The 130,868-nt window shown below is 39.0% G+C and overlaps 7 protein-coding genes across 17 annotated transcripts; 5 read left to right on the top strand and 2 right to left on the bottom strand.

Annotated features, from left to right (window-relative positions):
- Positions 1-56,122: 56,122 nt before the first annotated feature.
- On the top strand, positions 56,123-62,925 carry SPATA5L1 (spermatogenesis associated 5 like 1). Its single transcript, XM_009090138.4, has 8 exons — positions 56,123-57,258; positions 58,245-58,430; positions 59,068-59,232; positions 59,694-59,903; positions 60,296-60,523; positions 61,450-61,584; positions 62,237-62,362; positions 62,576-62,925. The coding sequence occupies exons 1-8, from the start codon at positions 56,182-56,184 to the stop codon at positions 62,726-62,728; spliced, it is 2,280 nt and encodes a 759-aa protein (XP_009088386.2). The 5' UTR covers positions 56,123-56,181; the 3' UTR covers positions 62,729-62,925.
- Positions 62,926-64,657: 1,732 nt separating this feature from the next.
- C10H15orf48 (chromosome 10 C15orf48 homolog) lies at positions 64,658-88,144 on the top strand. 4 transcript variants are annotated; one of them, XR_007778462.1, is made up of 7 exons: positions 64,658-64,817; positions 65,149-65,237; positions 65,956-66,016; positions 66,659-66,750; positions 75,129-75,242; positions 75,428-75,553; positions 88,000-88,144. XR_007778462.1 is itself a non-coding variant. In XM_009089947.4 (4 exons), exons 1-4 carry the CDS (start codon positions 64,776-64,778, stop codon positions 66,725-66,727), a joined length of 261 nt encoding a protein of 86 aa, XP_009088195.1. In that variant the 5' UTR covers positions 64,658-64,775; the 3' UTR covers positions 66,728-68,620. The 4 variants fall into 4 exon arrangements, 1 of the variants encoding a protein (XP_009088195.1); XR_003944886.2 differs by having other exon boundaries at positions 75,398-75,553; XR_001990421.3 differs by lacking the exon at positions 88,000-88,144 and having other exon boundaries at positions 75,428-75,884.
- SLC30A4 (solute carrier family 30 member 4) lies at positions 78,504-95,347 on the bottom strand. Of its 3 annotated transcripts, XM_050978645.1 has the most exons (8): positions 94,822-95,347; positions 89,888-90,034; positions 87,981-88,265; positions 84,764-84,917; positions 84,285-84,513; positions 83,885-83,990; positions 81,471-81,605; positions 78,504-80,835 (listed from the first exon to the last, which is right to left on the bottom strand). In XM_050978645.1, exons 1-8 carry the CDS (start codon positions 95,210-95,212, stop codon positions 80,681-80,683), a joined length of 1,602 nt encoding a protein of 533 aa, XP_050834602.1. In that variant the 5' UTR covers positions 95,213-95,347; the 3' UTR covers positions 78,504-80,680. The 3 variants fall into 3 exon arrangements, with proteins under 3 accessions (XP_050834602.1, XP_009088387.4, XP_050834603.1); XM_009090139.4 differs by lacking the exon at positions 87,981-88,265; XM_050978646.1 differs by lacking the exons at positions 78,504-80,835; positions 81,471-81,605 and adding an exon at positions 81,625-81,957.
- Positions 95,348-99,411: 4,064 nt separating this feature from the next.
- BLOC1S6 (biogenesis of lysosomal organelles complex 1 subunit 6) lies at positions 99,412-105,072 on the top strand. Its single transcript, XM_050978655.1, has 5 exons — positions 99,412-99,667; positions 100,397-100,541; positions 101,603-101,690; positions 102,293-102,379; positions 103,137-105,072. Exons 1-5 carry the CDS (start codon positions 99,601-99,603, stop codon positions 103,254-103,256), a joined length of 507 nt encoding a protein of 168 aa, XP_050834612.1. The 5' UTR covers positions 99,412-99,600; the 3' UTR covers positions 103,257-105,072.
- Positions 105,073-106,906: 1,834 nt separating this feature from the next.
- Positions 106,907-115,439, top strand: SQOR (sulfide quinone oxidoreductase). Of its 3 annotated transcripts, none has more exons than XM_009089948.4 (10): positions 106,907-107,054; positions 108,280-108,531; positions 108,832-109,002; positions 109,494-109,547; positions 111,104-111,298; positions 112,171-112,380; positions 112,841-113,024; positions 113,820-113,887; positions 114,725-114,903; positions 115,095-115,439. In XM_009089948.4, exons 2-10 carry the CDS (start codon positions 108,298-108,300, stop codon positions 115,150-115,152), a joined length of 1,353 nt encoding a protein of 450 aa, XP_009088196.1. In that variant the 5' UTR covers positions 106,907-107,054; positions 108,280-108,297; the 3' UTR covers positions 115,153-115,439. The 3 variants fall into 3 exon arrangements, with proteins under 3 accessions (XP_009088196.1, XP_050834606.1, XP_050834607.1); XM_050978649.1 differs by lacking the exon at positions 106,907-107,054 and adding an exon at positions 107,295-107,445; XM_050978650.1 differs by lacking the exon at positions 106,907-107,054 and adding an exon at positions 107,494-107,651.
- A 361-nt stretch (positions 115,440-115,800) lies between these two features.
- Positions 115,801-118,724, bottom strand: LOC103816030 (nicotinamide riboside kinase 2-like). The gene is made up of 8 exons (XM_050978654.1): positions 118,450-118,724; positions 118,211-118,301; positions 117,774-117,819; positions 117,449-117,635; positions 117,139-117,210; positions 116,362-116,468; positions 116,093-116,184; positions 115,801-115,986 (listed from the first exon to the last, which is right to left on the bottom strand). Exons 1-8 carry the CDS (start codon positions 118,473-118,475, stop codon positions 115,981-115,983), a joined length of 627 nt encoding a protein of 208 aa, XP_050834611.1. The 5' UTR covers positions 118,476-118,724; the 3' UTR covers positions 115,801-115,980.
- Positions 118,725-120,657: 1,933 nt separating this feature from the next.
- Positions 120,658-127,712, top strand: LOC103816031 (CDC42 small effector protein 2-B-like). Of its 4 annotated transcripts, XR_001990424.3 has the most exons (5): positions 120,658-121,420; positions 122,847-123,054; positions 123,474-123,575; positions 124,112-124,302; positions 126,907-127,712. XR_001990424.3 is itself a non-coding variant. In XM_050978657.1 (4 exons), the coding sequence occupies exons 2-4, from the start codon at positions 123,001-123,003 to the stop codon at positions 124,184-124,186; spliced, it is 231 nt and encodes a 76-aa protein (XP_050834614.1). In that variant the 5' UTR covers positions 120,658-121,364; positions 122,847-123,000; the 3' UTR covers positions 124,187-126,651. The 4 variants fall into 4 exon arrangements, 3 of the variants coding, with proteins under 3 accessions (XP_050834614.1, XP_050834615.1, XP_009088198.1); XM_050978657.1 differs by lacking the exon at positions 126,907-127,712 and having other exon boundaries at positions 120,658-121,364; positions 124,112-126,651; XM_050978658.1 differs by lacking the exon at positions 126,907-127,712 and having other exon boundaries at positions 120,658-121,404; positions 124,112-126,651.
- The last annotated feature ends 3,156 nt before the right edge of the window (positions 127,713-130,868 follow it).

Raw genomic sequence — 130,868 nt, 5'->3', positions numbered from 1 at the left:
CAAAATGCCAAGTGATAACAAGAAGTATAGATAAGTTATTTTGTACCTCTTACATAAATTCCAATTGTGTTCATCATTTTCGTAGATTATAAGGATATGACTCTTCCTGATCTTGTGCTAATCTTTTTTTTTTAATAGAAAAGAGTGCTGCCCCTGTCAAAGGTAATTGAAATAATGCTTTACACCTTCCTGTTGCAGAGAAATCATCATTATGATGGATTCCTATTGTATCTTCCTTTCTTTATATGATGAGCTGGCTGTTTCAGCAAAGTTCTGTCATGATGACTTATTTGTGCTTCTGAAAACAGCAGTATGAGTAAATAGAATGGGATTTGGCCTTTACCTTTTATTAATTACTGTAACCCTTAATCTGCAAAATACTACCAACCACTAAATGCAGACAGTTGTAGAAACAATTTGGTGTTTCTACTGATCCAGTTTTGGCCTGATAAATATTTCAGATGTAATACGCTTACCACTGAAGGGGGAAGAACAAAAATCAAACCAAAAAATTCAAGAAAAACTCAAAGCAAACACAAAAGAAAGCACAGAAAAACATTAAGAAAGACAACATACCTAAATCCTAGACTGTGTTCCTTAAAAACTTAATGCGAATATGCTTCTCTTTGCAAACACTTCCTTAGCTGAAAAGTACTTCCAGTCTGCCAATACCTAGATGTTTTGCATATCTGTACTTTGGTTTAATGCTACCTGCAGGCAAATATGGATTCCTGTCAATCTTCAATTCACCGCGACTACAGAAATTAATTTTTCTTCTTAACTACATCCAAAATAAACTTGACTGAAAAAGAATCAGTTTATCTCAAGAAACATCTTGCGTACAAAAAAAGTGCAGTCAGCCCACAAGTAATATCAGTTTTTACAGCCCTTAAGGCTATCTCCTAATTTAACTGTATATGTAGTTCCTTTTCTCCTCCAAAAGAAGGGACTGAAGGCCATAAGAAGGCATGAGAGCTGCTGTTACTACAATGGAGACTGCACAGGGTATAGCTTAATGATGTCATATCAGGGTCGAAACAGGCTGGACACTCTCAGGCTAAACCCCTGGTTGTTTCAGCAGAAAACCACTGTATCTTTAGCAATGCTCCACCTCTCCTGACATTGGGGAAATGATGTAGTAAGTGTCACCAGACCATTTGGCCTTTGAAGTACTTGCACTACTTGAAGTCCTTTGTGCATCACACACAGCTCACCTATTGCTATTTATCAGCTCCTGTGTTCAATATGTGCTCATTTGTGTCCATAAACTCTAGCAAGCACTTGAAGTTCAATTGCTAAGGCAGAGCTCAGTAGCCCAGGAGATGGGCTGATTCTCAAAACACATCCTTTTAAAACACAAGTTCAAAGGACAGAAGTAATTTTAGAGTATCGACATTTTTATAAGTATTTTTGCCCCATATTTTATTGTCTGAAACCAGCAAGAGATTCCCTTCCCAACATTAGCATGTAGACATTGAATGATAATATTTCCTCAGAATGACTAACTCCCTAACAAAATCACTGCTTTCAGACAACACATTTTATGTGCTTTTTATCAAAAATGTTTTAGTGTTGAAACTTACCTTTATTACTCAAATTCCTCTAATGACATGATCAATAGCTTTATAATCTAAATCATCCTTTTGTTCAAAGTGAAAATATTCTTTCTCAGGAGAAACAGCTTTAATAATTTCAAGATGTTGTTGGAAAAAAGGCTACTGGCTTGAGTAGCCATTCTCCTTGGCAAGTCCTTGTAACCAGTGTTCACCACACCCTGATGAGAAAGCAAAATAAATAGTTGTCAAAGCTTTCATGTGTTGGAAACTTTTCACATGTTCTCCACAGATCTGATGCCTGCTTTATACATGCTAGTAAATCAAATTTGCATATTACTACAGAGATGAGTTACTAAAGCTTTCTTTTACAAGTTAAGTTTTCTGTATAAAACTAATAGCTTACTCTGATGCATGACCAAAGAAATTCAGCAATTTTGTCAGGAAGCCAGAGATTAAATGAGCTGAGAGGCCAGTCAGGGAACTGGTTACAAAACCATATGGTGCTTATTTTTGAGAATAAGAAATCAAGTACTTCTTCAAATGAAAAAAACACCTCATGATTGTCTGATAAGAATCACATTGCACAATGTGTTTCACAGATTAACTGCACTCTAGACAATCCCAAGGAGGAAGATAGTGATACCTTCAAAACTTAAATACCTTCCAAGTACATCTGGATTAATACCACATCTCTAATATCCCTTAGTATTATTATGAAAGCAGAACATTAAAAAAACCCCAAACAAATCCTAATGCCATGCCCTGAAAACAATTTACATTGAATTCTGACCTTGGACACTATACCCTAAGTTTTTGTTTCTTTCTTTCATTACACCATTCCAGGATAGCCATCTGGACACTAAACTCGCCGGTTTATCTCATATGAGGTCACACATGTTGGCTTCCATACACATCCTGGAGTAAATCAACATCATCATGAAGTATGGCAGCCCCAGAAGTCATCAATACAAGATAGAACTGAAATACTGTAGCTGGTTCTCCAGAACAGGCCATTGCAGGGATCTCCTACCTGGGGGACAGTGGAAGCAAGAATTCTGCTTCACAGCTCACAGCCCAGGTTGGTTCCTGGTGAGACTTATCCTTCTTGGGTGAACTCACAAATACTGAAATAACAGCATTTTAAACTGCTTCAGCTAATGGGTCTTCCCAAATACATCGTTGCACCTTTATATCATCATACCATGATACACTGCCCGACTTTGCTTTTCTATATCACACTGGAATTTAGTCCTCATCTGAAAATTATATTAATTTTAATGGCAATCCCATTTAATCTACCATTAATATTAAAAAACTGTTCTATACCACTACTTTAAATTTGTGAAAATAGGCAAATCTCTGAATTGGTTTTTCTTTTCTTATATCTCAAATTGGACACTGAAAATTCTTGTTAATGAAGGAATTAGTTTAAAAGTATTTATGGATGCCATTGTTTAAAAGGATGTTCCCATGCTTATAAAAGTCACAGTGCATAAAACAGACAGAATTATCTCTGACTAATATTCCAATTTGTGGTTTTATTACTTATAAAAGACTTTGCTTTATTACCCGTAACACTTTTGTAAGGACTCCCTGACAGACTTGCAGTGACTTCAGGGAAAGAATCTTTATTACTGCAATGTTGACTACTTTTTAATTTGTTAGAGCAAAACTGATGTTATTTGTATTTTCCCTGCACATAAGTTATTTCTAAATACTAGTGTATAATCTACACCTGAAAAATGTCAAATTCTGCAGGATCAGTAATGTCTACCTTACTCCTAAGCCTCAGCTCCCTTTAATTACTGATCATTATTTCACTGACTCCATCATACTCCTACTGCTTAGAATTGAAGATTTCTTCTTTAATTTCACATTTAAGAAAGCAAACCAAACAGGTTTAATAGCTCTCATTAGAAATGGTAACTCTTACTACTATAGAGGGTAAATAGGGAGGTATGTCATACACAAGGGTGCTTTCAGAAGTAAATATAAGAAATTAATTACGTTGAGTCTGAATTGAAAATTACTAGGAAATCATTAGCAAAGCAAATACTCTAAATCTAATTAAAAACAGGTAAAACAATCATGAAGCCATTACTTACTAATAGTTTTTAGTAAATACCTAGAAACATGCATATTTCACTAAGCATTTTATGCTAACGGGGACATATGTTTGAGCTCTCCAATGCCATAAGCAGAATCTTACCCTGGAATAAGACCTGAACTAATACAAGTACCACTTTTAAACACTGTACCAGGCAAATCATCCCTGGTACATGAGGCCCTAATCTGCTCATGTGTGAGCAGTGCCTGTGCCATCCAGTATTACTGCGGGTTTTCTGAGGTCTTAGGATGAGGGAAGAGACGACAATGTTGACTCCATGTATCAGAAGGCTTTGATTTATTATGATATGATATATAAGATATAGAAACTATACTAAAAGAGTAAAGAGAAAGGTTTCACTACAAAGGCTAAGCTAAGAATAGAATAGGAATGTGTAAACTGAAGTCTTCTCAGCCCGAGACGGGCCGAACAGGTGAATTGTGATAGGCTCTTAATTGGAAACAGTCTGACGGGGCCAATCACAGATTTTCCCGTGGCATTCCACAGCAGCAGATAAGAATTGTTTAGTTTGTTCTGAGGCTTCTCAGCTCTCAAGAAAGGAAAAATCCTAAGTAAAGGATTTTTCATAAAATATGTTGGCAATAATCCAGCCTGCAGCTGGCTCCAAAACCCACAGAAACAGCCTCTCACCCTCCAAAAGCTGCCAGCCCAGCACAGGGCACCCCTGCTCACACGTCAGCTTCTAAGGCAGGAGATGGGAAGAGATACAGAGAGACACATGTGGAGTGCTGAGGAGACAGGCAGCTGGTGAGGTGCTCCTGGAATCCTGCACTGCCTACCCAAGGGAGTTCTCCAGGTGAGGAACAGGAGCCCAGGGGTGACCCATGCTGGGGTAGGGACAGCCATGAGGGGTGGGGGGCAAACAGCAGCACACTACCCCACATTCAAAGGGACTGGGATGGACTGGGTATAATATGCAGGGAAAACAGAGAAAGTTAAGTCTAGGAAGGAAAGGGCAAGATGATGCTTTTCTTAAATTGGACCTGCAAGGCAGCATATTTAAATTATGTTCTCCTTTTTCTGGATATTTAAATTGATAATTTGAATTTTGTGTTAATTAGCAATGAATTAACTACAATTTCTGGTAACCTGATGACAGAAAGAAATCTTCCAGATTGTTTTGAATGACGATGTTTTGCTTCAGTGCACAGCAAAGCAGAACTTTAACCAGAATGTTTTATAAAGTGTTAACAGTGTTCTAGATTCTAAGCCATATTTTCTTACTCCACCTGGTATCAAATCCCCTGACAGCAATTTCCATTGCTTTGGCAGCTACTGCTGCAGTCAGCCCCACAACGCCACCACCAATTATCAGCATCTAGAGAGATCAAACAGAGACTAAAGTGCATTCTATGTTCACTTATTCCATCACATGCTGTGTCTGCAATATGCCTTATCTTCAAAAGCACTTGAACCTTAAAGAGCAGCAGAGGCTAAAAATTGTTAAGTACTTCAGAGAAATAAAAAAGAAAAAAAATCTTATCTCAACAATACAACATTGTTAAACAGCTGGTTTGGTCTATAAGAGCAGGTGGTCATCTGTACAAAAGGTACCAGACGTAGAAAATAAGAGAAAAAAGTTAGAAAAAATAAGTTAAACAAGACATGAGTAAAAGCACTTTTTCTGTTCCACAGGACCTTAACTCAAACTTTGATAGCAAAGGATGCTGACAATTATTTGTCCAGTTATGCAAGGGCTTTCCTTTACTCAGCTCTTCTCAGCTATGAATTCTGACAGGTATGCTGCAACAGAAATCACAGGGCAGGGCTCAGTCTCAGAATGAAGAAATAGAATGGTATAAGGTCCTTTAAAAACCAGAACATCCTTCTGATGCAGGATGTGACAGTGCATTTTTTACACTGAAAATAATTGATCAAGCTTTTGCCAAAAATAAATAATGCAAGGCTGAACTTAAATTTACACAATACATTCACTACAAATTTCAATTGTCCTTGGCTGCACTGTATTAAGGCAGGTGAGAGCAAACAGAAGTCCTTGATGTTGGTGTCCTGCCTAAGCAGAAGCAGGTCTTGAGACTGGAGTATTTGAATTATTTTTTACCTCTGTGGATCAGCTGACAAGCCTGTACTTCACTGCCAGCCCACTTACATATAACATGGACAGTGCAGAGGGCTGCTCATAGCTATTTCAGGAATTTACAGCACAGAACCCCTTGGTAAAGTACTGATGAGCATATACTTTACATGAACTGGAAAATAGGTCCAACATTTCAGCTCCCTTCAAAAGAAAACATGTTTGAAACAGAGACTCCCTGCATTGTTAAATTGTACAAGAATGCTTAAGTAGCATGTATCTCTCCCACTAAGTTACTGCTCAAAAATATTTTCAATTTATTGCTCCTCATTCAAAGAAGTAGAGGTGGCCCCAAAAATATTCACTAAAAGGATGTTTTGTGTGAGTTTTGTGTTCACCTGGACCCCACTAGAATATACCTTTGTTACAGGCTTTTTTGTTTCCAACATCTAATACTTGTACGATATTTCTTTGCAGCTTTTGTTGGGTTTTTTTACTCACTGGAGAATTAAGAAAATAATTACTGATTCCTTCAAAAGAGTTATGTAGGTATGTAGTAATTTGAACAAGAGCTGCAGCTGTTTTGTACTTGTTCTGTCAACAAAAGATTTTCAAACCAGATAACTATGGGTTTCTCAGTCCTTTATGGTATTTGGCCTAAAGACCAAGCAACTTCAAGACTTCACTTAAGAAAATGGAATCATTTGGAAATCCAGTTTATATTTTGGAAATCCATCTTTATACTATTCTTTCTTTAAACCCTTTTCTCCTTTCAAAGCTTAAAAATCAAACTAAAGTGGGCAAGGGAATAAAATCTCTTTATCCCAAAGGAGTAACAGATACAAAACCAATTTAATATCAATGATCTAAATGCTGAAGCAAGGTACACCCAAGGCAACTCTCCTGATTCCTTGGTTACAGACAGCCGAGAATTCAGTCCACTGTTAGTAGTGCAGGAGAAGATAGGCAGTCATTCTGGGAATTCCTATACAACTCTAGAAAATTAATATTTTGTAGCTAAAGGTATGTTATAATTTTTTCCTTACTGAACTTAATAACAAAATTTTTACTAGCTTTCCTGAAGTGAAATTTCATGCGGTAGAAGTAAATGAAAGACTGGCAAAAACAAGAGTTGCTAATATCTAAGCTGAGCCAGAGCAAGACAGCCATTGTATACACATGCTTTCTGTACTAGAGAAAAAACTGTTTTTCTTCTGTGGGTACCATCTGATTCAGCGTCATAGCCATATAACTGAGATAATAGTTTATTTTGGTCGCAGGCAAATAAAAGGATAAATGTTAAAACCAAATATTTTAAGAGAAGTCGGTATTAAAAAAAAAATCAACATTGTTTAAGGCCCTGTGTTAGAACATTGGAGGGAAATCAGAGAGTTTGACACTAGGTTAATTAGATTTAAATAGTTTCAGGGAGAGAGAGAGAATGTGCAACAGGAAAATACTATTCATCTTTGTAGCCAGATTGCTTAAATTTACCAGAGCTGTCATCAAGACCTTTTAGAGACTAGTTGCATGATTTTGTTTATGATTCTGGAAAGAGAAACAATATTGACTGCTGACATTTATCATGGCTTGTAATTTTTCCTCCCCTTAACTTCACTGTGGTTTGCTACATAGAAAGTGATTTGTTTTGCTTTATCTTCAGCAAGAAAAAAGAAGAATCCCCGTTTTAATAAGATAAGGTGCAACTGAAGCCCCCCATCATGAGGCTCTTTCAATTGCAAACACTCCACAATCTCCCTTCAAGATGGAAAAAATAATGGTAGATTGTTTCCTATGATTTACTGAAAGTGAGGAGGGCCAAACCAGGGAGGATACATAATAGACACCTCATTCCATCCACCTGCAAGCAGACAGGTCACAGAAAACAGCTTTGCACCATTGTGCTCATCTGGCCAGGGTCAGAGTTAGTGCTTAGACAAAGGGGTCACTGCCACCATTTGTACAGAGCTGGCTCCATCTGAACCCAAGTGAAGTTTCTCTTTGGAATGATGTGAGGAAAACCAGAAAACCGAAAACATCAGACCAGATGTAACTTATTCTTTAAGCTCATCAAAATCTAAGGAAAGTTTTTCATAGAAGTATAGATGTTTAAGAATTTAACACTAAAAGTTAAGCTCATTGTTTATGGATTCTCAAGCCACTCAAAGTATCCAAGTCCTCGACAGTTTTTGTGTAAATAAAAATACTGGGAAACAGTTGTTGCTATCTCACATAGACACACACACTTAGAGTGGCCCAGGGAAGAGCTCCAACATCCTCCTTGCTATGAAAGGGCACTTAAAAATTTTTCCTTTATACAGAGAGCAGAAGAGAAATGCATAAAATTACTTTGCTACAGCCTGTTATGCATGATGTGGAACACAGAGGACTACATTCACTCTTACCTCCACAGTGGAATGCTGTATCATACACAGTGATATGAAAAAGTCTTTTCAGATGATTTATGGCTACTACAGTGGTAAGGCAGCAAGTGGCAGGGAAAATGCCTTGTTTAATGAAGCAGTTATGTGCTGGATACCTTTACCAAATTGATTCTGCTTCAGACGAAGTGGTTCAAATTTAAAACCATTTCAATATGCAGCCTATGTACATAAATAATTGGTTCAGCATTCAAACTGGTTGTTTGTGTTTGGCAGTTTTTTAAATGAATTCCTTATAGAAATCTAACTGCCTTTGAAATCAGTTCCAAATCTGAATTATTTCAAAATGTGTCTTATATTGAATGACAACTGCTCTTGACTATTGTTTGGCCACTAATGCAATGTGATACTACATGGGGAGCCAGAACTCAGAACCGGCAGGGAGAATTTTGCACCTTTAGTTGTCAGAGGCAGCCTTTTTGGGAAGGTAACAAATTCTTTTACCAAATTCATACTGTCCCTGGGGCAAGGCCTCAAAATAAACACAGTAGCTTCAAAGACAGTATTACTGTCAGCTCCAGGCTGCAGACAGTCCTGTTTGCATGTTGTGATCAATTCACACTTCCCATTGCAAACAATCTTAGATTACAGCCCTACTTATGTGAGAGATTATTTTGGAAAAATAATAAAAAGTGGTATGTTAAAGCTATGCCAAATATAAGACACATTCATCATGCTGTCAATTGAATTTTTTACCATATGTCTCAATGGATTTACTAAAATTAGTTTTGTTTTATACCTATAATAGCTGTAGGTCTTAGGCCATATATAACGCATTTCACAAAAAGAAAGACTGTTGTTCAAGCAGCAGGAAAAAACCCAAAACACATGACATATGTGCCCTAAAAAAAAAAGCTCAACTTTTTAGGAAAGGAGTCAAAACCACTTCTCTAAATCTACTTGTGTAAAGGTGAAGCTAGAAAATGAGGGAGTATCCCTAAAGTTCAAATTGCTATAGTTTCTAAACTGATGATCATATTTAGTTGACATAAATTAGTCTTCAGAATAAATATGTTTACATTATTCACAAATTACAAACTTATCTTGAATTACATATAATTTTCAAACATTAATTGTTACCTTGGCTTGTCTGCATTGTTCAGCAAAGAATTTTGCTTTTTGTCAACTTATGTTCCACTTTCCATTTTAGCTGACGTTTTACCAAGGACTAGACACCAGGAGGACAGTGTAACCCACTTCCTACAATGACATTTCTTTGGTAAATCCCCCACTATGGGTGTCTAATATTAAGTTCTTCTAGTGAACACCTCTAAAACAGAATATATAACTAAATACAAAGGCTTTTTTCCAGTCCAGATCATATAAATTTAGTTTTATTTACTTTCAAAGGCACAAATTTCAACATCCAAAGGATGTCTGCAGACTCTATTTCTCTGAAGTTTGAAAATTCCATCCATACATCCAATCCAGTAAAGTTTTATGCACTTATATTATTCTTAAAGAGGTGTAATCACTGGTTGACCTCAGTGGGACGGTTAGCGTGAGAGAAGGTGGCAGGATTGGGCCCCAAGTTTTCATAAATAACACAGAACATCTCCAGATGAACATTCCACTGTTAGTTTTTATAGTGCCTTCCACAGCCAGCCCACATGGTCTCTCACACACATTCCTACATGCCAGAACAATAACAAATTAAAGTTTGGTTTATAAAAGAGCCTTGGCTCAGATGCTGCTTATACAAGTTTGCATGTTGTTTACTCTGAAAAAGGTGTGGAACTGACCACAATGAGGTGACAACCTCAATTCCACTCACACATGAGGTGAGAAAACCAATAACAAAACTGCAGGATTAGGAAAGGACACTTTGTTTCTCCTGGCTTGCATGTGAATAAAGTGCATTTTACTAAGAAAGAAATGAAGCCTTTCTCTGATGCAGACGAAGGAACATCTCTCTTCCTCCTTAGTACACAGATGCATACAAACTTTTATATTTATATATACATAAATATACGTGTCTGATTGTACACACATATCCCTACTACACATGATGATCCATGGAAGGAGAAGTCCTAGATTACCATTGCCCTACACCTTGAAGTCAGTATGAATCTGGTAAATGAATTTGTTACCTTCAGGGAAACTGGATTTTAAAGCATTACAGTCCCCCTCTGCTGAGCATTGGTTCAAGGACATTGTTACACCCAAAACCTGCCTGTGCTTTCAAAACTGTTAGAGTGATTGAAGGGTTAAATTCTGCTTCCCTGAACTATTTCAATTTACCTGCATGCCTTGATACTCAAGAACACCCTTGAAATCCAATGTTGTCTGTTAAAATAGTAGGCACAGAGAGTAAGGGAAACACCTTGGAAGCTGACTCTGTTTCATCTAAGTACTATTTCTGTCCAATTCAACATGAATGTTCTCATAAATATCAAGGGACCTGACATTTAGCCCCAATTAGAACAATTTTAAAAAGGGAAACAAATATTTCACCACACCCACATAACTTCAAAGGATTTTCTTTTCAAAGGGTAATGCTTTTTTAAATATTATATACAACCAAATGCATGATTGCAGACATCATAAAACTTGGTTGTCCCCATAATTAACTGGGGATACCCCAAGCTACATTAATTACTAGCAGAGATGCAAAAACTGAAGTATGTTTGCTTAAACATACAGTCAGTTCAATGCCAGAAAACATTCTACAAGAGATTACACAGACCAAGCAGATACATGTGGCAGGGACATTTCCATTAGAAACACTCTAAACAAAGCCATTTAGTACAGAGTACATTTTGCTTAAAAGATATACACATGGCATTAGAGCAAAGCTGGGAACAACTATATGAACTTTATTTGACTGAAAAAATAACTTCCACGATTTATAATTCTACAAAGAAAAGTGTCATAATGAGTTCACTGGAAAAAAAAAATCTCAGTTCTATCCTGCACGTGTGCACATGGTATTTTCAGGCCATTAAGGCAGCAAAAACTAGAAGAAAATATTTTTTTACAGTACTTTTTTTGTGAAGTATTACAGAAAACTGGAAGGGTTTTTTTTTTACAATTCTGAGAAGACACATATCAACATAATAATTAAAGAAAGAAAAGTGCTTCAGATACACAATTAATAGCTCTCTCCTGTCTTTTGGGAGGAAGGCAATAATTCCTCACTATCAGCAATTACAATGCACTTGCAGTATCTCAGCTGCTTGGTGAATAACTAGCAGGTAAAGTAAAGCAAAATCTCCCTCTAATCCCTACCCATTTGCTGTAGGAAGGAAAGAAATAAACACAGAATACCTCTGATGTGAGTTCTAAGTAACCCAAAGGAGAAGCAAAAAGATTCTGGAAGTGCTTAACCTATATCCTGTTCTACCCCATAGGGTTAATAGAATTATACAAGTCTAACAAACAAAAGATTTAACTCACAGTAATTTTTGTATTCTAGATTCTTCTAAGGTCAGACAGAAAGGCACTGTTCTCATTTTATTTATTAATCCCAAGGAACATGCTAATATTTTGCACACTGGTTGCACAATATAGGAAGAATTGGTTTTCAGCACTAGCCTTCAATCTGCAGTAACTTCTATACGTCATCTCTATCAGCTTCCATTCTTTGATGTTATGAGAGCATTACAGACCAGCATCTGGTCTTTGAATTTAGATCCCAGTTTTATATTGGAAATGGTATTTTCATTTATATACCAAATTTTAAAAGGCTTAATCCTCAGGTCTCTTGCACAACCTATCACTGCTTCAATACCATGCAAGTCTCAAACACTATAGCCCAAAAGTGAAATGCTATTCTAGAAATTTGTGCCACATTGAATAGACCACATTGAACCTACTATTTCTGTTAATACAATCCTTTCCATAGCCATTTTTGAGGGAAAGAAAAGGTCATTTTTTTATTATCTCTATATATGCAAAAGCAGTAAAAGTTCTGGCAGACCTAGAATCAGCAGGATCCAAATCTCCATAAGAATTTTTTGAAAATTGGCAGACTGTAGCTTGAGACCAAGCCTGTGAAACATATTTTCAGACTCATACTTCTCCCCTTAAGTAAACTTGTCATTGTAACACCTTTATTCAGAGCCTAAACCTGTGTACATTTCTAAGCTCACTAATGTAGCTACTCTCAAAAAAAAAAAAAAAAAAAGATTCTTAGTTTCTTCAGAACCATGAATCAACAACCTAAAACCTAAACAACTTTTTCTAAGCCCAAAGACAGGCTGTAATCAAGCCAGAATGGGATCTGAAGCTAAATGTTACTGCTTTCTCTTATATTCTCTTTGTTTCAATTACAAAGCTAGAGATCATTTCAAGTTCTTGCTAATGAAACACAGCATTGTCTAAATTGGAGCTTCATGAGCTCCCATGAGAACCTTTCACTTGCAAACTTACCTATTTTAGGCCTGACCCTCCTTTGAGCACGTTTACCAGATGGTCCAAGTTACATTGGGTATTGTTAGGTACAATACGATAGACTACAGTCACTACATCAAGTTAATGAGCTGATAAAAAATAACACTTAAATTTTGAATGCTTGCCCAAGATAATTAACATTAGCATAGGGTAAATTCAAGTCCTCCATTTATAGAGCAGAAAGAATAATTACAGGAAACTTTGCTACAGCATTTGAAGAATTCAGATACATTTCTTCATTCTATGGTTTCAACTAGGATGTGAAATAGGTTAATTAGTTACATTCTTTTGGGTGCCATAAGCAAAACCATTGGAATACTTCTGAATTTTATGGTCTTGGAAAGTTCTAGTTATGTAAATAATTTTGAATAATCATGCTTTAGGTCTTAAAACAAATTTAAAAGTCCTTAAGAAGGTGAGTCAGTAAACACTTTAGTGTACATGGCTAAGGTTTGTTACAATCATGCTCCTTCCTGCAGGTCAGTAAACTCATTAGTTACATGTATATTCTGAATACAAGTGCTATGTCCATTAAGAAAGGACAGATAACTGTAAATTACTGAAAATCATTTGTACAATTCTTTTGGTTTAAAAGCTTCTTTAGCTGCCTCCCATGCAGTATGCACCCCATATAATTCACCATATTGCTGAACTTGAACATTTGGTTTTAGGAGATTTTGCTTTCTGCATCTACATTCATTCTCCTAGTAATAACAGCACTAGTTTTATTGTTTCATTCCACACAGATCATGGACTGTGCATTCAACCTAACAATTTATAGTACTTCCTTTCTGACACAGCATCTGTTGGACACTTAAACATTTAAAATCCCCTTGCAACTAGTATCTGGTGCATCCAAGTCTAACCATCTCCAGAAAATGAAGATTTTTCCACAGCTCTTCTTAGACTCAGTATAGTTGGCAGCAATTTAAACTACATCCTTATGTCTTCTTATATTCTCAAGGAACTCCAATAGCTTTGTTTGGGACAAAAAATATTTATAAAATACATACATAGACCACTCCAGGTCAAAGTTTCCTGGATAAAGCAATATATTTTGCAATAAGACATTAGACCTTTTTAAAAATGGCAGCTATTCAGTGTTAGCAGCAATTCAGTTAACACAACACTTGTGTTACTTGTCCATAAGCTGTTAACAGAATATACTAACAGTTTTCCAGGAATGCAGGAAAAGATAGCCCTTCATTGAGAGTTAATAGCAAAAAACAGCAAAGCACAAAAAGACTTGTGAGAGAAGATGGGGCAAGGCATTTTTAAAGCATATTTCCTTTCTAGCTGAACAGTGGCATTCAACAATTTACCAAGATAACCTTCAGGGGCTTGCCATTGCTCTCAGGGGAAAGGCAAATATATTTGAGGAGTATGATGAGGCACAGAACATTTTTAACTCGTTTCCATACAGGTGGAGTATACAGCAAGAAAAGCCACCATCTTTTCAATCACAACAATTGATGAAGTCTATTCTAAACATGGAAGCATTACTAGAATGAAATGCTTTTGCAGTCTGCTTTAGAGAAGGGTGAGCCTCTCTTGCTGTTTGTTGGGGTTTGGGGGTTTTTTAATTTGTTTGCAGGGGTGTCACTATCTGCAAAGCAAGGTATTTAAAGGCCTCATTTAAAAGCAGAAATTAATGTGATAGACTTATTAAAAGTGTTTAGACTTACAGGTACTCACACAATTGGCTTTCTAGTGACTTCCTCAGAACCAGCCAGTAGTGGATATCTGTCTGTGGCAGCAAGCCTGGCTGCAGGCTCTTGTTTGTGTATTTACTCTGCCTTTCACAAGTCTGCTATGGATAACAGTGCAGAATGCTGCTAATCTAGTTTAACTATGCCCATAATAGCCTGAATAAAAAAAAGTGTCATACACACATGTATACAAAAGCACAAACACTTAACACCACAGTGTTGTAGAGGTCTAACTCATTCAGTTCTAAGAACAGGAATTGCCCTTGAATTATATTCCTCATGTGATTCATTACACTTTTGTCTCAAAGGCTTTGCCACCACCAGAAATCTTTTAGCTTTTTCATTTTGTTTAATTCTTTAATATTCCCTAAGCACTTCAAATGAAAAGAAGTGATCAAATATGCCTTTATGGCAACACAATTTCCATATTCTATTGATTTTTCTTTGTTTTCTCTAATTTTTCATTGAAATCTTCAAAGAAACTCCCTAAGGAAGCAATGGCTTATTAATTATTGTTTGGCTTATTCTTACAAGAACAGTAATTTAGATTATTTTATTATGTTCCAGACAATGATTGCCTAACCAGATAATGTAAGCAAAGTAAAGTAAACTGGAAACTGAGTTTAATTACAAAAACAATTGCTTGGATTGCATTTGTGGTTGAGAAATACCAATTAATTCAGTTCACAGTGCAGGGATGATTATTGCAATATCACAGTGATAAACAAGTAATGCAGAAAAAAGCTTTCACCAAGGAGTAAATTGTGCAACTGAAAAGAGTTTGTAAATAGGTGCTGCAGTATCTCTTCAGAGACTCCTAATCTTGGGTTTATTTGCCACAAGATTGTGGCAGATAAAAATATTACAGTGGCCAAATAAGTGTTTTAAGTTATAGCAGATACATTATTCACCAGGAAATAGTACAGCATTTGGAAAAGGCAGACATACATACTCTTATCCTGTTCTTATTGGCATCACAGTGATAAAACTGTGTCAGAGCCATTATTTCAGCCCAACATACCTGAAAGATGATCTTCTGGAACCACATACACAAGTCCTAAAGGCAGCATGAATCACACTTGGTATAGAAAGCAGGCACTTTAGAACTCATAGCCTGTGTTCATAGAAGTAGATGGAGATAAATCAGTTTCATACCATTTGGGAAAATGCATTCCAGGAGCTATAAACTGTTGAGCATCATGAAATACATTTGGTACATTGTAGGTAGATTTTAAGAGATTGTGTGGGGTTGTTTACTTTACAAATTTCCAGTACAGTACATTTATTGATGATCCTGAAAGACTAATCAATAACTCAATCATTCAACCTGAAACCAAGATGAAGGCAAGACTGAGACAGACAGACAGTCTGAGAAGGAACATTCTCCAAAATGTTTGTTCTGTTTTCACTCCATTAATGACCACACATTTCAATTCATTCTACTGACAGCTTAATTACATAAACAAGTCTACTGGACCTGATGAGATACATCCCAAGGTACTGAAATAATTGGCTGGTGTAGTTGAGAAGAATTTCTCCATCATATTTGAAGTCAAGGCCATCAGGCAAAGTGCCAGTAAAAGTGGGACTATCTCACCCATTTTAAAAGAGGGTAATAAGGATCACCATGGGAACTACCAGCCAGCCAGCCTCATCTCAGTGCCCAGACACAATTGTTGGTACTATTGGCTTTTAACATCAATGCTGCTCCTTCCCTTTTACACATAACCCCAGGTATTCTACTGCTGGATTGGAGTGTCCTATCAAATTGTGTTACTGCCATGTTAGTACTGCTGCTGAAGTTCTTGGACATATTTGTAAATCTGCATCATAAGTAAGGAGGCAAATTATCTCCAAATTTTGTTAATATGAAATAATTTACTTATATTAAGAGGGGAAAATAATTACTTGCCCACAATATTTATTTTCTCATGTTCTAGGTGCCTGGCCTGAGCCATGGATGAGTAGCATTCATTTTAACTAATTCTCATAATCTTTTAGATGCAGATTCTGAAAAATGGTCAAGTACTTTCATCAGAAGAAAAAACATTTTCACAATGTGTTTCAGCTCTCACATGTCAGGCTTTCTTCAGGAGAAGAATTTTCTTCTAGGGAGATAGTCATTTTTCTGCAAAACAAAAAAAACAACTGCACACTGAGAAATTATACAAGAAAAAACAGTATTCAATGAGCATTGTTCATTGGAAAGAACAGCAGTACGCAAATATAAGACTGTTACAACACAAATGTCCTGATAGTAACTATGTCATACCAAACTTTTGGAAATTTTAACATTGAATGCATCCCTTGTGTCTCCCCTCCAAAAAGGATGTCTAATATCACACCAACAGTATTGTGAAAGCAACTTCTTTTGGGAATAATCCTTCAGAAGGACTATCCCAAACACATGGATAGACTGATTCTGAGAGGAAATCCTTAAGCATTCACTTTTATAGAAGACTACTCAACCACTTTAAAATGAAATCTACTGAAATCATTCTGCTTCACAAGTAAAAAAATGGAACACATGAACTATGAAGGAAAGACACAGATGTTATGGGCTTGGGGGTTTTCAGTTGTTCAGGGTTTTTAAAAAATTATTCTTATATTGGGCAAGATTTGTTCTCAATTTCTCCCAAGACAAATGAATAAGACCTTCTTACAACATCACCACATCCTGTATATCATTGCAAAACCTAACTTCTGAGTTGCCATTGATGTATGTAATAAAATAGGTAGAGAAAGTAAAATTTTGTTTATTCCAAAAATAATTTAGCCTTTTTAAATGGTCTAATGCTACAGATTCCATGTGCAATGACTAGATTTCATAGGTAGTGAAAGTTACTGTCATTTTTCTGTTAGTATTGGAATGAAATTATGCTAAAACAAAAAAAATAACTTGCTATCTTTTTCATTACAAATTCAATGGAAGGTAACAGAAAGCAAAATAGGGAGTGGGATTAATTTTCTTCCAATGCATTATTTTATTCAAGGTGCAAAGGACACAGATTACATAGTTTTTAAAGTTACATACCTTGCTGAAAACACCTTTTGGCTAAAGGAGCTGACACCCAGAAGTAGTTTGAGATATAGCAAGATTACAGGATTATGAACAATAAAACACCAAGAAGCTCTACTTCTTCTCCATGTTCCTACAAGTAACAATGTTTTTTCTCCATTCTTAATTTGCACTACTTGCATCTTTTAATGTAAATATTTTACTTTCTGGAAGTAGTGATCAACATGAGAGTTCATCTTTATTTCATGTTAGCAGGGACTCCAGATCTTATCCAGGGTTACATCAATACATGTGTGTACACCCCTCCAATTTAAATGTACTTTCACTGACCTGGTGAGCTAATTTGCCTATAAATCATCATTAGTAGAGGTGTTCCTTTCCCCAAGAATCAAGCACCTCATATGAAACAGCTTTTCCAACAAAAATCATACAAGATTAAGACCAATAACATCAGTACATAAATAAAAATATTTTCATGAAGTCTTAGGACTTGAAAGCACTCAAGACAATCTAGACCATTTTCTGCCCCAAGATAGTATCAAGTCTATATATAAAATTGCTGGAAATGTCAAGAACTATGGACTCTAGGAAATATCTTAGGAAATGTATTCCACTTCCCTCTATCTTAATTTGCCAAGAATCTAGTTGAATTTATCAGCATTTATACATCTTCACAAGAGACATCCATCTATTTTTGGTTTGCAACAGCCTTTGACATGTCAAAGAACTAATATCAAAGTTTCAGTGAAGAAAGCCCAGTTCCACTTGTCTTTCCTTGTAAGTCATATTTCCTAAGCACTTACTCTTCTCCTTCACCTTGGTGAATAATTCTCTTCATCTGGTCCACACCTTCCCTTAAATGTGACAACCAAGCCTGGTCATACTAATGGTAGGACACCATAAGGTGGCTCCCTTCCCTATAACTTCACAGCACTGTCAAGTGACATTGAGTCTCAGTGTAACATCAAGATCTTTTTCTACAGAACTGTTACTTACCCAGTTGCTGCTATCACAGTGTTAAGGCAGCAGCTATCTCCTAAATTCTATGTGTGGGAGTTTGCCGTCGTGCCAGTTACTTGTATTCTTTTTCCCTTCTCAGAGCATCTCAAAACTTGCATAAGTAACTTTCAATTTAAATCTTATCCTAGAATAAAACCTCTGTACTCTTCAACTTCATCTCAAATGCAAATTCAGTGATTGAGTCTTTATTTCATCATCCAGATCGTTAATGAAAACATTAAGGAGCACCTAACCCAGGACTGACTCCTGCCAATCCTCTCTCAGTACTTAACTTTCCAGTTAAAGACACCTACCTCCAAATACTCCTACAAAACACACTAGTACCCACCTGACAGAAGATGCATCAAGACTAAGTTTTACCAGCCTGATTATATGAACCTCAGAGTTGAGATGTATGTCCCACTGTTTCTCCTCTAGTCACAGAGGAGAAGGGCTAATACCATAGCAGACAGAAATTAAACCAAATTAAACCAGATTGGTAGAATTTCCCCAAGAAAAATTTGTTCTGATTGTTAATCACCTTGGTTTGGATTTTCTTTTTGTGGTTTTTTGGGGTTTTTTACAAGTATTTCTTTTTATGGGAACTAAATAAGTGAGCTAAAGTTCACTTATAGATAACACTGTATCTGCTTTCTCTCCCCTCCCAAAGACAGAAGCTGACTTTTTTTTCCCCTTCCATTCTTTCACATCATGAATAGTCTTCAAAAGAAATTCCAATGGATAGTCCTGAATGTTTCATTAACTGGCAGTAATAAACCCCCACCACAGCTCCATTAGGCATATTACTTTGCTATCAAATGGATTGCTTGAATGTCTCTTGTATATGGCAGCACAGAGTAAGAAAACAGTGTCAATGAGCCAGATTAGATGTCAGAAAGTGCTCAGCATGTGAAGTAGATGACAATCAATCCTCGCTATTGCAATCACTTCCTAGTCAGTTAATGTTAATGTGCCATTGAGAAAATATATTTTTCTATGCATATAAAAAACTTTTCTAAAAAAGAGAAGCCACTGGTAAAGCAAAAGTGTTAAAGTCATTGGTTTTCTTCTTCACCTAACCTGACAGCTGTTTTGATCACTGGCAAAAGTCTTCTGTTGTAAAAATAAAGAGCTTACTGACATTTGAGGTTTTAGCTTTACTCATCCATCCTCTTCCTGCAGCCTGAGACGTTGACGTGACATTAATCCTGAGCAGCTGCTTAATACCACAAAAGGAATTTGTTATGGAATTATTTTAAAAGTGCAAGTAGCCAATTAATAACCAAATGTATAATTTCAGAAAAACTTTACCAAACACTTGAATTTTTTCCTTATATAGTCACATTAATTTTGATGAAAATTTTAATCTGCAGAAAGGGCCAAGTGATTTATCTGATTTTATTTCTTACATGTGAAGATACTTTACAAAATAAACAGCTGAAAAAAGTGGGTTTTTTCCTGTCAATGTTTCAGATTTCTGTCACTACAAGAACAACTCAGTATCTCTATTGTTCCCTTAAGTAAATTATCAATACACTAGTGGTGTTCTGCATAGTCCTCAATAATCCTGAGGATAAATGTGACTTACTGACATACATATTCCTTACAGATGTTATGTTTCCCATAATATTCTTAATAAGAAAAAGCATAAGAGATCTTACTCAGCTGGGTTTTACTAATTTCTTTAAATATGAACAAAGAGGGGAAAAAAATAAATAACTATGTCTTCTTTAGAGTAAATAGTGTTTAACACTAGCAGATCAGATGCTTTTCACCCCTACATCTCACACAGGCCAAAAATGTCTCCAGTAATGTCTGTACTGTAACCATTTATCACAGAACAGGAGAAAACAGGGCAATAAAGTTATACTGTCATCAAAAAACTTTAAGAAAAATTGTCCATAACTGAATTAAGTGTTGAAGCAAGAAAATCCGAACACGATCAGCAGTTTCTTCTCTTGCACAGACCTTCAGAACAATGTGCAGCTACAATCATCAGCTAGCAGCAGAGCTTACAGAATGGCCAGTGACCCCATTTAAGCAGTTATGGGGCTCTCTCTCACTCCAGTTGATATTGCAGAGTCTTGTCCACAGCAATTATCTCTAAGTCTCTGCAAAGAGCCCTAGCCCAAGCTAGCTGCGTGATGTGAAACAGTCTGAATCAAAGATGTAAAACTAATCCCCCAGGTTCCCAAAGCTGATGTAACATATCTGCTGGCCTCAAATATTCACTCAATCAAAAGTTGCAGGTTTTCATGGATTCAAAGTCCTTAATGTTTCCTGAATAAAAATGCTAATAGAGCAAGCATTAAAAAAAAGTAACAAACCTAGGTAGTCTCTAAAAAAGCACAAGATATCAAGACAGCTCTTTAGTAGAATTACAGAATTACTTACTGGATATCTTCTGTGGTAGATGCAGTTTAGATAGGGGCAGTAATTTTGTCATGGCTTATCTGCACACCCCTAGCAACCACACAGACAATCCCTGGGATTTACCATTAAAGCACAACATATGGTTCTCTTTTCTTTCTAAGCATGAGGCAGAAGTGTATAACACATGAAAACAGTATGTCTCAACAAACTGGGAAAATGAAGGAGATCATTAAGTGTAGTAACTGCAGTCAGATACATTTATGTTTTCAAAACAGAAAAAGAAAAAATAACTATTTTATTTAACTTCCAAAACACTTGTTCTCAAATATTTAGATTGCCTAACTCATTCTTCAGACTTCACTAACATGTAGGTATCTAAAGAGTACAAGTCACTGTTTTGCTCACTTATAGATTAAAAACCAGAAACAAACCTGAGAAGTCGCAGATAACAGAGCAGGAACATAGCAGTGTAAAAGCAAAATTTTTGTGGAAGAAAACATAAGAAGAACTTGCATATTTTCAAACAGGAATGCCTGCCAGGAATCTCCAAGAGCCTCTGGAGGTATTTGAACTGGGCTGTCAGTCACTGGCCAAGGCTGCTTCCATTCCTTCCTAGCCACTGATGCCAACTCCTATGTGTACACCTGCAAGCCAAGAGAGGAAACTTACTTCTACTGAACAGCTGAAAACCAGATGTCAGGGTATTAAGCTACTGCATAGACAGTTTCAGACAGTAGATATAATTACTGTCAATGGAAAGCATTATCTTAGATTTCAGGAAATTTGAAATAAGCGCTAGAAATGTTCATCAAAGTTCACATCAACACTTGACTTTGTGACTCAGTTTGTACAGTCCCTCTCATCCCACAAGGGATGGTTAAGAAGCAACCTATGCAAAATAATTTACTGCTGTGATTACTTTTTATCTAAGCCAGTGTCTCTTCCTTTCCTTACACATCCAGTTTAAATCCCCTTTGCATCGTTTCTTCCCACCAAAACAGATAAGACAATGCAACCTAACTTGATACTAATTATAACCCTTTCCAGACCTAGGTGGCCATAGCAAAACATAAAATACAACTGGTACAGAACAATCCATTCCTTGAATATTTTGTGGAGGCCTATTGTGCTATTTCTCTTGCTTTAACAATATGCTGCTGGAATTTAAGGTTCTGACAAGTTTATAGGGCAAAGCTAGTAGGAGCAAGATGAAATAATGTAAGCAAATAACTCAGGTCATCTTATATCATTTTAAGAATGCCCATCAATTAATTAGAAAGTTACACTTTACTGTATAGTCTTATGTAGCTATTGTTCTATAAAAAGGATCTGACAGTAAAATAACCAGCAGCTACAAATATTAACTGAGTGTAAATCATTTCTATGCTTAATAGTGTCTGATATTCTAATCCCACCACACTGTGCTCTTAGTATGAACATCAGTCAGCTGGGAAATTTTACAGGCTATCAAAACATAATGACTAATACAAGAGTCCCCTGCTTTCTTGAAGCATTAATTCTGAGCTGCTTGCATGCAATTAAGTGAGCCCTAATACAGGTATCTTGTGCTACATTCTGAGGGTCATGTTGCCCTGAACAGTAGAAGTTCCATCAGGTCCAGCATTGAGGTTCAACTCACAGTGGGTAAAATCCAAGCAACAAGCTTGGATTATTTTTTTATTCCTAAAACACAGGCATGAGTAAAATAAAGCCATGAAAAAAACTCCAGCTATTAGCAAAAGATGCACCATTTTTGACCCCCCAAAAAAATCTCCTAAAAGAACAAGAAAAGCTAATCTTTTAGGATGGCAGTTGGAAGGACTCAACACAGTATTCAATCAATGCATTAAAAGGATATCCAGGATAGCAGGCAAGAACTCTGCTCATATTCTCTGTTGCTACACAGGCTGTATCCTACACTAAAACAATGGGTGGTAAATAAAATGGGCAACAGCCACAGTTGTCAGCCTCTCCATTTGAGAAACACAGCAACATGTTCAAGTCATTCAGTCATAGTCCATTATTTATGTTTAATGCAAACATTTGTAACAGTAACCATACATTTTAGGAAAATAATAACCATTTTGTAGATTTTGTGGGAGCCATAATTTACCTTGTTTTTAAAATGTGACCAAAATTAAAAGAAAAACAAAACAGCATCAAGAAAAAAAACCACCCCATCAAGAGCTAGTAAACAAATAAACACATCTGAGACACAGAGACTGGAGGAAGTTGCACAAGGAATTTGGAATGATTGTCCTCTTCCTTTGCTCTTTCCTAAGCACCTGCTCTTGGTCACTGCCAAAGACAGGACCTTGGGTTAGACATTGGTTTGACTCAGTTTAAGTTCACTCCACACAAACTAATTAATTTCTTTGTCAAAGCTCCTTTCAAGTACCAAATATAAAGTTCAATCTGAGTAGTAGTACTCTTCCATAAAAGGAAGAGTAATTTTTTTAATTAAGATGCAATAGGTCTGTTATAAATACAAATTCATTAATAAATCACAATTTGTATTGACAGTTTAAATTCTAAATTTGCCCTTACTTTTGATCATGCTGATGTCATTAGCTCTATCTCCTGTTGCCAAAGTAACTTCTTTCCTGTTTCCTAATCAGCTGTTTTTAAAGGATTGACTCAACAGCCAGGATCAGTTTTAGACAGACAGTCAAGTTCAAAGAATCAGCCTCAATAGCAAGAGCCTGAAAACTTTTGGTAAGTCAGTTGGTTTTGTAACTATTACAAAACAATACGATGTTGATCACTCCTGGAATTTAACATGTAGGGTGTCTTCTTTTTTTGTAAAAAAATCAAATTTTAAGCGACAGAATCCTATTTAACATTATAAATTGTCCTCTTGTGTGTACATCAACATATATAGCATATATTATCTCAACACAAGCAAGTTTATAAAACACATTTTCTTCAGTGGTAACTGATTTCACTTTTACCTACTAAATGCCAAAAAGAAAACAACTCCCTTAACTTGGCTACTAAAGAAAAACATTCTGTTTTCCAGCTGACACTGAGAATTAAAGAGTAAACAGAGACTTACTAAATTGAACTATCAACTCAATAGGCATTTAGTACAAGAATGTGTTTCTCTGACTCAGTATTTGGAAGAATGTCCTGTTGTAACTTCTGAAGTTATCATTACATAACCTCCAGCAATCCTCTGCAGGATTTGTTTCTAATGCTACAGCTAAACACAGAGAACGTGGCCAGGAACACAAGTTCTGTAGCCCTGCATATATATCACATGACTTAATTTACCCTAAAAAGGATTACATCAAAATATCAAGAGCAAGTTTTCTGAAAGGAAAAAATAAGAAGATCAGAAGTCCTGAAACGCTGTAAATCACAGGATATGGCAGTGAAACATGAAGAAAAACACTCAGAAATGAGGAAAGCATGCATTGCAGAGTCAAGAGTCAGAACAGGCTGAGAGTAAAACTGCTATCTGTATCTTCTAATGCAGCTACATCCTCATGAATCAAGCCTAGAGCCCTGTCAAATTAAAAAAAAAATTAAAATTAAGATTTTTTGTTAGAGTTCAAACATAAAAGGAACAGAGACTTGTTCTTACAAGAGGAACCAAATTTTCCAATCAAATCAAATTGCTTTGGCACTCTCATAAAATGCTAGTGTTTAGAAAGTCCACTAAGGAGGTACCAGTGACATTAATCTGACATAGTAATGATTTTAAGCACAAGATCTGTTCTTAAGAAAAATGAGGGGAAAAGTTGTACTACATGTGCTTACTTCAACTCCAGTTAACTGGCCTTGGTCTTGTGTGGCTACTCCCACACAAGCACTGAATAGCAAATGGTACATTTTAATAGGAATGGAAAGAATAGTGTGAAACATTTATGACTACAAGACCCTCTTCAGTAAAATTCATTCTAAAAATCTGTACAGAATACTATTTTGTTTCTTTTCATTAAAAATTTAGGATTAAAGCAGTTCTGAGGAAAAAGAAAAAAAACAAAACCAAAAAAGCCACTGTCTTTCCTGAAACAGAACACACACAATGGCAGGGGGCATGGAAGTACAAGGCAGGACAAACCTACTTACCAGACCACAATCATTAACTGCTAAGGGATTTATTAAATACCAATGACAGACTTGTAACAAAATGAGTCCTGGTTTCACTTTTGCATTTTTAATTCTCAGTCACTTTGTGGAAAAGTTCTTAATTTTGTCAAAATGGGTATTTTTTTTCCTTGAAAGGAAGCCAAAGAAGAAGGCAAGGATGGAACATGGCCACTTGACAACTATTAGGTGTCATCAGAAAGTCTGTCAGCAGATTCTTCCTGCTTTTAACTTTTTTCCTTTTTTTAATTTTAGTATTAGAATTTTTTTTTGGCCTGGAATGTCTTTGGTTTTGCTTTCTAAATGTTTTGTGCAAGTTTAAAACTATGTCTGAGATAATGCTGTTCAGAAGAAATTTATTAAAACTAAAAGCTAATCTCATTGTTAGGGTGTTTGTTGTATGAATATCCTGTAATGCTCTCTAAGTAGGAAAGGAAAAAATTAGAAGTAGAAATAAGGACTGTAAAACAAGCACTGTGTAACATGAGCTTACTTGACCATCTTTTCAGCCTATTGCACTCATTTTTGCCCTGGAAGTTCTCTCTCAACACCAAGGAAACACTGCTAAGTTATTAAACCACCAACCAAAACCATACTGGCACTACTCCAAATTAAAGTGTTACTTAGAAGCCCTTCTTGGATGGAACACTATTACAGATGGGACATGCATACAGAGGAATTTTAAATAAGTGCTTTCTAAATGTCATAATTCCCATGGCATGACAGTAGCTTACAAGTGTTTTGGCATGGCACCTTTGCCAAACTACTCTGTAGGCAATAAAGTAGATTACAGCTATAGAGCACATCTGAGTGTGCTCATGCCTCCCGAGGGAGATCATCAAATTAAATCGGTATCTTTTTACCCCCCTTTGCACCTTTAATAACTATAATACTGAAATAATTAATAGGTGTTACCAGTACTCATTATTTGATTCTAGCTGGTTTTATTGTAGAAGTTATTTCTGCTTACTCTCTTAAATCTTGGTACAGATTAAAAAGAAACTACTGTCAGACTATCCAATTTATAAAAGGGCCACAACACATGGCAGATGCTATCTTCACTGATGATTTCTTGATGCTTTGTTCCAAAAATTTATACATTTTTTCAGAAGGCTGTTCAGGCAACAGTGAAAAGAATAAGCTTGCCCAAAAGCAGGCAGCAGCACCAAGGCTGAACGGGGGCAGCAGCAGTAGCCAGGATCCCCAGAGGCGCAGGCTGCGCGTTCCCGCCCCGCGGGGCCGCGGCTCCGGGAGCCCCCAGAGGCGCAGGCTGCGCGTTCCCGCCCCGCGGGGCCGCGGCTCCGGGAGCCCCCAGAGGAGCAGGCTGCGCGCTCCCGCCCCGCGGGGCCGCGGCTCCGGGAGCCCCCAGAGGCGCAGGCTGCGCGTTCCCGCCCCGTGGGGCCGGGGCTCCGGGAGCCCCCAGGTGCGGCTGCGCGCTCCGCCCCGGCCGCTCCGGGAGCCCCAGCCAGGCGGTCCGCCTCCGGCTGAGCCCCCAGGGCAGGCTGCGCTCCCGCCCCGTGGGGCCGCGGCTCCGGGAGCCCCCAGGCAGGTGCGCGTTCCCGCCCCGTGGGCCGCTGCTCCGAGCCCCAGAGCAGCTGCGCGTTCCCGCCCCGCGGGGCCGCGGCTCCGGGAGCCCCCAGAGGAGCAGGCTGCGCGTTCCCGCCCCGCGGGGCCGCGGCTCCGGGAGCCCCCAGAGGAGCAGGCTGCGCGCTCCCGCCCCGCGGGGCCGGGCCCTGCAGAGCTCGGGAGCTCCGCTGCGCGGGCGCGCCCCAGGCCCGGCGCTGCCGCTCCCGCTCGCCCCCTGCGGGCCGAGCCGGGCACTGCAGAGCGCGGGGACAGGGCCACCCGTGCGTGCGAAGGACAAGTCGGAAGAGCCTCGAGACACAACGGGCACCAAAGGAGGAAAACACATTAAAGAATGTTCACGTATTTCCAGTCCTGAATACGAGAGCTGATAAGATTGCAGTAATGGTTGCTTCAGTAATCTCAACCTAGGAAGATGCAATTTCACCAAGATGTAACATTCACTAATAACAAGTTTGAGATGGATATTTCTGCATGTAGAATCAATCTTTGTGCTAACTCTCACAGTGGAATATACTTTCAAGAGAAAAAGAATAATTTTATATTGTTCTTACCTAATTCTGAACATCTTTTTCAAAGGTGTTAAAATAGTTCAAAAGCTCCTCACAGCCAACAGCGAGTGCTTGACACTCGGAATCTACAGTAGATGCTGCAGCACCAGTCTGTACAAATCAGCCAAGACTGCCCTCCTACACCCACAGTCAGACCGGCTAGCACCAGGGCAGCAGGCAGGGCATGATGAGACAGCCGCCACAGCAACCACACAGTGAGTGCTCCTACCGCTGATAAAGACAGCACCTCAGCACCACTGCTGCTAGGGAAGCTGCATTCACACTAGCCCCAAAATAAGGCTTCATCACCCCTCACATTTTGATTTTCTTTTGCAATAAGTGAGGTGGACTCCTAGAGATACAAGCTTATAAAAAAAGGCCACAATTCACTTGTGGAAAAAGCCACAGCCTTGTGGAATTGTCCTATCCTTCAGAATTCATACTTCAAGCATATTGCAAACAAAACTTGTATACAAGTAATTACATACCTTATTCAGAAAGAGGTAGAACACAAACTTCATTTAAGCAATGACAAAGGCTTGCAGAATAATCTGCAATTACAACACTTCACATTGCTGTTTCGTGGCCAAGTTAATTATGTTTTCCTTGCCATAAGCCCCAAGATAATTTTGAGCTTTAGTTAACACCTAGAAAAATAAGGATATAATTAGATAAAATTGGCCAGTACACATATACATATAATTTACTGTCAAATTACAGGACTTCCAAATATATTAATAAACAGATGTGACTGTGATTTTCATTTTTTGTGATATCCTAAAAATTTATGCCCATTTAGCTGCACTGGGTAAAGTCCTAAGAAAGACTACTGGACTCAAAAACTTCAGGTAACTTATTTCTTGAGTATCAATCTTAGTATCTGTGGTGGCATTCAAATTTTGTGCTTTTACTGTACTCCAGTACGAGGCATTTTTATTAAGTAAAACATACTAAGGTACTTATAACTTGAAATTTAAGTGAGTAAATGTCTCTGAAGTGCAAAGATCATGAGGAGTTTCATTGCTAAAAGGGAAAGAATGTTTTTCCAGAAATGTTTTTCATCTTAAAGACACATCAATAGAACAGGCTCTTGTATGCTTTACCACTAACAAAGTATCTTGATTTTTCCATAAATTCTGGTATATGATATTACAATGAAAAGAACATTAAAAATTAATGAATTACAGAAAGTTTTGTAACTGTATGAATAAAGCATTAAGTAAAAATTCTACTTGTTTGGGGAAAAGATGTGCAGAAATGTGAGGGGGACAAGCAGAATAAAGGGAGAGGAGAAGAGAGAAAAAGAAGAGACACTGACTCTGAAGTCACAGGTGCAACCTGACAGAAAGAGGTTGAAGGAACACAACTTGCCAGCATCATCATCTAATTCAGTGTGTGAGTGCTGTACTGCACACTGGAGTTTCAGCCACAGCAATAGCTTGTTCCCTTACCCAGACAGCAGCTCTACCCTGGCCACACACAAAAACTTAACCTCACAGAGGAAGAATGAAAACTCAAGGTTTTATCATCTAAGGCAATGTTAAAAAAAAAAAAAATCAGATGCTTATGATTCCAACTTTGTTTTCATATAAAACATGTTGGCCTTCTGGAAAAGATTAGAAGAAAGCCAAGAAAGCTCTATTACAGAGAGAAAAACAAGAGTTGTGTTTGTAACCCATATTGAATATATGTTATGATGGTTTTGTTATGTCAGACATATTTTAAAAATCATGGAATGGTTTGTATTAGGCATGGACACTTACAGAGAACATGAATTCTTAAAGCAAGAAAGGAAAACTAGGTAAAATTCTTATTTAAGTTCACATTAGGGTAGACCCCTGAAAACAAGCAGAGAGCCTACTTATTTTAAAATAACATTAAACTGTATTTGTAGTCACATTCATAGACTTTCACAGATTTTAAGCTAGGAATTCTGAGCTATGGATTACTTGCACAATGTAGATATTAAGTGTTTTAAATATTAGCATAAAACCTCAGAACCCATACTATTTCAGTAGATTTAGCTCTAATCAGAATTTGGATTTCCTACCTTCACAGCAAAACATTCTAGTTCTGATTCAACAAGTCCTCCTGCATTTATGCATATCTTTACATTAAGAAGAACATTCAAACCACATGATATTTTAAAGCTCTGTTTCAAGCTGAATATGCTGACTGCTTAATGAGTTGTTGAATCAGTATCCCCAGGAGCACTTACACCAAAGCAGTTGGATGTACCCCATTGCTGAATGAAGCTGTTCAAACACTGTGCTATCTGTCCCTTTACAACAAAACTTTATCTGATCATTGGGATTTCTAAACAAAAAAGACAAGAATTTAAAACAAAACCCCCTGTTTGTTAGCCATTGTTATTGGGTTTTTTAAAGGTTGCTTCATCTCCCAGGTCTAATTGCATTTTTATTTGACATACCAATTTTAAAAACAGCTATTACACAGAAATAGCCCAAGTGTATTTTTTAACTCCACTGACTTTGGGGCTTCCTAGCTCAGTTTTAAATTATTACATCAGGTGCCAAATTTGACTCCTGGGAGTACCTCCTAGGCTCCTTGCATTGGTTGGCTCAGAGAAGATAGCCCTAGACACCACAAAAACAACTCTAATTAAATGCACAGAAAATTTTAATAAAGATTACACATAGCAAAGAACAAATCTCATTCTTCAGAGCTCAGTTTCCAGATTCACCTGATGATGGTTTAATCCCTAGAGAAACATCACTGTTCATCTCTCACAAAAACTAAACCTGCTGCTCTCACAATAACTAAAAACCTGCTGCTTAAGCTCCTCTTAGGATTAAATGGACAGCATTAAGACTGAAATTATACTACCAGTCCTTTGAGATATCTACTTATCAAGCATTTCTCTAAAACCTTTTCAGAGTGAAAGAAATATTCTTATTTTCAAGAAAATAGAAGGAAATGAATTCTTTAAAACTTCCCATTTCTAGTGTTCTCCCTCTGATCAAGCTCTAAATTCTGTTGTGTTACAAAGTCAGGCTGCATTTTCAGAGCCTAAATAGTAGAACAGTTCTTATTTCTCTAAGTGTTTTGGCAAAAATAGATATCATCCCCTAGATAAATGCTGTATACTGCAGACAGAAAACTAAGGCTCAAAACAAGTACAGTACATGAAACAGCTTGTGTTTATTTAAAGAATATTGGAATGCCAGTGATTCTTTTCAGCTGTCCCATTACATTTTCCCTCCTCAACTTTTGTTTAATTTTTTCCATGGTCCTAATTAGTTAACACTCAGATCTGGAAAAACCAGCAAACCTATAGTCCTCTGCAGCAGATGGCAAGATATTCTAAAGACACACCACAAACAGTAACTTGGACATCCTTTGATGCAAGACAAAAGCAAACACTTATAGAAGCCAACTGGAATCAATTCTTTACAGTGACAGAGATGGTTTCCTACAGCTCGTAGGAGGAACAGAGAAAGGAGTGTGAAATCACTGGCCACCCACATATATAGAGGTGACATAAATTAAGTACCTCAAGCTTGGTCGCTGGTTCCAAATTAACAAATCATTTCTCCTTAATTCACATAACCTAAATTTTGAGAGTATAAGGCAATATAAAGTGTCAAAATTCAACTGTACTGGTTAACACCAAGTTAACCAATTGCTAAAGTTCATAGCTCAATTCAATTTGCAATAATTGCCTGTTACACAATACCAAGCACATTTGGTTTCACACATCCCTCAAAGTATGTGTTTAATTTTGATAGATAGAAATTCTTTTATATTAAAAATAACTGGCAGATTTTGTTTTCACTTTTCACCTTTTCCACAGTCAAAACTCTTCTATCATGAACTACAAATTTTGTGTTATAGGTACATCACTGCTTACTTATATTCCTTATTACTACTGTCCATGTTTTAAAGCTGATACTTCGATGAATAAATAGAAAATTCACATAACTGTTTATTAAATATGAGTGAAACTTAAAAAAAATCAGATCATCCTGTTAAAAGTTTTAATTCTATGTATACCACACTTATCACTCAAATCTGAATATAAAACATAAGCTTTAGAATTTTAGTTTCAGGCTCTATCCAACATCATTCAATTTTAGACATCTGCATTGTCTGGCTAAATCAGATTTTAAAGATAGAGGAGTTACAGGCTCTTTCTTCACAACCACTGTAATTCCTCTGGAGAACTACATTCAGAGATGGTGTTTAAGCTGTGTGCACTGAACAGCTTTTTGGAAGAGTCTTAATTTTTTTAACCAGAAGAACAATCTATGGAGACAAAGAGAAATCTGAAAAACACGAACATGCTACTTTGACTATCATTTCCCTATTTGCCTGCACTAAGTAAACCTGTTCATATATGACTATTTCTCTCATCTATTTAAATTTACACTGGCTAATTAGTGTAAAGATAAAGCCCAATGGTTATAAAAGTTTCACTGAGCTACTGCTGGACAAGACTGAGCAGCTGACTCCTCAGCAAAGCTAATTTCAGTAGTCACACTAAAATTTCAGTTTTGTCTCACTAAAAAAAGAACCTTAAGTAAATGCTATTTAGTATACAAAAGTCTCAGCTATTCAGTGGTTCTTTTTACACCAGCATTATGTCAAAACAAGTAATTTGAGGTCTCAACTCTAGAAGACTGTATAGTACAGCAGAATAAGTGTAATGGGGTTGTCCACAGCTACAACGGGCTGACTGCAAGCTAGAATTCCTAAATTGCATCCTTGTTCCTTTGAAGTGTTACACAAATAACTTACTATACCTTTTTTTACTCTAAATTATTCACTTATAAAAGTGGGGGCTTTTAGATATAGCCCAAAAGACATTGCTTATAAGGTAAATGCTTCCATCATGGGAAAGCAAAGAATTAACTAAGAACTCTGGCAGGTTAGGGAACATGACAGTAACAAAGAGTAACTTATCCAATCTCATCCTTGTCACTTAAAAGAGCACAAAACTCCTCAGTGACTGGTGATAATAGGCAGGGATGATGACACAATAGTGGGATTCACAAGTAATATCTTGCAGAAGTCCCACTTGAGTTTGCCTTCCCTATGGTTTCTTTAAAAAAAAGGATTTGAGTCTGAAGTTTTTTATGTCAGTTCTTCATTTTGCAAACTTCTTTAAACGAAGAAAAACATAAATACACTTCCAGCCATGTATGGTGTCAGGAGAATTAAGTAGTAAACCATGGATATTTCACTAGGCAGATCACAGAATCACAAGGTGCTCAGTTGGAAGGGACCCACAAGGATCATCAAGTCCAACTCCTGGCCCTGCACAACACCATTCCCAAGTGTCACACCATGTGCCCAAGGGTATTGTTCAAACACTTTTTGAACTCTGTCAGGCTTGGAGCTGTTTATTTTTCTCCTTTTCCATTTCATAAATTGTCAAAATGACCACATGGTATTGGATGTTTCCTTGTAAAGGACTCCTAAACCTTTTGCTAGTATAGAATTTAGTATTAACAGTCATGAAAATATGTAAACTTGCCATAAGTTACATAAAACAGATCACAACAACAGTCAAAAATCAGACTGCTAGACAAGACTGTATTAAATGCACAATGGCATATACTGTACTTTCATACAGAAATAGTACCCAAGTATGTGAAGCTTCTGATATTTTTAGATTTCCCTTACTTGGTAACTTGTAATGCCTATAAAATTCTAAAAAGAGACTAAAGAAATTAACTCCAGTTCAGTATAAATATTTGTTCCACTGTTAAAACTATCTGCACAAGCTTAACAGTTGTATGTTATTTCAGAAAAATTACACTTTCTTTTTCTAGATCAACAACTGAGATTTATTCAATATAGCAATCTCATATTTTCATTATTATTAAAAGGTTGTAAATATACCATTACAAAAAACCCTTTGTACTGGCCAGCATTGACTTAGATCAGTAAATTTTAAAAACAAACCTTACAGGTTTGGGGACTAATAATTTAATATTCTTCCTGCAAAATTTGTTTGTGAACTCATTCATGAGTTTATAAGTCAAGCACTTATTTCACTGGCATCCTTATCTACCTAGCCAAAAAATACACCTGCAACTTCCTGACCCCTTCCTTAGGAAATTCCAGGATAACTTTTCATTTGCCAGCTACTAATAAGAAGCAGTATTTCAGAGGGTGACAGACAGAAAAATTACATTTCTGAGTCAATCTTATGATAATCTGTTGTACTGGGATCCCATTCTTGGTCTCTTTAAAATGTATTTCACAAGTTAAAGAAACTTCAGTGCAGCCAAAGTGTAAAAAACCAGGAAAATTAACAGGAGTACTAGAAAGAGACTCATAGGAAATTACCAGCCAATAAAAACTATCATTAAAGTCTACCTTTTGCATTTCACAGTTACAATCAGACATGTTCTTGAGAACGATTGCAGCAGGGCCTAGCAAATAATTGCCATGGTCAGAGTAGTAGTGCAAAGGCTGTAAACAGAACTAGGAACACATTACAGTTAAAACTGAACACTTAGCTTCCTATTTCTTGTCAGAGCCAGAGAGTTAAAGCTCAAGATGGTTTTGAGTCAGGGAAAGGTTGCTTTAGATCATTAATGAAAAACAAATGGGGGGATTAAGGCAGAGGACATTAGAAAGGAATAAAATGTGTAAAACTCCTCATTTTTATTATCATCCAGTGTTAATGTTGAAAGCAATCCCTTCTTCGGGTGAACCTACTTGAGAGTATTGCCCAAAAGCAAAAAAAAAAAAAAAAACAAAAAAAAAAAAAAAAAAAAAAAAAAAAAAAAAAAAAAAACTCTTTTAATATCTCAAATCATTTATCCCTTCACTGAGACCAATAAAAAAACAACACAGAAGGAAAACCAAAAGGAAAGCAAAGAAAAATAAGGTGAAAATGCTGTCAGTAAACAAATACTTGCCTAGAGTAAAGTTGTGGCCAAAACCTCGCATCTTTGATGCCAATTTATCAAGACACCCTGATTTTGTGACAAATATGACTGCTACATTTGTGAGCAGACCTGTAGTCTCTCTCACCTGTTTGTGGTAGATCTGCACAAAATAGCAAGTTCTCTACACATTTCTACACATCCATGTAACACTTTCAAGACTTTAAATTACCTAGATCATATGGTGTTTGATTTTTTTTGGAAAAAGCACTAATTCATATATAGATGTTTAAGGATGTTACCCTTCCTTTCCTCCTTTTTCATTCTGTAATTATGTAAAAGAAAGCCCTTTCAATTACTAGTGCTTGAAGTCACTAGATAGTTATTTAAACTTACAGTAGTACAGAAATCTAGTGCTAAAGTACCAAATGGGTGCTTAAGATCCTCTACAGACATCAGCACTGTGCGCATTTATTAACAGCCTTCTTTAAAAAAAGGTATGAAATTTCATGTTCTTTTATTGGTGACATAAGTGTTTAACTTCTTCCACAAGATTATTCAGTGATTCATACAGACTAAAACAGTCTTTGACAAACCACTGCATGCATGAGCACAGAGCAAAAATAGTGGTTGACAGAGAAAGGAAATTAAAACAAGCAAAGCAATGTGAAAGATGTAGATAAATGATATGAAAGCAGAAATGAGACAACAGTCTTTTTCACTTCCTTGAAAAATATTTCCTGTTGCCAGTATTTGCAATGATCTTATTGGTATTTGTTATAATGGAGGAAAGACCTGCTCATTGCTAAATATCACTTTAAGAACTGAAAAAAAGTGGAAGCCTATTGACATTTTTACCTAAAGGCACAGTGAGTGTAACAATGCAGCTTTGAGGGGCTCTTTAATGTCAAATAGAGGAGCGTGTCACATATCTTGTTTCCTGGAATCATTCAGTTAGTAGCATGCTTCCCTCTAACAATAATATGGCAGCTACTGGAATCAATTTCAGAACAAAAATACTTAAGGCAGACAGTTTTCCTTTACTTTTAGCCTAAATTCTAATTGACTTGTTTTATAGACTGAAAAAAACCCGGTTTAGGTATTTATAGAACTGTGAAACATGCTCTGCACTATCAATGCACTAGGTCATTTGGCTTAGACATGCACAATACTTCCCTTTAATACTGATCCAAGTACATGTTGTTCTGGAAACAGTTCAATAGCAGCATTTTCATCGAGAGCCAGAATGCACTCATTTTCCATTTCTATTGTCTTCTGCACTTTATCTTAAGTGGGGAAATGTATATTAGTCACAGCATATTTAACTTAATTTTATTTAGTTTTACAGGTGTTCTAATGCATTTGGATAATCTTTAAAGAAACAGCTGTAGGAAATGTAATTATCTTCAGTATTATTTCTTCAGATAATTTGTAGAACAAAGCTCAGTCAAGAGAAGTTTCAAGATGGAAGTTTTAATCTTTACTAGTGATCTAAATGGAATCTCAGATCCAGAGCCTTCAGTTTTATATCCCAAACAAATGCTATATATCTTAGCTCACGCAGATCTAGATGACACTGCCTTGACAATCTACTATTCATCTATTATGTATGAAATCAACAATTAAAACAAGTGTTTGGCTACCAAATTGTGCTCAATACAGAAATTAAGCACAATCCTATTGCAGTCCTGTAGGGAGACACTGAATTGTGGACTGCCTTCCTTTGAAGAAACACCATGAAACCTGACAGACAACATTCAGAAAGAATCAATAAGCACAATAAAACCCCAGGTCTCCCCTAGCAACAGGTATCCATGAGATCCTGTAAAACAGAGCCAGAGAACTCAAAGTCACAGATGGTTAATTTGGTACTCAAATTATTTGGTACTCAAATTATTTTCTTATTTTCCAGATGGAAAAGGAGAGACCTCTTAAGCAGTGGAAGTGTCTGGCTTCACAAAAAATTACTTGTAAACAGAAACACATCACTGTGGTTTACAAAGCCTTGCATTTAGTTTATAAAGACTCTAGCTTGAGGAAGACAAAAAAAATTAATGTACTAGCAAGCCAGACTCTTCTTCAGATAAACACAATGCTAAAACTTTTTACTGTGACTTGCCACCTGTGAAAGAGCTTTTTCCTTCAAGGCCTTTTACACTAACAGTGGAAGAAGTCAACACAAAGCCTTTACATGCACAGGTTCAGATTAACAACTGTAAGGGGCAAATGTTCATGCTCACTCAAAAAGCAAGTCCAACTCTGAAATTTACTATGAAAAACACTTCATAGTAAATTTGCCCTTTTTAACATAAAATTCCACAGGAGGGTCAGGCTAGACAGTGCTGCATTGCTGAAACATCCACATTGACTGAGAAAAGTTAGACACAGCAGCTTAAGTAAGTAGAAAATCAGTATTCCTACAGGTGAAATACCAAATATTTTGAGTTTTTCCACACAGGAAATTATTAGGCTCCTGAATAAGACATTCATAGCTCGACACAAGCCATCCATTCCTTTTTGTGAGAGGCAGAACAAAACAGTGCTGAGTAGAGATATTCTAATGAACTGCTTCTGTACTGATCCACATTTAGAAGCAGTAAAGTTTAATTTCTGGAATGGCCTGCACAGGTTGCTTAGCCTATCCACAGTGCTGTATGCAGGTACCCCTCATCACAGCATCTGAAGATTCATTTTCCTCATCTGGTATGATTTTCAAAGCTTCAAAAGATCCTTTACACCTCCCACCCCTGGAAACACTTTCTAAGCGGTTGGTTTTCAGTAAGCATTTTTTAGACCATGTTCCTTTAAATCAATAAGAAATATTTTATATAAGCTGGACATCTACAGATAACCTTTAGAAATTTACCTAAACAGTGAGACCTCTGACTATGAAAGCCTTTTATTCATAGTAAAGCTACCAGTTTTCCCTTGGTTAGTTTTGCAAACTCATTGATAACCTTTTGCAACACAATATTTGGACTCCTTTGCACTTCTGATCCTGGGGCTCTAACCATATCCAAAAGACTTTTTTGTCACTCTGCTCCATTCCTAAATGGAATGGACTCAAAACTGGGTAAAAGCACTTCCTCATCTACAGAACTTACACTATATGCTCAAATAAGTTCTATAAATCATAATTCATTCCAATATTTTTATGGCTTTTAACTAGCTGTATACCTATTAAATATATGCAGCAGACCAGTTCTTAAATCTTTGATCTGTTTATAGCCCAAATGACACTCCTGTTTATTCCAGCCAAACTTCTACCAGAAAGTCACAATAAGCAAAATACAGTTTCATGAATGCTCATAAAATTATAATGTTCCAGCACATAAAAGAAAATTAAAAGTATACAGAAACATCTTTCATTCCTTTTCTGGTAAAAATTATAAAAAGGCCACATGCACTTTAAATCAGTCTATTTTAATTTACGTTACAAATGCAATTCCTCCTATAGCTCTGAGCAAACCTACTTTAGTGCAGCAAGAGAGGATTCAAATTTACAAGAGAAGGCATCCCTTTCATACAATAAAACAGCTTTCTCCTAAGTTTCCAAGACAGGCTATATTTTCTGTGTTTTATTATTAATTCCCCAAAGATATCTGGGGCCCATCAACCTCCTACAAACCATTGAAATAGGTCCTCCATTCCAAAAGAAACAGGAAAAGCAGTAGGAGACAGTACCAGTGATATTCTGTCCATGATAAAACTGTTATTTTCATTCCTCCTATAGCATAACCAGACAGTCTAAAGCTGTCAGGGAGTTGGAGTGAAAACATAACAGTTGATGTGAAAATGAAAAATAAGTGTTGATGTCTCATGAGCTAAGAATTTGGATCAAAGAAAATCCAAAAGTATCAGCAAAGCTGTCTGTATATCATCAAGATTCCAATGAGCAAATCCTCAGCTGGAGATCTGCCCCCTACACTTCATCCTGTGTACCAAGCACATTTGGACAAGGATTCTGTCTCTTTCCAAATCACAGTCTTCCCTACAGCCACAGAGGAGAAAAAAGGCAACCCATTGACCTATGCAAACCCAAGCAAACTTTGGTCAAGCTAAATGCCTCACTATGTAAATGCCAGACAAAACAGTACTGGTGCTATCAGGCACCCCAGCCCTACTAACTCAAGAATGAGGAATTGAATGTTTCTGCAGAATGGCAATACTTAAGGGCAGCTGAACAACTTGGAGCTCTTAGCATGAAACAGGACAAGTCAGAAAGGTGTTGGCATCTGGTATTGGTATGATAGAACCTATTCTGGGCACACTGAGTCCCAGAGTCCAGCACTCTGGAGATCTGGAACAAGTCATGTATGAGACATGAAAAAATCTACAGTGATTACAAAATAGAAGTGGAATAAAATACTTCAGTTTTAAACAGAAATAAAGTTTTACCAGTTCAGTATCCAATTACAGACTGAATCCTCTCACCTTTCCTTATTCCCTTCTGATGTCAGGTGCCCTTTAACAGGCACAAAGTTTCCAGCTTTGAGACATCAAGAGGACAGTACTTCAGCTTTCCTTTTTTGACCATACTTTAGGAGTCAGAAGAGTGAGCCATAAGTTTTGAATATTTGCGGTTTAAGTCAAGATAACTTAAAAAATTATGAACAGCCTATCAGAAGAGCAATGGGAGATGATTACAGGAATATACTCGAAACTGTTAATATTATTTACCTTTTGGAGAAAAACTTTTATCTCGTATACAAAGTAATCAAGGATGGCAATTTTCAGTTATGCTGTGTTTGTAAAAGAACCTCTCCCTTCAAGAACAAAAATTTAATGCTAGAAAAAGTATTCAAAAACTGCAACATAATCAAACCTGTTAATATTTTAGGGTTCTTAATTGAGAGAAAGCCGACAAAAAAAAAAAGTCTTCAAGGTATTTAAATTCTTTTTTGTGGTTTAATTCATTATTTAAAAAAAAAAAAAAAAGGCATTTGAGAAAACTAATATGAATAACCCTTCATTCAACATATGCCCTCAGTATGAGGATTTTTAGGCAAGTCCAAAGGAGGCTTTGCCCAGTTACTTGAGTGAATTCTTTCCCCATGTTGAGCATATTAGGGTGAAGTGAACCAGGCACCAACACAGGTCACTCTCCAAAGAAAATTTTGGAAACAAAAAGATCTGAGGAAGATTCTGAAAAACTCTCAAGTGTAGCATATGTACAAATGTACAAGATCTTGCAGTGAGACTAGTGAGTTAAAAATGAAAATCACTAGTTTTAAAGTTAATCTTTAAGTGATTGTACACCACTACAGCCAAGAAATAAATCCCATGTAGTCAAAATTATTTTAGGTGGTATCGAGTCCTCCATGTGAACAGAAACTGCTGAACCACTTTTCCAGACACAAAACTGTCTCTGTGCATCTCTTAAATTATGATGCCTTGTAAAAATGTGCATGACCTCCTGCAGGCTCTTCTCCAATTGCAAAGGATGCATAATCCCAGGTATTGCCAGTGATGCATTTTTATTTACTTAATTCCTTTCTGATTACAAAGGAGCTCAGTCTTACGACAGATATTGATGCAATCATTGAATGAGACAGTATTGTACATAAAATACTGCAGCAGAAGAACAGTTTCATGTGAAATCTAATGTCCAAGTGAAGTGAAAGGATCTTGGTTCTCCAAAAAAGAGCATTTTTTTCTGGCACTGTTTCTAGGTACTCTAAAATTAAAATTTCTAAGACACTTAGATTAAAAACTAAAGATGACCTAAAACCAATAATACTGAACATCTGAAATCATAATCTTAAATCGATTCCCACTCTATAAAGAAAAAAATTGTATTTTGAACTTTAGTGGGCATATAAATTGAAGTACTATTTCTCTAAGTCCGTGATCAGTCACCTTGTTGGCATTACACAAAACATTGTAAGACATCAGCAATTCCGCTTTGGTTCAACCTTTCTGAATCCCAGAGACTCCTCCACCAGTAAGGCACTAAAAACACATTGCCATGTATAAAGCTGTTCAAACCCCATGGAAGAACACAGACGGCCAGGACGACACAAAGAAATCTACTCATTGTAACAGCCAAGCATCAGTTCAGCTTTCACACAGATACATCTCCTCACTAGAGGAGAACCACTCACCAGAAAGGGAGCCAGTCTCAGGTAATCACACATCTGTCATAATACTGAGATGGATACCAAAATGATGAGAACAGTTAAAATTAACAAAATGAGAAACTATTATCTTAGTGCTCTGAATAAGAGGAGAGTTAGATGGAAAAAATTCCGTCTTGACTGGGCAGATGCACTTACCACAAATGCATGTGGACAGATGTTCAAATACACTCACATATAAAACTGCTTTTGAAGATTGAGAACTGCCCTCATCATTCGCTATATAAGGACAGTGGATCTAAGCTCTGTATTATTCAATTTTCAAACTATTTAATAAGAGAATCTGTTGCTAATGAAAAAGTGAGTGTGTTGCTATTTCTGTCAAATCCATTAGACAAGATGTTTGAGAAACATTAAAAAAGAAAGAAAAGTACAGGAATAGAAACTGCCCGTAATATTCATCCCAGTAAGGATCCTATTTATTCCAATTTCACTTGTATGATGCAAAGAATATAATTGCAATCATGACAGCATGCAAAATTCAAAATTGATTGGACTGCTTTTTATTACTGCTCAGTGTGTGACTTGCATGTGTCAATAATAACAGCAGCATGATTTTAATACAGTATGCTGGGCAAAATGTTTTAAGAGAAGATTTGAACAAGAAACACCAACATCTGTTTATAAGCAAAAGTTTTGCAAATAAAGCAGAGATGAAGTCAAGAATTTTGATCTCACTTATCTGGTTATGACTAACTGCATTGATGGATGCTTTGTCTGCTGCATGTGGTGCACAAGTGGTGAAAGATTAAGGGCAAGACATCAGAGAGACAAGAAAAATTGCTGCACATCAAGCAGTCCATCTGCTTTGGCCATACAACAGTTACTATCAAGTGACTAAGAGGCCAAATCTTAGTCTGCTTCTGAAACTGGGCCATCTAAAAACCAGCTTCAAATTCTACTCACTAATACACATTTAAGACTCCTGTGAATTCTCTGTGGATACATTGTTTCACATAAATCACTGCCACACAAAAGCAGTTATTTTGGTTTATGTATAAACTCGGGTTTCTTAAATATCATTTAAGATGGGGTATGTTGTTTTATTTTTATATCTGACTTAAGGAATAAAAATAAAGACTTCAATGACTACAAATTTAATACCATGGACTGCAATGCTGAGTGTTAACCTCCTCTATTTAAAAAAGTGTATATATAAAACCCACACAAATATGATTCACTATTACACATGTAAGGCACTAAAAATCAAGGACAGCCGAAAAAGGACTGGTCATACCTCTCTCAAGAAGTTTGCTGCACAGCTTTTAGAAGTTGCCCCTGTTCAAAGCACACTGAAATACCCAAGTTTCATTATATAAAAATTCCCAGGTGCACATATAAAATGTCTGGTTAGATGAGAACTGTCACAGGAGCAGCAAGATGTGAATTAGCTGCCAAACTGCAATCCCATTTCTTTTTTACCATTGCATTGCACTTGCTAAGGTGGACATTGTACCACTCTCATCCTGTTTGTGACTCATTTTTATAGGAATGCATTAACTGCCTTAAAAATTTATATAAAAGGAGAATTAAACATGGAAAGCCAAGCGCTACCAGCTACACTGCTGTATATATTGAAAAAACAATTTGGATGGTTTTATCTTTTGGAAGAGAATATGGCAGGGTTATACACAGCACAGAAAAATAAAGTAGCTCCACAGCACCACATAAATAATACACAATGATAATGAGAGGTGCCTTAGGCACTCTGCTGAAGTGTGGTAGTATCACAGAGACAACTGAAAAAAATAAAATATCTTGGATTTTAATCACCTAAAGTTAGTTCTCAGCACAATTGTTTTCTAAACTTGTTCAAAATTCAAACTGAGAAAGCATCATTTGAAATGTCAAAGGTATAACTCAACAGTATAAAATGCAAATAAATAGTTATTAGACTTGTAAAATAAACTTACAGGTAAAAATTAGTAATTAGCTGCAATATTGCCACCAATGAACACTTCAGATTTTTAGCTGTTCACCTGGTTATCAATTTATGGCAAAATTGCAACACTAATCATGAAGATAAGTGAGCACGAGCATAAGAAAAATATTTCACCAAGATGTAGCACTTCCATTAAAGACAAAAAATCCCATCCTATGAGATGAAGTTCATTCTGAATGTAAAGTTAAGGACATGAAGTATTCTATAAAATTACTTATTTTTTAGATCATCAAAAGCACCTCTCATTTAATTAACCTACAACCAAGTGTTTGGAACACAACTTAGGTTTGCTCTGAAAAACACACCACATTTTCCAAACTAATTTACTACTATTATTTTAAAAATCTTGACATTTCTCAGAAGCAGTTTTTCAATCATCATGCGGCCCAGTTACAGGTTAAAGGGCTAAATCCTGTAATTATTCAGGCTATAAGCCTGTTTTTGAATAATTATACTGCGGCTTATAAGTTTGAAGAAGCCTGTCCAGCATTCTTTGAACTTTGGCTACAGTAGGCTTTTCCCATTTTTAACATGCATGTTGTCAATACTTTAATTTAAAAATAATAATTCTCAGCCCAACATCCAATAACCATTACATTTTTATTACTTTTTTGAAGCTGGCACACACAAAATAACTTTTTTGAGAAACCATTCGCTAAAACAAGTTTTTCCTCCCCAAGTAATCTACTACTATCATGTAGAGATACATTTCCATTACACATTAACAAAATGGAAAGCAACCCACCTTTTCAAATCAGTTGTCTTCCTTTAAAAAAAATACAAAGAAAAAGGCTTTGTCTAATTTATTGAGTTATTTTCAATTAAATATCTCTATCAAAACTAATGGCTCAAATTCCCCTCAAATACTTTAAATGTGTTGTGTCAGAAAACTTGGTTTTGACATGATTCTTACCAGAATGTTACTTTACAGTTCTCAGGTGAAACACTTTACTGTGACTTTAAACAAAGCCTTGACCTGGAAGTTCACCAGCTGCAGTATTTCTTTCAGGACACAGCATTCAGAAGGATGCTCTGTGGTGGGATTAGCATTTGTGGTGCTTTGCAACACTAACACAGCATCTTCACAGATGGCAGAGATGAACCAGCATCAGTATTTCCATGTATTTATTTTTCCTCCCTCCTGCACAAGAAACAATGCTACTGTTTCCACCTATCCAGGGCATCCCAGCATACACATTAAAAGGTCCTGTGGGAAGTTTACATTACAAATTCAATTCAATATTTAAGTTTTGCACTGAAATAATCATGCTGGATTTATTCAACTCTATGATGGTGAGCTTCATAACGCAAGATAAGTACACTAATAACTAATCCCACAGCAACTGCAACTGCAACAAAGGGAGCTTGTTTGAGTTTCCTGCCAAATTAAATGTTCTAATCCAACATAATTTTATTGAGTTAGGCACTGTTAGTGTAAAGCTCTGTTAATGTAGCTATGGGAGCCGAATTCCTAAACTGAACACTAAATTTCCTAAAAGCTTGGCTGTGGAGACTAGGTGGCTTCTCATGAAATTCATGTGCACCTATACTGCCTGTGTGTAGCAGCACAGAGAATGGTTTCTGGCTTTCACAGGGCTCTATCCTGCCACAGCAAATCTGATACTTTTACATATTTTGTCAAAGATCAAAACTCATTTGTGCTGTTCACCTTGGAGACCCCAACTCCTAACTACCTGTCTTGCTGCCAAGAGCAATTACTTTGTCTCTCACCATGGGCACAATGGATTTTCCCACACTGAAGAGAAACAACAAATTCTCTATAACCTGGGAGGAATGGACAAAAGACTTTTTTCTTTCCCCTAATATATTAAATGTCTGATTTTTCTTACGTCTTACTGGGTTTTGTTATATATTTTTATTGGTTTTCAGAGGCATTCACAAGAAAACATGGGGAAAATCAATCTCAGTTGTTAAAAATCTCAAGCACTTTTAAAAATTGGAGCGAGTTAGAGCTATCTGTTTATATAAAGTCCAGAAAGCTCCATTATGATCACATAATGTAGGCATGGCCAATTTGCGGGTCTTGAGCCACATGTAACCTTCAGGCAGTTCAAGGGAAGCTCTAATGGGGCTAAATCACGCAACAAACACATGTCTGCCCTGAGCTGCTGAACAATCCAGACCTGAAGTTCTGGGCTAGCATTCATGGTCATGCTCCTCATCTCTTTCATCACACAGAAATATCTGCAAAGCTCCAACAGCAGCAGATAAAAGCAGGCATATTCAAAGTATTTTCATAGTGTTACCTCATGGCATTCATAACTATCTTCTTCTGCAGCACATCCTCCTTTAAAGTATCCATTTTCACTATTTAAAATACCACCATAATTGCATCAGGTTACTTGAAGACAGAGAGCACTCAAATTCTTGTCTCCATCTCAGCACACTGCCTGCCTACCAAACACGGCATTTTTCACTTTTTCATTTCTGAAATCCTCCTTAAAAAAAAAAAAAGAAAGAAAGAAAGAAAGAGGTCTCCTCTACATCACTCAGATTTTTCCCGACTTGTCAAATAATTTTGGTGTTAATTTGGCACAGGTACCACCACATAACAGAAAGATTCAGAGTCTATTCAGTCATCTATAAACTACCTTTGAAAACCTACTTACACCTGAACACAAAAGATTTTTGTTTAAAGCACTGTGTTAAAGCTACAGATATAAAACAGTTCAAAATTGATTAAGAAATATCAAAACATTTTAGAAAAAAAAGGGGGTTACATCAACTGCAAATTTGAGGGGGGAAGCATTTCTTTGATACATATATGAGTATGGCAATTAAAATATTTTAAGTAGTAAGAATAGTTTTATGTGTACTTTATAATTATTCCTTAATATGTCAACTAATATATATGGCTGTATATAAGAAATCAAAAAACTGCCATGAAAACTGATTTGAGTTTCATTTAAAATTTAGTATTGGAATTTTCCATATTACTTACATCTCTTTATAATACCAGATCCTTGCATAGGGAAATAGACACATGTGTGGAAAAATTATACTTACATTTAAATTCAGATTAACTCTCTTTCCAAACTGTTGTAATTACAATAATGGCTTCCTGCTTTTCCCAGCAGATGTCACTGCAAGGTAGGTGCAGAGAAGGCACACATGTAGAAAGAATTACAAAGTGCAGCATAAACTTGCCCACACAAAAACACACTTTATGAATCATTTAAAGTCATTCTAAAGTTTTTGCAAGATAAATTTAGTTTAACTGCTGCAACAGCTATAAATTCCAATTTTAAAGTTTTCTTTTCAACTGTCTCATCTTTTCTATTTCTTTTCAGGACATTTGATTTATCTTACAATTTTACTATGCATTATCTTCTAATTTCAGACTCCTGTAATTTCATTTTTTTCCAAGTGCCCCGTCAGGTGTCCAATGGGAATCTGAAGCTGAGAGGCTATTAATCCACTCACTTTATCAAACCTGGGTGCAACAAAAACATGAGCATATATCTGGGTAGGCAGTCCTGCAAAAGCTTTGTACCAACAATCTACTTACCCCCACTCCTACATTCAGTGTCATTCTAGAGAGAGATGTCAGATGACTGAGCAGGTCCTCAGATCCTCTTTAAAAACAAGTACATGAAAATACTTTAGTCACTTCAATTTCCTGGCTTGCACTTTCTTCAAGATTATTTTCTTTTGTAAAACAAAGGCAATATTTCAGAAAAAATAAACCAAAGCAAGAGAACACCTTTACAGAAATCTAAAAGGAAAACTGTGATTACTAGTGGCTTAACAAGCTGGAAGCATTGTAGCTTTCAAATCTCAGACTAGAACAGAGCCTTCAGCAAGGCAAATAATTTAAAAAGCATTCTTAAAGTGAAAAAAAATTTCAGCAGATCAGTAGATATTTGAGGAACAATTGCATACAGCCATTTTTTCAGATTCTCCCACAGAAGAACTCCACAAGCTTCACATGAATATACTTTGAACAGTTACATTCTGTTCTGTGCAAAGTACAGCTTTTCTAAACTGGCTGTCAGGGCTCCATCCAACTCCCACAGTACTTAGTGGGATTTTTCAAATTAACTCCCTAGGAGATAACTGATCCCCTATTGAGCTAATTCTAAGAAAAATGTTGTCTACGCACAATGGAGCAAACAGAGTCCTACAAATTTGGACTTTAATTCCTGACCTCCTACCTCTGTAAAGGTAAAACAGCCAAGGGTTGGTTCCAATCTACAAGCAAGCTATTATTGAGCCTCTTATTTTCATTAAATTTGTAGGAAACAGCTATGGCTTATGCAGCTTTGGGCTTCAACAAAGTGAATTTAGAGCTTTGATGAGATCCAGCCTGATCTCTAGCTTTCTTAATTGAAAGTGAAGATCTTAAAAATGACACAATCTCTAACAGGTTTGAAAAAGGGCTGACAAAATAAAAAAGCTAAGAATCAAAGCACTGTGTGTAAAACAAACTGCAGGACTTGAGGAAAGGTGTTTCTACTGAGATGTTTCATTTCGTAACAGATTGGAGAAATGAAAATAGAATCTTCAGTTTTATGAAAGCATTTGTTCAAGAAGCAGATCTGCACAAAACATTCAGAGTGAAAGAATCAATCTTTAAATGTCTTTCAGTCTGGTAGATCTATGGGAGAGAACTGTCACACATGTCTCATTCCCTAGTCACAATTCACATGACTTAACATGCTCTAAGGATACTTCCTGGACATCTGCACTAGAAATTACTAAGTGTACTCAGCTATAAATGATTACATCATCTTGCTTCATCAGATGACTCCTCTAGTCTCTAAAATGTGGTTCATGTTAAAGTTAAGTTTAATTTCTAATTTATTTCAGAAGTTCTGATTTCTTAGAATTCCCAAAATGAGAAAAATTTAAGTTTCCTTAGAGAATAATTGAGATATTGTATAGTTTCTTTCTTCAAATTGCAGACCAACAAAAATTTCCTAACTAAAGAATCCAACTTATTGAAGATAGACAGCAAAGATGGTTTAATTGATGCATTAGCAATTTCAGTAGTCCTGCTTTTCAGGCTGCACCATTATGAAAAATGAACTAAATTTTACCCAACTGCATTTTAGAAAGGAAAATATTCATATTCTGCTAATCATCAACTACAACAAGGGCATTTGAAGTCATAATTCAATTTGCTGGGACTGGATGCAGCTGCACCAACCTCAACAGGTTAATTATTTCACTGATATTGCTTCACAGACCTACATTCACCACAATAACAAACAGCTGTTTACTATTAACAAGAGTCAATTTGACAAGTCGCTTTATTATTTTTTAATTATTCACTTTGATCTTTCACAAATTTTAATCATCATTTTCAATTACAATGAAGTAATACTTGACAAGATTCTCCTTTGGGAAAACATTCTGGAAAAACAACGTTTCCTTCAGGCTACTGATGTTCATGGTGCTTTTCAAGCTATCCCATCATTTTGGGTGATGTAACAAACTATGCCTATGGTCACGTTGTTGGCTTGATAGATTGCAATACAAAAATCAGTCTCTATTTCTGTTTGCACAAGCAGTGCAAGTTTTTACTGTCAATGATCTAGGTAACATGAATTTGGAAGAGCATTCTTAAGCTCTTAATTTGATATTTCAATAGGTCTACTCATTGCACAGTTTAAAAGGTTTAAACCTTTGCAGAATAAGGTACTTCTATTGCAAATACTTCCAGCCTTCCCCTTTTTCAGTTCTGCTAACTCCATGCCTACCTGAACACACAGGTTGAAATTTTAAAACAACATAAGTAACAGAATCAAATCATCTTTTGCACAGTTTTAGGCAGCCAGCTCCCTAAAGCACAAGGCAAGGTCCCCAAACTGATGCCATCAGTAGAGCGTTGCTTAGTTACTTCAATGAAAAAAGCTTCTTGAGTTAAGATCAAAGTCTAATTACAACATCTGCATCACAGCACAAAGTTGATCTCATTATAAGCAGAACGAGCTTGTAATTCTTATACCAGGAAAAACTGAAGGAAAAGAATACTTCCTTATTAGGAAAAAGAAATCCTCATTGCAGTTTTTCAAACTAATACATTGCTACACTTCTTACAAAAGAACAGGGGTGGCCCTTGGTACCACCTGAACACTGATATAAATTCAAAGTAATTGCAAACTTCATGCCTTAAAATCATCAATGCTTTCAAGTTATTCATGTAGGCAGTAGCTCATTTGTTCTTGAGAACATCCCTCTCCAAGGTCAGCTTTGCCCTCTTGAATGCCAGAAAAAACACACACAGAATTCATGTTATTCCCAATGCCTTAAATACATTTTCTGTATCCACTGAAAATGTTGATTTACAAACCTAAACATTTGTTTCCATTTCTTTGGTAGCTAAGAAATTCAATTTCCACAACAATAGCTAAGGTAACAGGGAATTAATTTTAAGCAATATAACCAAAGTACTGAGGAATTTTGAAAGAGAAGAAATGGGAAAAAAGACCTTAAAGATGAAGCAGCATGAGCAATAATTAAACCCTTTTCCATTCAGGCCCACTCTAAGGAATTTTATATCACACCTAGGAATCTAGAATTATGACTTAGTCATTATTTCTGTGTGAATCTTCAATTTCTTCTTGTTAGAAGAAATATCTTCCAACTTCCAAAGTCCAAAGCTAAGGAAATCAGTCACTGAAAATTCTTGCTATGGTTTTCTTCCATTTTTGTTCATGACAGCATTTGGGTGACATTACTTAACCACCAGCCCCTGAAAGTCAGTATATTACAAGAGAAAATCTCATTCTCTGAAATATTTTGCATTGTAAAGTTTTCTGAGGTATGGAACTCCTCTAACGACATAGAAATCATTCCTATTCCCTTTGTCAAGTTGTAGCAGTCTCACATCAGTAAGATAAATTATAAAAGATTGGAGTGGGAAGTACAAAGAGCAACTCATTCCAGTAGCCTTAAATATCTTAAAAACTTAATAGACAAGGCATCTTAAACATAGAAATGCAAAAATCCAGACAGTGAAGTGAAAATTCATACAAGTTTAGAATAATTAATCTAATTAAGGGATGATGACAAGGGAAGACATGTCACTATTGGGACATGACTATGTTCCAAGATATTTGTTTTAGCAGAGAGGAATACTGAAGGCCTAGGATCTCTCCCAAAGACAGAGACTAAAATTATTATACTCCTCACAGACAATTCCTCCTACCAACAACTGGACTGTCTCTCTCAAGTTTCAAAAACACCTCTCCAGCTAAAGTATAAGAGATGGGCATAAAAATGTATAAGCCACCCAGCTATTCCAACATATAACATCTCAAAAAATCTGTAGAATTATTTCACATTCCCAAAAGGAAAACATGCATCCCTGTAAAGACAGAGAAATTGCAGGTTTCAGGTCTAAGAATGCCTGCTTTTCCCTTCATACTGCCTTTCCTACTTTTTACTACCCTCATGGAGCCTATTCCAAGGTTCCCAAGTCACTGAACTTCTTTTTGCTGTCTTAGTCCCTTTCTACTTTGTCATTTTCTCCTCTCAAAGAGCACAGATGACTTCTATAAATGCTGCAGCATATTTGATGCTTTAAAGACAATTTCTTTAGCAGAAAAAACAAATACATTGCACTTAGTTGAGAACACAATGGTTTAACAGAATTCAAGACTTCCCACTGCATGGGCCATGACTGTTTGAAATTACTGGTGCTAAGGTGAAGTCAGATTTTGCCAAATTCATCAGCACTTCTCAGATAATACCAAGACCTCAAATATCTCAGAAAATTGAAGGTGCTCATATACTTTTCCATAGAAAGAGAACTGGCTAATAGGTAAAGAATAGTTCTATTCAGTTTAATCAAAGTTATAATCTAGATGCAACTGCTAACTATGACCCTTGCATAACAAAATTCCTTCCCAGTAAAGAAATATCATACCAATCCTTTCTTGTACTCTCCCTCACCCTTTGTATAAAAGCATAAATAAAAGACTAAAGAATTGCTATGACAAGTATTAACATGCTTTGTAAGGACTCTACAATAGGGAAATGACACAAGTTTCAGGGTGTCTCCAAAAATAGTAATAATAACATTTAATTACAAGTACTTCTTAGAATGTATTTGTTTCCTTATTTTTAAAATGGAATAAAATATTCAACATTCCACTAGATAATTAAACTGTAAATAAAAGTAGGCAAACAGGACTCCACAACAATAAGTTACAAAAGATGACAATATGAGGTAACTACTCAAATAGTTTCAGAAACCCACACCAACTGACAGTGGTTTATGGAGAACTTGGCTAGGATGAAGTAAAACATAAAACCTTACAAGGAAACAGTTCCCAAACAAGGAAGACCATCCATGTAAAGAAAAGTTCTAATGTACGCATTGTTATATACTATCAACACATCAGCAACGCTACAAAACAGATCTGGAGAACAACAAGGAACAGTGGCTCTGGAAGAGTTCAGAAACCAACAATCCAAATTGATAAGAAGGATAGCAAGGCACACCCAAAGAAGCCTAAGCCCAAACAATAGAGGCCTAGGAACAATGCCCAAAGCCCAGCCCACCAGACAAAACTGTACCAACAAGAACAGGTCCATAAACAAACCAATCACTCCAGAGATTGCTGTAAAGACTCAAACCACCCCAGAAGAAAACCCCAGGTCTGAGCTTAAATAGAGCTTGGGGCTCATGGGCAGAGGTGTGGGTGGGGAGCCCAGGTATATGTGGTCAGGGTAGTTCAGGCCCATTGGACTCCTGAGACGGTTGGGAACAAAAAGGGTGAAACAAAAGGAAGCGAAAACAAATGCATCAAAGGCTTTCTAAAGTAATTTAATAAGCACTGAGCTCCCCTCCTAAAAGCTGATTGTTTCCCATGATAACCCAAATGGATTAATTGCTAATGCATTTACCTAATTTTACAGTCTCCGAAGGGAAGGGATTTCAAATTTCACAAAAATACTTTAAATAAGGGCATTGAACCTAACCATAAAAAACAATTATTAGGAACCAAAGCCAAGCGGAGCAAGCAAAACAAGTATCTGAGAAAAATAATAACCTGTGTGCAGGTAATGCTGGCCAGGGTAATACAGATGTTTCACATACATGTTATTCCTAATTACTCTAATTAGCAACTGATTTAGTATTTAGTCTTTGTGCTACCTCTATATTAAAATATTTGTTCAGAGATCAATGTATTTAATTGACTCCTATCAATAGAAATTGTAAATTATCTGATCTTGCAGGAGTTTTTCAGTTAAGATTCAATGACATATACATTCCTGCTCTAAAAATCAGTGTAAGCAATAGTCTAACATGAATACTCTGTGACTGTGCAAGGAAGTGATAACAGCTGTTCTGAAGAAAGTAACATGGCCTATGACAAATCTTGGAAAAGATATAAAAGAAAATCTACCCATCTGAATTGGAGGAAAGGAGAGAAAAAAAGTACAACACATAGCTGTGGTGTGGAGGAAGGGAAGTGTAAAAAAAATGGTTAAACATTTTTCAAGCTAAGTTCTCGGTAGGAAAACAGACCTACTGGATAACCAGCTTCAGGCATAAAGCCTTTAAGTTCTGCTCCTGCTCAAAAAGTTGGCACTGCAAGGATCCCTAGAGTGCCTGGGTAGAATCTTTAGACAGTTCTGGGTAGATTCTTGGAATGTAGAAATGTTCCTACAAAGTAGAGAGAATTCCTACAAAATCATCTACAAAGACTTTCTAGAAGGCACGGACAGGATTCCTGGATGCACCTGGAAAATTCCTAGAAAACATGGGGCAAACACCAGACCAACTCCTAGGAAACACTCAGAAAATACCTAGAAAGCAGAAGAGAAAATAGAACGTTTCTAGGAACCATTGGCAGAAACTTTCAGAAAGCACCATAAAATTTTCTATCAAGCCTAAGAAGAAATTGTGAAAATTCTTCAATAGCACAAGGGAAATTCCTAGACACTACAGTGGGAATTCCTTGAAAACATTTGGGAAAATTCCTAAGAAGCACTGGCAAAAGTCCTAGAAAGCTGCAAATCCCTCAGGTTTGTATGGCCCTTCTCTAATTCTCAGCCAATCCACTCTGCTTCCTATACTGAACACTACACAGGGATCTCAATATTACATATCCAAAAGAAGATTTAGTGGACCATTGGATTATTCATTTTGCTGAAACAGATAACCAAGCATCCCTAAGTAGTAATCAAAATGTGTTATAGACAAATACTGACAAATTGAAAAATGTATCCTGTTAAATTATCTGCAGCTGTCCATCCTCCCTTCTTTGAAAAGCTTTCACCCCAAAGTTTCAAGAGACGGCAATGTGCAGTTGGGAGTCCAGTCACTCCCAAAGAAATGTAGAACCTGAGCATAAAATCCTTTCCTTGGCAACATAAGACAAGTGAGTTCCCACTGGCAGGCTCCAGGTGCAAGCACACGTCTTTCCTGATGCATCTGCCATGATGACAATGACTTCTGGTAGAGATGCAGCATCAATGGTATCCACCTAAGGTGCAGTGATTTCACCAAAACAACTGTCAGCAGGCAGAGATTTTCCACACTGTAAGGCCTGGGCCTAACCCATCCCCTGGGCCTTACCCATCCAGAATTCCTTACTGCAATGGAACTTTTTCCACGTAAAGATACAAGACTGGATGCTCATTAGAAAATTAGGTAAACACATTGAGGGTGGCCCTCCCTGAAAGACATGCAGACATACAAAAGGTCTTTCCATTCCATTTTTAAGTATGTCTTTACTATTTATTTATGAACTTTTGTTAGAACAAAGCCTGGTGTTTGAAATGTGCAATATCTAGCCTAAGTGTAATAGAGCATTTATTCTTAGTCAAAAAAACTCCACAAATACTAAAATCTTGCCCTAAAGCATATACATGCCAGCTACTCACTTTGGACTATCCTTATTTGCTTAATAAACAATCAGATCCCACTTCAAAACCATCTCCCACAAAAAAAGACTATGTTAAAAACATAGTTAACTTGTCAATTTAAAATGAAAATTTCCATTCCAGTAATAGGGTAAAACCTACTAAAAAAAGAATCAGTTTAATATTTTATTTACTTTGTATGCAGGGAATTATTGTAACAAGACAATTATTTTATTTCTTGAGTTATAATAATTGGGAATTTTGAACATTAGCCCACCAAAACCCACTACATATATTAAGGGGGATAAAAAGAACAATGAAATATTGTTCTTTCTTTTTAGAACCTTTAATACTTGTACTCCTTTAAAAGAAGTTAGTCTGGTGCAATAAATATGAAAAAAAAACCAAAAAAAAAAAAGGAACATGATTCCCTAGAAATAGAAAGCAACAAGCCCAACAAGAAAAAGTAATGAAGCTGAAAATTATCTGAACATTCACTGTGCCAGTTTTTCAGTTTCATGTTAGAAATGAAGACAATGCTGGATAATACCTGATTTCTCCAAGAACTGATAACTACTCCCTCCAATTTACCAGATCTGAAAGGAGAAATACGGCCATTCTTGAACATCAGCTGCCATCTAGTGAACAGTGAGAAAACTGTTTAAAGAATTACTCCCAGGTTTTTGTCAACTTTAACTAGATTCTTGGAGGAATATTGTTTGCCACTTTGTAAATTTTGGGGTCTGTAAGTTATTCAGGAGCATAGCTACTAAAAGGCATGCATTTGACATGAGAGCAATGTCACTCAGCAAAGTTTTCTAAGAAAATACATAAATAATATACAGGTGATTCCACAATTTGTTCAAAATAAGCCAATCCTCTGCTCTTTCAATAGGACATATTCGTTTTTTGGGCACTTCACTATACTAAAAAGAACTGAACTCTCAGCGTCTTAAAGTAAAATGATCAGTATTACAGCAATAAAATACACTAAAAACTTAAAGAATTTTAAGTAAAAATTTACTGAAGTGGGCTCATCAAACAACAATAGCAGAGTTTTTACATTGGACACTAATTTTTGTTTCTCTTTTATTCAAGATTAGATTTGCAGGTGTTTTCCTTCTCATAAGAAGTCAGATTTTCCAGATGTTACAATAAATCCGTTAGAGGGAACCACTATATATGAATATAAACCACAGAGCTCATTGCAAATATTCAGTTTTCCATACTTTCTTTTCCTAAACCCTTTCTAAAACCAAGCAGAGGGTCTACCACTTACAGTTTGAAACTCTGAAACACAAATCTGCCATTTTAAACAGAGTGTGGTTTTTGTTTAATCGAGTACGTACTTGAGGGCACTCATGTTTATGAGAACCTTTGGTGAAAAGAAATAAAACAAGAGATTATGTTTATAAGACATTGGCTTGAAAATACATTTGCCTTCTTAGAATGAAAGCTCCTTATAATCTTTTGTCTGTACATTCTCTGGACAGACATTAGTATGTCCTTCACCAAATACCTGGTAAGTCTACATATTCCATATGAGCCTATTCCATATAAACATGTGCATATGTGTGCAGTACAGAACCATGCCATGAAAAGAAAGATTAGGTAGATATCCAGGAGTAGAGGAATAGAAAATAAACACGGAAATGAAAAAATTTGGTCATGAATTGAAAGGAAATCTATTAAAGGCCCTTTTGCATATAATTAGGCTTAAAGAGAAGGCTTGCTGTTTTTCACACTCTGCAGCCCTACAAAACTTTGTAGGTTCCTATTCAGCATTTAGAATTATTATGAACTTGTTCTCTTAACACTGCCTGCTTTTATTCATATGGCTTACTGAAATATTTTGTGTAGAGCCTTGGTTTAGTAAGGAATGTGATTAACCAGGACACCATCACAAAGGTTTACTTACACTGCCCCTCCTGACACCTTCAGAATACAATGCAGGACAGGTTGTAGTTGCACTGTAAACCATCTTCTCTGGGTTTTCTGTGAATTTAACTGTGTCAGACTAGCATCAAGCATTTGAGATCCCAGTTCTTGCATATCTGTGGTCTTAAAGTGTGTGTGTATTCAGCACATGTGACTTTATTTAAAACAAAGTTACTTTCAAGAATAAAGCTATGCACATACTAAATTTTATCTTGTAGCCCACAACACTGACAGACCTTCTGGAAAGTTTTTATAAAAGCACCACACAATTCATAGCACGATCTAAGAAAGTGGGGGACTAAATCTTTTCTTAAATGCTGACTAAGCATTTGTCAGATGCTTACAACAGGTTTTACAAACTGCAACAGGTTTTCCAAATGTTGAATCTGTGTCTTAACTACTTGTATCAGCAGTTTCTCAAGCCGATCATGTCGCCCCCCACATTTTTTTAACCAGCGCCCACAGCTGAGTCAATGGTGACCGCTCGTGACAAAGGAGCAGTGGGAAGCACTGGCAGGGGCACAGGAATGGGGACGTCCAACATTTGGGAATGTGTTTCAGAAGCACCGAACAAATGGGCAGTGCTGAGGAGACAAAAAGAGGGCAAAGAAACGAGGGTGGCAAACAAGCCCTGTTGTGACCAGCTCTGCGGAGAACAAGCCAGATGACAATTAGAAAGGGGGTCAGTGTATTTGTCTGTGGGATGAGGGTATAAGAAGTCTCCAGGGCACAGCACTCACCTCACAGGCATCGCTTTGACAGCCCTTCAAAAGGGAAGGCCCAGGGCAGTGGCTGAGGGAGGGCATGAGCGAGGTGTTGGACATCAAGTACTGTGGCCATTTCTGAGCCCCTCAGTTCAGGAAGGACATTGAGGGACCAGAGCAGGTCCAGAGAATGCCAAGGAAGATGGTGAAGGGCCTGGAGCACAAGTCGCATGAGGAATGGCTGAGGGAGCACAGAGGGCTGAGCCTGGAGATAAAGAGGCTCAGGCAGGACCGTATTGGTCTCCACAACGTCCTGAAAGGAGGCTGAAGCCAGATGGGGCTTGGCCTCTTCTCCCAGACAGGACAAAAGGCCACAGTCTCAAGCTGCACCAGGAGAGGCTTAGGTTGAACATTAGGGAAAAATCCTTCACAGGAAGGGCGACTAGATATGGAATGAACTGCCCAGGAATCACCGTCCCTGGCTATGTTTAAGTAGAGACTGGACATGGCACTGAGTGGCACGGTCAGCCTGACACGGTGGTGTTGGACACGGGCAGCATTCGAAGATACCCGCGCTCCACGCCTGCCGAATTCATTCCGTGATTCTGAGGGGGGTGAGGCGGGGCGCAGTGCGCTTGCTCCACTGTGGCGCATGCGCGGGCCCGCCTATCAGCGCGCGAGCGACTCGGCTGCGCTCCGGCCCGTCCGCTCCCTGCGCGGGGTCCCGTCCCGCCCGCCGCGGGTCGGCAGTGCTGGCGGCCGCGCTGCGCCGGGCGGCGGCGGAACGGGAGTCCCGCGGGAGGGCCAGACGCGGTGAGTAAGGAACCGACGGGCCCGCGCAGAGCAGGGGTGTTGCTGCCCTCCCTCTCGGAGGCAGCGATGGAGGCGGCAGTCTTAAAGCTGCTCCGTCTGGACCCGCGAGATGAGGGCACACAGCGGTGCCGCTTGGGACCTGCCGCGCTCTCCTTCCTGGGAGCCAGGATCGGCGCCCCGCTGAGGATCTCATTGCCCGGCGGCTGCTGTGTGTGCACGGCGTGGCCCCGGCACGACCTAGCGGACGGGTACCTGCAGGCCGACCTGACGTGCAGCACGGCGGGGCTGCCGGCCCGGGACCTGCGCGGGCTCTCGCTGAGCGTGGGCCGGCTGCAGCTGCTGCCCTACGGACAGCTGCGAGCGGCGGCCCTCAGAGTGGTCCTCAAGAGCGCCGCGCTGAAAAAGTCGACTCCCAGAGCGGTGTTGCAGGAGACAATCCGAGAGCTGCTAAGAAATGTGTATGTTTCGCCTCGTTATGTTGTTACTGTTGCCCCAAGTCCCGAAAATCCCGTGGTGTATGTTGAAATACTGTCTGCGTCTCCTTTGGAGGAGGGAGCTGGATTGATAACTCCCCAAACAAGTATAAAAATTAAGGAGGTGGTCACTTTAGAATGGTACAGACATCTATCAGAAGACAGTGCAAAAACTCCAATTGCAGGACTGGATGATGTGGGGAAGTCTTTGAAAGAAATGATTGATCTGCCTTTCCGCTTTCCAAAAACTTTCAAGAAGCTGGGTCTTTCTGTCCCGAATGGAGTGCTGTTAATTGGGCCCCCAGGTGTAGGGAAAACTCTGATGGTAAAGGCAGTAGCAAAAGAGCTGGGTGCGTATCTGTTTGGCATCAGTGGCCCAGCCCTCCATGGTTCAAGACCAGGAGAAGGTGAAGAGAATTTGCGAAGAGTCTTTGAAAAGGGCAGAGAGATGTCAAACGAGGGCCCAACCATTCTGTTTTTTGACGAGATTGATTCTCTATGCCCGAAGCGAGGCAGTTCAAACAATGCTCCTGAAGATCGTATTGTTGCTCAGTTGCTGACGCTGCTGGATGGTGTAGGGAGTGAGGGCAAGATGGTCATTGTGGCAGCCACAAACAGGCCTGATGCCTTAGACCCTGCACTGAGGAGACCTGGCAGATTTGACAGAGAGGTAAATACACCCTCCTGCTCATACATTCGCACTTTTCTTTACTTATTGAGGTGGAAGGGGGCTGTTAATAGTTTTCTTTAATGTCTTCTAGTCATGTTTCTTAGGGGGTTTCTGCAGGTTGGGACAGGTGTCTTGTTTCTGTGTGTAGTTTGCTGCAACTTGGGTATGGTTGTTTTGGGATTTTTTACTCAGAACACTGAGAGCTCCATATAATTGAAAATGGATAGGAGGAGTCTTTTTGTTTCTTTATCATAGAGACATTGACCTGATCTTCAGGTTTGTTTGCTTACAGATGCTTAGCTTTACAGGATTGGATTTTTTCTGTTTAAATCCTGGATTGAAGATTTGTGCATTTCTCCTTAAAAATTTATTGTGACAGAGAACTAGTAACCTATTGTTTCAAAACTTCTATTCAGGTTTCAGTAACAGAGGTTGGGTCTACTCTGGAAAATTTCCATTAGCCTAGTAGTCCAAAGAAGAAAAACACATGCAGTTATACAACACACAGTGCTTGGGCTTGTATTGTTTATTTTCCTGGCTAACTCACTCCTAGGTCACCAGTTTAATCAAGTTCTTTAATTTTCTGGGATTTATAGATTGTTGAGATGTATTTTTATGATGTTTCCCATAATGTATGAATGTATATCTATTTTATTGTTTTCCTATCATATTAGTCTAATTTAGTGCTTGTGATGTAAGGAAATTATTATTTCAGTGTTACAGGACTTGATAAATGGTATCTGACAGTCTTATCAAAAACTCTCTATGCAAACACTGTTCCCTTGGAAAGTAAATGGCATTTTAAATACTTGTCATTTGTATAGTGCTGGCAATGGGTTTCCTGTAAAGCTCTTTAGTTGGAATATAAGTATATATAAATTTTCAGTAGCCAATGTAGCGGAGATAAAATTGCTTGCTTAGGTCTGTAAAATAAAGGAGTATGGCAAATTATCTACTTAAAATTTTGTTTATTCTGCTTGGTTTAGGTTATTATTGGGACCCCAACAGTTACACAGAGAAGATCCATCCTGCAGTTGCTTACATCTGACATGCCCATTTCTGCTGAGGTTGATTTGGCTAAGCTGGCAGAAATGACGACTGGGTATGTTGGAGCAGACCTTACAGCACTCTGCAGAGAAGCTGCCATGCAGGCTGTGTCCCACAGCTCTTGGGTATGGTTGTAAATCAGTCAAGAACAATGTTAGTAATATTGGTACTACCCTTTCCTCATTAATACTTTACTTGAAAAAGCTCAAAACATTGAAGACTCACACCAAGCTAAATATAAATAATATAAATATAAATATAAATATAAATATGTTAGTTTTGCTTATCCTTTCAGTTCTCACCTTAGTTCTGTTACTGCATCTGTGGTTTAATAGTGGCATTTTATAGCCTGTGTGAGATAAAATGTGTTACATTTTGCAGTGTGTGTTGAAAATGGATTTTGCAACTTTTTTATTTCTATTCATAAGATTGTAGGATGTGATGTATGTTAACTCTGAAAGCAACTATTTGACTTAGCAGGTCACTGTCTAATGGAGCTATAATTTAGGGAATAGTAGTTTTCTCTGAAACATTAATTTCTGTTAAAATTGTTTTGTTTCTGTGTAAAAACTTGCTATTAAAAAGGGTATATTTTACTTTATATTTCATTTTTGTTTCTGCAGTGTTTAGGCTCATTAGGTCAGGAATTTACTTCCTTATTAGTTATACTTAGCCTTATGTGAAGCATTTTGCATATTAATGCAGCTTTTAAGTATTGCATTAAAATGTTGTTAATATGCTCTCTCTGGGCTTATTTTTCAGGATTCAACTGAACATGAAAACATGATTAACATGGGAGATTTCCAAGAAGCTTTTAAAACAATTCAGCCATCCTCTTTTCGAAGTGCAGTTGGACTAACAGAGTGTAAACCTGTGACTTGGGAGCAAATTGGTGGTCTTGAAGATGTGAAATTAAAGTTAAAACAGGTAATGCATTAAACTAATTTAGATAAACATCTAATTTCTAATAGGTACTCCAAGGTATTCTGTACCCTGCATTATGAACATTATTTCTTTTGCAAATTACCAGATTATAAATTGTATTTTAAACATTAATTCAGTGTTATCTTGTAATCTCAAGATACCACCACCAAGCATAATAATATGGGAAAATAGGCATGTTTTTGTAGCTGAAAAACTTGTAGCCAGATTATTTGTCCATTCCTGAATATTTATCCAGGGCTGGCTCTTGGGTGTTATCTCTTCAGGTTTGCTTTTAGTTCTGTTTCAAAGACAAAATTTAAGCGGGGGCAATATATGAAAAAAGACTAAATCAGTATTCTCTCATTTCCGATTAATATTTGTACCAAGGAAAGGAAATTATGTACTTGGCAGTTTTATAGATTGCTTGTTACTAAGAATTTAATCTCTTTTTTATGTACTGCCAGAGTATTGAGTGGCCTATGAAATTTCCTGAGGCATTTGCCAGGATGGGCCTGTCTCATCCCAAGGGGATTCTTCTCTATGGGCCATCGGGGTGTGCCAAAACCACACTGGTGAAGGCTGTGGCCACGAGTTGTCACTGTTCCTTTCTCTCTGTAAGTGGTGCTGACCTGTTCTCACCTTACGTTGGAGATTCAGAGAAAATTTTGTCTCAGGTACGGTGTTTAATTTGTGTAAGGTTCTGTAGTCTATTTTTACTTGATTTTTGTAAAGTATTAGTTAGACCTAAATTTTGTTGTTGAGAAGATGATAGAGCTCTCATCTGATTATAAAATAGAAATGGCTGAGAGATTCACATGTAGATAAAGTGAGAGTCTATCCCTAAAATTATACCAGTGTTAAACTTCAGATTTTTAGCCTTTTGTTTTCAGTTCATTTAGGAATATATAAAAAAGAAGGAGAATTTGCCAAAAGTAAATGTAAGCCAGAACAATTCTTAAGAATCATTACAAATGTACCTTCGAAGTTAAGTGGAAAACAGAGTATATGTAAGTGGGATTCTTTTTTGAGGCATTAATGTTTTATTTTATTACCATTTGTTAAAAAGGTTTTTCGCCAAGCAAGAGCAAATACTCCAGCAATAATATTCCTAGATGAGATTGATTCTATCTTGGGATCTCGGGCACTCTGCAGAACTGGCCATGGTGTCTCAGAGCGGGTTCTCTCTGTTCTTCTCAATGAATTGGATGGGGTTGGGCTGAAAGTTACAGAAAGAAGAGGAGGCAAGCTACAGCTTGAGGCTCAGTGCCAAGAACAAAGTGATGAGGAAAGAAAGGTATTCATGCTCCCTTTTTTGTATAGAAAAATGAGAAGTGCTGTCTGGTTGTTTCAAAAATTTTAGTTGCTGGCATTTGCATTTTAATCTTCAAATCCTTGGACTTAAAAACATGCAAGAAGCTGTTTTACTCTGTCATAATTACTAGTTTTTAGAAGATACTGTGTATAGGCTCTTGATTGTTTTTACGTACTCTGTTCCTCAATGAGGCTTTTTTTGAGTAATGCTCATTAGCCTGTGTGGGTATTTTTGTTTGACCAAAATACCCACACAGGCTAATGAGCATTACTTGTTGAGCGTTCATCTTCTGTCACAAAAATCCTTTTCTTGACACTAAAGTAAATTTTTAGATTGATTGTGTGATTTCTACTCTTACAGAAGTTCCCCCCTGAGCTTACTTTTTCTAAGTACTTCCCCTACTTCATTTGCAGCTCTTTCTCACACATAATGCGTACAAAAGCAGCACAGTTATGATCAGTTAGTTATTTAAACACAAACTTGTACCTTACTTGTCAGTGAATTGTTCACAACATTTAATATTTACCTTTTTTGTATATAAATTTTTCTTATTATGATACTCTCTGGGGGAATAATGAAGAAAACAGTTCCAGAATTGTAGGATACTGGATTTTTAAGCTCTTCATTCCAATGAAGAGCTTTTTATATGCAATCTGGTCAAAGGAAAGTCTTTGTTGCCAAGGCAGATAGAAACTATATTTCTTCTTTGTTGTGTAATCTGCCCTGCACCAAGGCATTTTTTTACCTCAAGAAAGATAAAATACTAGTATTGAAGGGAAAGTAACAACATGTAAAATTACAATATCTTTTTGCCATTCCCCTCTTCTCATTAGTCATTAACTATTATCTTTTGATAATATCTATCTCAACCATGTTGCACTAATTTGTTTACATGATCTCTTTCTCAGCTAGAGTTCCAGGAAACTTTGAACAAAGATTTCATGGTAGTTGCTGCAACAAATAGACCAGATATGTTGGATGATGCCTTGCTTCGTCCTGGGAGGCTGGACAAGATGATCTATATTCCACCTCCAGATCTGAAGGTATTACACATCCATACATGGCTTTAAAGGGAGAGATATTAATTTCCAGCATACTTAAAGAGCACAGGGGCCGTATTCCTGTAACATACTTAACAAGTGACGGGTGTTACACTGGAGATCAGTCAACAAATTCATAGTACAATAAAGAAATTTTAAAAGTAATAAAGATATTTATATTTTAAACACCAGTAACATTTTAACTGGTGTAGGTAGTTATCATATTGCATATGGAAAATAGAGAAAATGTGTATTTACAAAATCAAGCTACAATTCAGGAAATACCAAAATAAGTTGTCTGTCCTTACTTCTAATAATTTTTGTGTACTGTTCCCAAGGCTAGTGTAGCTATTTGTCCTGAGCTTCACAAAAAAAAGTTGTCCCAAAGCATGCCAAATCAGGCCTGTTCAGCCTAAAATACTGTGTTTTCATGAAGCAATCAGTGACTGTGAATAATAGACCTTAAATATATGAGACAACCAGAAGTGCATTTATCTCCATTAATAGCATTTTATTCTTCCACCAAAAGCAGGTAGTTTTGGTGTTTTTCTGGGTTTTCCTTTGCTCTAATTTCAAGTTTGGTACTGCTTTGGAGAAAGATTAATTTTTGGTTTGTTTGGTTTTGTTTTCTTGCATAATATGGACCGATATACAGGGAAGACTTTCCATTTTGAAAATCTGCACCGAAAAAATTCCATTAGATACTGATGTGTCATTAGAAGATATGGCAGTCCTAACAGACCTCTTTTCTGGAGCTGATATTGAAAACCTATGCAAGGAGGTAAGAGATAGTCCTGGCTCATCTGTGCAATAAACTCTAAATAACAACTTTGAATGAAAAAAGAGAGCTAACTCAAATAACTGTAAGTTATGCAATGCTGTTTTCAGATGCTTTAACTAATGCTTTTTTCCTTGTAAAATATTTTAGAATACTTACAGTATTCTTTACAATTTAAAATATGATAAAGACTAAGTTGTTTTTTTTCTTTTAAAGGCTGCTTTGTTGGCATTGCAAGAGAATGGACTTGAAGCAACTGCTGTAAAACAGGAACATTTTGTGAAATCATTGCAGACTGTAAAACCATCTTTAAACATAAAAGACTTGGAATTTTATGAAAAATTCTCTAATCAAGAATTAGCCTCTTGAATCTATAAAGGAGTGGCATAAGTATTTTTATATATATTACAAAGATTTTGAAAAGATTTGCATCTTTCCGCTTTTTAAAACTGCTCTTACTGTAGTTTTCAGGGAATGTGAAATACAGTAAAGTGTCACTTTTGAAAAGTTCTGTAATTTAAATAATGAATAATAAATTATAATCTTGTTTGCTTTGGGTAGGTTTACATTTGATGAAACTAATAATTGAAATACTTGGATAAAACACTATGGAACAGGTTAGTGTTACTGTAGATTTCCTACTTTTAAGTACAAAAATGGCATAATAAGAAAATGTAAAATGTGTTGTGAAATCTCCAAAAGACAGTAAATACGTAAGAAATAGAAAAGCTTTCAGGAAATTAAATAGGAAGAAGTCCCACTCTATATAAAATGTAAGGTGTTTTATGTGTGCCTGTCTAGGCTTACATTCTTACAAGCAGATTCCAAAATAGAGTGGCAGTGAAAGGGTTGCCAGTGCTTAACTCCTTGGTGTGGGTTTGGAAGTCAGGGGTTTTGGGAGTAATTTTGGATTAGTTACTGCTTACTGTACAAACATTTGTATTGAGTAAGCAGATACCAAGTATGTAATCAACTCAAACTATAATTTCTTCTTTAGAAAAGGGAGTTTGCATAATGACAATTTCTACAGAATTATTTTCCCCACCCAGCCAGCCCTTCCTTGTCAATACATTTTTGTGTGGTGCCTTCTAAAATACACTGATACTTCTAAAGAAATTGGTGTTACATGTATGCAAGTGTGCATTTTAACTTACTAGAGTAGGAAGATTTTTATTCTTTTTTATTACCTTTTCTTTTTCCCAGTGAAAATGTCTGGGAACAAAATACGCCACTCTCAAAGACAGTTCCTTATTTTAGCTGAAGTTCAGAAATTATAAGCCCATTAACAATTACCTCTCTCTCATAACAGGCACACTAGGGACTGCACTGAGTGTGGTTTATAGTGAGATGGATCACAAAAGGAAGTTCCAAGGCAGTTGGTGGCTGAGGAAGGCAAAAGGCAGTAGTAGAAGGTGTTGTAACCTAGGAAAGGGCTCAGATAAAGCAACTACCCTACAGATTGGTGGCTTTCATCACCAATTTATGGAAAGAACCATCCTGTAGCTTTATTGGTAGCAACAAATGGACAGTGCTCATGACCTTCCCAAATACACAAAGGTTTCTCAGCAGTAGTGCTGAGAAAAAATATGAAAACTGTCTGTTTTGCTTTCCAGTGTTTGAGAGTCTCCTTTGGAATTGCTGGATTTCAAAGTTGTTACAGTAAGATGCTGCCAGCTCCTCAAAGATGCTGCTGCTTCATTTCCACACTTGCTCCCTAGGAGGACGAGCTGAGCTGCTTGCGCCCTGTCATGTGTGTTCCTTGCTGCAGGGAGTAGCAGAACATGCAGTACAGGCAGTGTCTCCCTCTCGCTGCTTTCCAGTGGGAAGGGGAGAAACCAATGGATGGGAGTCACCTGCTCTCACCTCCAGCCTGCTCCTGGTAGTTTTTCTCAGAGAGGGATATTGGGAAGTGATAGGAGCTGTGGAACACACAAGATAGTGATGAGAACCTGGGCCTGGGCTGAGCTTTTGCTGCAGCACAAGGGGACACGGTGACACCGGCTCCTCTTTTGGTCACTAGAGGCACCTCTCTGAGCTCGGAAGAGGCAGGCCCTGTCATCAGTGGGGCGTTTGCCTAGGCACCCTGTTCTTTGGGCACTGCCTGGAGCAGGGGACAGCCAGGAGGCCAAAGGAGAAGAGGAGAGGCGAGGCTGGGGTGCTGCAGTCACGGAGAGAGAAAGGTTGGCGCGGGAAGGTCTCCGGCCGCGCCCCGCTCTGTCCGGCCGCTCCCTCTGGCACCTGCAGGGGGCGCTGCCGGCCCGCGGGCCCGCTCCGCTCCGGCCGCTGGGGGGCGCGCGGTTCCCCCCCCCTCAGGGCGCGGGGCTCAAAAAGCGCAGGGCGGGCCCCGCCGGCGCCTCCTGCCGCAGCCGGGGAGCGCTGAGAGCCGCCGCCGGTGCTCTCCGCAGCCGCTGCCAGCATGAACAAGGGCATCTTACGCACGCTTAGAACGAAGAGAGAAGTGAGTTCGCCTGAGGGGTCGGGGCTGTGGTTACCCGCCCTTGGGGAGGGATGCGGGGGGCTCGGGCGGCTGCACCAGGATTGCCACTTGATGTCCCGAGGAAATGGGATCCGCGTAAAGTTCATGTGTTAAAAGTGAGCTGGGAGAGAAGGGTAATGTAGAAGTAAAAGTGAAATTCACATATTAAAAGTGAAGAGGTGTAAAGAGTAATATAAAGGCAATATACAGGAACAGGTAATCCCTGCCTAGTTCTGTGTAACCCTTGCTCCCCCTACTCGTGGGTCTGTAGCTGGGACTTCAGATCAGCTCTTATCTCTGTTTTATCTTTCAGCTCATTCCCCTGGCCGGAATATTGTCCTTTGCAGCAGTTGGGGCGTTCTCTTTTTGTGTCTATTCCCTGTTCTGCAAATCTGATGTGATGTAAGCAAAATCTTATTTCTTGGAGCTTCCCTTAACTTGTTTTATTCAACCAAATATTTGACCATCATGTTTTACACACAGAAAAAAAAAAAAATTGTGCCAGGCACATGTTCCAGAGTACTGGTAATATCTGCAGATTATAAATAATTAGGAAATTAATTAATTTGGAGTGTAGTCCAAGTTATTTCCTAACTTTTGATTTAATAATTATGGGGTTTTGCTCTAGGTAAAAGAAGTTTTAAATGTTATCATTAAGAATTTCATATAATCACACAGGTAGATGAGATGCACATATATTGCAGGCCATCAACTTCTATATAAAGAACAGTGTTTGATAGTATTCCAATTGCTTGGCTGATAATTGGAAAGGTTTTGGGAATTTATTTGTTTATTTTAAAGTTTTTAGAATAGGCATTTTAACTGTCAGGGTAAAAGTCCCCTTACTTAGTGTCTCTATTCAGTTTTGATTTTTCAGCTTGCTTCTCTCACAAAGATATGTGAACAGTGCTGGCTTACTTGGTGCTTTGGAAGCTGCAAATAAAGCAAGCTGCCATTGATTCCTATCCAGATTTTAAAATACAGTGCCTAAACCTGTAAACTTGTGTTTTAGGGAACTCCTTACTAAAGTGAATAGCTCTACTGACAATAGGCTGCTCATATGAAAATGTGTTCATGGACACACCTTAAAACATAATACCTGTTTTATCTTCTTTTAAAGCATTCACAAGACTGGCAGTTCAGAACCATGGGAAAATATTGATCCTGCCAAGCCTCAGAAGGTAATTTGTACATATAATATATGTATAAATAGCATAAATTTCCAACACAGTGAATCACTTCTTTTAATGTGTAAGAACCAGCAAAATGTGAACAAGAGAAAAAGTGTAAAGTTGATGTGTATCTAGTTAAAAGTGGAAACAAATGCTTCTTTCATTACTTTATGTCTTCATCCTATTAGGTAATTATAGGGATTCAGCTCTTACACTGTAGGTCTGATCTTAAATTCATACTGCACTTCTGGTTGTTGTCCTCTGTCCATTCCCACCCCAAACATCCATTTACTCAATTGCATTGATAACAGTGGAAACTTGGAGTATAGAGGAAGTGCTGTTTACCCTCATCTTGTTCCTGAATTACAGAATTGAGTAAGAATGTTTGCGTACCGTAGCCTGAAGGAAAAATATCTTAATTTATTAGAGCACTTAGGATAAGGAAAAGTAAAATTATTTGGCGTGATTAATTAATATCCAGGTGATTTTGTTCAACAAATTATTGTGTCATCTGTTCATATTTCTGAAAGGAAAATGTAAAGCCACTAGAACTTCTTCAGCAATAAGCTGATGTTTGATATGGGGAGGTGTGGGAGTGCAGTAAATGCTCACTGGGATTTTACTAACTTTCATCTTTTCCATTTCTTCCAGCTGGTAACAATCAATCAGCAGTGGCAACCTATAAAAGAGCTGGAAGAGGTCAAAAAGCTGACGAAGTGAGAAGTTTCTGTTGCCTCAAAAAGGTACCCTATGAATCTAGTGGAATCACTTCTGCACAAACTTGACTACTGAAATCAGTGTGCGGAAATGCTTCTGCTACATTTTTAGGGTCTCCCTGCATTTTTTTGGCCTCTGGATAAGGAGTTTCATGTTGCTTTAGAAGCTGGCATACAGCATCCACATAGTCCAAAAATCTAAACAAAAATACTCATTTTCAATAAGCATTTGATGTAAATTTCTGAGTATTCAGATGGCAATTATGGACCAAAAAAGCCTTCATAGCATTTGTAGAATTTCAGGATTTGTTTCAAAATACATTATTTTTGCAATTTTATTCATTTTAATAAAATAAATTCTAAATTTGTACATTTCATATAAATTCAAAAGCCTTTCTACATTGGAAATCCTGGTCTCCTTTCAGAGATACAGAACTTTCAATGTTTCAGAACAATTTCAATGTTGTTTAGAGACCAAAGTAATAGCCAGAGGATGTCTCTGTATGGCAGCATATGTGGTCATACAGTACACTTGCACTCCTTGTCTGTGTTAGATGTGGGGACAGATTAAGTCAAAACTAATGTTGTGCTGCAAATACTGAAACTTCCCCACTGAAGAATCCAATAGGTTATTTAAGGGTGTATTTGAGACTCCAGATTTAGAACCTCAAATCCTAAGAGTTAAGCATGACTAGAAGGGAAATGAAAATCAGATCACTTATTTTGTATTTAAATATGGTTCATGATTAATTTTTTTAAATTTACTAGAATTAGAAAATCTGCATCATCCAAGACTACAAAATGTTAATTTCTTCTTTTTGTGCAAGGTTGTTCAAGTGCGATCTGCAATGTACTGCACAATTAACAATATTTTTAAAGATTTCTACACACTATTAGGAATATCTCTTTTATCAACTAGAAACTAGCTGATTAAAACTAGGAATGAGTCTATGAAGAGACAGTTCCTCTTTAAGCTTCTGTGTGTTTAATTATGGGTTGGCCAGGGAAAGAATGTAATGGGCAGGGTCCTGGTAAAATCACGAGACAATAAGTGCATCCAATGGCAGAACAGTCCTTTTGTAGATATTTTCTGTATGTGCCCTCTTCCAAGCAGTTTCTCAATTTATTCCACAGTTTATTTTACAATGGATGGTCAGAATTCATAATCCTTTCTGTGATGAAGAAAGCAAAAGTGAAACAGCTGCTAATTGGGAAAAGTCCCCTTAAATGAGTAATAGTCAAGTGCTTTAGGTTATTCAGCTGCAGCAAAGACAAACTTCATTAAGAAAAGCTGTCTCCTGAATTCCAAGGTGGCTTGGCTTCAGAAGCTGTTTTCTTTAGCTGAGAAAAAAAAGTAATCTAAATGTTGCATAAATATTTGTTTATCTAGTAAGGATGACTCAGCAGCATTTATGTTTTCGAGTGAGAGGAACTACTACTCTTCAGAATAAGTTCTTAGCTTGCATTTAAGGAATGACATTACAAGAAGATTGAATATCATAGAACCACAAAAATACAGAGCTTTGAGGAATATAAGTTTTAAGTATTTTAAAGCAGAAAATATTTTAAAGTCTTTCTCTGTAATTCCATATTTCTGCTGGACTGTAGCAAAAACAAAGCGCCATGCTCCAAGTTGGTGCATTAATTGTTCTTCAGTAAGTCACTTTTTTTGGCTGCAAATACTATGACCTAAGTATCTGTCAACATTGGGAAAATAAGTGTAAGTAAATTTTAGTTAATTTTTGTACTTAGCCACATTTCAGTGATGTTTCTAGTGGCACATTAAGCAGTGTGACTGCTGTCACACTGTGTGACTGCTGTCAGTCATAGGTTGTTGCTGATTTTATCATGTCCTGAAGCATAACAGCTGTGGTAATAAATCTGTTTTCCTTTGTAAGCTGTTCTGTTTTTCTTTATTAATATGGATTTTTGGGGAGGGTTTTCACACAATATAAGAAATCTTTTTTTTTTTTTTGCAGTTCAAAAAGATTATGAATATTGTTAAAGCTTTTAGGGTCTTGTTTTTTTTTCTGACTGTTCCTGAAAATCTGTCTCCTGCATAGAAAATTTTTTTCTTATAAATGGCATACACGAAGAACAATTACTGTGTCTCCCCAATCAACTACTCAACATAAATCCATAAAGCAATGTACAAGTTATTCCTTGTTCTACAAACAGTAAAGATTCCACTGGTTGAATTTTGTGAGCTGATGTTAATGAGAACAGTAAGGCTTCCCCGATCTGTGTCATGCAAACCCATGAGTTTTAATTCCATGAACAATTTGAAGGCTATTGAAATAATTTAACAACTTTGTTATTTCTCTCTATTTCCTTTGCTGTCTTTAATCTCCTGCTCCATTCTGCTCTTGGTATTGGTTTGGTTGATGTTGGCCTTTTTTAACAATCCACTATCTTTGCTCACCCTAGCTAGTACATTTACATGGAACTATAACGCTTTCAAATTTCATATTAATTATGAAGTTTAATAAAAATGGTCACTAGTTTGTTAGAGTTTCCAGTATAAGTTGGAAACCATTAGAAATGTGTTTTAGAAGTTCTAATCACTATTAGAAATCCATCATTAGAATCTATGGTCAGGCTTCTCTAAATTTTTCTATGTAGTCTATATGTAAATAGCTTTCTGGAAGAACAGAAGAATAGAAGACTGCCTTTTGCAGTGTATATAAAATGAATTGATATTTTTTGTTATTACAGTAGTACTTCAAGGCCTTAAATCTGCAGATCTTGTGGTGGTGTGGCTATCAGAGAGCTGTGTTGGGGTTTTTTGTTTCTTTGCATGTGATAGTCCTGGTGTCAGCATTTCTCCTTCCAACCCCCTGCATTTCTGTGCCACAAGGTGCTATTAGTGTAGTTCTGCACTGTCTGGTTACTTAAGTGGTGGCTTTCTGCAGAAAATAGTAACTTACAGAGGGGGCTGATGCAATTGTTGAAGGAAGTGGTTCATCCTGCAGTTGTTGTCTGCCTTAGTGGAGAGGGTGGCTGTCCCTAGGACTAGCTGTGGAAAACAAGCAAGAGTAATGGGAATGATTCACTGAATCCAGCCAATATTTAGTGTTGGACACTTCTGAAAAAGTTTTCAGGTTAAACAAACATGGCACAGTTTTCCTTTGCTGTCTGAAGCCATTGCTGTCCGGGACATCCGCGTGCCGGATGGGAGCACACAGACAATGAAAGCCATAAAAAGTGTAACTGCAATAGAAATAAAAGCACTACTGCTGGCTTGGCCTGGGGCACTGGGGTTGGTGAGTGTTGCCCCTCAGGTGCTGATGTGAACAGGGAGCAGGCAGCTTGTCTGCCCAAAGCTCTCTCCATCGGGAAGCAGCCGTCGCTGTAAGGGCCCCTGCGAAGCCGTGAGCTGACGCAACATCCAAAGCACTTCGCCTGTGCGCCTTGCCCTGGCCAAAGATCACACACCCTCACCGAGGCTGTGCCAGCCCTGTTTATGCTGGACCTTGTCCAGATGAACATTTGTTTAATTAGTGTTTACTTTTAGATAATTTTGTTGTGCGTACATTCTGGCCTGAGTCATTACTGGGGAGGTGTTGCCCTTCAGGGCTTGCCCAGGAGGTGGGAGAGCCCCTCAGAGTGTGGGGAGGCTGGGGCCTGGGACCGATTTCACCCTAACAAGTGAGAGCTGTCCTGCAGCATCACCAGGGTGCCTGTGTGGGGACTGAGGGCCATGTGAGCAAGGTGTAAGAGTGGGGATGGCAGAGCACTGGTTGGGAGCCCTAGAGGCAGTTTGTCTGGGTATCAGGATATAGACCAGTGCTGGCCTTCACTGCCAGGTTACCAAATTAGTTTAAATAAACCCTCATCTCTTAGCAACAGGGGCATGACAAAGGCTTTGGTTTGATGTTGGTTTTCACATTTAAGACTTCCAAGGTTTGGCCTGGTGTGCCACACCGGCTCTGTGGCCTCTCTTCAGGGGTTGTGACACTGCACGGCTCTGTCCGGAGTCCCTGGGGGTGTCCGTGCTGGTGGCTCTGTGTGTGGAGCCCCATGAACAGGCCTGGCAGTGCAGCAGCAGCAGTGACAGCCAGGGCTAGGGTGCTGGGCTGGCAGATGTGCTCCTGTCCTGGCTGTCAATACCATTTCTGCTGCTCCTGGCCAAGATCTGAATGTGTGTAACATTCCCTAAAAGGTCCGTGTAAATAACTGACTTCATCATGCTGCATTCTTAAGATAAAGCAAGTCATTTTTGTGAACATCTCTCTATAAGGTTTAAAAAGTACTTGGGAACATCTGTTAAAATGCAGATAGATGTACTTCCAGTTTTACTGGCTGTCAAGCAGTAGAAAAATAACTCACTTCAACTTGAAATATTCGATATAAAGTATTTCTATACTCTGGTATTACTTGCTTGCTGCCTTTCAAACCCTTCTCCCTATTGTCTGTTGAGACTTACTTCCTTACTTCTTTTTCCACTTGTTGGCACATTTTCTTCTTGCCAGATCTCTGTCTCACCCATCAAAACAAACACATCAGAAAAATTTTTCTTAGCCTAGTTTATTTCTCTGTTACTACTGTTTATTGGTAGACCTGCACTGTGTTCTAGAGTAGATCAGAATATAGTTAGGCTGGTGGTTTAAACTAAGAAATAAGCAGAAGAGGCCTTGTTTTTAAAGTTTGCCTTCTTTCTCCCTCTCTCCTCTTCTGCTTTGCTTTACTTATGCTAATGGATTGTAATAAATGCATCATGGGTGGAAAAAAGGCAAAGCCTTACTAATAACAGTAAGGACACATAGACTGTAAACATTTCATGAAGTCATTATATGCATTAATAACAAAAGTACCTTAAATTGTCTTTCCATTTTTAAAAAGAGGAAGCACAAATTTGAGCTGTAAACATAAGCATGCGTTATCTTTCAACAGACTCACATAAAAACATTTGTAGTTTTTCTTTGAATTTATTAGCAAATTAACATTATGTTGGTAGGTAGGGTTCATTCCACTGAAAGCTCTCTAAATTATGCTGCTGCATAAAAATAAGGGCCATATCTGCTAATAATATTATGGGAGGCTCTTGCTCACCCACTTCTATCAGGATATCTTTTGTTTTGAGTGAGGGCTGTTCTGTTACTGAAATTCTGTTTATCTGGCTGTTTCTATGCAAGTAAATGGTAAAACAATTTGTTCATGTTCTGTGACTCCAAACTTGAAGTGGTCTGGCAGTTTTTAATCCTAAGCACTATAAATCACAGTGATACCTGTGGCCTGGCAGACTGTGATAATGCCAGTCCAGGCAGAAGCTGTGAAACAGCTTTTTTTCATTTGTGTATTTTTTTAGTAATTAGAAGACATAATTTCTGTAAGTTCAAACTCCCTTAGCTCTCCCTCATCCAGATTTCCTGACTTCACTGATCCCAAGTGTTGCTGATGCAGGGGGAGGAGATGATACCTCTTGAACTTGGGACTTCTATTACAGACATTGATTTTATAATCAGATTTCCCTGCTGAAGCGCTTGGGAATTCTGCACAGACATTGCTGTTACCAGATGATGGTAAACTGAGAATCTAGAGACTCTAGAGGATAAATCATTAGGATACAGCACCAAAAATAGACTATGGGGACCAGAACTCTGTAGCAATCCTGTCAAAATCCTAAATCATTAAATCATGCAGTCCCAAGGCAGAGCCACCTGCATCCCACTTTGTGGTTCCAGTTCTGTAGAACTCTTTGGTTTTCTATCATTTTACTCATTTTTACAGACTTTGGCATGAGACCAGTCTGGTCTGGTACTCCAGAGGTAGACTATCATATTCTTCATCTCCTGTTGGTTGTCACTTCTTCAATTGAATTAAATGTGTTTCCAATAGGCAGGTAACTAATAAATACCATCTTTTATCTGATGCTGCTGCTGCACAAACAAAGAAGTAAATGCAGAAAGTCCTGATCCCTGGTAGTAACAGAAAAATCTTATCAGTTTGCCAAAGAAAAGCAGTCATCTACTGCTAATAAATCACCAACTCACTACATTAAAAGAAAGGGAAGCATGGGGTTTTTATTCAAGCTGTTAAAACTGTTTCATTTAATGATGCATCTCTCCCTTCTGCTGTGACTTTTATAATTCAATAAAGCCTAAATGTTTTTTGAAGACTGTTAGCACTGTGCTGCCCATGCCGTTAGCTTTATTAAATGTTAGCATTGTGCTGCCATTACTGTGTTTAGTTTTCCTCTTGGCAAATACTTGGAATGAAACATGCTATGGTCAGAACAAATTAATTCATCTTCAAGACTGCAGTATCCACCTTACTCTCCCTAAAGCAGAAATGCTCAGCACAATCCCAGTCCCAATGACTTGCAGTTCTAGTCATTGCCTCATTGCCAAAACTCTTGCCCATATTTTCCATGTTACAATAGCATGTTTTACAAAGTAGATGAAAAAACATCAGTTTGAAGTTAGGTGAATGTTTTATACTCATTTCAGGGAGGCATGGAATTAATACAGTAAAGTTTGCAGTGGTTGTGTATTTGTACTAGTATGTGTTTTTTGAAAATTCTCTCTCAAGAAAAATTAAAGCATTTAAGAATTAGGCATGTCTGTGCTCAAGTTCCTGTATTTTTATTAGTTCACAGAGGAGGCGTTTCCACTACACAAAACAGGGTGTTACAGGGAAGTTGGTGTTTGAGGATTTACTGTTGAGAGTGTCACTTCTCAGTAAGTGTAAAGGGCACAGGTTTACACCCTCTGCAGTAAACAGAATCACCACCAAAGTCATAGATGGATTCCCTCAATAAAGAACCAAAGTGTTTGACCTTCCTATCTGCTTTTAGAAATCCCCACAGGCTGGCAGTGCCACAGGTATAACCTGCATTCCTTAAGGAATAGTACAGCACAGGGTATTGCTGTAGCTACAGTACATTTGTTGAAAGGAAGAGTAATCAGTTACAAAAAGCAAAAGCTAAGTGAAGTTCTTTATCTACTGGGCTTTTTTCTTCTTCACTAAACAGATAAAAGAAAGTATGGCAACCCAACAAAGAAGGGAGATGGGGGCAACACTCCAATATTCTTTTTTTCATACAGTAATGAAAGTTTTTGGTGTGCGCTAGGTAAAATGTACCTTGTTTAGGAGAAAAGTGACTATAAAACCATCAGATGTCTTAGTTGAACTGCACAACAGATCAATTTATGCTGCAGTCTGTAAAGGAAATTGGTATTGATTTAATTTCTGACCACCACAATTTGTTCCAGGTACAGTAGTATGTTCCATACTTGGTTGCATGGTAATGTTTCCCAGTTGCTATCTGCACTATCCACATGACCCGGCTTTATATTTTCTTCCCTCCTTCCTTTTTTTTGTACACAAAAAAACCTTGTATCGTAAACAAAATATGAACTCTTAAAAAAATAAAAAGAAATTTTAAAAAGCCATGCAAACAACCCTGCAGTACTAATACCCCTACTTAGCTATAGCAGGGAGTGGGCTGATTAGTAGAGTTTAATTTTGTTATTACTCCAACTCCATGAGCAGCTTCCTTCTAGCTCTGACAGCTAAAATTATGAATTAGCTCTTCTCTTGATCCTCCTCTCAGAGCAATCTCAGATATAGTAAGTCTGGGGAAGAAAAATATTCTGCTTTCATTGCTTCTTTACAAAGACAGTTAATAGAGTTAATATAATGAGATATCCTGCATAGCTATTCACATCTAAAACATATCTTCATTTACAGGTAACTGCCCATGAACCTTTAACATTTGATAAGCAGAGAGTTACTGTCCTTTGATTTTTCTATTGTATGACTTGAACTTGGCTCTGTGGCAAGTTGAGGAAGCTAAGTTGCTTGAAAACCATCCTCATTTATTCCATCTAGGTTCTGTTTCAAGCAAATAGAAAGAAACCAGTATGTAACTGGTTGGGCAATTTCTATTTCCAGTTTAAGGTGTGGCTCTTCTGCAGTAGCTTAGAAAATACAGAATTGCTTAATAGCTTCAAGAAATGAAAGAAGACTTTACTGGAAGGATGTTGAGGTCTGAGTTCATCAGCCTCCCTTATCTGTATTTTCTCTCTCTGAAGTCTGTTCCACTAAATCCAAAACCACCTTAATACTAGCAATTACAGAATGTAAACACAACAATATTTGTCGTTTATAATTGTACCTGCCTAGTTTGAAACAAAAATTGTTTCCCTCAGTTTATGTTTTTGATTGAAAGTGTCCTCTGATTCTTCAGAAAAAAGCAGTCAGGAATGTTTCAGATAGAAGCATCTGTTGTCCTGGAAACATGAATTCAGCACCCCAAAGAAGGAATACTTATTTTCATAGAAACAAAGGGCTTGCATGATAACTTACCTTGTTAAGTATTAATATTAATTACTATAACTAATTACATTTCAGATACCTGTAGCCTCAACTAATTTCTACTCATTTGATTTTTTTTTTCTTAGATGTTTGTAACTGGAGGAAAGTACTGGAGCTTGCATTCCGTGGTATTTACCCATATATGCCTTCAAGAAGTGTCTAAACTCCTTCCCAGTAATTGATTAGGCAGTCTGTGCTAGGTTTGTGCTTTTCCTTATTGCGTCCATTAAAAAGTTTAATCTCCTGTGGGTTTTTAGGAAAAAATAAGAGAGTTTGGTGGGGTTTATTTTAGGGGGAGCGGGAGTATTTTGGAGTTGTGTTGCTATTTCTTTACTGACTAATATGACGTTTCTAGGAGGTGTAATAGAATCCATTCCCTTGGCAGCGGGAAGTGTCCGTGGCTCTCCGCAGCACTCGGCTGTTGGTGAGCGCCGGGAGCGCTGCGCCATCGTCTGGAAAAGCCGGGAACGCCCTGCAAGGCTCCCGGTGAGGAGAACCTTTGTCCATCCAGGTGTGTCAGACTTGTTCTCCCAGGGGAAACAGGAGCACGAGAAATCTCTAAAAAAATGCAGAATACTTGTATGCTACGTTGAACTATAGAGCACCATCTTAACTATCAAAGTGTTTGTTTACAGTGTTTTTCTCAAAAATTCTGTTTAACAATTAAAAGGCCAGATACTAGACTTAGGTAACTGGTTTTTTAAGTTCATGTTTCATCAGTTCATTTAGGGATTTATTAAATAATTTCTTTGTGTGTGCTTTGGGAAAAGAAATAGAAAGATTGCAGGGACTTGGGAGCTCTTAATGTACCTGGGATAAATGCAAATTTTTAGTCTGCTTGCCATCTGGGTTCTTTTGTTTATTCATCAGCTGAACTAAAAATCCCTGTGTGTATCACTACTTAGTTTACTATGTAAAACAATGCAGAACACACTCTATACAGACAACACTGATGATTTATGTGCCCTCAAGTACTGGCTGATAATGGTCCTGGAGAAACAACTTATCTTTTTACCGTGTATAATAATAAGGCAATCATGAAACAGTCATCTTAAGGATAAAATTGTACTTTTGCTTATGAAATGGCTTTTTTTCTCCCTATATAAATTGATGCCATAAAAGGTGTAAATGCTTCATTGCTGTGATAAATGCAGTTATTTTATCCTGCATATTTAGCACCAGTTGCTTTCAAACTGTGAAATACTGAGAGAAAACAGAGATAAAAGAGCAAAACTACTCAAAAGAGCAAATATAATGATGAGGATACCATCATGTTACAGCTTTACACACAGAAGGCAGCTACACGTGTGTTTTAAGAGCAGATTGCTGTGATGGCTGCAAAACAGAAAATGGAAAGGATCCATATTTATTCCAGTAGCTTCCAAAGTTGTGTCAGGTATTTCAGAGAATGAAAGAGCATATAGGGTCCTTCCTAGAGCAGTCAGCTGTGGAAAATGGAATAAGAGTAGACCAGTAGGGGATTTTCCAGCTCCAGAGCACAGACACTGTCAGTGCCCAGCACGCTTTGTTATAGAGGGGAGGAGAGAGTGAAACTGGAAAGGAAATTAAGGGGGGAATGTGGAGGACATTTTTTTTTTTTTTTTTATGGTAGAAAGGAAATCTAGAGGCTTTCAGATTAGGTCTTTCCTGTGAATTAACAACTTGGTTAGAAGGATTTTTTTTTTTTAATTGATGAAAGAAGAAATGATCTTCGGGCAAAGGCGGCCTGTGTTTGAACAGCACAGTTCCTGGGGTGTGTTCCACCCCTGGTGCAGTGAGAGAAGCTCCTGGTGACCCTGTAAGCAGCAGGTGCCCAGAGTGTGAGCTAGACATTATTAATGAAACTGTGGAGAGGACAGAATATGGGAAGAAAACAGAGAGGGGAAACTGAGAGCAGTGGCATAATGCAAAGAGCTGTTGAAACATGACATTTGAGATATGTGTGCTCACTCCTGGAAAAACTGAATGTGTTTGGAGCAGCCAGCAAGAAAAAAGACCTTGGCAGTGCCCTTTTGGATAGAGGGAAATGAGCTGGATACTTCCAGGGGATTGTCCCCCTCTCTTGAGATCCCAAGGGAACTTCTTCTCTGGCAATGGATTAGTTTATTGGACTAGGAAGCTGCTGCAGAATGTACCATGTCTTTTACCCAACTACTCATCTTTGTTTGTTACACTTACAGTTATTTGTAGGGAGAAATAATGTTTAACAACCCTGCCCTGTGCAGCTTCAGTGCAGTGTCCTCATGAGATCCCACCAAAATACCTGAACAGAATCCTTGCCAGTCATGATTTGATGGGTTTCTTCTGGGGCTTTTGCTTCTGTGTCAGAAAATTACTTTTAAATGCCAGCCTTCTGCTTTTCTGAGTCACTCTGCCACTTGGGAGTGATTCTGCAAGAAATAGCAGATATGTACAGTAGTGAGATAATTGAAGACCAGATTCAAGTATGACATTTTAAATGGTAATTCTGCTGGTGAAGAAAGAAATGCTGCTGGTATTGAAAAGACAAAATGTCAACACAATTAAAAACAAAAACCAAACCACATAATTAAGCAAGGAAAACATTCAGAAACAAAATATGTTTCTGATAATTTTCTTCTTAGGATAAGAACACTTCAGAAGGGAAGAGTAGGATGTGAGGGTTTGCAGTCTACTCATATGGAAATGTTTTATTGACTCATATGAGTAGGTTGTCATCAAAACTGTATCTGTGCAGAAGAGGATGGGTGACAATCACCAATTTAAAAAGGAAAAACCTTCTCCCAGTGTGGACTTTCAGAAATGGCAGAATTTTCTCAGGGTTTCATCTGTTCAGTCAGCAAGAGTATTCCAGCACAGCTCTGGAAACCAGGGATACTGATTGTGGAAACCTGCTTGGATCTTGGAAGTTTTTTGTTTAGAAAGAAGTTCTGTCAAGTATATGCATTTTCATTTCAGGCAGAGGATTTGCTAGAAGGAAAAGAATAGTGTAAGAGTGTGTAAACTATCTTAGCCACATTAAAGAATCTGGCTTGGAAAAACATGAGACCATATTTATAATAATGCCCCTTTTCTCTAAATTGATACTGAAAACAATCTTGAAGTATCTATAAAAACTTACTGATTCTTTTATTCTTTATTCTCATTCCATCTTCTGTTGCCTTTTCTCTGAACTTCTAGTCTACAGACCTTGGTAGCAAGGGCCCCTCAAGGGTGAATGTAGGGTTTCAGGAATATTTTGCCAGTTGCTTTATGATGATCCTTCACCATACTTTGTCAGCTTATACTTTCTGAAGTGCAATTATTGCATGTGAAATCACAAGTCTTAAATTGTTCTGAATAAGAGACTTAATTAATTCTATGTATAGCATCTGCAAACTGAGTTAAAGCTCAGAGTGTTCAGATATTTCAAAACACAGCTGCCCTAAGAATCAGATTGCTGTAAGAATGCGAAGATGATGAAAGAGAGAAATACAAATAAATATTTTATAAGACAATGTGAAGTTTAATAATCGATTTAATAAAACCCACAATAAAACAACACACCTTTTTTTTTCAATTAAACAAATGTATAGTAAATTATTAAAAACCTGCAAATACAATACATGTCTACTGTACTTCAACATCTAATTACATCAACTGTAAACCCCAATTTAATTAAAACCCATTTGAGCATTAGTATGTGCAAAATAACTGTTGTTTGTGGGTTTTTCCAGTAAATTTGAAAGGATGGGATGCACATTTTTCATGAACTGTGATATGGCTTAATTAATGATAGTGTTTGTATTGCAGCATTACCTTACCAAGCACAGTGCTGCTTTTCAGCTGCACACACTCCCATGCTGTACACCAGTGTTCCTGTTTCTTGCCCAAACAGATACAAACACAATCCGCTGTTATGTGCATTCTGTCCAGATTCCTAATGCGCTGTCAGCTTTCATCAATAAAAATTCATCATGTGATTCCTACCTCCAAAAAGGGAAGAAAAGAAGCCAAAATTGTTACCACCAAATCAGCCTTATGAAAATGTGAAACCCTAGCAAGTTTCAAAACAGAAAATAGATGAAGTATTCACAGCTGAATATCACAGTAACCATAACTGGGCAAAAGCTTTCCTTTCTGATCCACACAGAGAACTACTTTTCATGTCAGTGGAAGTTCTGCATAAAGTGAAAGTACAGAATAAACAAAAAATATTTGAAGCCAAGATCTTGGCATCTTCTGAACTTTGTAGATCATGTTCTTGCTGCCCTTAGCTTCTTGAATGCCACTGACGTCAGAAGCAGGTTAATTCTGGGCTTGTAGGTGTATGGTAGCTTAGTGTAAAGATTTCTTATCCTGGGCACATTCAGAATACAGGGGTTCCACAATGAGGCCAAACAGTTCCACTTTGTGGACTCTGAGCTGTCCAGATGAATACAGTCTTTCCACATTGCCTCCTCTCTGTAAATACAAAAGGGCCTTTCTGCCACTGTAGGTTGTTACCATATTGTTGTCCAACACCTTTAGGTTACGGAGCTTGCTTGGATTTTGCTTTATCCATAAGCTAAGTAGTGGGAACTGCAATCACACTGGCATTCCTGTCAGGATGCTGCCACACTGTGCTTAAAGCAAAGATGAAAGGTCAGAGATTGTGATGGATGGAATTGTGCATGTCTAAAACTTCTGCTCCCCACTTTCCTGTTAGATGCACATATCTGTAGATTGCATTTGAGAGTATTTCCAAGTCAAATAGCACTTCTATCATTTGACTTTTCTTATAAAACAAAACAATCATGGAAAAAATTATCGATTACAGGACACTTATTAATTACAATTAGCATGCATGCTAATCAACTGGCCTTTTAATGTGAATCAAATGATAGTTTAGACATTCAAGATCATTAATAATAAATTCCTCTTACAAGTCAAAACTTTATAAAATAAATAACCTGTTTCTAATGTATAAATCCTATTCTAAAACACATTAAAGATAACTGATCACTTAAAACACTTTGGGTCCAGTGTTGGGTCTCTAGATAAATACCAGAAGTCTGGGCAAGGATCTTCCTGTCTGGATCTCTGAATGCCCAGATTAAAGCTAACTTTCTGGTCTGGGTACAGGAAATTCTGTATTTTGCACTGTCTCCAAAGAGACAGCTTCCATGAGAATTCAATTTAATGTATGTGTTAATAGTTTGAGATACTGTCTGAAAATTACTATTGCAAAAATACTGAATAATGAATTTGGGGATCATGATACATTGTGCAACCCTGGTATGATCAGCTTTAGAGACTTTTGACTGAAATACTGAATATCTGATGCTCCTTTTGGAGCGCAGGTACTTTGTGGTACGTAATGTTTAAAGGACAATATTGGACTGTAATTCGTGAGGTATCTGCAGAGCCAAGTTCCAGTTTGTAAACAATAATCCAAAACCAGCTTTGTCTAAAAACCATAATAAATTGAATGAACCAGTACAACAGAGAGAGTGAAATACATGTTCTGTAGGGCAACCACTGCACTTTTTGCAGCACCAGTTCTCCCTGCTGCATGTCCCATGGTACAAATCCACATATTAATGGTTACTATTGGATAATTTTCATTTTGCATTTATTGCTCTCAGTCTTTGACTACACAAGGTAAAGAATAAGGCAGCAGTTCCCAAAACATATGAAATTAGGCACTGGAACTCTGACAATTCGCGCAGGTTTTGCTCATCTCCTGTTTGTAACTCTGAAGCTGGACAGAGCACTTGTACATTCCAAACGTGTTCAGCAGCAGCTGCCGGGCCTTGGACTGAACATCCTCCCATTTAGAAGAACTACCAGGAACTGCAAAATTAAGAAAATTATGAATAAATTCACTCCTTAAGAAACCTGAGCAATGCAAATGTACTCAAACTTATCACAGTGTCACCAAAGAGAATAATTTTTGCTCACACTTTATTAATTTAATATTGTTCTTGTGGTCACTGTGTACTCTCTAGTCATCATTTTATACCTCTCTTGATAGAACTCTATGTGTGTCTGATACTTTTCCCCAAAAAACTTGAGCTTTGTTACTAAGAACTGATATTCATAGTATAGTTAGATGTCTGAATCAGCACGTTTTGGCAAAACATTTATTTTTCATATGTTAGACTGTTTCCCATTAGAACTTCGCTCTTTCTTTCCCTAAACATGTAAGAAAATTTCTGAGGAGAAATTCTGTGGTGTTTTTTTTTCCCTACCCAAAGAATCTGTACTGGACAGTTTGGTATGAACATATTTTATTTGCAGTTTTCATTTACACTATGAATTTCTTGGCCAAGGTGTTCTATTCCTTGCTGTACAAAACCAGAGTTAGTAGATTTTCCTTCCCCAGAATAATATTTCGTGGTTCAATTTAAATAACAATATGAAGAGGAAGTGGTGGGGTCTTTCCTAAACTTGGATTTAATTTAGAATTATGCTATCCAGGAGCTTACCTAGTTGCAAGTGGACTATGGCAGTTGTTTTTCCTGCAGTGAGAGACCAAACATTTAAATCTTCTATAGAATAAACATCCTCAATTTTCATCAAGTCTTCCTTGATGCGATCCACATTTAAGTGTCTTGGAACTCCTGTGATACCAAACACAAGATAAAATTAATTCTGTCTTCTGTAGTCTCAGTAGCCTTTAAAATGTCACAACAGATCTCAATGTCAAAGAAATTAGAATTTGTGTTGTTGGAGGTGATTAGTAACTTCCATGTTATCAACAGAAAATAATAGGAAATGGGCCTGTTAAGTCCAGTATGGATACAGAAGTTGTACAGGAATTGCAGAGCTGTCTCAATGGAATCTGTCCTGTCCAGAATCCACACTTTGGCAACAGCCAACATTTGATCCTTTGCAATGATGTACTTTTGTTGGCAACTTCACTGCGGCTTCTAACCCTTAGTAACTGCTTAGGCTGGACTCTAGGGTCAAAATCTGTTAAAAAAAAAAAAAAAAAAAAAGCAAGGGCTTGTCTCCTGAAACTGCTTTTCAGGTACCTGGAATCATGTCCACAGGCTACAGTAATCCATGTGCAGTGGTCAACACAGAGGACTGTGTTTTACAGAGTGTCCTCTCTGCAAATCAGAGATCAAGTCCTTTTGGTATTTTCAGCAGCACAGCTCTACCTTACCACCACATCCTTTTTCTGTACAAAGGGCAAAATCAAAATTTTAGACTATCAACTTGGGTCAAAAACTAATGCAAGCACTGAATAAAGTCTTTCTGACTAGTTTTGATGCTTCAGTAGCTTTTATTGCTTATCTGCTAGTTTTTTGGAGTTTCTTTATGTATACTATGAGGAGTTCAGCCACTCACTTCTCAAATGTCTTCAAACTTTTTACATGACTTCTTTGAACCTGATGTCTTACTGTCTCTTAAATTACATTATTTCCAGTATTATTTTGAAAGCTCAGTTTCTAGGACTGTCTCATGAAACAAAATTTTCCTTCTAGTGGAAACCATCAAAAATTATTTAGCTGATAAATAACTAGCTAACTGTCTGGTATTTGTACAGCTTTCTTTTTCCCAGGAAAAATGGACTCAGATTCTCGTATCTACATCATACTTGTGATGGGCTTCCATTCTGCCCTATAAATCTATATATTAAAAGCTAGAATCTCATTGCTTGTTTTGGATAACTATTTAATTTTTTAATTTAGCATTCTTAGTATAATGAGGAAACTAAAGCTAATAGCTAAAGTTGATACAACTTCAAGGGCCTTGATAGTTTCCAGTATAAACACAAGTCCGTTCTCTGGAAATTCTGAATTTGAGTTGGAAAAGTACCCTAGTATGCATAAAGCCAACATACCATCACTTTTAATGACATCATTATTATGGAGATTTTTATGGCAATGGGGATACCTATGCAAACAGCTACAACACAAAATATCTGCAATCTGATACTTCATTAGTTTGTCTTGTCTGTTTTCTTCAGCATTAGTTTGTCTTATCTGTTTTCTTAAGCTAAATCTGTTGCCTTGGAGCTAATTGAGGATGCTGTAAATTTCATCATTTTTGCCTTTTCACTGAACTTCTACTTTGTTGGATTTTTTTTTTAATCTTATGCCACAGCAAAAGCACTTGACTGAAGATTCTGAGGTTTCTGATTTAACCTTGTAACATAATAAAAGTGAAGTTGATGGTAATTCACATGAGCTAGGAATGTGCAGCTAAAACCTAGGATTTTTCTCCCAACTCTAACATCTCCACTTTATAAAGTAATAGTACTAGATCAAGCAGTAATAGTTGCCATGTAAGCTGTGATAAAGCAAAGGATGTTGCTGGTATGCTTCTCTTTATGTCACATAAGATAAGATCCTTCAGCCCACGTTCAGATTTTTCTCCCCTTTTTTTTTCTGCATTTTACACCACTCTTAATTTGCAGCTTCCCCTATGGGAACAGTAGATACACACAAGTAATACAAAGGCACTTGTGGGAAAGGGGAAGACAGGACTGGCATGAACCACATGTCCAGCCATTTGCCTATGCTTGGTACCTCCTTTTACCTGCATTCACACTCACTTTAACTGTACAAGTAACAAAAGTGAGAGTGTAGAACTGAGTCTGGGCAAATGTTCACTTGATTCAGCTGAGAGTCACTGCAGACACAAAAGAAAGTTCTGTACATTTCACATCTACATCTCTGATGGTAAAGAGTGTACAGATATAGGACTTGTGTTGTTCTGGCCACAGTCAAAGACACTTTAAAACTGCTGCAATTTAGAGGAGCCATAAAGAACCACCAAACTAGCAAGACAGACAGGTCTCCAGGTACAATCCATATGGAGATGAGGATCATAATGTCAAGAAAACTGGTATTTTCCATGTAAAGTACTGCAGATTGGGCACAGATCTTACCTTCCAGAATAATAACTCCCGTGTCACACAGAATTCGAATTGTTGTAAAAACCACCAGTATGGAAAATACATATGTACATATAGGATCAGCAATCTTGTATTCTGGCTGCAAAGGGAAATTTCACAATGTCAAAGGATGTATGAAAACAAGATCACTTACAAAAATGTGACTCAGAAGACACACTTACTTCTAGTTCCAAGTTTCCAAGTTTGAATAGTTACAGTATATATAATATATAGCAAATAAGTTTTGCTTATTTTGCATGATGTATGAAGCTTATAATAAAATATCATTAAAAAGCTATTTTTAATAACTTATAAAAACAGGCCTCTTTTGACTTTAATCACCAGAGCTGAACTGTCAAGATTCCCCGTGCCTCCAGGAGAGGCCCTTCCTTACCTTAAAGCGGATGATGTAGGCAGCTACGAGCACCCCAATGCTCTGTACCAGGTCACCCAGGGCGTGCACAAACGCTGCTCTCACAGCCAGGCTGCTGTGCCCGTGGCTGCTGTGCCCGTGGCTGCTGCCCTGCGCTGCGCTCGGAGAGCTCGGCTGAGGTGCGTGAGAGTGAGGGTGGGAATGGGAGTGGGAGTGAAGGTGGCCAGACTGATTCAGCAAAAACCCCATTCTGAAAGTGAAAGAAGAGAAATGCTTCAAGAAATGGGCTTTAAGGTTTGTTGGGTGGGTAGGATTTGTCAGGGTTTTTTCATTTTAAACCAAATAATTGAAAAATAATACTCGGTGTAAGTTCTCGTCTTATTTGGGAAAATTAAGATGTCCAGCAAAATTACATCCCATGACAAAGTTAGAGGCCATGAATGAATTAGCAGCTTATTGAGCAATACATTGATGAGTGTTAATGGAGAGAAAGACCTTACATTAAGTTAACTGCAACACCGACGGCTGCTGTGATGAGCATGATATCACCATTTATTTCATAGTCCATATGGATGGTTCTCTGAACAGCCTCATACAACAGGAATGCCATAAGGATATAGACCAGCAGTACACTAATGATGGCTGACAGTACTTCTGCAAACAGAAAGGAAAAAACATTATAAAAACATGTCTCAGATCCATTTCTGTTTCCAAATTAGAATGTGGACAGGGCCTTGTTTTAACTACTTTTATCCATATCATAGCTAATATAAACAAACAAGTTGTGTGATAAATAAAACTTGTAAAATAGGATTAACAATGGAGTTTGTTCTAATAAACTCCTTCACATGTCCCTGTCATCAGTATATACCTCAAATTATGTTTTCTCTGAAAACTTCTGCCCAAGTGATGATCCTGACTTCTTCAGATAACCATAACATTTGCCTGAGAATTCACAGGCAAAGGCCTTGTCCAGGGATGAGGAGGACAGGTGTCTCAAACATTACCAGCCTACCCACAAATAAGGGAAACCTTGATTTTAATTGTCCAGAGTATTAAGTTGGGTTTAGAAATTATTGTTATATATCCTTTTTTATTTAGGATGGAGAAGAAATTACAAAAAGTTAAAGAAATCTTTAAGTTAAACAGTACAAACTTGTCACACATTACAGTCTAAGCTCCTTGACATATATGTTCATAAATGTTATCTGAGGCAGATTTGAGCTACAAAGCCTTGCTTAATGTGTTTCTGTATTGCTGTGATACGCTGTTCTAACATTATCTAATATTTACCAAATATTATTATTTCACAAAAAGCAAAAGCATTATGACTATTATTTTGGCATAGGAATTTTATCTGATCAGCAGGGACTTTCAAAAGGAAACATATATCTAAATAAAGATAAAAATTAGAAAACTAATAAAAACTAGTATTTCATTGTCCTATGTTTTCTGCTGCCATTTACATCTGTGGAAAGTGGTTCCAGTTCTCTACAAGCTTCCTGCTGTTCAGATGGGAGGTAAATAGGGCTAAATATTTTATAGGTCGGGACTTTTGTGTTGCCCCAGTAGTCAAGTCATGAAATTGTGCTGGTAATAGCACACAAACCTGAGAAGGATGAGTCTACACTACAGTTTTAAGGTCCTATTATAAAGAAAATATGTATTTCCAAATGGGCCACTAGATTGCTTTTATCATAAATGTACTTTTATCCTCTAACTTCGTATTCTGAAAACTATCACCTGCAGCAGCTAAAACTTAAAAAAAGAAAGGCAACACAGCTGACAGAGAAAACATTAGCCCAGTTAAAGACTGTCTCAGTTATAATCAAGTTAATACAGGGCTTTACAAAAAGCCCTGGGAAAACCTTAATGCTTGCTCCATTGTATTGCATATAAATCTGCAGCCATGCCTGAGTAATCTGTAATCATTATGCATAATGCTCATTACTGTCACTTGCCAGATGGATCACTGGGATCTCAGCCTTCCTCTGTGAACTCAAAGATCAGAGGTGGAATTAATTTACTTGGAATTGCAATGGTTGTTCTTCCCCCTAGTTCCACACATGTTGCCCTGATTTATTCCCCAGTAAGGGCAAAATTCTGCCCTTGGCTGTACCATAGCTCTAAGAATACTCATCTGAGAATTGCCTCTCTTCTTCCTCTGCTTTCCATCTGTCAGCCTGAAGTACAACTTGGGTTACTGCAGATGTCTTCTCTAACACAGAAGTGTTTTAATTTTATTTATTGAGAATTACAGAAAAAAAACCCAAGCAGCTATATCAGCATTTTAATGTCACCAAGATCAGTTGATCCATGCACTGAATTATTAACATCATTATGGGAGAAGAAACTCACACCAACACATTCAGCTGCTGGGTAGTGTGTCAATGCCTGGATGAGGAACAGCATTACCGGGCAGTAACAAGACTCTGAAAGTCAACTGTCATAATCTGAGATGATTTTAGAGCAACTTGAAAATCCTGGAAATATCCACAGAAATGGAAATTATCTTTACAAAGCTGGCAGATTATTCAGGGCAACAGTCCTAAAAATACACAATACGTTGCTTAGAAAGTTTTCCAGAATGCTTTTTTAAAAACTTGTGAAGCCATAGCACATTAGCATTTACCAGAGAAATAATACAGTGTGCTTTTACAATCTAAACCCATGTTTTCTGCAATGGAAACCAGTGTTTTCCTTGCAGTTTCTTCCAGAGTCACTGTCATGCCAGCATTGTAGATTTGTGCTGAGATCTCTCCCTTCTTGTGAAATGAACTGTGCACAGTCTCAGTGGACTGGCTGATTCTGTCATTACTAACATTGTCTCTGCAGCAATGGATGAGTGCCAGGTTCCATATCTATGCTTAAATCTGCTCAGTGTTTTTGCTGAAAAGGAGGTATCTGCACTTGGTGGGGAAACTGAACTATTCTTGGCTTCAGGAATTTAATTCTTCTTTAACATTACTGCAGTTTCCATTATTTTGTCTTCACTTTTCTAACTTATTCCTGAATCTGTCAGCTTCCTTTTCACTACTGAAAAGGGAATAAAACTGAAGATGGAACTTATATATTATGTATTCAAAGAGAATTCAAATAAATGAAAATTAGTGCTAAGTTCCTTCTGGAATTTGACTAGACAACTAACAGGTCTGTTGCTTTTACAAAGTGATATTTATGGGAATAATTGGAAATTCATCATTCTGCAAACAAAAATGATAACAAATACCAGAAACATTGTTCATTAGAACGTTTTCATGCCTACTGAATGTATGGATTATCTTAAAACTTAATGCAGAGCAGGTCAGTCATGAGACAGTTCTTGCACATATTCCCAGCTTTAAACAAATAATCCACATATTTTTCTGTGACAGATGCCCAATCTGTACCCTACTTTTAACATCCTGGCATGTTTTAACATCTCTCTTGTGAAGTTTAAACTATTGTTGAACTGATATTATTTGCTGACAAGCTTCTTACATATAGGTTACTTGAAAAAGTGTGTTACAACAAGGATATACCCTAGAAACTGCTTTGTTCTATTGCCAGCACTCACTGATGTGTGAAACTGGGCCCTCAGGCCACAGCATTCAGACTGGGTGCCTAAAATCAGGCAAATAAATTTCACAAATGTGATTTTTAAAAATACTGTCTATAGTAATTTTGAACCATCCCATCTTCTGTACTTTGGGGGTCCCTGGCAAAGCTTTGACTCACTTCCTCTTCCTTCCTGCAGCAGAGAAACTTCTGCCCAGCCCCAGGCTCTCCTGCTCATCCAGAGAGCTGCACTGCTGCTACTCATGCAGGATGGTTGAAGTGAAAAGGAACCCCTGGAAATTGTAGTCCTGCTCAAAGGAGGGTCAGCCACAGTGGGTTCATTGCTCAGGGCTGCTTCCAGGTGGGTTTCATGTATTTCCACTCCACAACCTGTTCCACTCCACAACCTGCTGGCACTGGGAGCAGAAAAGGAGGAGCAATTGTTGCAGAAGTGAGAGGCTGCTCCTAGAGAGAAGGGCAGTACAGATTAATTTTATGGGCCTCATCTGGCCCATGGACCACCACTGGATCAGTCAGGCTAGTATATGACTAGTATTTTTCCTGGCAGTAAACTGGAAAGAAAAAAATATACAGAAAATGAGGTGGCAGGAATCCTCAGGGATTTCTTCTTTCGCATTAATTGAAAAGCCAGCAAAAATTTACAGAACTGAATAATATTTTAATGATTAAGTAAGGTCCTTTTATTTTTTTTAAGATAAACCCCTGTTTTAAGCTAGGCACGTTCAAGGTATGTGCTATTTGATTTTAGAAAAGTTACAAAGACATGTAAACTACCCAAATTATTTTGAAATAGGGTTAAAGTATGTATAAATGCTAACATCCTTCTGGAGAGTATGAGCAAATGCCAGGGGCATACCTGCAAGGTCAGGTTTCAGTATGAGAGGAGCTCCTATCACAAAATTAAAACTTCATGAAAGAAAAGTTTGTAATGGGAAATGCTGGCATTGCTAATGCTTTCTTGCTAGAGCCCCAAAGAGCTTAGCTAGTGTACAGAGTTATGCATTCATGCACTAGTGACTAACTGATGACAAATGACAAGGAGTGATGGAGTTGTTGAATTCTACTGCTGTTCTAGCAGCCAAAATAAGAACTGCAAATAGTGACTACACAAGAATGAAATTCCTTGAAAAATGTATGCTGTAGAGTGTTATAGAAAACAGGTAGAAAACTGGGACACTAGAAATTATCTATTTCATGAAAAAGAAACTTTGAAGTTTTTGCTAAAATGTCTACAGACCTGCAGTTGTATATTATATCCAGTTAGCAACCACATGAAAACACTCTTTATGATCATTACATTTCCAAACATGAAGTAATAAATCCTGAAAATATTCTTCCAAGGGTTAGTCCATAATTCTGTTTATACTTCTTTTTAGAGAAACCTAAACTGGACAGAGGTTAAGTAACTTGCTGTATTTTGCAAACCATGGGGCATTTTGACCTCGGCTTTCTGTGGTTTGGGGAATGCAAGAGGAATACTGATTTATACAAGTTCTGGCAGGGCAGAGCTCTCTAATAATATGTTCTACATAACTTCTTAGTTGTGGATTAAAATGTAATTTTTCACATTGAATAGGACCTTTTTCCAGTATCACAATTCTGCTGAAGTCAACAAGATTTTTTAACTCCGGGGCACTGGCAATAATCTGTTGTGAACAACCACGGGCTGACATGCACAGCTCCTGCACCAACAATGTCATCATGAATTCAATTCCCCAGCCTTCCTCTTCAAAAAGGAAGATGAATCAAGCATTCAGAATTTAACTCCGAATCTGCTAAGTGCCAGTTCCACAGAAATGGAGGGACTTGCCTTGCTCCCAGGGAATGAATTCTGCTGTCAAACTTTTGGCCAAGTTTGGTTTTTTGGTTTTTTTAATCTATTCACTTGTGGCAATACAACTAAACAGTGTATCCCCAATAGCCAGTGAAAGGACACTGAGATTCAGTTAAAGCAACTCTTAGGTTTGTGCTACTTTCTTTCTAGCTACCTGTTCTTCCAGAATTAGGTGCTCTTTACAGTTTTTGCTTAAAATACTCTTTAATAGCATAATCTGATAGCTACATACCTAAGCGATGAAATCCAAAAGTGAACCTCTTTGTTGGAGATTTTGCAGACAGCCAGAGAGCAAGGAGGGTCAAAATAATACCACTAAGGTCAGTTAGCATGTGAAGTGCATCTGTCATAATTGCTAGACTGTTAGCAACATAGCCACCTGAAAACATAATAGGAAAAGTCAGGACACATGAAATTTTTAATTATTTTATATAATATCCTCTTTCACAGCTTACAGTTATTTCTTTTCAGAATAGTATATGAGAGCCCTTCTTATACCCACTAAACATGGATGGCTGTTTGCCTTCACAAGCAAACTGCCATGCTATAATTTAAAGCTACCATAGTTAAAAGTGCAGTCAAGTGTGCTTTCTATTAAGAGTAACATAGAAAGGATTCACTCCTGTTATTCTAACAGAGACTACTTGCATCATAATGTTTGCAAGATCAGGTCCAAAACAGTTTTGTATCTTTTCTCTACACATTACTGCACATGTGTTTAATCAACTGATTCTTTTGTTAAACTACATCTGTTAAACACTCTGACATAACAGAACAGGAACAGAACTCCATAGATTCAATGACCATGAAATTTACCCTTGTCCTCTTTTTATTTTTATTATTTTATCACTTAACGTTAATTATTCCCCATCCTGCCAGAAGTGTGTAAGTTCTTGCAATATCTATTGCAGACAATGACTTTCACTTGTACAGCATTTTTCTTTGTTATTGATTACCATAATTTTTTCTTGTAATATTGAGCAGCATTGAGACAACCTGAGATCAAAGGTTAATATCTTTGTTCCAATTCAATTGCTAGTGCTGCTGCTGGATGAGTGAGAGATTTAAACAATGCACCTCTTGCTTAAGTATCCCTTATACAGACGGGAATCAAGGACAGGCTGTGTTGTCTCCCATATGCTTGAAGGTAAGCCCATTATCTCAGAAAAGATCAAATCTTCAGTGTCAGCTCAGCTAGTATTTGGTTTCTCTTTTTACCTTGAGATTGTCATGCAGCCTGTAAATTGTACTGTGCAAAGTGGGCAGCTGGTGTGCCATTTGGCAGGCTTCAGGCTCCAACTAACATTTCAAATAAAGAAATCTTCATATACAATTAAAATTGTCTTAGTGAAGAGGCTGACCAGAGGAAATAGCAAAGGGGAATTCACAACTGGCTGATAGCTTTTAAGACTGGTCAAAAAACCTTTGTGTGTGTGTGGCTGTGAGTGCTCTTATGTACACACCTGCAGACAGAGCTACCCTCTCCTCCCCAGCCAAACACGGAGCACAGCTGTACTGCAGTTCTCTTTGTGCTGTGGCCACCTACCAAATGCACTACATTTCAAACACCTCCTTTCCTCCAGCCCCTTTTTTCAATTGTTCAGAACTTTCTATGGCAAATTCTTCTGAGGCTGAAATTCTCCAAAAGGCCATCGCAGCTCAAAAACAATGACTTTTTAAGATTTAGCAATTCAGCAGCTTTTTGATTAAAATGAGTTAGGCCTTTTCTTTCTGAATTAATTTGTGTTTTCCCATAATTTAAAAACAAAAAATTTAGACAGTGCAACTCAACCTCTTTTATCGTCAACAGAAAAGAAACAATAATTTATATGTAAGGACATTTAGTTCAGCACTTTACATATATCATTATTTACAGTATATATGTTGATTCATATGTATTATTTTGAGAATCACTTCATCCAAGAAGATTCAATTCCACTTCAGCTAGCCTCTCACTTCTAAAGATTTTCAAAATAAAAGTATAAGGAAGGAATTCAGATACTGAAGCTAAACGTAATGCAGCATGTAGATTAAGAAAACATTAATTGCCATTTACGAAATCTCAAATCAAAGTTCTCTGTTTCTAAAGGTATTGGTTCATTACGTGGTTAAAGGTACTGCCTAGGGGCTGTTTAGATACAATTGGCAACTTGGAAAAAAAGACATCTATAACCTTTACAAATAGCTTGATGGCTCACCACTGTTTTCAGTGACCCATGAAGGATAGCAGTTCTCCTCATGGATGATCAATCAGAAATCTCTAAGCATAACTGAAAACATCAAAACCCTGTGAGAAAAGCTAATTAGGACTTGCAATATGTTTTTCATTTCTTGATGCACAATGATTTCCCCAAAGTGTAAATTGTTATCTAACTGGTCATCAAATGAAGCAACAAACACTGAGATAGGCTGAAGTAATGAGTTTGGAAAAAATATGCCAATCAAGATCTTACAAAAAAAAGCTGCTGAAACAAGATTTCCTTCATCTTGACATTGTTGGTAACAGACACCAGAAAGATTTTACTGAAAAAATTAGTTGTCTGATAGAATCTTCTGCCTTTCTTTTAGAAACTCAAATCTGTCAAAGATCACAGAAGGAAGTCAGTTAAAATATCCTACACGATCAGAACTTCCCAAATACCTGAGCTTCAGAACAATTTATAAAGTTTGGAAATTTGAAACCAACCAAAGACAACAGTACAGGGCTGGAGTGAAATAAATTAAACAGGTGGGACACTGACCCAGGACTTGGGGGCTGTATCTCTAAATTACTCTTCTGCTGATTATTACTTGCCCTGTGACAAGTCATTCAGGTCAAGATCCACAGAATTACAGAGATATCCAAAGCCTCTATTTATGCTCTGTGGAAGATGGATGCCTGAATATTTCATGGGTCTGATTCTGTGTCCAAAGAACGAAATATGGCTGGAAACAGCACACCCAGAACTGAGGAGGACGAGTCCACAGTACAGCACTAACACCCTGTACGGACAAATCCAGCCTGCTCAAGCCCTGACTGAGCGGGAAGAACAAAGAGGATGTGACAGTGATCAGAGTATTTTTACTCTCAACATCTATTATTTCTAGAGCTCTCACTGCACTAGCTATGGAGAGATCTCCAACAGCATGAACTGGATCCACAGCCCCAAGCAAAAATGGTCCCAGTGACTTGAGCATCAACCTGCCAGCAGCTCAGACATTATTCAGTAAGATGCCCTTCAGATGAACTAAATTCAGTGTACATCAGAACTCTGATACAATCAACTAACATCACTCTCCTGTTAAAGGATGTCTAAGCCTAAAATACAAGACTATTGCTTATCAAATTTACCTGAGCTCATGCTGAACCAAAATCTCAGCCAGAGAAAAAACATGGAGCCAGGGGGCATATGGAGGCATTCAGCCAAATCCCCAGAGGTTTGACACATAGTGCCTTAGCCATAATCTGATGTATTGAGGTCTGTTATTAATGACCAGCCACACACTGAGACATGCTGAAAGGCAAAACCACTTTTTTCCATTAACCCACATTCCTGAAATAAGGCCCCAAATAAAACTGATGCAGACACAGTCAATATTCTGGTCTCTCTCTAAAAAAATTGAACATTTCTTTTAGGGGTTTTTCCCCCTACATCTGTGGGTCAAACTGCAATAGTTATCCTCTAGCAATTATTTTGTTCCCGATCCATCTTGCACAAGTTTGTCTTAAGAACACAGTTCACAGTAGTCCTAGCAAAAGCATCCAAGAGCATGAGCTCACTTCACACAAGTATTCAATTGATTCAATTTGCAGAAGTCAGGACAAGGATGTAGATCCCATGCTGCTGATCTTCACTTCCAGAAAGTTATTATGAGTTGATTTTTTTGTGTATGTTTGAATTATGGCAAGTAATTAATCTGATTAGCTCTGATTCAGACTTGAATGTTGAAATTTAAGAAATTTAAAAGCAATTAATTGCTATGGAGAGACCTGGCTCAACATTCATATCAAGGTACTGGCACTGTGCAGTGCTCCCCACAACTCACAATTGGGACAGTGGGTGAGAACATTAAAGCATTTTTCAGGAGGCTAAGTCACACCCAAGAGACACTTGCACTGCATGGCATGGCAGTATCCAAAATACAGATAGCAACAGGACACAGTAAGTGAACAGAGATTAACAGATAAATACTGAACTTTGTAAAAATGATAAGACAATGGCAAAGGCATAACATTTAACAGCTAATCTATGCATCTCAAGGACACTCACATTTTATTTCAAGTCTATGCTGCTATAGCCTATTTGATAAAGCACAGTTGTATAATGTCGGTGTGTCATGCACAGGTTCTCCTCATCCTGCACAGTACAGCTGTTGGGAGGGAGCAATAAAAGCTGAACTTGAGCAATAGGTTCACTCTTCTGACCAACAATCAGGTGCTTATATGGGAGCTCATTTTCAGGTAAAACCCCACTATACTTCTGCAAGTACTAACAAAAGCCACAAATAATTTAATGCAACTACCTGGTATTCTTATATGTTGTAGCAGGAAGTGTTAAAATAACTGTCACTTTAAATGACTGTGCTCATATGATTTATGTCTGGATGGAGCACATGCTAGTCCAGAGCACAGTAGGACATGAAGAATCTCAAGGGAGTGATGTCTCCACTGGATTTCCGTTGATAGCTCAGGACTTGTCTCTTTAGTTCTAAGTAGCAGTGTGTATTGCTGTATCTGGTGAATAATGACAAATACCCCGAGTGTTACTTTCATTATTATGGTAAATGTCATATTTAAAACTATATTTTCCTCTTCTTCTCTTGCTGCAAGTACAGCAAGATTTTATGGCCGTTGATTAAAAAATACTGTGATTGAAATTGTTCATGTCACTTCTCCTTTGTTAAAAACAACTTAAAAACTTGTAGGAAGAAATAAAAATCCATTAGACAACGAAAAATTTGTATATCTTATGCCATTTCGGGGAATTTATGAGAGATTCAGGTAGGGAAAGTTGCAAATTCTTTCAAGGAAAATACAGGTGGACTTTATTCCCTCTCACTCTCTGCAAGTGCAGCTCATCTCTCTGGTCTCTCTAAAGGACTGATGGTTCAATGCCAAGGCCACAGCAGCCTAACAAGCAGGGAGGCACCGTGCCGGAGGGACGGCACAGAAGGCCCCCGACTCACCTATGAGCTCCCCCGTCATGAAGAGGAGGTAGAGGAGGGCAGCGAGCGTCAGCCGCTTCTTCACCTTCCTCTGCTTGGAGCGCTCCCGCCGGCTGCTGCAGCCGCTGCAGGGGTCCGGCCGGCCGGCCCGGGCGCTGCGCAGGGCGATGTCCCGGTCCAGCAGGGACTCATCGTCGGACGGCAGCCCCGGGGACGCCCCGTTCACCGGCGTCTCCGGGGCCGCCTCCGAGCCGTCGTCCGCCACCACAACGCGCAGCTTGTTAAACCTGGGGAAGTCCTCATCCCCCACCTCGTCCGAGAAGTCAAAGGCACTGGAGTCGTTCAGGAACAGAGGGTCCTCGCTCTTCCCTAGCAGGGACTTGATGCTCGCCCAGAGCCCGGCCCCAGCCATAGCGGCGGCGCTCGGGGGCCTCGCCGGGCGCGGCCGACCCGCCGCGGGCGGCTCCGCTGGCGCAGCTGTGCCCTCGCAGGCGGCGCCCCGATCGCTCGTCGTCCCGTCAGGGCATGTCCCCTACATCGCCCCGCCGGGGCCCGCGCAGGTCGGACGGAAAGAGGCGCGGGGCTCCGCGGCGGAGCGCTCCGGTACCGCCGGCCCACAGTGCCGCCTCCGCGCCGGGCACCGCGCCGCGAGGCGCTGTCACCGCCCGCGCCCCGGTCACTCCGCGCAGCGCTCAGCCGGCGCGGCCCCGGTCACGCCGCGGCCGGGCAGGCGGCGCCCGGCGCGGGGCCGCCTCCCTGCCGGCGCAGGGGGAGCGCCGCCGCCGCCGCCGCCATGCGCGTCACATCCCTCCGCTCCGCGCACCGCCGCGGGCGGGCAGCGCGCCGCCCTCGTAATCCCTGCGCGCTCCCGGGGCCGCCCCGCGACCGTGGCGGCAGCAGTTGGTGGGAGTCGCGTCCCCTGCGCTCCCGCGGACCCCGCCGGCACCGCGCCTGCGCCGCCCGCGTGGGACGGCCGCAGGTTCGAGTCCCGCTGCCGCCGGCTCGCCGCTCCGGCGCTGCCCGCGGAGCGGGGGAACCGCGCTGCAGGCGCGGGGGGCGCAGGGGCGGCATCCGCGTGTCCCTCGGGGTGGCCTGAGGGGCTGTTCCCTTCCCTCCGTGCCTTTGTGTTCCGTGGGTAAATGCCATGCGAGGTAGAGGCTAAGAATTGCCCAAGCCATGCAGTGAAGGTATGGAGGTCTGTGATAGGCAGGAAGCTGTGTTCACTACGCTGGAAGCCTGAAGTGCATAGTTCCGTGCTCTGGCTTCAGATTTGGAACGGCAGAAGTTTGCATTGTATTGCTTTTCTCTTTCTCTTCTGTCACGGCACAGCTCTTTACATTGTTTCAGTAACTCTGTTAAGGTAGAGTTGTAGGAAGTTTCTTACGGCTTTCTGAACATTCCTTAAAGGATGTAACGAGAAACAAACCTCAAGGACCCTGCTGTTGTATAATTCCTTTCATAGCTGTGCTCTAACACAAGACTAATTAGATTTTTGCCTTTATCAGTTTTTCTGAGAGGTTATTTCTGCTCCTCATGGTCTGAGTACTTGAAATTTTCTTCTGAGTTCAGCCTGCACGTGTTCTGCATCAGTTTGTAGCTATGGCCAAATTCTGTTACTGTATTCAGTCAGTTTGCTAAGCCATAACATTTCTGGGAAATCATGCCTGTCAGAGAGAAGGTTCATATCTTGCTTTGTTACTGGGTTGAAGGAAGTTACCAAGGGAAGGCTATAGAGTTGTATAGAAATGCAGGATTTTGGAGAAGGGCACTCCTTTTCTGGTCAAAGGCTGATAGCAGATTTTGGTAGGCATCAGGGCAGTGCTGCAGGACAGGGAGTGAGCCCCCTCTTGGAACTGGCCCCGTGGGAAGGGAGTCCTCTGCGGTAAACTGGCCTTGGGTGGAGGTTGCTTATTGTTGTTCTCTTAATGATGTCCAAAAATAGACAGTGTGATGTTTTATCTGAGCTCCCTTGCCACTTTACAGTGTGGCTGTTTTCCTGAGCGTGAATCTCAGGTTATTTTTCTTCAAGTGGCTAAATTGGTGCCATCTCCTGCCCTTTTACCCACCTCATGATTCCCCCAGCATTGTTACCAGCACAATTGTTCAGGGGCCAGACATGAACTGAGTTCCTGAAATGGGTCAGAATTAAACAATGCATATTGGGGGCATTTTGGATATATTTGTATGTGTAACTGAGACTGCTTGCATGATCTCAACTAGCACAGACATCCATATGACAATGAGGGGGCAGCAAACAGTGTGGGAGTCAGACTGAGCAGCCAAGGACAGGAACCAGTTAAGCTAGCCTTGCTGTCCACAAAGTGCTCCCAGCTATGTTCCAGTTCACCCATTTTTGATGTTTTTGTTCTCTCTGCGTGATTTAACTCACACGGTGTTTCAAGAGTTTCACCACTTGTACCAGCACAAAGTGAGTGAAGGACACACAGGCATGAGCAGCCAGGGCACCAAAAGAACTGCATTTAAAACTGTCTTAAAATGTTGGGTTTTACTCTGGAGCCACTCCTACAGGAACAGAAACTCCTACAGGAACAGAAACTTCCAGCACTGAGGAAGGGTACTTAGCCGGGGGGACTAACACACTAAACCAGGGCACCAAGGTTTGCCAGCTCACCTTTTACTGAATAACTGAGACCAGACATGTCATCAAGTCAAGAACCAGCTCATGCATTGGAAAGATGAGCCTCTGTTCTCTGCACAGAACTGTTTGTACCAGCTACACTCAATTTCTTCATTGTAACAGCCAAGGCTCTGCTCTTTCTATAGTCCCGTTTCCTTAATGAGGACAGAGAGTCTCTAAGAGGTTACCTATTAATGTGAAGTATTTCCTTTTCATGTTGTCATCCCTGAAGTCACATGGCACCTCCAACGCTGATGGTTTAAAACATCCTATTTTTTATACAATTCAAGCTAACTTAACTCCATTTTCACTCACATTTCTAGGGTGGGGCATGGTTACAGTAGATGTAACTGCTTAAATCAGTAGCAAATAAAATCCAAAATGCCAGTGTGACAGTGCCCATTAAAGGTTTCTGAACACAGTTGCTACAACATAAAATGAAACACAATTATGTGGTGTTAACAGTATTACAAACATAGGCACTTGGGAAACAGTGAAACAGAGGACATTTTGCAGAAGAAAAGAAACAAGAAAATTTTCTATCATTCTCTTTTTTGGAACATTTGGGTTAACAAAGAGTTAAATTTTAATTTGTCTAGAAAACCAGATAGCAGTTTTCTATTCCAATCCTTAGTCTATTTCTGCAAGACGTGGGAAGGCCTGGAACAGGCAAAGCAGGAGCAAAAATCTGAAACTCCCACATTTCAAGTGAGACTATTTCAGAGTCATTATCTCACTTGTTCTTACTAGAAATTCCATCTGGAAACTGCAAAGTCTTTCCCAGTGAAACTTTCAACAAAAATTGTGGGTTTTCCCCCCACCAAAAGAAACTTTTAAGTAAAATTGCTAACTAGTTGGAATTAGGAATTTGAGTCTGTTTGAGATAACTAACAACTTCCTCTTGTTGCTCCTTTAAAAAAGCAGAAAAATGGGTCTTTAATCTGATGATGGAATAGTGACATAATTGTGAGCAAAAAGTTAATTAGAATATGCGTAAGAAGAAAAATGCATCAGGATTTGCAACAATGTTGCTGTTAGAAATGTTACTTTTAAGGCTGACAGATCATGTCAGAAGCCCCTTTTTTTGCCTCAATTTCTGAAAAGCATTAGGGGGACTGCCTGAATTGAATTTAATCTTTAAGGCGTGGGGATACATTAAAATACTGCATTAAAATAAACTTTCTGAGTGGTACATCATTAGTTTTTCTATAGTTGCACCTGCATTTCCTGAAAAGACCTTTATAGGTAAAAGAGGGAAAAAAAACGTAAGTCCTACCATACAAAACTGATTTTCATTAAAGAATATATGTACTTGCAAGTTGGTTAGGGCAGGGTGCTGATAACACCAGGGTGGCAGTTTGATCCCCATATGGGCCACTCACTAAAGAGCTGAACTGAATGATCCCTCTGGGCCCCTTCCAACTCAGACTATTCTAAGATTCTGGGTGAAATTATTACTGCTCTTGCACACTGTTGGGGGAGACGGAGAGACAGAAACATACACAAAAGCTACAAGTAAAGTCTGCACGGTTTCTGGAGAATCCAAATCTATAAAATACAACAGCAAGGATGTCCCTAAGAAAGGGCATCTGCGGTGACTTCAGTTGTTTTCTGCGCGGCAGCAGAGCTCCCTGGGCTGCGCTGTGCCGCTCCCACCCGGCGGCCGCTGTGCCCGGGCAGGCTGGGCCGGTGCCCTCGCACCCCGCTTGCTCAGGGCCCTGCACCGCGGCGGGGTCCCCCCGGGGCTGGAGACCGCGCACGTCGAGGCCCCGGCCCCAGCGGCTGCTACCGGGGCCCGGCAGCTCCCGCTCCGGACGAGTCAGGCACGCCCGGAGAGCGAGGGGGAGCGGCGGCAAAGAGCGCCCGGCACCGCCACTGGCATCGCCCCAGCGGCCAGGCGCGGCCCCGCTGCCAGGCGCGGCCCCGCTGCCAGGCGCGGCACTCAACGTCACCATCGTCACTCGCGCGTCACTTCCGTGCCCGGCGCGCGGCCCAGGCCCGGGGCTCGGCGGTGGCAGCGGCTCTATGGTGCGGCGGCGGCGGGGCGCGGGCCGGGGGGCGCCGGGCCGGCCCACTCGGTGAGGGCAGCCGGACCCGCCTGCCGCGGGCTCGGGCGGCCCTGCCTTGCTCTGCCCTGCCGGAGGGCGCCGGGAGCGGCAGCGATGAGCGGCGCGGAGCGGCCGGAGGGGAGGGAGGCGGCGGCCGCGGGTGACCCCGGGCGCTCGCTGGGTACGTGGGGGGAGCCCGGGCCGGGCAGGGCGCGGGTGCGGGGAGAGATGAGGAGAGGCTGGAGCCGCCGCCGGGCCCGATCAGAGCGGGGCGCCCGCCGGGAGGCTCCGCCACAGCCGGTGTTACGGGCGGGCTCCCTCGGTGGCCAGGGGCTGCCTCCCGCATCGTTCTCCCCCGTGCGTGGGCCTGTGAAGGGTTTTATCTTCCAAGAGCAGACAAAAAAATAATCCTAGCGTGCCCGTACGAAACTTACAGGCTGTGAAGTTCAGTTCTTGGAGTTCAACATGGACTCTTGGTGTTTTGAGTCACAGGCGAAGACCTTTCATAGCCTGGCTTGTTCTCAGACTTTGGCAGCAAAGGTTGGGGGCTGTTAATGTTTAGATACTCTTTGATACATAGTCAGAACACTGATATCCATTTTTTTCTTTAGTCGACTGGAATAGTCTTTTTTTTTTTTTTTTTTTTTAAATATATATGGAACAGTTATATTTCCCTCTTTCTATTCTGCTGCTGTTCACATAAAAAGGTTTACCAGGAAGCTTCTGATACCGAACTGAGAATAAGGGAGGAATAAAGAAGAGGAAGACAAAAGTCCAGTTTAGTTGAAAAAGTGCAGAGAATTTTAGTGTGTTTTAATGCATTTAATTTTTTGAAAAGGAAGATATAGGTCCTCTAGGTGAAGCTTGAAGTGTGTGCTGACCTGAACAGCCTTGCTGTTCTTTGGTGTAGGTCCCAGTGATGCATCTCCAGATGAAGGAGTTGTAGAAGATCTGCCTTTAATAGATGAGAGAGCTGTGGAGCAGCTGACTGAAGGATTGATTTCCCACTACCTGCCTGATCTTCAGCGATCCAAATCAGCGCTGCAGGAACTTACGTAAGCAGATTTTGGGAACCAACTTCATACACGTGCATACTTGGTTTGCTGCTCTTTTCAATATAATTTGCTGGTTCCCTTTAACTGGAATATAGTTTATCAGCATTTCTGTATCCTGACTCAAGCAGCCTGAATAATTTGGTGATCTGTGGGAGTACCAGGGGGTGGAGAAGCTGCAGTGCAGCCTATGAGCACTATGGCTGAAGAATGTGTAACTCTAGAAAAGTAAAATCCTCTAAGCCAGACAGAACAGAAGACCTAGATTTCTTAAATGCTCACTGACTTCTGTAGTGGAAAAGTGTGCTAAAAGCTGCATTTATTTTGCTTTGAAACATGCAGTTTGTATTCAGTGCAGCTTGTAGTGAGATACATTATTTATTGTTCAGTCTCTAACCCAAACACTTGAAAAACACAAGTAAGGAGCTAAACAGATAAGAGTTCCTTGAACACTGATACCTCACTGATAACCAAGAGTAGTTGATTTCAAATGCAGATCAGATCTGCCATGGATACAGAGATACAAGAAAGAGCTTTACACAGATCCATCTCAGGTTTTGCAGGGTACCTTAGTTTGGGTTTCACTATGCATGATGTGGTTATGCTCCTGCCAAGGACAGCCTTTGTGTGGAAAGACTTGAGCTGATTTGTGTGGGATGGAGATCCTTAATAATCACCAGGAATCCACCCGAGTTCTGTGCAGAAATAACTTAGTCCTGCATCATGATGCAGAGGCACCCAAGTGGAAAGTCAAGAGCTAATTGTTCTTCCTTTCAGCCAACTACTGCAACCTGGAGAGTGCCTCTTCAGGGGTTTTGGAATATTTATCCTGGATATCCATGTGCTTTGTGATACCAGCTGAATTTGTGCAACAAATAGCAGCTTGGATTTTTCTAAAGTCATTTACTCACGTTTTTATTGAAATCGCCTAGCAATGCATAAGAGGAATGTGGTATTGAGAAGTGTGTATTGATACTGTTTTGATTAAAAGCCTGTTTAAAGGGCTGGTTGAAAAGCATATGTGGTACTTTACTTTGCATTTATGCATCTTTTTTTTGTTTTAGACAGAACCAAGTGGTACTGCTGGAAACATTAGAACAAGAAATTTCAAAATTCAAAGAGTGTAACTCCATTGTTGATATCAATGCTTTGGTAAGTATCAGAAATGCCTTTTAAATTCTAGATTAGCATAGATTTTCTTGTTGAAGCATTACTATCAGCTTGTGACTTTTCCTTTTTCTCAATGATGTACAGAAATAAAACCAGTTCAGATATTAGGGACAAACTGCTGGAGAGGGTGGGAACCGGCATGTTTCTGTTAAATAGGAGAGGCAGTGGGAAGAGAGTGCAGGCTCAGGCAGGCAGCATTGGTGGGACTGGCTGTTCAAAGCCAGCAGCCAAAGCAAGTGTACACTTTTTTTCAGTAGTATTGTGACTCCAATGGGCTCTGTGCTCCTCCCCACACTAGCAGGAATGGTGCATTAAACATTCCTCTGTGGTGCATAAAGTTGGAATATTTTTGTTCTGTTTCATGAATCTTAATTCAGTAGATTACTTTGTGTAACTGTTGAGATGTAGTAGTTTTCTATATTAATATATGTGATATGTAAATTTTATATATAAACTTGAACATGTTTGTTCCATTATCAAACTGTTCTGGTAATCACTGTTTTTGATTGCTATTTTACTGTGTAGCTTTAGAAAACAACTGTTCTAACTTGACAGTCAATGCTTTAACAGTTATGGTTTTTAAGTTTTCAGAAGCTAAACACTATCACAACAAGTTAGTGAATATTAGAAATGAAATGATGATGCTGCATGAAAAGACATCAAAGTTAAAAGTAAGTGGGATAAATATTTTTACTTTCTAATACAGATTTTTACTTATGTATTATTGACTTCCAACTTTTATTTTGGATGCATGCTGAAAATTCTGACTAAAATAGAATTTTATCTTAAAATCATATTTTCAGTAGCTCCAAGCCATGTATGTTTTTAACCTTTCACTTGCTCCTAATGGTGCTCAAGCATCTTACACATCTAAATGACTCTTTCAGTGTAATCTTCATGTTTAGGTGGTGTAAGGATCATGCCTTATTCTGTTACTTAGTCCACTCCATTCCAAGCAGTTCTCTTTGTTGTTTCAGTTTCATTTCAATGGAAAGTAGATTGTCACAAATGTAAGAATTTCTACTTCTGTTTAATGTATCATGAACAGTGGCATGAGTTCACTGGTTTCATGCTATGTAGACATCCTGGTTACATTCTGGCAAGATTAGTCAGTGTGTTCAACAAGAGAATTTTTTCTTGGAGGCAGTAAATTGCATGGTAAGAACCTTGTCAGGTGTACCCAAAGGATGACTTTTAGTGATACTGAAGGGGGTCCAGTTTTTGTTTTCCCAGTGTAGATCACAAACTTTCCATTTCTGAACAGTAAGCTGAAAGTGGGAGGGATGAAGCAAAAAGGAACAGTTTATGCTACATTCAGTCATAAGGAGGGGGTGTTGGAGAGAGGCAGAATGGGAGGGATTTTGTTTGTTGCTTCAACTTAAATATATGTATAAAACTTACAGTTATTTTCTTGTCTTTTCTGTTTAGAAAAGAGCACTTAAGCTGCAACAAAAGAGGCAGAAGGAAGAATTGGAACGAGAGCAGCAACGTGAGAAGGAACTTGAAAGAGAGAAACAGTTAACAGCAAAACCTGCAAAGAGGACCTGAAAACAGAGCATGCAACAACTTGTCTGAATTAATGATTTCTACATTCACTGGAATTAAGACAGACTTTGCTGAAATTGGGCTATAGCTGTTGCTAACAACAGTCTACTCTATGGTATTATAAATTCCAGAATGGTAATAATAGAGTTGGTAACATTCACATTTTTTAATTTCAGCCATTCAAGTTGCCTTCCTCTGTAATGCTATGCAGTTTGATATTATAATGTGAGTTAATTTTTATATATATATATGTATATAGGAGAACTAGGCATCATAGTTTTATGTACCTATCCATTTTTGTTGTCTTCTGTTCTTTTGGTGTTTAGAATTCTGAGAGATTTGATGACTGACACATGTTTTTTAGACAAAATGCAGAGAACTTTAAGCTTAAAGTTCAGTTCTCATCACCAGACTTCAGTGGCTGCATTTTCACTGAAACTGCTTTGTTTCATGCAGTTGGGATCTGTCTCTGATCATCAGTACTGATTTCTTGTGCAGCCCTAATTTGATCCATCTCTAAAGAACTGAAGAAAATAGCAGTGTATCTTCTTAAAAGTTCATTGCAGCAATCTTTTTTTTTTTTGTCATCAAATAACTTAAGAACAGCTTTAAAGTAACTTCTGAATAAGTTTCCCAGCTGAAATGATTGTCAGGGGAGAAGCAGAACACTAAAGATTGTCAAAATTGATGTGTGCACAATGCAAAGATTAATGAATTTGTGCTTCCACAAACATTTAAGTCAAACTAGGAAACTGTTGCTTCTGTAATGGTTTATTAGGAAGACTTGTATAGTCTAAGCATATTTTTGTGGGATTAGAAGTTGTAATTTCTTTATCTTATGTGACAAAATAAAACATAACCAAAACTAAAATTTTCCACTTCATGTGAAATTCAGCCACTTGTGGGAAAACTACTGGATTTAGTGTTTTTTCCTTAACAAATGAATAATTTGCACTTCAGGGCTATCTAAGAGATTTTTTTATAATGGAGTCCTCGCCAGATTGATGATTATTAGTGTGTATTGATAAGAAATTTGGAATGGAGGTTGATATCCATTTCTCTGAATGTAATTCCTATCTTGCAGCACTTGGTGTGAGCTCCCATTCAAATTAATGTACAAATTGTCTAGACTAGTGAAAGAGCTTTAAATTATTTGTTCCTACAGTTTACAAACTTGTTATTTTATAACTGTGTTTCTTTTCAAGTATATCTGTGTTTCTTTTTAAGTAATAATGTAGATTATGTGTTTTGAAGTAAGATAAAGGGTAAGCTATATAAAGTTTTCCATAAAATATGTATAGGAATGTATCACAGGGACACAGTCAATTTTACTTTTCCTTCTGTTTTAGATGACTCACACAGCGTGCACCCGCTTGGACTTTCTGTATTGTCATTTTCTGAACTCCTAATTTCCTCTTCTTAATATTTGTTATCTTCTTCTGTGAAAGACATACTCTAACAAGTACCCAAGCATCATGCAAGGTAAACTGGGATAATGTTTTGGGACAAGGAGAGCAAACTACTTAAAGCAGTCTGAAGGGACACTGAAATGCTTTTAGTGAAGCAGTATTAGATTAAAACTTTCCCCAGGTATTTTTCCCTGAAGTTGACTCATGGCTGTTAATTGCCAGTGGATTGTTGGCCTCTGCTGTGGTTTGTATGTATTTCTAAGAGAAATGTAAAGAATTTCCACAGTCCATTTTTTGGAGCAGAATGTACATAACTAAATGTTGTCTAAGTATTTTATTCTGTAATGTGATTTCACAATCAGATTCTGGGAATTAAAATCGTTCTCATTAAACTATATCATGAAACTGGATGCCTCACTATCCAAATCAGGATTGAATTCCTTTGGTATTTCTTGATTTGTATGCCCTCATGGAATCCAGTTTACTGTATCAAGTCATATTCTCTCTCTCTGTCAAGAACTGTGTGTTTTCTTTCCAAAGAACTGTGGTTTTGTGGGATTTTGTTTTGTTTCAAAAAAATCATGGTTACTTTAATTAAAACTAGAGAATTCTAAGAAATTAATAGAAATAGGTACTTTTGAAATTTGATACATTTCAGCATTTGGGATAATTTCCAGTCAAAGGAGTAAAAGCGGACAGTGCTTACTTGAGGAATCTCATGCACGTACATAAAAATAAGACTGATTAATTTTCCCATAAAAGCATGATCTGGGTTTTCTATGAATAGGGACCTAATTTTGTTAAATGACCTTTCTGTAATAAAGGAGGAAAATAAATAAAAATATATAGGATGAAGTTTGTTCCATTTACATAGCTTCTATTAATGTGTTCTTAAATTACTTCAATGAAAACTATAATTCATTATCTCCATAGGATGTTCTACCAAATACTCTTGTAAGTCTTAATGTATAAAAGTAAATGCTGCATTGGATGAAATTAACAATACTGATATCTAAAAATATGTGCTTGCATCAAGAACAGCTTGAGTGAGCAGTTCTGTTGCTGTGTACACTTAGTTGTTCTTGATTTTATAAAAAATTTATGGAGTAGATAAATGTGGTAGTACAGGGTTAGGGTTAGGCAGTGTGTGCCCAGCCCTCACACAGCAGCTCCCACCTCTCATCCTGCCTGGACGTTGGAAAGGTTAAGGCAGTGCTCCCTATGGCTGCTGGAGGCCTCTGTGCTGCAGGTGAGGAGTTTCTTCATGTTTGGTTTGTGAGTTTCTGAATTACAGAATACATGAGTAATTTTTTTAAATTTAAACTGCAGGCTACTCTGTAACCAGTCTGTGGGGAAATATGCATGGGAGCTTAAAGAAAATACTTCAATGTTTAAAGGCAGTCCTAAAATTGCATGTTAAAAAAAACAGCCCAACACTTTCTCATGAACAGAGATGAGGATCAACCTCTTAGAACAAAAAATGTGGAAAAAAGGCTGCACTCTGATTATACAAAGGCAGCTGGAAACAGGAAGTTGATAAACTCATAAAAATTACAAAAATGGGCAGTTTGGGTGTTTTAAAGAATATAACTATAAACCCTGGGGCTTTTTTCTCTTTAGAGAAGTCTCTGTATTAACAAAAAAGTCTGATCTCCATGACACACTTTAAAAAATACAGATTTGTGTCTTCTTTCAGTACATTTTCTGTCCAGTAAAACCCAGGAACTGTGGGTGTTCAGCAGCTTTGAAAAGAGAGCCTTTGCCTATTACTGGGGGATGCACTCCATCAGAGCTCATTTATTATTATTGATCTAGTAAGTGTTACTTTATTAAGCTTAATAATTTTGCTGCTTTTCTGTCTATGGAAAACGGCTCCTAGATTATAGTTTAGGGCTGGTGCTCACAGGTAACCGGAGAAAGTTCAAATATTGAGGTATCAGTGCTCCCTCCATGGCAGGTACCGCAGTGGTTGTGATTTCTGCCGTCGGGTAAGGGCGATGTGAGTGACACGTGCTGTGTGTGTCCAGCTGGGACTGGGCTGCTGCCTGGGTTGGAGGCCAATGCCGAATGCACGGCTGGCTTTCGACCAGCGATTGGCAGGAGGCCAGGTTTAGGACTGGAGTTTCAAAACTTTGGGAAGCACGGGACTGGGGCTGTGGGTGCCATCGGTACCTGCCCGTTCGGCTCAGCCCCTCGCGGGGGCTCCGCGACCACTGCCACCTGCACCACCCGGCCCGGCCCGGCCCGGCCCTTCCCGGCCGGACCGCGGCCTTTGCCCGCAGCCGGGCAGCACCCAGAGTTCCGAGCTCCGCCCCGCCGCTCCCGGCACCGTCGCCGATCGCACACGGGCCGGCGGCGCGGTCCTTGTTCGCCCTGCTCGACGCAAGGAGTGGTGAGTGCGGAGCGGGGAGCGGGCCCGGGGGCTCCGGGCTGCCGGGAGGGAGCGCGGGTGTCGGCTCGGGCCGAGCAGGGGGGCGGCGGGAGCCGTGCCGGCGGGGAGCCTGCGGGGAGCCTGCGGGGAGCCTGCGGGCCGCAGCGGCCTCGCCGAGCGCGGACCGGGGCGTGCCCCGGCCCCGGGTCAGGGCCCTGCTCCCCCCGCCGTCCGGGTACCTCGGCCTCGGGGGCGCTGAGCGGCGATGCAGCAGCGGCCGCTGTGACCGCAGCTGAGGGGCTCGCAGGCTCTGGAACCGTCCGGGGAGCTGCCCGCATGAGCACACGTGCATGGGTGGAGTGCTTCAACTGCTGATCCGGGCTAGCTGTTACGGGAACAGTTGCGATGATCTGTACGTTTTTCCAGTAGGACTTGTCTAACTTTATTTGTTCCAACTTCCTTCTATAAACTGTTCCGATAAAGTAGGCAGTCTGAGGAGCTTAGCATACGGTAGGTGCCCTGGAGAGGAAGAAACTGCAGTTGTCCTGAGCAAGAAATCTGCAAGAACTGCCCTGCTTCGCTTACGTGTTTGTTCTAGGCTCTAGTTGAGATACTGAGGTACTGAGCTCTCCTGCTCACTCTTAACTATGATTTCTCTAAAGTGTATGTTCTTCAGTATTAAACAGACTTATTCTAAAAACATGCAAACAAATCGCCTTAGAGTGAAAGGGAAAAGAGATCTATAAATGGAAGTGCACATTTTTAAATAGCTGCCTGCACAGATGATAAATGTTTGCATCATGTTTTGCATCTGCAAAACAGAATTATTACCATTTGTTTTACAGTGGATGCTTCTGAGATTTTTACCTCTCTGTCCTACATTTTAACTGTAAGGGTTAATAACAGGCCATATATTATAAAGAATTCATGGTACACAGACATGAGGGATGTCAAGATAGCACATAAAGGTGCAGAATGAGTTGCTTAACTACATCTAGTGTAGTGGAGCATTTTTGAAGCTGACACTGGGAGATTTTCTTGAAAATATTTCAGGTTTCAGGTGTAATTTTGAAATTCTGTTCTGTAAGTAATATAAATGAGTAAATAAATGAAAAAGGTGTAATTCTTGCCTGATGACTCAAGGAATTTAATATTATAATTTTTGCCTTGAAAACTAACCCAGGCATTTTAATAAATATAAATTCTGCCTCCTGTAATTGTTACTGGTGCCTTTCTTATCTCCTAGCTTCCCACTTAATAAAAGATGTCAGCAGTTGGAGCAGTGTTTTCCTGCTCCTGTCTCCGTTCTGGTGTGTGGTTGCTGAAACCAGGAATGCAGAAGATGAGCTCCTTCAGCTTACACACAGCAGCCAGGTGTGCTGCCAGGGATTATTATGAAGTACTTGTGTTGGGTGGAGGCACTGGTGGAATTGCCATGAGTGCTCGGATGAAGAGGAGAGTGGGGGCAGAAAATGTGGCTGTTGTTGAGCCAAGTAAGGTGAGTGTCCCTCTGCTGTAAAGCACTGTAAAGGATAACCATTTTACATGTGACCAGATGGGTCTGATTCTCATCCCTCTCCAGCCCCACACATTTTTAACTAACCATCTTTCAAAAGGTTTTGTATGACACTTTTGTCTGTGAGATTTGTGCATCCCTGCAGCTTTGTCATGGAAAAATATTGGTTGTTTATACAGCTTCTTTTGTTAAGAATAATATAATGTTTAGAGTACATTGCTCCTATTTGGAGTGATGTGCCTTTAAACAGTTTTGAAATGTCCATTTGAACTTTTATTTCAGACTCATTACTATCAGCCCCTGTGGACCCTGGTTGGTGCTGGTGCAAAGCATCTGGCAGCTTCTGCACGTCCAATGGGAAGTGTAATACCTTCAGGTGTTACATGGATCAAATCTCAAGTCGTAGCATTGGATCCAGATAACAGCTCTGTCTGGCTGGAGAATGATACCAGGGTAATAATGTAAAAAAAAAAAAAAAGTAAAAAAATATTTTTATTTTAAGTCATGAGTTCTGTCCTCTTCCTGCAGATTCCCTTAGAACTGCCTATTGAGCAAGGCCTCCAGCATCTAGGAGGCTGGGAAATTCCAATTAGTCTTATGTAGTTGATCTTAAAATCTTTTTGTAATAAAAATTGTGGTAGTTAACTAGGTTAGAATAACATCAACTTTAAGTACTGTTATCTTAAGCCTTTGCCCTGTTTATAGTAAACTGAACAGAAAAGAGAATATTTTGCTCCAGTTCTCTGTGTCTGTGTATAACAGAGGATGTGTGTTATACTCATAAAGCAGTTAGCATTTTAACTAGAATTCTTAGAGCTGAATTTATGCTCTGATGCTCCCTGTAACTCCTTCCTTGTGACTGTTGCTGGCAGGTAACTGAAATTTACTTTGAGGTAATGCTTTGGTTTCTTTGTCTAAAATACTTTTTGTTCCTTACACAACAGGTATTTTACAAGTATCTGATAATTGCTCTTGGAATTAGTCTGCATTATGAAAAGGTATTTGTTTTACATTAATAATATATTTACTAATTTTAATAGTATCACATACATTCATAAAAGTAAATGGCTTTTCAGAAATGTTTATACTGCAAGGTTTTGAACACTATGAATTAAAGAGCTAGAAAACAGACTAATGACTTAACTTCTTCCACAGATCTCTGTGTAATAACCCAAATTACCCTTGGGAAAGCCCTCTATGACAACTTTGTTGCATCTCTGTGGCAATATCAGTAGATGGGGCAGCAAGTTAAATCCAGAACTTTAATAAGACAGCTGTAGTAATGAGATAGTAAGGTGTGCTGACTGGAGTCTGAGGCATCTCTAATGTTAATAAATGGAAGGAGACAGGGTAGTCAGTAAAATCTGACCTGCAGAATTAATTTGAGCTATCCTCACCTTTCTTAAAGGATGCACTTCAGAAGGAGCCAGCTGAGTTATCAGGCTTGTGTTTAAATAGGCCTTGGGGCCCTTCCCTTGTGAAACGTTTCATGTACACTTCACACAGCAGCACTCTGAGGAAAATGTTGGTGCAAGAATGACCACAGTGATATGGAGGAGGAAAACACAAAAGCAAGATGTCTGAGCAATTTGACTCTTGTGGTTTTACCCTGACCTGAATATAATGTAGTACCTGACAATATATTTAAGTATCTGTTTGAAAAGCTTTCAAGATGTATGTCAAGTAAGAGCTGGTCTCAGTTAGCTACAATCACAAATAAGCTCTGGTGATTAGGTCAGTGGAATGAGGAGTTGCAGCATGTTTAGTGACCCTCCTCTCAGTCTTCATATCTATTGCTTCAGTACAAGCTGATAAAAGTAAATTCAGTGTTCACTAGTAGAAGCCATGTAACACAGTTAATCACACTCTGTAATGAAAACTCATAGTAACTTTCAAACAAAAGTGGACACTTGAAAAAAGGGGATGGTTTCTCTTTACCAGCAGTGTATTCTGGTGCAGACTGGAACATCCCAAACACATGGCAGTGCATGTAACATGACTCCATATTCTCACAGAATTTCTGCAATCCATTATTTTGAAATCAGTAGCACTTCCTTTCTCACAAGCAGATGCTCAGGACATAGTAGGAGTAATAGGGAAATAATTACTGGATGTAGATTAGTTAAAACAGAATGATCCTAGGCAAATACAGGTATCTGCAACTGACTACAGAAAAGTTTCAGTCACCTTATAAAATTTCATAATGCCTTTTTTTTATATGATTTTTACTTGTGATCATGTTTATATATTCTTACTCTGAATTTCAGTCTACAAAAACTTGGGACTGGGTCTGCACCGAAGACTTGTGCTCAGATGTTGCACACCTAAGTAATTTCACTAAATGTACATCTACAAAATCACATACTAAATTCTAAAGGAAATACCTGCTTTATTGTTAGGCCTATTTTTAAAAATACCAAGTAGCAAGTAAGTATGGACTGTCTTATTGTTAGAAACTTCTTATGTAGTTATTTCTCAGTCTGTATTTAATACTTGTCAATGATTACAAAACTTTTACCATCTGTACTTGAAACCTTAATTTCTCTTTTCCTAGATCAAAGGCTTGCCTGAAGGTTTTAATCACCCTAAAATAGGTTCCAATTATTCAGCCCAGACAGTAGAGAAAACATGGAGAGCTTTACAAGATTTTAAGGAAGGAAATGCTATCTTCACTTTTCCAAATACTCCAGTGAAGTGTGCAGGGGCTCCTCAGAAGATTATGTATTTATCAGATGCATACATGAGAAAAGTAAGTCTTTTACCCCCTCTGCCAGTGCTTTTTCTCACAGCTGTAAGGAAGGCTTGTTCTAAGGGTTTCATATTATCTTTAAAACAAATATAAAAGACAGAAGAGTGCTGTGACTCAGGATTATTAAAGTGACTGAGTTGCTTTTTCATTTTTAATGTATAAGGAATACAGGTAAGTGGATTGTATATAAATATTTAGCATATATTGTACAATTCAGAAATTCAGTTCAAAATTTCATACTGAAATAATGGCTTGCCCTGCTTCTGGTGAGCTGTAGATACAACTGTTCTCAGCCTAATTTATTACTATACATGGTGCACCAAAATAATGCTGGCTGGAACTACATCGTTCTTGTTATTTTAAGTACTTAATACCTGTTGCCATTTGTCTACTAGTCTGAAAAGTGGCTATTGCTTGCTCCTTGGGCTGCATTGTCTCAGCATCAGGAGGAGCCTTAGCCAGGTTGGTAAAGCAAGCTTAGTGGAAGCCAAAGACAATTACAGGTGGAAGCATCAGGCTTCATCTGTGTTTTAAGTTTCATGAGCTAGCTGCTGGGTGAGTACCTGAATTATGCACAGAAGTGAAGATTTCCAAAAGCTTTTTAGCACTAAACTGCTTCTAGAATTAACCTGCATACAGCAGGTCCTCAGTGCTTTGCAGCCACCTCTTCTCACGAGTTGTGTAAGGTGTCTTCAGTACCTCATGATGAAAGGGTCGATCTTCTAACATGCTGTGAAATATTAATTAAACATTCATTAATAATTGAACTGCATGAATAGTTCTATTAGCTCTTTAGTAGTGCAGCACAGTTCTTTTGTCTCTTCTTGTCACAGTTTCTTAATAGAAAAGGCTAATTGGGTCTCCTCCTGCAGACAGGAAAACGTTCCAAAGCCAACTTCATGTTCAACACCTCACTTGGTGTGATTTTTGCTGTTAAGAAATATGCTGATGCATTGCTTGAAATAATAAAGGACAGGAACCTTGATGTTAACTACAAGTGCAACCTCATAGAAGTTCGAGCAGACAAGCAAGAAGCTGTGTTTGAAAACTTGGACAAACCTGGATCGACTGAAGTTTATCAGGTCAGGAGCTTTCAGACCCCTCATTTGGTTCTATTTTTTTTTCCTTGTGTACTGCAGAGTAACTTCTACATTGTTATAACACAGTCTGCTTTGTTGTGCATTGCTGTTCCCCTGAGAGTACTGTCTCTAGCAGAATATTAAAAATTTTGAAACCAAGGTGGAGAGAAGAAAAAATGTCTCATAAATAATGACTGGAGTCCTGTATGGCATGGGAATGTCTTAGGTGTGTATAGAGGAAGGCAAATTCCTTCCAAATAGAGTTGTTTGATAAGGTTTATATTAATTAAAGGATGCACTTGAAATGTGAGAGCAGATTTTCATTCTTTATACTTGTGTTTAAAAAACCAAAACAGACTCAAACCCAAGAAACCCTCTCTCCACACTGTGCTTTTTGCCTTATACCAACAGATAGAGTTTGTTCTGATGAACTAACCGTTGAGTGCTTTTTCTTTCTGTTCAGTATGAAATGCTTCATGTCACACCCCCAATGGGGCCACCTGCTGTACTCATTAACAGTCCTGTCTCAGATGCAAATGGCTGGGTGGATGTAGATAAGGAGACTCTGCAACATAAAACGTATCCTAATGTCTTTGGTATTGGAGACTGCACCAACCTTCCAACATCTAAAACTGCTGCAGCTGTAGGTAAAGTTGCATGTCTGTTTTTGTGTGTGTAAATGACAAGAGTGGAGTCACAGTAAGCTTTCTATTTAGTTTGCTACTCCTGCGGTCAATTTTGAGCTTTCCAAAAGACCAGTCTCCTGGGCCAACTAGCTAGCTACAGACCATGTTGATGCCACTAACCCAAAAATTCTATTGTTCCAGATGCCTCACAGATTAACTAATTCTATTCTTTGTGTTCATAGAATGTCAAATAATGAACGAAGTGTTCTTGTGTTACATCATCATTCAGTAATGAACCTTTCTGCTTTAAAAGTCACTATCAAAAAATCATATGATCTGGCCTTGTAGCCACTGCTTCCACAATTAAAACACTTTTAAGTGTGTGGTCTCACAACTGATAAAAGGCAAATAAGAGTAGAAAAAACCCCAGGCTAAACAGTATGTTATTGATGTCATGAAAGGGTGGGGTACTTAACTTCAGTAAATGGGTCTACAGTTACAGCACTCAAAATGAAACACAGCTTCAATGTGCCAGAATGTCAGTGTTTGATAAGACTGAGCAAGTATAATTTATCATAGGAGAATTGGCATAGGCTAAAAATATCAGCTCAAGTTTCATTAAGCTTTAGCATGTTCAAAACAGCGAGGCCAAAGCATTAGTCCTTTTTCTTTTAATCTAGGTCAGTAAACCTACATGTAAGTTCAATTGCAACTGCATTGACCAGCAAAATGCCTGGCTACTACTGTTTGCTTGAGTAATGACAATAATTGTTGGCTGAAACAGTCTTAGTACATTTCTGTTTCTTTCTTATTTAGCTGCACAGTCTGGAGTCCTTGATAAAACCATTTCTCTGATAATGAACAAGAAGTTTCCAGTTAAAAAGGTACTTACAATTCTTAGGGAGAAATTTTCTTGAATGTTTTCTCCCTTCTTATGCAGGAAGTCTTGTAAGAAGCTGAGTGTGTGAAGCAGAAGCCAGGAAAGGCTTTGCCTCTGCAGTTACGGTGCTAATGGTTACTTGTTGCATGTCAGAGTAGTAATGGCATTGCACAGTTCACAATACTGCCATTGACAGTATTACCTCCTTGATGCCCTGACTTCTGAGTTGAGAGAATGTTAGAGGCTGATTAGTCAGGGTTTTTATCAGTGCAAATTATTTACTTACACTGTTAAGGTATTACCTGCTCCAGAAAAACTCTTGCAAACTTGCTTCTCCTGTTTAGGACATGATCTTTTAAGGAGTTAAAGTGAAGCTTTTGAACTACAGCTGTTAAGCCTAAATTATGTTCAAATTCATCCTTGAGCCTTTAATTTTACACATGGCTTCCTTGGGGGCACTAACCTGAATATCCTGCAATTCTCTGGAAATTCTCACTTAAGTTCCTGTTGGCTTGTTGAAACACAACACCAGCTCTCATCCAGGTCTGCTGGTCACCAGTTTCACTGGTTACAATGACCAGCCATTAATAACATTATGCCCTATTGTTCTAGGTTAGGTCTAATTTAAGCAATGTTAAGCAGGTCTACATTTTAAAGAGTGGCTGAGTATTATGGTTAATAAACCAGAAGGCTTAGCAGCCTTCCAGTTTCACTGATATTTACACTGGAAATGCAGAAACCTCCTAGAAAGTTATTTTGAAATGTGAATGTTAACCATGGCTTGTAAAACCTCAGCCTTTAGGCTTTGGTCAGAATAACAACTGGGTATATTTCATTGCAGTATGATGGATACACATCCTGCCCACTAGTGACAGGCTACAACAAGGTGATTCTGGCAGAGTTTGACTACAACGCTCAGCCTTTGGAGACCTTTCCCATTGACCAGAGTAAGGAGAGAAGAACCATGTACCACATGAAAGCTGATATGATGCCTCTGCTCTATTGGAATGCACTACTTAAGTAAGTATTGAAGAAAAACAGTCAGGTGTAGACACCTGTTCTGGTTTAGTTCCTTGTTAGAATAGAAGCAAAGTACATCCTCAGTTGTGATCAGAGCAACACTAATGCTCATCTCTTCACAGTACAGTATCTTAGAAGAAAAAAGCCCTTCCCCAAGCCCTACTCTAACTTTCTCTGTTTCCCCTCCCCAGGGGATACTGGGGAGGACCAGCTCCTGTCAGGAAGCTAATGCATCTGAGCTTGAAGTAACTGCTGGTTCTCAGCACTGGTTAAAACCTTCCAAAGAAGCGGACTGGTGTCACTGGATCAGTACATATCTTCCCTCTTGGAATACCTGGCAAACATTTAAATTTTTTTTAAAATCAAGTTTTGGTCATTAATTCACTTTTCCTCCTACTATGGATTAAAGCCTTTTTAGTGCTCTTTCATGTAAACTGAGGCTTTAAACTACTTCTGTATTTGCACAGGAATCTGACTTTGCCTTACCATACAGATTACTACAGGAATTGCTACAACAATAAATACTTTCAAAGCTATTGTGTATGTATGTAAAATTTTCTTCCTGAACCCAAACTGATTTGTCTGCTTCCAAAATCAATGCATGCACTGGATTTAAGTTATTCAATGGTAGTAAAATGGCCTGAAAGTCTCCAGGTCTCTCAGTTTTGAAGAACATATATCCTAATCTCTAAGCATACCTGCTGCCCAATTCTTAGAGGAATACATGCAGTATTTTGAAAGCAAAGACAAAGCAGTGTGTGTATACAGATACACACTCTCCTAGGATAGTTGGGCCACTTTGCATCAGTTCCTCTGTAATGTCTGAACCTGTGACACTAAGGACATAATGAAAAGAGTCACCTGAGAATGCATACTAAACTGAAGCACAATTTAGGATCACAGACACGGGGGAAGTGCTTTAATTATGGCCATATAGAACTCAGTTTTCAAGGGAAAGGTTGAACAAAGTTGAATTTGGGAGTTGAGTCTTCACAGAAGCTGGAACTTTTAGAGGCAGTCAGGTAGACAGCGTGGAGCAAACAGGAATTATCTTCACTCACAAGAATCAGCAGCAGCTTATTTCTAAACAAAAACAGATGTGAACATATTTTGAGTTACAGCTTCATACTTTGCCAACACAGGTTTTAAAAAGTTTGCATTTGAATTGCAACATAACCTGGACATATACCTGGGTGTTAAGCAGTTCTTCAATCTTGTTCTGGATCTGTCCATACACATCATTAAACAGCTCCTCCTTTGATTTTGTCCCATTCAAATGCACTTTAAAAAAATAAAATAAGAGAACTATAACAATGTCTCTGTAAGATTGCCAGCTCCTCATTTGAAAAGCATGCACCTTGCTGGTATCAGAGAAATATACTCCCTCCACCTGCTTCACCTCTCATGCATCTAACCAGTATGTATTGCACAGGTTTGAAAAGCAATCTAAAGACTTACCCACATCAACTCCAAGTTCTTCCATTATCTTCCTGTGCTTTATGTACATAGGCCAAACGTGGCCATCAAACAATCCAGGTGGATCCGGTACAGTGTAATTCCTTGAACTGGAAATGAAGACATTGTTACTCACAAGTACTCTAATTAACAATTCAGGGAAATGGCAGATCCTTCACTGGGCTTCTCTAGACATTAGCCTAAGCCCATTGACTCCAGTTTGGTTTCTGAGCTGATCAGAAGTTAGTAGTTAGCAAGAGCTGCAAGCATCAACTTATGCAAATAAACTGAAATTTGATGTGCAGGTCGAAAGTGATTAAAATGCAAAAAGAGTTCCCAAGACAGACTGATCTAAATATTGGTGAATAAACTCTTAAAAGCTTTAGCAGAACTTTGGGTAAATTAGCTGTCTGCTTATTCCTTTTGAAACGTAATTCAAGTTTTTATTTGCAGTAAGAACAGTGTATGTATGCAATAACACAGCCAAATGTAAAACCTCGGATAGTTTGATACCTGGGAACTGTGTAACTGGAAAACCAGCATGGGAGAAAGCCTAGTTTAAAGTGTGTGCAGAAACTGAGGTTACATACACAATGGTGTGGTGAAGGAAGCTACAGTATTCTAACTCAGCAGCTACATTTGCCTCTATACCTTTTAATCTAAAAGCTTCAGAGAAACAAAGTCTTGAATGGCTAACGACAAAGTCTTTTAAAGTCTTGGAAAAAATTACTTGAATGAGTTAGATCGTATTGGTCTAGCTAAGAACTCAAGCAAACTTACCTTCTTCTCCTTTTACACTCTTCATATGGAATGGAAAGAAAGTACCGATGGTGGAACACATCAATCAGTGGCCTGAAAGAGACACTTGCTTGGTTACACCTTGACTAATTAGTAGCAAAACCCAGAAAAGTAAAACTATATCCATTTCCTGTACTTAAAGCCACCTTTAGACTTGTGACACCAAAACTTGGCAGTAGTCAATGCCAGCTACTAACTCTTGGTTTAAAACAAGTCTTTTTATTCCCTTGGAGGTTTACCCATTACATATAATAATGTAAAAATCCAAATGTATGAAGGCACAATTGATTACCTGTAGGTGTAAAGTAGGAAGCCTTCAACAATAAGAATGTGGATTGTTTCATCTCCTCCTTCCTTATCTTCCAAGATCTGGGCATCCAGAGTGTTGTTGATCCCATGAGAACGTTCAAATTTGACTGGGTTTTTTATCCAAGCATTTATGGTACTCATCATAGCTTCCATATCTAATGCACTAATCACTAAGACAAAAGAGACAACTATTATTAAGCAGTAATTAAATATCATCTAGTGATACAGTCAGTACAAAACAGTGCGCAAAAAGAATCAAAATTCTCTAAGATTTTGAGTTATGCTTTGAAAACACTAGGAAGACTTACCATCGTACTGTTTAAACCCATCTTCAACTTCTATTTCATCTTGGGGCTGAAAAAATAACAAGAAAAAAAAAACCACACCTGCTTGGTCAGGACAACTACTGAGAAGTTCAATACCCGTTTCAAAGCAAGATTCAAGATCCAAACCCTGAAGCTACAAAGGGGTATCTTAACCCTCCACCAGGTCCCTTTGCATGCAGATAAAACGAGCAGTACGATAAAGCCGCCCGCTCCTCTATCTTCCCACGGACACGAGCACGGCGCTCCAGGGAAGTCGTGGGGACCCGCTATAGCGCAGCCTTATCCGGCCGCCGCACAGCCCCGCCAGGCAGCGCAGCAGCCGCGGGCAGGGCGGCGCAGGGCGGGCAGCGCGCCAGCAGCGCGGGCGGAAGCCCGCGGGGGTCACCCCGCGCCCTCCCGCGGCCTGCGGGCCCGCTCACCTTGAAGAAGTCATCCTGATGCACCACGCTGCAGTTGGGCAGGGCCCGCATCAGCCGGCGGGTCAGCGTGGTCTTGCCGCCGTTGGTGACCCTGCGGCGAGAGCGCGGCCGTCGGGAAGCGCCACGTGGGGCCGCGTCCACCCCCCCACCCCCACTGCGGCACCGGGAGGGGCCGGGACGAGAGACCCGTGCCCGTCCCGCAGCCCGAGCCGCTGTCCCCGCCCGGTCCCGACTCTCACCCGCCGATGCCGATGATGATGTTCATGGTGCGTCCGGCGGCCGCCCGGCCCGACTCCTACTGCCTGTTTCTGAGGGGCGGGGGGGACCCGGTGTCTCCGGTACCGGTACCGTCTAGGTGCCTGAGCCGGGACCCGGGCAGAGGGAAGGAAGGGGCCGGAGAAAGAGGAGAAGGTGGAGAGGGGAGAAGCCAAACGTCAACTACTGGGCAGCGCCATGGTCGCTCAGAGCAGCAGCAGGGCCGGTCCGCGCCGCGCCGCGCGCTCCGCAAAGGGGGGCGGTGCCCGCGCGCGCGCGCCTTCCCTCGCACTCCGCCGCGCCCATTGGGCGGCCGCCTCCGCCGTGCAGCCAATAGAAAGCGGCGTGACGCTAACGGCTCGCGGCGATTGGCTGGGATGCGCTCACTCACGTCCGGCCGTGTTACAGCGCGACCGCTCGGGGGAGCTCGACGGCCTCCGCGCTGGGGAAGGGCGGAGGCGGGAACGGTGGGTGCATGGCGCCCCCTGCTGGCTCCCGCCCAGGGCCGCGCACTCCCCTCCCGCGAGGGCGGAGTTGCAGCATTGCCGGCGCTCGGGCCTGCCGGCGGCTAGGCTGAACCCCTCTCCGTTCACCGGCTCGGTTCTGCAGTGAGGAGCCGCGCTGGGGCCGAGACCGGCAGTGGCTCCCCGTGAGGGCACGCGAGGCTTCTGAGGGAGCGGCGGGGCGGGAAGGCCGCGAGCGTGGGAGGTGCGCGAGGCGCCCCCTGGCGGTGTCCCGGGCGCGGCGCCGCAGCCCCGCGAGCATCGCTGCGGTCAAGGTCACGGCGTGTCCGCGGGACGGGCCGGGCCGGAGCCTCGGGAGGCCCGGGGAACGCCGACCCCGAAATCGACACCGAGGGATTCTCTTCTGTAGCCCTCTCTAAATGAGCGCAATTCCTGCTTTTCCTCATATGGCTTTTCCTTGGCCATCATGTTTGCTCCTCTGCTGTGCCTGTGGAACTCTACCTTTTCTCATTAAGCCTTCTTTTCCCTTCTGTAAAGGGGAATTTACTGTTACTTCTTTTAGTAACAGTAAATTTCATAATTTACAAGCCACTTGATCAGTTCAACATGTTTACATTATTGGCAGTGGGTGTGTTGCCAACCATTTCCTTGTTTTTCATTATTTTTACTGTTTTTTTTCTGGTAAGACTGCAAGCAAACCTTAGTTGATTTCTCTTGCAGTTGTTTCAACTTCCAAACAGAACACATACTTATTCTCAGCTTTCTGCAAAGCTCCAGGATGGTAGACCAATATATACATTCATGATACATAGTAGCATTATTATTGTATAGTTTGAGGAATGCATCCCTGTAATCTGTACATACACTGGTAAAATCAGGATGCTGCTTGCAAGCCCCTAAACTCACTCTACAGCAGGTTTTAGCTATTTTAGCTCCAAGGTTCTTCCAAAGTCTTAATAATTGTTTTGTACTCTTCACCTTTTTACCATGTGAGATGCACTCTCCAAGTTTCATGCTCAAAACTAATACAAGTTTTGCTGTCTTTGGCACACCTTGTCATTCAAATATGTAAACATACAACTGTTTGAGGATTTTTAACATGATGCTGATGTCAAGTGACCAAAGGAGGGATAATGAGCAAACTAGAAGCATGGTGGTTTTTAGAAAGGCACTTAGGCTGAAATACACTGCTCCTTGCATGAACTCAGTACTGACAGAGCTGGAATGAAAATGACAGCAAGTGGGCCCAGCAGTAATCCCAGTTTAATGCTGGGCTGGGGCAGGGGGTGACAGACTGTGACAATATTCACTAACTGTGCCGTCATTGTCCTGCACTAACAGCTCGAGGCAAGGATTTTGCATGATCTGACCTTGAGTCTAAAGGCCAGTTGAGAAGAATAAATATGTTTAGTGATGTTGTTTATCAACATTGCCATGTGTCTCCCTCGTCTATGCAAAGATTGAGGTTTTTGGTTCTCTTGGGTTGATTCAATATTTTCCATTGATATTTTACAAGTAAAATACAAGCAGACTTGGAACACTTCTTAATGCACAGCAGTGGTAGGACAAACTGATTGTTACACTCAGGGAAGTTTATCTCAGCATTCCCAAAGCTCTGGGGCACTTTAAGGCCCCGGGCTCCAGCAGGGCTGTGTATCCTGCCAGCGCATCCCAGGCCGTGTCTGCGCGTGCTAGCCATTCCCAGGCCCTTTGTCTCCTCGCCTGGATGATACTGCTGCCATGGTGAAAAACAGAGGGAAAGAACAACAGGATATTGTCCCGTTCTGGTCTGTGTGCCAACTGTGACAAAATGTTGTTTTCTCCTTGCTTCGGGGATTCTTGTTGGCTTTTACTTGTCTTGGGGGAGTCTGAAAACATTAAGATGTTTTTAAAATTCTTCTAGTTAGTGTGGAAACCTTGAGTCTCTGGGAGCAAGGTGTCCCATGCCCTGGCACAAACGTTCCTGTCCTGGGGGATGATTCTCTGAGTCATGCAGAGGAAAAGAAGCCTTCTGATGTAAAAGACAACAGGAAGGCGTTCAGCACGCCGTGTGCCAGCAGGACACCTGCAGAGCTGCCGCAGGGTGGAAGTGAGCCACAGGCTGCATGGGGAGCGCTGAGAAAACTGCACGGCTGCACAAATCTGACGCCAAAGCAGGGCTCTATTTTTGGTCTCCTCTCTGCGTTTCTGACACCTGTAGGGACGCGTGAAGTGCACAAGAGACTTGTGCTGCACCTCCCGGAGCGGAGGAGCCGCCGCAGGGCATGGGAGCGCAGCGGAGCGTTCTTGCTTAGCCAACAGGACTAATTATAACCCAGGAATATGAACTGTAAATGTGCTGAGGCTGCCAAGACGGGAGCTGGGTGTGTGCCAGGGCTTTGAATGAGGACACACCATCCTGTCAGGACTCTCCGGGAGCAGCAGGCAGCACCGAGGTACGCACGGAGCCGCACGGAGGGAGATGGACACAGAGGGGTACGGCAGGAGGACGGTAGGCGTTCAGCTGTTGCTTTGGGCTGGCCATGGGGTCCTAGCAGTCAGTCTGCTTTCCCGGAGGTGATCTCTGTGCGATGACACACTTCAGAAAACCTTAGCTTTGATGTGGTCTCATTAACCTGCAACAAACCTCAAAAATCCACAATTAATGTGAAGTGCTGGCAAAAGCTTTGACTTCTGCTCGTCTTTATGGTTGTGTGGACAACTGTCCCTCCCGGTGGTGATAAATACCATTGTGAGGGCATGAGGTGAAAAATGATAATTGAGGCAGATAACGAATTGTATTAAAACCACCTAGGACAAACTGGAATAATATAAGACATTCTGCAGAAATGTATCATATAGACTACTAAAAGGGGCACACCTAGCATGCTTTTAAAGATAAATCACAGAAATTTAAAAAATCTGCTTGAAGTGAGACGTGATGAAATGTTAGAAAACCACAAAAGTGAAAGAAATAGATGTGGTAGTTACATAATTGTGGGACTACATAAGAAATGCCTATGAAGGAGGAAATGCCTATGAAGCTTATGCTGGTTTGTTGTGAAAGCTTTAGTGGGGGTTCAGAAAGACTGAATTGATGAAACTATACTGTTTAACTTCTATTAAGCTGTAAGCTTCCAAAAATAACAAAACTTTCTTTAAATGAACATGTTGTGATACTGTTTTAATGATCTGGGGTATAAAAAATTTGATAGCGAAGGCTAGTCTGTAACCCAAGGCTTGCTTTGAACAAAGATACATTAAAAAAAAAAAAAAAGTCAGTAACTGCTAAAAGCTGGGCTGTCTCCTGGCCTCACGGTACTTAGAGTCAGTGAGTTTCCTGGTTGTGTCTCCAGTTCAGGATTGCTGTGTTAATATTTTTACACACTCTGAGAAGCTCTAGGCTCTCATGCATGGTTTTCTTGCTGGTATGCAAGGCTCTTCTTTTCTCTTTTAAGGGCTATTTGGAATTGTAGAAGGCTCTTTGCTTTGAGCTTTTCCCTATCTAAGTAGAGTAACCATATCATATGTAAGGCCTCAGTTTGTAAGTGTTAGCAGGTCAATCTGTTCAAGGCTGGTTTCTTACAGAACAGTAAAGTTTCATTACTTAAATTCTTCTAAAAATAATTCATAAGTAATGGTTAGCTTTGTTTACAACCAGATCACAGACTGTCTAACAAGACTTGACTTAATTCTAGCACTGATTTAATCACATTTCTATAAAGAACTTCCAGTACTCTCTGTGAGTAAATATGCAGAGTTCTTAACCCTGATTTCTGACGTGAACATAGTAACTTTAAATTGATGCTCCTCTCCTCTACAGGAATGTTTAAGAATGCAACAGTCTTGGTTTAGTCTTAGGAACTGCCTATTGCTCAATAACTGTTACAAAACTTTGGTATATTTTAATATAAATTTAAATATTAATCTCTTTGCAGGTATACTTATCAGATGCATTCTGTGGTCTCTACAAGTGAACCTGCACAAGCGTTTCCTTTCTAAGCTCACTCTAGGAACTGCACTTGTCCTTTTACTTCTCAAAGTCCCAGAGAATTACACTTAGCAAGACCTTTTTACCTACTGAGAAATATAATGACTGAGTTCCTGGTTTGTTTTAACTGGTGCAATGGAGATCAGCCCCCACCGGTAGGTAGATGCACAAATGCCACCCTTTACTGAATTCGAAATTTTGTCTTCCAATTACATGGGAAACACTTTCCTTACTGTTGTTTGGATTCATTTGGGCAAAGTAATGCAAAAGTTAAAACCAGTCCTGCTGAGCTATGTTTGAACTGTGTGTTCTCTGCCAGAAACTTAGTGTGACTGCAGTTCTCAGGCTCTGACTTTCCAGCAGTAAAGAAAGCTTTTGCTACAATTCAATTAGCAGGAATAAAAGTGACTTTCATAGTGTCCTACTGTGAGCAGTCTGAAACTTCAGCCCCCTTGCCATGAGGTGTCATTTGGGGTCAGTCCTGGCTATCTATTTTTATCTTGGCTACTTGTTTCTGGCTGAAAGCTGCTGATGTTTTCTGAATAGAGTCCTAAGATATCGTATTTTCTCATAGAAGAGGCGCCGGAGACTGGACCGGAATATGATCGGAGAGCCCATGAACTTTGTGCACACCGCGCACGTCGGGGCCAGAGAGATGAGTAGTGACTATTCCTCTGTAAGTGTGCACATCTGGGAGGGGAGAGGCACACATCTCCCCTCAGTAACCTCTAGAGCAGGTAGCTAATAAAATACTAGGTAATTATAAAAGAGAGAAAAATCTCGAGGGGTTTTTTTATCAATAGAGTAGCATCAGAACAGAACTGTCTTTTGGTTTGTAAATATGAGATACTGTGGGAGATACACTGAGAAGGAAATGCTCATTTCCTCAGTATCTTTACACGCTATAAGAACCTTTTGGATGCAGATTCTATGGATGCACTTGATTCTAGAACCAAATCACCTTGAAGTCAAAGCTGTGGAGGGTGAGGGATATAAGAATAAGTGGATTTTGTATAGCAAAATACATCTCAAACACTGACTTAAAATAGTATTTAACAGTCCTGGCTTTAGTTATTATTTCTCCCTACTGTTGGGATTCAGCACTGCAAACATATGGCCCACCTGCCCTTTAAAACTGATGCCTTTAATAATTGCTCTGGCAACCAGAATTTATAAGATGTGTCTTCTAATAAGCTTTTTTTTTTCCCCTAGGCTGTGTCAATTCAGGACCACATGAAGTCTAAAGGTGGCTACACAAATGGCACTTCTGCAACTGTTGAAATATAGGAAACTGAGAGAAGGCTGAAATCTGCTCTGTCTTATGAGAACCCCCTGGACTGTGCTTTCATATTCTCTAAAACCTTGTTATCATGGAGTAGGGAGAGTACCTGAATTAAAAATAGGTCAGTACAAGCTTTGGTGTTCTTTGCACAATATCAGGAGTTATTGTAAATTATCCTTAAAATGGTCTGTAATGGTAGTGTTGTAGTAACAACTGTAATTTGTGGATGACTTCCTAGCTTTGTCCCAAAAGCTTCTCAAAGCTGTCATATAAGGTGGGATTGGAAGTCAATATGAATTGTCTGGGATTTTGGCATCTTTTTCTCCTCTCAGGAAATGCAGAGGATATTTTAATTGGAAGGTATCGCATGATTTCACTTCTTACATGGGCTAAATTGAGTTGCTAAGTATGACCTTTTAGCTGTCAGATAACTTTGGGCCTGTTTTTTAGATGCTTTACAACCTAATGCATAAATCTTTGGTATTTTTTAATGCCTTTTGATAGTGAATGAACTCTACTAATGTAGGATAGCTAGCTGAGTCTGCAAAACACAGCGAAACTTCTGCCTCACTGAGATAACACTTTTGTATCTAAAAATGGAGCTTTTGCAAACATTCTGACTCTCAAATGAGACTTAGAGCAAGAGACGTGTCCCTCAGTGACTGGGCTGCCTCCCATCCATGCACACACCCTGCTGTGACTGGCAGCTATTACTGCAACACAGCTAATTGTACCTCCCTGTTAACTTCCAGTGGTGCTACAATATGCTCACAACTGTGTGTTAGTTGGGCTTAACTGCCACTGAATTTTAAACTAAACAGATCCCTCTCTTTGTTGCCTCTCTGTTACAGTAACCACACAGGACTTCAAGGGATATCTTGCTTGTCTTTCTGGCTCCTTAATTTCAAGATTGTCTGTTTTATATGAAATTAATATTTTCTTGCATGTGGTGTAAGTGATACAGCCATGTGAAGGAAACACATTTAAAGAAAATTGTGAAAAGTTGCAGGGGAGTATTAAATGGAAACAGCATTTTGCAGAGTTCCAGCACTTCATAAATATTTAAAAAATATCCATAAATATTTAGACATACTCAAACTACAGTTTATTACTTAGTTCTTATTCATCTTTCTATTAAGTGACATGACAAAACTGCTGAAGCAGAACTGGGTTTTTCTCTTACCCAATCACTGACAATTGTTCCCCAGCTCAAAATTCTGTATGACTATTGTAGAAACAGGAAATCTGCTTGCTCTCATGGGATTAACTAATTATAAGTGTTTAAATTGCTGCCATATCAGCACAAGTTATGCTGGAAGTCAGCAAACTCTGCCCTTGCTCTCGGCAGATCAGTTACGAACTTTTTTCCATTTAAAAAAATTTATAGCTGGCAAATCTTTGAACTTGTATGATTCTGTTTGTAGTTGTGATACTTCTTAAATCTAGGCTGCAGGCTTTGCTGAATTGTTAGGCTGCCTTTTCTGAGTATACTAGGGAACTGAAAACATGAATGGTAGCTCTGTGTTTCTGTATATATTCAAAGAAACAGCTTTTCCCCTCCCCCATATTTTATCTTTTTTTCCAAAAGGGAAGAGGGAGTATTGCTTTCTGTAACAGTCAACAGTTGATCATAACATTCTGTAACCACATAAGAGAAATCTAATATCCATGTCTTGCTAGATCCTTATTCATGAATTAGAATGCACACCAAATTTCAATGTATTTTAAAATTAGCATAGTTAACTGTGTATTTAGCTTTTCCAAGTTTTTTACATTTCTGTCTTCTAACTTGAGATTTATTTTAACAGCCTAGTTAAGAAACAGAGTTTAAAGAATCTAATTCCTGTGTAGTGTTGAGGAAGCAGAAAGTGGCCAAGTTGTTAAAAAGATTAGATTTTATACAGAGTTAATGCATTCGGTCATCTACACCTGCCCAGAAAAAGTATTTTCTTCATGACAAGTGATAGGGCACTTGTCATGAAGAAAATGGGCTGTGTTTTGTTAATGCTGTAAGAAAACATATTGAACAGGAGTTAGGGTTTCTTGAAGACCCATTCAGTAGATTTAAAATTAGTGGTGTAACTAGAAATAAAGGAGTTGGTGAATATTTCAGTTTTTTTCCTCTAAAAATAAATCAATAGAAAATTTGTTATTAAACACTTATTTAGAGAAAAATCCTAGTTTTGGTCATGTAAACCAAGGAGCACTATCTGGTGTGAAAGTAACCTATTTTCATCAGACTACATAGTATTATATAGGACCATAATATAGTGCAACATCATAAAAAAGAAATGTTTTGCTATTACATGAAAAGTGTCATTACTTTTAAAAATCTAACAAACATAACACGTCTTAGGGCTTAGATATTTTTTGTTCTATAATTAGAAACATTATGTACCTGTAATCTCATGTGACTCAGTATGAGCCTATCTTATGAGTTATAATAAATATGTTGAACTTGGCACTTGCACTCTTTTCATATTGTGGAAAATCTTGATACTTTCTCTGCACTGAAAAGCTGTTGGTTATGTGGATGGATCAGCATGGCTTCAATTTTTATTGCACAGAATGAAATTTCTCCACTAGAGAGCACAATTTTACATCAAGTCTTCTCTGTTCTATGCAAGCTCTTACTTCATTGTGGGGTTTGGTGGATTTTTGGGTTTGACTGAAATAAAATACAGAAATAGTACCAATTGATCAAACTTTTTAATCTGCATTGTAGGCTGTGAAGACCTTACATCAAGACAATCAAGAAACACTGCAGCTCTGACAGGATGCCATTTTATGGTTTCTTTTTTTAGTCAAAAGTAAAATAACTTGCAAGCAGAGCAGGATCAACTGGTTTTTATGTAGTCTAGCAGAGTCTTAGCACTGTTTGCTTCCTTGGGAAAAAGAATTTGGGAGAACTATTTTCAATTCTTGCTTTCTTATCCCTTGATGTTCCTGCTAGGCTTTACTGACTGTTCCATAATATTGTATACACCTGTGGTCAGTATATAGAAAAGGTATTTGTCTTTTTCACAGCCTAGTATGTCTTTTTTATCTCCTGCAGAGCAGCTTTATACCATTACAGGGTGTCAATGCTATGCTCCAAGTTGCCTGTGATATGATAACTGGCAACCCACACACATGGCACTATTCCTTTGTATGCTCTTGCCATATTGGACTACCAGGTGCTGTTATAGCTTCCACTCTGTAGAGACAAAAAATGTTGAGAGATTAATAAATACCCTTAATCTAACTGTGCCAGTAAGAATAAGCACAATTCAACAGTGTTAAAATCCATGTTCATGAAATTCATTATATGTTACTAAATATAGTATCACTGGAAAAAGAAACTCCAATCTGTCAGTGAAAGATAATTAAATGGCTGCTCCTGACCATGTTTGGATTTCCTTTGCTGTCAGTACTGTGACACTGCCTTGAAAAGCCAACAGTTGAAGAAAAAAAACAATCTTGTCTGCCTTTCATAATTGCTCTGGAACTATAGGAAGAAAACAGTGCTGTTTTACAGTGGTGCTAAGATATTCTCTGGTGAGTGGGTTTCTGTAAGTGTTCCAGATACTTTGTGGTTAATGCTTGAAATTCAAAATTTTAGCTGCTTACCTATAAAGGGGGAGTCCTGAGTGCCTAAAGAGATGCTGGAAGTGCTTGGTGCCCGGACTTCTACAGATAAACTGTCCTTCTTTCCTACACAGAGATTTGTCTGACACAGAAGGCCCAAGGTACTTAGACCAGTAATTTTCCTGTTAATATTTATGTGATTACACTGTATATGTTAAAGGTTTTCTCATCCTGTACAGAATAGATCCTCTCTAACAACAGGTCTGTTGGACAGTTGTTTCCTCAACAGGGCATTAAGCTGTGGAATTAAACCTTTCATCACACACACAGCTCTAAGCCAGTTTTTCTTTGCTATGTGAAAGCATAAAATCCCCTTGTTATTTCTTAACTCTTCCTACTGCAGGGAAGTTGTTGAAGAGCTAACAGGCTGGTCAGGAGCTACAGGAAAATGAGGTATGGAAGTGAGAGAGATTTAGCCACAGAGAGGCAATGTGGTGCACATTAATGAGGAAGGAGCAGAACATGCTCATGTTGACGTTTCTTATCTGCAATGCACAAGACAGCTATGATATCAGCTGGAAAATACTCATAATATGTGCATAATTGGTATATGGAGGAAATTAGGCACTTGAATGCATGACTAAGCTGGGACTTTGAGACACAAATTGCCAATATCACTTTAATGAATGGTAGTATCCTCTTCCCCCAGTGGCTTAGAAAGCTTTTTTCAGAAAGTAGAGAGCCACCCACAAAGGTAGCTCTGGTTTCAGCAGTTGCAGACTGATGTCACATTTATGCTTGAAAGACAAGAGGGATTTTTCTCTTTTTTTTTTCTGCTATATGTGAGGTTACAGATGCTCTAAATGCCAAGGCTTGCTGCATCCACTGGAACACTAGCCAAATAAAAACTAACATTAATACAAAATAGCAGTAGTAAAAGGGTATCTACCTTTGGTCCACTGCAGTGCCAAAACTTCAGGGAAATTAACTAGTTCTAGCTGATATTCAGATTCCAGGTATTGGGAGGATATGGTCAGGTTGGAGTGAAAGGTCATGAAGCATTCCTTGTGCCTGAGGAAGTTTGGGTGACAGTTTGATGGATTGCAGACTGAGATGCCAGAAGGTCACCATGGCTATACCAGACTTCCATTAATACTTTTTCTCCTACTGTTGTGTAGAGAATGGAAAGATAAAACAAAGTGGTGAAAGCGCTTTGAGTAGACAGGGATGTTACTGGTATGTGTTCTTGTGCCAAAAAAGCTCCCAGCTTGAGGTGCTTGATACTGAACCACAGCTCCTGTCTTCACCTGGGAGCTCAGAGATGGACAAGCTCAGAACTAAAAGCTGCGCCTTTTCAGGGAGGACGAGGTACAGGGCACCCATGGCACGGTCTGCTTTGGCCTCTGCACTGCCTAAACCCAGCTTATCAAGCACTGCACTATGGATACTGAACACCTTGTGGCTCTCACTTGTTCCACACATCCTGTTTATGCGCATCCCATTAGCATGACCAATATCCTAAAGTGATACCCAAAACCTTCATTTAAATGGAAGTTCTCTTAACCTAGTTTTAATGTAAGAGAGTAGTAATGGCTGGACAAGAACCACAGCTTTGAGGTGTCTGTTGAGACCTCAATGAATTACTCATGAAATTAAGGCTACAAAACTGTGTTGAAACTATTTTATTCAGTGAAACTTTTAAATTTTTTGCTGTTATTAAAACAATGTAAATGGGAAGAATATTCTAACAAATGTTAAGTTTCCTCTAATATTTGCATATAAATCCAAACTGAACAAAACCAAGGCTATTATTACTAAGGGCCCATCCTAATTCAGAGGCAAAAAAAAAAAGTTGAGTCATGTCTTTTGCTGTTTTAATATATATGTATATATTTAGACCATCTTAAGTAATGTGTAAGGAAATAAGCCATTCTTTTAAACTGAAATTAGTATGATTGCTCTGGCTTTCTGAAAATTTAAAAAATGGACTTAAAATCTACAATTAAATCACTGGAAGAGAATTGAATGTGCTTTTAAAGCTGACATTGGTCTGTACAAGTGGATGACTAATTAATTTCGTATTTCTTCATCAAAGAGCTAGAAAAAGTGGTTACAGGATTCTTTTTATTTCATATATAATAGTGTATTTACATGCATCTGATCTTGCTGGTGCTTAAGAAATAGGTGTACATTTTACATAACTTACATGAGTCTAAAGGTGAATGAAGACTGCCCTACTAACCAGTAATTAGTGAGCTGTGTGTTATTAAGGCTTCATGGATCTGACAAAACAATGGTATTTATTCTAGTCAGAAACTTATTTTTTAAAAATTGATCAAATATATTCAAGTTTGAAAGTCTAGACTCAACATGAGCTGAATCTGCAGATTAACGGTGAAAGAAATACCCTTTTAAATGCAGTTACCCACATTTACCCTTGCAGTCTCTGCCACCAGGGAATATTAAAACCTGACTCAATGCCTTTGAGGGTGTGACACAAGCTTACCAATGTAATTCAAAAGTAAGGTTTACAGTGCTTCATTAATGCATGCTAATGGGGCCTTGCTACATCATGGTGTATGAGTAAGGCTATCACTCATTTCTTTCATCTAGTTGAAACATTACCTTGAAAATACATTTCAATTAGTTATTCTCTCTGCTGCATAATATTCAGTGAACTAGGGTATCTCTTCTTTGCAGAAAATAATATTTACTGGTGTTCAGATAAGGCTGTTGGTACATGGGGAAAAGTTGCTAAACATGTGTTTGTATTAATGAATAATTCTTAAATGCTGTCCTTTGTAGGTTTTGGATCAGTCTCTTGCCAGGAGACACAGGTCTCACGGGGCTGTTGCACATGTTCCTATTGCTGCCATGTGTGCCTGTCACACAGAGACAGCAGGCTACAGCAACAACATTTCCTGTACCCATTTAATCAAGAGGTTTCATTGTGTTATTTTGCTGTTTTGTTCCAGACTCCAGCCAAAAAGCTGTGAAAATATGAGGCACTGAAAGAATTTATAGGATGGAGTAAAATGTTTTTTGGTTAAGCTATTTCCTTTTCCTCATCACATGCTTTATTCTGTCCTACTATTCTACTGCCTACCAAATTTCTTAGAA

The sequence above is a fragment of the Serinus canaria genome, chromosome 10 (genome assembly GCF_022539315.1).
Source record: "Serinus canaria isolate serCan28SL12 chromosome 10, serCan2020, whole genome shotgun sequence".
In the NCBI taxonomy this organism is placed as follows: Eukaryota; Metazoa; Chordata; class Aves; order Passeriformes; family Fringillidae; genus Serinus; species Serinus canaria.
The sequence above is the reverse complement of the archived record's forward strand: the minus strand, read 5'-3'. Positions and strand labels throughout refer to the sequence as shown.

Excerpts from the sequence above, each read along its gene's own strand:
- BLOC1S6 (XM_050978655.1), top strand. The coding sequence starts at position 99,601 with ATGAGCGGCGCGGAGCGGCCGGAGGGGAGGGAGGCGGCGGCCGCGGGT. Across the intron at positions 100,542-101,602 it reads TCAGCGCTGCAGGAACTTAC|ACAGAACCAAGTGGTACTGC; the intron begins GTAAGCAGATTT and ends TTTTTGTTTTAG. Across the intron at positions 102,380-103,136 it reads AAAAGACATCAAAGTTAAAA|AAAAGAGCACTTAAGCTGCA; the intron begins GTAAGTGGGATA and ends TTTTCTGTTTAG.
- LOC103816031 (XM_050978657.1), top strand. The coding sequence starts at position 123,001 with ATGACTGAGTTCCTGGTTTGTTTTAACTGGTGCAATGGAGATCAGCCC. Across the intron at positions 123,055-123,473 it reads ATGGAGATCAGCCCCCACCG|AAGAGGCGCCGGAGACTGGA; the intron begins GTAGGTAGATGC and ends ATTTTCTCATAG. Across the intron at positions 123,576-124,111 it reads TGAGTAGTGACTATTCCTCT|GCTGTGTCAATTCAGGACCA; the intron begins GTAAGTGTGCAC and ends TTTTTCCCCTAG.
- C10H15orf48 (XM_009089947.4), top strand. The coding sequence starts at position 64,776 with ATGAACAAGGGCATCTTACGCACGCTTAGAACGAAGAGAGAA. Across the intron at positions 64,818-65,148 it reads CGCTTAGAACGAAGAGAGAA|CTCATTCCCCTGGCCGGAAT; the intron begins GTGAGTTCGCCT and ends TTTATCTTTCAG. Across the intron at positions 65,238-65,955 it reads TTCTGCAAATCTGATGTGAT|CATTCACAAGACTGGCAGTT; the intron begins GTAAGCAAAATC and ends CTTCTTTTAAAG.
- LOC103816030 (XM_050978654.1), bottom strand. The coding sequence starts at position 118,475 with ATGAACATCATCATCGGCATCGGCGG. Across the intron at positions 117,820-118,210 it reads ATCAGGATGACTTCTTCAAG|CCCCAAGATGAAATAGAAGT; the intron begins GTGAGCGGGCCC and ends TTATTTTTTCAG. Across the intron at positions 117,636-117,773 it reads TGGGTTTAAACAGTACGATG|TGATTAGTGCATTAGATATG; the intron begins GTAAGTCTTCCT and ends CTTTTGTCTTAG.
- SLC30A4 (XM_050978645.1), bottom strand. The coding sequence starts at position 95,212 with ATGGCTGGGGCCGGGCTCTGGGCGAGCATCAAGTCCCTGCTAGGGAAG. Across the intron at positions 84,918-87,980 it reads GCTGCAGGAAGGAAGAGGAA|AAGTACTGTCAGCCATCATT; the intron begins GTGAGTCAAAGC and ends TTCTGTTTGCAG. Across the intron at positions 83,991-84,284 it reads CCTACATCATCCGCTTTAAG|CCAGAATACAAGATTGCTGA; the intron begins GTAAGGAAGGGC and ends TTCCCTTTGCAG.
- SQOR (XM_009089948.4), top strand. The coding sequence starts at position 108,298 with ATGTCAGCAGTTGGAGCAGTGTTTTCCTGCTCCTGTCTCCGTTCTGGT. Across the intron at positions 109,548-111,103 it reads TTAGTCTGCATTATGAAAAG|ATCAAAGGCTTGCCTGAAGG; the intron begins GTATTTGTTTTA and ends CTCTTTTCCTAG. Across the intron at positions 113,025-113,819 it reads TAAAACTGCTGCAGCTGTAG|CTGCACAGTCTGGAGTCCTT; the intron begins GTAAAGTTGCAT and ends TTTCTTATTTAG.
- SPATA5L1 (XM_009090138.4), top strand. The coding sequence starts at position 56,182 with ATGGAGGCGGCAGTCTTAAAGCTGCTCCGTCTGGACCCGCGAGATGAG. Across the intron at positions 57,259-58,244 it reads CTGGCAGATTTGACAGAGAG|GTTATTATTGGGACCCCAAC; the intron begins GTAAATACACCC and ends TGCTTGGTTTAG. Across the intron at positions 61,585-62,236 it reads TTCCACCTCCAGATCTGAAG|GGAAGACTTTCCATTTTGAA; the intron begins GTATTACACATC and ends ACCGATATACAG.